Source organism: Anabrus simplex, chromosome 5 (assembly GCF_040414725.1).
Source record: "Anabrus simplex isolate iqAnaSimp1 chromosome 5, ASM4041472v1, whole genome shotgun sequence".
NCBI lineage: Eukaryota > Metazoa > Arthropoda > Insecta > Orthoptera > Tettigoniidae > Anabrus > Anabrus simplex.
Window position 1 is genome coordinate 394,482,503 of NC_090269.1, and position 144,179 is coordinate 394,626,681.

Sequence of the window (144,179 nt, forward strand, 5' to 3'; positions counted from 1 at the left end):
ATAATCTTAATCGCAGATCTTCTATGTATAAGGGTTGTCTTGTCAGCTCATAGGTTAACCTCGCAGGAGCGTTCTTTGCCAGACAGAGAGCTTTCTTGAAATACGTGGCCTTCACTCCTAGTACAGCTAGGTTGTCCTTTGTTAGGTACTCCCAGATAATCTCTAATGCATGTGTCATGACGGGGGAGATCTTGATGTGGAATAAGGCTATTGCTGTCTCTATAGATAACTGTCGAAGAACCTTGATGTCATTCATTGCTGCGACTGCTGAGTCTCCGATGTGTTTGGTAGATAATCACAAATAAAACTGTTGTGTAATACCATTACACGCAGGAACACATTTAAGGAAGTCTTACAATTGGTTTGCACTGAATTTAATGTTAAAAAACATTTCTTTATACAGCTCACATCACTTTACAAAAACATAGCGGCCATTACTCGCTTCCAACTGTGCTTTTTTCTTTTGTCCAGCATGTGACACTGCCGGCAAAATGGCTGACAGTATTGACAGCAAAGCCTGATGCAACATACTCCCACCTTGAGTAGCAGAAGGCTACTCAACAATACCAACAAATACAAACCTGCTGCTTATAAATCAAGTCTGTCAGGAACTCTCACCGCTCGACCACTTCGAGTAACAACTGGATCACCACTGTTGTCATCCTTTGGTACATCTGAAGAATCACAGTTTCTAGAGAGCACAATAGGGTCATCAGAAGACACTTCCAAGGGATAAATCCTTTGTATTGGACGTAATAACTCGCCCTGACCAGTTCTGAGTTTCACTGTTCGGATGACACCATCCCTACCTGGTATAACTTCAACTATGTATCCCAATGGCCAGTCTATACGCTTGAGATTGTCACACCCAATCAACACAACGTCCCCCACAGCTACAGTACGGGTGCCCTCTTTTTCACGATGTAACACTAACTGCCCCAAATATTCACTTCTGAATCTTTTCCTCAAATCCCTTTTCAAAGTTTGTCGGTACCTATACCTCCTTTTGAGGCTCTGAGTGTCTATCGTATCGAGATCAGGAACACCAATCTCCCTTATATCTTGCAGGAATAAAGAAGGGGAGAGAGGCACTAGCTCAGAACCTTCTTCCATGATATAAGTCAAAGGTCGAGAATTCATCAAACTCTCACAATCACATAATGTAGTCATCATCTCCTCGTAAGTAAGACATGACCTACCCAATATCCTCTTCAATAAATCTTTGAGGAGGCGTATCAAGCGCTCCCACCATCCACCCCACCAAGGTGCACTAGGGGGATTAAAACGCCATTCAATACACCTAGCAGTGCTGTACTTAGATATATCCTCCCAGTTCAGAGTTCAAAGTAAATTAGAAGCCCCAGTGAAGTTCGTCCCATTGTCACTGTAGATAACAGAACATCTTCCTCTGCGAGCCACAAATCGACGGAGTGCTTGCAAGAATGCTTCTGTCGAGACTGATGATACCAATTCCAGATGGACAGCTCTAAACACTGCGCAAGTAAAGAGGCACACCCACATTTTAATTCCACCTTGTAGATATAAGGGCCCAGTTAAATCCAGTCCAACAATCTCGAACACGGCAGCATCCCGTACTCGACTGGATGGAAGTGGAGGTGAAATAACTTCAAGATGTCTTTCACTGTGTCTCTTGCATATGACGCACTTGGACAAAACCGACCTGATAGCTTTCCGACCGTTTAAAATCCAATAGCGTTCCCTGAGGTTATTTAGCAGCATTTGCAATCCTACATGTCCTTGTATCTTGTGTTCCGTCATGATTAACCTCTTCACTACCTCGTGTTGTGATGGAAGTACTGCAGGCTGACGAAAGTCTTCATGGTCATCTCGGTAGGCGATCTTAGTTTTCAGCCTAATTATTCCTTTATGGTCTTGAAATACTCTGAGCGTTCGCAGTCTGTCGTCCCTTAACCCCGAAAAGGAGTCCTCTTGAATAAACCGAACAACTCTTCTTTCTGCAGTGGCATACTCTTCCACAGTTAATTCACTTCTCTGACGCAGATCTGTAGGTAAGCGGCTATTGCGTATAAACCTTAGCAACCACCCCAACATGCGGACAATTCTTGTAAAATTAGAGAAGTATTCGAAATACCAGTCCTTTTGGTCCTCTGAAACCAAACAGTTAACATTCACAACAGCTGGGGATCTAACCTTTTCCATGTTGATCTCATCTTCTTTAGGATCATCATTGCAAGCAAACCACTTTCCTGGTGATTCCTTCAACCATGCCGGTCCCTCCCACCATCTAGAAGCAACTAATTGTTTAGCTTTGCAGCCCCTGGAAGGTAAATCTGCAGGGTTAAGTTCCCCTGGGACATACTTCCAAGATTCAGAGCAAGTGATTTTCCTTATTTCATCAACTCGATTTCTGACAAAGACTGTCCATTTGTCTCCCCTGGTAATCCATGCAATTACTGTAGTAGAATCGCTCCAGAACAACGTCTTCACATTTTTCCATCCCAATCCGTCCAGAACTGACTTCGCAAGCCTTGCTCCTATAGTTGCAGCCATAAGCTCCAAACGAGGGATAGAAATCTTCTTTAACGGAGAGACTCGTGTCTTGGCCGCCAACAGATGAAGCTGAACGTTGTCGCTTGTCTCTACCCTGAGGAAAACTACTGCAGCATATGCCTTTTGACTGGCATCACAAAAGGTGTGTAAAGTGCATTCCTCTATATTCACAGGTTTCTGTACCCATCGGGGGATGCCAATTTCTTCTAATTGAGGGAGTTCTTCATACCATGACCGAAATTCTTTCTTGATAGCATCGTCAACTTCTGTATCCCAATCAAATTCCATCTTCCACATTTTCTGCAGGAGCAATTTAGGACACAACATAACAGGGCAACTAAAGCCTATAGGGTCAAACACTTTGTGAGAGATCGACAGGATTGTTCTCTTGGTAATGGTGTCGAAAAGAAAATCTCTAATCCAACTCATGTTAACTTTGAGTTCATCACTTTCTCGATTCCACAACAAACCCAGTACTGCAGAATAAGAGTTATCATGAGCACTCTGCCACTTGTCACTTGTCCATTCCCAACCCCTAAGCTCGAATTTGGCCTTTGCCATGACTTTGACCGATTCTGACATAAATGCATTGAGCTCAGCTTCAGTGTCCACACTAGAAACAACATTATCAACATAAAAGCTATGCAGTAACTTTTCTTTAAGAGAATGATTTGAATCCTCTTCTCTCAATAAGTGGTGTTCGATTACAGATCCTAAGAGGAAAGGACTACACTTTACACCAAAAACCACTCTTGCATGCCGGAATACCCTAACCTCCAGTTTTTCAAAACAGTTCCACCATAAGAAACAGAGGAAGTTCCTGTCTTCAGGATGAATACCAATCTGTAAAAATGCTCTTTTAATATCAGCAACCACTCCTATCTTCTTTTCTCTAAATCTTAACAGCACATTTGGGATGAGTTCAATCAGATTTGGACCAGTTTCAAGACATTGATTTAAAGATGGAGAACTGCCTAGTTTTGCCGAAGCATCAAAAACAGGTCTGATTCTGGTAGTTGCACTGTTTTCCTTTACAACTGGTCTATGCGGTAAGTAGTGACAACAATGAACACGTTCAGATTCAGGCACTTCTTCTATAATTCCCTCAGCCAACCAATCTTTGAACACTTCATTGTAATCTCGAAAAAGGTCTTCAGATAATTTCTTCCTCATCAAACCCAGTCTTCTTTCAGCAAGATTCAGGTTTGATGGCAAGGCGGGATGCCCCTCAGTCCAAGGTAGCCGAACTTGATATCGACCTTCTTCTGTGCGATGAACACTTTGGAGGAAATGATCTTTCACTGCAATTTCTCGTTCCTTCTTCGTAACTTTCTCGACAGGGTCCGAAATGCCTATTACATCCAACCTCCACAAATCAGTAATACTTGCCTCTTTAATAAACATGGAAGTTACAAGCAAGCCTTCATTTTCTTCACTTCTCTTGGTATTAGGAATCTTTCCCATCAAAGTCCAGCCTAACAATGTCTCTACTGCAACTAAACCACACGACAGCACTTCTCTTCTTCCTGTTAAAAGTTTGCCAGCCACGTCCGCTCCAATAAGTATTTCTATAGGCCCCAAACTTTCCTCATTATCGGTGATATCTATCTTCAATTTCTTTAGCTCGTTCATCCATTCCCCTTCCGTAACATGTGAAATGTCTCCACAGATCACTTCTTGGTCTAAAGCCTCAAAATTACACCGAAATTCATCGTTCAGGTCCCCTACACGCACCCTGTAAACTTCATGCTCATTCCGTTGCGTTGTTACACCACCAAAAAGAGAATGTGAGATGATCTCCTTTCGCAGTGAAGTGTAACCCATCTTTAAAGCCGTCTTTCGCAAAATGTATGACTTCTGGGAGCCTGTATCTATTAAAGCACGAACACATTCAGTCTTTTTATCAGATCTTACATTTACACGAAGAGTTTGTAACAACACCTTGGGCAAAGCGGAAACATTTGCCAATGTGATTTCCTGAGTTGCATTTTCTTCACTGTTGCTAACTGCTTTGGGGACATGTTTTTCTAACAACTGTCGGCACATTAAAACAACATGCTTCCCACCACAAATTATACATTTTATGTTTTTTGCCTTGCAATTCTTTACCATATGCCCTGACTTCAGACACATATAACAACATCCCTTTTCCCTTAACAGTTTCTGTTTACTTTCCATTGACATTTTTCTAGCGGAAAAGCAATCTGCACTGGTATGATGACCCTCACAAAACACACATTTGTCATCCTTACGTTGATTTGATGTTAATAACCCCATAGCTGTAGGAATGTTGTCGTCTGAATCCTTCCCCTTGTGCTTCAGTTTTTCTTTTGCCCCTTCACACTTTAAGTCAAACCCAGATGTAGCAAGGTTTATTCTCTGTTCACCCTCCACCTCCGACTTCAGGAATTTCATTAACCCCTCGAGACGGTCTTTCGCATTTGTAGCGGAGGTGAATGGAATACTGCGTTGCCAAATTCTTAATAAGTCTTCGGGGAGGCACGATTCAACAAGGGGAAATAACATAGAGGCACACTTGTCCGTTGTGACACCAAGCGATTCCAGTGACCTCAACTGTGTTTCCAACTGATCATAAAGTTGAGACAATGCAATTCTGGATTTGGATTGCGAGGCCTTGTGTAAAACTAACCTCAACAGTTCACGTACATAAACCTCCACAAGAAGATCTTCTTGGCCAAAACGGGATTTTAGGCTTTCAATTGCTTTGCTGTAATTTATTCGTGTTGGGGGGAAACTCTCAACCACCTGCCTAGCACGTGATCCTTTTACTGTTGCCTGTATTAAATATTGAAATTTATCCTCCACAGCTATTTCGGGATCTTCATTTATTTTTGAGAACTGACTCCAGAATGGTAGCCACTCCTTTAAATCCCCTCCAAAGGTGCGGAATTCTAACTTCGGCAACTTGAATTTCTTGGTTTGTTGGTTGCTAGACCTACTAGCAACACTACCTGCTTCATATTCAGTTTGTTGAACCTGTATTCCCGAAATACGTAATTTAAGGTCCAGATACTTTTTCTGATACTCATCAGCCCCTTCCATTTCCTTATCAATATCCGCCTCGTCATCGTCTAATAACAAATCGAGCACTTTCGAATCTAGTTCGTTCAAAATCGCTATCTTACTTTCTAACAAGGTGGATAATGATTGAAGTTCCGTAATATTAAGATTTTCCTCTTCAGTCAAATCACTAACCTGTTTAGCAATTTTCGTAAACGAAGTCCTTGTCGCTCTCCTATGCTTCAGTAATTTATCGAGGCTTCCGTGCTCCATGTTCCTCGTGGGTACGGTGATTCTTCCTTCTTCAAGACGTAAATATCCTGTCACGGTCGCCACTAAATGTTGTGTAATACCATTACACGCAGGAACACATTTAAGGAAGTCTTACAATTGGTTTGCACTGAATTTAATGTTAAAAAACATTTCTTTATACAGCTCACATCACTTTACAAAAACATAGCGGCCATTACTCGCTTCCAACTGTGCTTTTTTCTTTTGTCCAGCATGTGACACTGCCGGCAAAATGGCTGACAGTATTGACAGCAAAGCCTGATGCAACAAAAACCCTTGAAACATGGAAGAAAGAAACTACCCAACTTACCACAATGAAGAAATGAAAAAAATGACCTATGGTACAAAAGAAGCAGTGGTGATCTTCAGATTAGAAACAGGACATAATTGCTTAGCTGCACATCTAGCTACAATCAAAATATACCAGATAGAAAAGTGTACCATCTGCAAAATTACTTGGATGGACCCGAACCAACAAAAACAAGGCAATTTACCAGCCCTATACTGGACAGCCAGAAACAAGACGAAACAAGAATCTGTTCCCTAATAGATCTGTACATTATTACTTAAAGCCATAGGTTACAACACATCAATTGAAATCAGCACACTGTACAGAAAACCGTCAATGTATGCTATATGTACAGTAATTAACAACTATTTATATCATCACACAGTACAGAAAAATGTCAATGTAAGATATATGTACAGCACTTAATAATATTCATTCAAAGTTTTTTTTTCTTCTGCAATGCATATGATCTGAGTCATCATCAGTCCCACTAAGAAGATTTTAATGGCCTGCTTTACCACTAGACTGGGTTTACTTACAGCACTTTCATGGTTACATTTCAACCTCTTTTTAGTGCCTTCAAAGCGAATTTGCCTATTTACAGTTTTATTTGATGGTTCTCTGTTTGATACTGGTGTAGCAGACTGACACAAACCAATTGCTTCATCTAGAGCTCTTTCTAATTTCAGTGCATGTTCAGCATCAAGTTTGGTATTTGATACGTATGCTAGTAAAGGGTTCAACTTTGATTTAATCCTGTCATTGGAGTCATCCATTTGACTATTGTGTAGTGCAATTAGCTTGTGATCATGTTGCTCAGTTTCATTTCAGCTTATAATTGTAGTGTTCAAACCCTTAGATATATTTCTTACAGCACCCAACATGCTGCAAATGCTATATAACTTATATGTTTACACAAATTACATCTTATGTAATAATCACTGCACTCACATGTAAACATATGGACACATACTCTACAGTCTTTGCATACAAGTTCACAACCTTCACTACATATATTGTTCAAAAACTTTACAGTGTAATACTGGTTACTCCTCTCAGACTTCACTTCCCATACATTTTCATCCTTTGCCACAATGTTATCTTGTGTGTAATCAACGTACCCCTTCTATGCCTATCATTAATTTATTTTAATCTATAGGTCTGCTTACCTTTTATTTTCTTCCTCAAATGGCCAAATAACTTATCTCGCACTAATTTCATCAATGCACCAATACATTTGTCTACTTGCTTTGCTTTTTTCCTTCCAAATAAACATATTTCAATGTTTTATACATGGATTCAAGATACATGTTCGTATTAATCCCTAGTCCTCTACGATAACAGTATGCCCAACACTTTGGCCTTCCAGCATATTGGAAATATTTTCCAAACAATTTGGTGTTTTCTGTAGAAAGCAACTCATTTAACAAAAAATTCATCTTCATCAGTTGTCTCCATTACCATTCTTATACTTTTACATACAAGAACTTTCAGAGTTTGATCCCCCTGTACCTTTTCGAGCTGCTTACGCCAGTTCCTACCGACATGCCAAATACACAGCAGGCAGTGTTCGGCATTGTAAAACTCAGGAGCATCATCTGACATAAACACTTCACATGTTATCGACCCTACCTTACTTTTTAGCACATTAAAGAAATGTGTAAGAGTATTGGTATCAACACGATTTGAAGGCAAACATGCCACTGGTATTCCTTCACCATATTCATCAACAACCAAAAGTGATGTTAACGGGAAATCATACTGATTGATACCGTGAGTGGAATCAATACAAATCTTCTTGTTACCAAATTGCTTCAGTAGTGACTCTTGAGCAGATGTCATTATTATCAGAACAAAATCATCATCTTTGAACATTTCAGACTCACTCACCATACCTTGTGGTTTATAGAATAAAGCAGGAGAACAGTCAGTAAACTTGGACATCTGCTGAACCCACAGATCTACACTTACAGCATCATTTTTATGAAATTGAGATTCACTTTTTAACAAAAATTCTTTCTCAATATTCTGAAGATCTTGTCAACTAAGGAGATGGATTCTTTCCACGGACTGTTCCGTGTTTATGCTGCCTCTTATATCATCCAAGATTCTATTGAAAGATATGCCCTGTTGAATTTTACCTGAAATTGTAGAAATAATATTAATACTAATTTCACAATCATCAATAGTAAAATGCAGCATGCTTCCCCTATATAAAAAAAAACAACTTACCTGCTATTTCGGCTCTTTCTGCCTTGCAAAGATTTAAGTTTGTTAGTGAACATTCATGACCAACATGTGGTGTGAATAATGTGGCTTCAAATAATTCACTATCAGTATGTTCTCTCAGTTCAAGTGTTGAAGGACAGCATGAACCCATTTTCACCAGACCCTGGCTTCTCTGTACTTTTCTTGAATTAGGCATTTCTTTACTTGAACATGAACGGTGGCAAATGAAATATGAACTTTTATTTTCATTTGATTGTTTTTTACCCGTCACTTTCACATAAGAGCATTGCATTTCCTTCTCTTTTGCATTCTTCCATGAAAGGAAATCTGTAAGAAAAAAATATAGCCTACATTAATGCGCTTGTTTAAGAAAATATGGGAAAAACAGGCTTTCTAATTATTCCGTTATTGTACTGTGTACTTACTGCCTAAGGAACTGAATACTTTTGTTTCCTTCAAAATGTTTTTATTACGTGTCTCAACATAATGGTCTCGTAATCCTTCGTATGTTTTGTGATACGAATCACACATTCAACAACTCAATTTCTTTTCATCTGAAACATTAGGTTCTACTTTATGAATGTTTCGCAGATGAGCAAATAAATTCTTTCTTACTGTGAACTGTTTGTTGCAATATTCACATGTTCTTTCCATTATCACAATGAAAAACAGTTATCTAAAATTGTAAAGAATCAAATTGTAAAATAGCTTTCAAGACACACATCCCTTGACCGTGAACTACTTGTCGCACCCAATAATCATAACGAAAATCAGTTACGGTATCTAAAATCGTAATCGTAAAGAATCATAATGCAACAATGGCTTTCAAGAGACACATCGGGGCGGTTGGACAGGACGGAAAACATGAACCTTCGCCATATTGGAAACTTACTTGATCATGTGGTTCTAAGACACACCCGTCTACGCAGCTGCAGGCAAGAAAAGTTCACCGCAAGATGTCGCATGATCGCAGCCGTCCTGTCCACACCGCCTCGTTGCTTAGCTCGTCTCAATTGATCAGCTGATTGGTTTGGCGCGCTTTCTACAGTACGGCCTGCATATTGCGAAGGCAGTGGCAGCGCCCAATCACTCATGAGAAGAAGAAGAATCTTGAAGACGTTGGTACTGGTAGTATCACTTCGCACATGTAGGTAAGCTGAAAATAAATACACGAGTGGTAATAATAGTGCAATAAATGTTCGAACTTCATTAAAAATGCGACTGGTGGTTGTTCAATAATTTTCCAATGTCTTCGAAATCATTTAAGAAAAGGCTAGGAAAGAACAGGTAGGGAATCCGCCACCTGGGGCCTGTTCCACGAACGAACTTTGCAACTTTTCAACTTTGCACTTTTCACTTTTCAAATTTTGCAAAGTGCAAAGTCTTTCTGTTCCACCATGGTCTAGGTTGTACTTTTCAATTTTTTCGCAAAGTGAAAAGTCTTTGCGAATGAGTGATACGATCGAGTTTATTCCATGAGCAAACTGTATAGGCCTAATACTCTACGATTTTAATGCTTTACTTTTCGCGGCGAATTTGACGGTATAATTGTCGTGCAGTTTATGTTTTTATCATGGGAAAAAAAGGTTATTACAAGTAGCTGGCTGTGCTGGAAGTTGTCAAGGAGAAACGTGACATACTTTTTCGACAACTTTAAAGATAACCTCTCAAATTATGACACATCAATATTAACGAGAGTAGGCTGCCGTCAACACATTCACACACAGAAGGAAATTCACCCTTCATTAGAAATGCCGTCGCTATATTGAGTGGATTATCAGGCCAACGTACTGTTAGGAAATATTACATTTACTATAACATCTACGACTTTGGTAACAGTTCGCAAATAATTGTTTTGATGACCCATGCATTGGTGTTATACCGTGCAGCTGGGCACCATTTACTAATCAATGTAAGCATATAAGAATTTGTTCTTCTCCGGAAAGGGATTGACTTCTTTTTGTTACATGTTTCAATAAATGTCCGATCATTTCAAGAATATAGTGAGCCTGTGTTGGGGTAATACGAAATCACTCGCGAAAGTCCGTCGAAGTGAGGTTATGAAAATTAATCTCGTCTTTGTACGTTCTCTTATTGGATTCTTCATCACTGTCGTCACTTGATGCTAATAAAAGCTCACGTCGTAACGTGTTTATATCACTAAACCAAATTCTACGCCGAGAAACTAGTGTACATACTTGTTAATTAACATATGAAAAGGGAATCTTTGCAAGATTTATGAAAACTTTTCACTTCATTTCTTTGCACTTTGCATTTCTGTACCAATGGAGGAACATAACAGGCTTGAAAAGTGAAAAGATTCCTAACTTTTCACTTTTCACATTTTACTTTGCAAGTTAAATCTGAAAAGTGATGGTGGAACAAAATCTGAACTGAAAAGTGCAAAGTGAAAAGTGAAAATTTGCAAAGTTCGTTCGTGGAATAGGCCCCTGGGCGACTGCCATAAACGTAGATCAATATTGATTGATTGATTGAATGATTGAAGGTGATCAGATACGTCACCCTGTGTCGGTAGATTTACTGGCAAGTAAAATATTTTTGGGAGTAAATTCCAGCACCTCGGTGTCTCCGAAAACCGTAACAGTAGGCCTAGTTGGGGGTACGTAAAGCAAATAACATACCGGTAATTATTTATTACTATCAGAAAGTCAGTATTTTCCTGCCAGAGTAACTGTATAGTTCACAATTATTGCAATGAAATAACGTGTATGCGTAGCACAGTCTGCGTATCACCAAGCTTTGTTTGTTTGTTTATAAGAATATTTATTAGTAAAATTCGTCTCCATTTTTTTTACCTGGTCGTTATTCATTGTTCGTGCTTTGATTTACTCTTGAAGCTTTGCTTTTCGTACTTAAATATGCGGTACCTGTGTCGACTTTTTTTTAGCACAACCTAACTTCATATTATTATTATTATTATTATTATTATTATTATTATTATTATTATTATTATTATTATTATTATTATTATTATTATTATTATTATTAAATTAATTAACTAAGCTATTCGTAGCGAGGGCATATTCGCTTGCATGAAGAGTACTGTAATACTGTAGTTACAAATGTCCCACCTTTAAACGGTTCATTTTTGAAGTGGTCGGTTTGTTGTATATCATTGGTTGTGGACTAACAGCTAGGTCATCGGCCCTGTTTAATATTGAAATGGATTAGTTCTTAGGGACCTCTTACCATACTTCGTTCTTTTCTAATACGTTAAATATGTTATTTCTGTATGGTTTGCTTCACTAAGGGATTGTGGTGTCTTTAACTTTTCCCTCAGTTACCATGTACAGGAATTTTAAGTGAGCACAATTTAGGCTGCCTGAATGCTGACATCGTATGACATGAGGTGTATAGTACTGTACTATAATTTATATATACTGGATACACTAGATACAACCTAATAAGCAAGTCATCATGGCAAGGCGTAGTGCGTGATCTCTGCTTATCCTGCAGATCCAATCTTGTATTTAGCCCATGCATATGAGTAGTATATTGCCTAGATATAGTAAGTCTCTTAACTGATATATACATAATGAAGCCAAAAAAAAAAAAAAAAAAAAAAAAAAAAAAAAAAAAAAAAAAAAAAAAAAAAAAAAGCAGAATAGCTGCTTTCAAAGTTATCCTCACAACTTTCGTGGTGTGGCTGCAGCAGGCACCCAGTGTTACCAGCGCAGCTAACTAACCACTAAGGTATCATGTCTCACTCACCTGTGATTTCACTGAATTTAAGATTGTCGTCTCGTCTGATGAGGAAAAACTAAAAGAAGAACTGGAATTCCAGATTGATTATTAAGGTGATTTGCTGGATGAAGCCAAGTAAAACAGCCAGATAAATTGTCTTCTAATGCAGTGGCTGAGACACAGGATGGGTATTTCAAAGTGACAGTTGTATTTAATACCCTGAACTCTGGCATATTTTAGCCATATTTCGAGTCTTCACAACATCAACACTTACTGAAGTAAGTAAATAATTCTTTTTGAATCAGAAACTATAGTTCCTTACCTGAGCCCTGACTTCAGTTGGTTCTATTGTTCTTCTGACTGCCATATGAAAGGAGACCAATATATTTTTCTCATTACAGAATTATACATTTGTTTCAAATCATACATGTATTCTTTTCTGCATATTCTTATTTAACATTAGAGTTAATATGTTATCTAATAGAAAACAATTTGATTGGTAAAGATAAATCCATTTCTACAGTCCCAGTTAACCTTTTCACTCTGATGGACTGCTGTAACCGTTGTGCTGTATGGTAGACTGTTGGAGAAATTTGAACTTTGAGATCTAGCAGTTGTTCTGATAGTCTATAGCGACTAACAGAGGTACCTACTAGATGGCAGGGACAATCAGAAGGTAAGGGTTAAAATGACATTCATGCTTGTCATTTCCCATGTAATTCTTGTTCTGTAGGCAGCTTCAGTGCTTGGTAGTAAACTATTTCATAATGCCTGAGAAGCTATGTATTGCAGATGAAGCTTTATCCTCATGTCAGGTAGTGACTTACAAGAAAATCAAGACTCGGCCAAATTTATGTCCAAAGCTGTAGATGTGAAAGAACTATGGGAAGCTTTGCATGAATGAAAACAAGTAATCAATGCACAAATATATTTGACAGTAATATACATATTTTAAAAGAAATTAGTCAACCTGTCATGTCTCAGTAACGTAAACATGAGCTAGTAGAGAGTGGAAAGTATCCCATGCAGTGGGCATGACCAGCCATCGTAGGCAACCGTCCTCAAAGCATATGTTTTCACTTTGCTGGAGTGAAAAGGTCAAGATAATTTTGACTGCCTGCGGTAAAGTATAAATATTTAGGTAAACAGAGAGGGGTGATGCAGCTTTAGCAATAGCATTTCAGCTATTTCCTCTATAGTTTTCAGTCACTTTTAATTACGTTATTGAGTAAAGTTTTCCCACATTTGTAGGTATTGCCTTCTATTTATCAGGGTCTCTATCACACTTTTGCTCAGAGAATAAAAACAGTGTGGTGTCATTGTAGAAATGAGAGGTAAAACAAAGAGCATGGAACACATGCTCAAAACAAGCATTCTATCGTGCAAGGTTCTGTCGTCCCATCTAGCAGCAATATAATAGCTGTTACACTGTCCTTCATGTTTACCAAAAGGCCTGGATATATTTCCAGCTTGTGATGACTTATTAGTTAAGAAACCAAACCCAAGTTGTGCTTGAGTACTGTGTTCAGTGTGTTAAATCTCATTTCATTATTGATCTCACACTGAACAATATTGATCACTGCCGGAGATTTAGAATGCCTCATCAGTTAACATATGAATTGATAGCTAGCGGTAAACGGCTAGAGTGGTGAAGTTTGCTTGTTATGCAGTACGTGATCGGTATGGTGGGCAGAGAATTTACTCAAGGGTATCAAGTGGCTGATAACGGAATCACTAACAAAAACATATAAGGGAGTATTAAATGCAGTTAGGGATCATTAGGCATCACTGAGATTTGGATATGGTATGGTGACATGGTGGTTCTTCTTTAAAGTGAGACCAAAGGTCTGAATAAACTAATGGAACCTGCAGGATGATGAATTTCATGATTTATGTTTGCCATGTGTTTGATCATTGTTTTATACAGATTTATTTGTTTTTATATTTTCCTTATTTAATTGTTCTTATACTTTTCTTAAGTGTATGAGTGTTTTTGTGTGTGTTATGGTGCTAGTATCAGTCATAGTACTTTTTCTCCAGGAAGATGACGTGAGTATTCATTGTCGCTCTCAATTTATTTGTAAGAATGTTCTACCATACAGTTAGAACCATGTCCACTACCTGGTGCTGGCCGTGGTGAGGGACTCAACACTATTCCTTCCACCCTTCCCGTCCCATCACCACAGGTATTCTACTGAATCAGGCCCTTCCCTCAACATCACAATGCTTACGATGTTCTCATAAAAATGCCCTCTGTCTTCCTGCACACACTGTTGAATTATGGGCAGGTACATGTCCTATATATCAGTGAAAGCTGGCTCACATCTACCATCCCGTCGTCTGTGGTAGCATTTGATTGTTATGAACTTGTCCACTGGGACAGATCCAATGGTAGAAAAGGAGGTGGAGTAACACTTTATTATAGAAATGACTTGTAAGTCTTGCATGTTGCTCGGCTAAGATCTGAGTTCAGATTTGTTGAGATTACTGTTAGCACAGCAAAAGTTCCCAGTGCATTTGTCCATATAGCTTGTTGCAAAATGGACACGACTGAGTTTGAAGCTTGTTGATTAGACCTCGTGCCTATCTGTGAACATGTAATAATCATAGGTAGCTTGAATATCAACCTAAAGTAAGAATTAGCCCATATTGGGAAATTCGAAGACATGATGTTTTTCTGTAAACTGGCTATCCTTCCTTCAAATCCTGCTAATCACTTATATACAAATAATTGCACCTCATATATTAATCTATCCTACAGCTAACCATCTGCAGAAGGTTGTAAATCATGGCCAAATTCCTATTCCATCCATCTCAACTCATAACCTCATTTTCTTAGTTTACTCCCTTTGTGTACCCAAGTACAAGGTAAACTTCACCACCTGCATAAATATAAAAACATTGATTTGTGTCACCAGAGGTATGATGCCTATAACCTAACCTGGAATGATACTCTACTTGTAGACAATATTGACACAAAAGTTGACAGATTTAACGCTCTTGATATCAGACTGTAGGACAGGTATTCTCCCAAATGTCGTGTGAAAGTTAGTCGCCCTCCCTACCCATGGTTAAATAAGAAAATTGAAAATATGATGGCTCATTATGATGCATGTTTGTAGATTACAAGAAAACTCTCAGTGGATGTGATTTCCAAAGCTACCTTGTGGTTAGAAACTCAGTCAAGTGAGTCCTAAAAAATCAGGAATATAAATACTTGATTCTCATTCAAGTTAACTAAACACAAGTAACACGTACTCATTGGGTATTTGAAAGGTCAGCAGCAACAGAGGAACCGACAAGCTTAATACATACATTTTAGAATATAGAATACCTCCTTACCCAATTGCCTAAGCAGGCATGATTGTGTATCAATCATTCACCCCACAGCATAATCACCCACATTTTTTCTGGCAACTATGTATTGAAGGTAATTTATTAAAGTAAATCAGGAGCTGTAATATAGATAACATCTTTATACAATTTCATCTGTACTATTATGAGTGCCATTTTTCCTGTTGTGAGACATTTTCAACTACTGTCTAAAAACTGTTACCTTTTCATAATTATGGAAATGTACAAATGTTATTGCATTACTTAAGAAACTTGATCCCAAACTAACTTCTGATTATTGCCGAACTCTGTTCTCCTGGTTCTTCCTAAAGTTTGGGAACAACTTGTGTTCAAACTTGTATTGGAATATTTAAATTACCATTCTCACCTTGACCCCATAAAATGGAGTTCCAAGAAGGTGTACAGTACTGCACCTTCTCTCTATGATGTGACACAAGACATCAGAATCACAATGGAAACATGTCTGGTGGTGTTTATGACACAATTGACTTACGGCATTTAGTTAGGGAGATGGAATCTTTATGGTGTGACTCTTTAATACTGAAGTTTTAACATCTTACTTCAAGACCTTGGCAGCAGGTATCAACTCATGATGGTATTTTAGAACAGCAACTCACGAAAGTATTGACCCCACAGGAAATTGCTTTGGGACCACTACATTATTTTCTATACGTCAGTGAGATCTCCTTTACACTAAAGTCATGTTCATTCAACTTATATGTGGATGACCTTCAAAGATATACCCACTGCAAAAGAAATGAATTATCAGATGTTGTTCAAAAACTATTGCGGATGTGGATCACCAAAAAAAAATTTGCATGATCAAAGAGGCTTGTTACAATCCTGAGCAATCTTTATCGGTTCTCAGAAGCTTCTACAAGTGATCAGAAGTATACCTATTTCACTTCTGCTAATAAATGATAAAATCATTTCTTAGAATAAAGCCGTGAAAATCCTTGGTGAGACTATGACGTAAACTCTAAATTGGATGGAACATACCAAAAATTAATGTCAGATATTTTTTGCTTTGCTTCGTCCAATGAAAATAAACCTGGTGGTCTTACGAGTGGACATGAGACAAAGGGTCATCAAGTCTTTAATTCTTCCTCTCCTCTACTACTGTGATGTAATCCTTGATGATGCAACTAAGGAATGAATGATGAAATAGCAGTAAGCATTGAACTGTTGCCCTAATTCCTTTTTAACTTCAGCTGTGATGTGCATATGACTCCTTAGTATCAAGAACTTAACTTGCTAAAACCTGAAAAATATTGTTCGTATCACATGTATAAATACACAAACTCAGTAGCAACTCCTTTTATAATTTAATACTTGAGCTGCCCCTACCGTTGCTATTCCTCTTTATTCTGCATCTATTATTTATTTATTTATTTATTTATTTATTTTATGCCTTTGTATGTGGCGAAGTTAGGGCTCACGGCCCTCTCTTACACTTAACCACTACGTACAGTACATAATCACATACTTTGGTAAAATAACATTAGCAGACCCTAGGAGCTACCTAAATTTATGGAGTAATATTATAAGAGATTATAATTGTAATTTTTAATGATTAATATTATCTAGCCTATCTACATCTACACCACCTAACAATAGTTCTAAATCACTCTTGCAATCATGCACACTAAAATTCATACAAGCTGGTCACGTATTTAAGAGGAAATCTCGACAAGACCGTTTAAATGAGGCTGTTGAAGTGCTATTACGTATACTGACAGGGAGTGTGTTCCATAGCCTTGCCCCAGACACTTGGAAGGAGTGGCTGTATACAGATGAATGATTAACCAGTATCATAAGGGTAGAAGTCGATCTGATGTCCATGGAAAGATGAGAGGAAGTTAAAATGTGAGGATAGGTATTCAGGTGTAGATTCGTTCAGAAGTCAAAAAATTAGTCTCGCAGAATGTAAATTCCTTAGTTGATCAATTTTCAGCCAGGATAGCTTCTCATAATAAGGGAAAATATGTGTCTTAAAGTTCAAAGAAAATATAAATCGTATGCAAGAGTTCATTGCCCTTTGAAGTTTCATAGTTTGTTCTGCAGTTGCATCGGTTAATACGACATCACAGTAATAAATTATAGGAAAAATGAGGGTTTGAATAAGTTTTATTTTCATGCTGTGTGGAAGAATGGATTGCTTCATTTTTAGGGGGTGAAGAGATGCATATACTTTTCTGCAGACACTTGTTATATGGTCATTCCAGTTTAATGTGTCATTCATGACAACGCTAAGGTTTTTTACAGACTTCTGGAAAGGTATAGCTTCAACACAGAGCATGAGGTTAGGCTGTTGTATGATGTTTAGCATATTTAAAATTCTAGATTGTCCTATTATGATTGCTTGCATTTTCTTCGGGTTAATTAACAGGCAGTTCTCTTTAGCATACAAGCTAATTGGATTTAAAGTCGAGTTCATATGGTGGATTGCTTTGTCAATGTCAGGGACCTTAAAGTGTGAGTATATCTGAAGATTGTCGGCATAGAGATGATAGTTGCAGTTGTTGAGATGAGAAGAAATGTCATTAATATAGATTAAGAATAAAAGAGATCCAAGAATAGACCCTTGGGGAACGCCAGAGAGCTTAGTCCTCCATTCTGTAGTCTTCATGTTTGATACAACTCGCTGTCGTCTGTTTTTGAGGTATGAGCCCAAGAGCTGAATACACTATGTATAAGATTTATTTTAATGTGAACACTTGCAACTTCAAAATTCCCTACCAGTCAGTGATTCATGCTGAGACTACCTGTTGAAAGCTGTGTAATGAGCAGCTGAGTGTGTGAGTGTATCTCTTGTATGTGTAGACCTAGTTGATAGTTGTGAAATATGCATACCGAATTTATTTTGTGTATATATTTGAGGAGTATTAATTCATATTGGTTAATGTACAGTGTACTGTTTAATTTTATTATACATGTGAGAGGTTAGTACAATGAAACTCTGATACCAGTAGATTATTCATTCATGTATCTGTAGATAACTGTATTAGATGGGGTTAAGTGTAATAGAGGGCAAGGAGCCATAACTTTCCTACTTGAAAGATGCAAAATAAATAAAAAAAGAAAATAATAATAATAAAATGGATATATTATTATTATCTGAGGGGATGTAACACTAATTTTTGTGTTTGAAGCATTGTTTTCTTGAACAAATTAATTCATGTGTTTATACATATAATTAAAATCCACTGCCTCAACTGTTCATGTTTTATTCTTGTGTGATACACATGACAAAATTGTTTAATGTTTGCTCTTGCAATATGGAATCCTCTGTTTGTGGTATGTGATCTTCATATTATACTTGGTTTTGCTATATTAAGGAAGTCTTTTCCTCTCTTTGCTCAGCAGATGTACAATAGCCAAGCTGGAGTAACTCACCCTCACAGATTCAGTTACTGCTACTAGCAGTAAGTAAATATTGTAACTAGAAAATATAAGTCAAAACTGTTAGCTTTCTGATCTATAACATCATTGGCTGTATGTCCCACGTCACAGTTCTGTGTGATTTCCTGAACTTGTTGTGGCACAAAGGATAGAAATAGATCAGGATGAATGGCTATATTTTGTTTCAGTATTGTGCTACTTTTCAAATTATTCACAAAAGGTAACATTTATCATTACGTAAATATGTTTCTCCATTAGAAAAATGTGCCCTGCTTATATTGCCACTTACTAGAGCACTCATTAAACTATTTCAGACCGAGCTCGATAGCTGCAGTCGCTTAAGTGCGGCCAGTATCCAGTATTCGGGAGATAGAGGGTTCGAACCCCACTGTCGGCAGCCCTGAAAATGGTTTTCCGTGGTTTCCCATTTTCACACCAGGCAAATGCTGGGGCTGTACCTTAATTAAGGCCACGGCCGCTTCCTTCCCACTCCTAGCCCTTTCCTGTCCCATCGTCGCCGTAAGACCTATCTGTGTCGGTGCGACGTAAAACAGCTAGCAAAAAAAACTATTTCGGCACCAATGTCTGTTCCTGTGCCCTTTTCTAAGTGCATATACTCTCGATGCGCAACATCTTCACTATTCAATTCTTACAATCATTCTAACCTCTTGGAAATTCACTTCATTTCTGCACTTGGCAGGCAGACAAAGCTTTTTTCCATATAAGTATTGTATAGACCAAGTCCATGCATTTTCCTAGATAAGGTATCTCTATGCAGACCTCTTCGCACAACCACTTGTACAGTAACACTCATTCTCCAAACATTCTATAGTTTTGCTCCACCATATGGTACACTGATGGGATTACAAACTAGTGTGTATGTAAGTCTAGTGACTGTTCCTTTGTTTCTGTGGTATACATACCGGTACTCCATGCATTTCTTTGTTGTTTCCATTTCCCAAGTTGAGGGTAAGAGCACTAGGGTGTAAGATCAAGAGCCTCCTTCTGATCAGATAAATACACCAACTGTCTTAGCACACTGTTCATAAGGAAGAACTAGAGCTGATACCCACTGGCTAAAATTTGAAAGGAAATGTCCTTAATATCACATACTTGTGACTAATAATATAAGTAATAGTAGAAAACCATTGTTCACCTCAAATACAGATACTTGTAAAAAGTTTTGAACACATTACTGTGTGGCATTCACTGTATGGGAATAAACATTGATGACAGCTGATACGGAAAAACGATAAAAGAAACCTCCGAAATGTGCTGTTACCATAATGTGTCAGTCATCAGATTGAAAGTTCAGGTCGCAAATAAATAGATGGTAAATAAGGTTGGTAAGAGGAGAAAGATTAGCCAAAGACCTTAAGAAGAGTGCATGCAGTTAGGGGCATACAGCTCTTAGCTTCCATCTGGGAGGTAGTGAGTTTGAACTCCACTGTAGGCAGCCCTGAAGACATTTTACCATGGGTGGCTCCCATTTTTGCACCAGGCTGTGCCTTAATTAAGGCCACGGGAGCTTCCTCCACACTCCTAGCCCTTCCCTATCCCATCGTCTACATAAGACATATCTGTGTCGTGAAATAAATTAGCTTGTTAAAAGAAGAAATGATTGGTAGAATGCACACTGAGAAAACCAGGAGTCTTACAACTGACTTGAGAGAAGTATATGGGGTGGGGATTAAGTAGTAGATGTTGACTATAATGCTGATGAAGAAATTGAGAAGGTTAGCACAGGATATGGTGGCATGGGAACCTGTATCAAACGAGTCTTCAGACTTGGAGTGGCACTGGTAATATAGTAGCATTGTCAACGGTTTCTCACCAATGTGCGTATAGTTGAGTCCCAGCCAGTGCATGTATTTCTTGAAATAAAACCCATGTACCTGTGTGATTTGGACTCCATGCATGTCTAGACATTGCGTGGCTGTGATAAGGAAGTTGACAGTCATGCAAAATGACAGGCTTGCTTCCTTGATTGATTAGTCTATGAACTTATGGCCCTAACAATGATGATGATGATGATGATGATGATGATGTATTTTTCTGTTCCTAGTTTCAGTAGAAAGTCAGTGGAAGTGGTTTACTACTCCAGCTGATGGAAATACTTCAGTTACTGTCTGAAATGGACCAGAAAGTCAATATCAAGGAAGAACAAGTCTGGCTTGAAGAAATAGCAAGTACATCATTCGTAAGTATCCTTCTGGATTAGTTTATAATCACTGGAATTTATTTCATGTTCAACAATTCTGTGCTAACAATATTTATTGGAAGTGAAACCTTTCATTATCCTACTCTTTTAATTAGTGAAGATTCAGGGTTATTCTAGGTGATTCAAAACAAGAAAGAAATCTCTTTTACTAGGTATTTGTACAGGTGTTTCATTATTTCCTCCTTCCATTGCATGGCACATCTAGGTGGTGGTGTGACTGATTTCTGGCATGTTGTAACATGTCACTGTCAATGCCCATGATATTCTTGGTGATGGCATCCTTTGATGTCGTTCAGTGTTATTGGAAATTGAGGGCAGTTGTTGATATTGGAACATTTTATTCATGCCATTTTCACCTTCAGGGCCTGGTTTGATTCCCAGCAAGTTGATGTAATTTTTACTTGAAACTGAAGGCTGATTCAAGGACAATTCATTGACAAGGGCAGAAATGCTGGCGTCCTCTCAATCCCAAGCTCTCATTCATATTGATTTATATCACTAGAGCACAATGTTTAAATATATTCCCAATGCCTTCGATTACGTTCATCTTATGGTTCGGCTGAATGGTAAGTGTTGTTACATGTGGCTCAGTATAAGTTACACCATGGATTGAAAAGTCTGTGACATCAGAATGAAGTGCAAAATTTGTAGTGAGTATCTATTTGAAAGACAATTTTTTTTCATCTTGTCAGCAGATTTCGACACCATGGAAGAGTATTGTATGTTCCGTTATAGCTGAATATAATGTAATTTAAAGTGAAATTGTTCTACAAAATCCATGACAGATTCATTTACTCAGCCTCTACTGGTAATCTGTTTTCCCCTCTGTGTAGTTTTGTAGTGTTTCATTCATCACAACCAAATGTTGCCACAGAGAGCGAGACATTTATTGCAGCCAATGCCCATTTCACAAAATAGATCACTCATTATTGCAGAACTGAATGAGTACTTTCACTATTTGCACCACATTACATGGTATTTGTCACATTTCCAATTGCATAGCAGATGGTTGATGGTAATTCTTGTTCTGGCAAACTTCATGGTGAAATATCTTTTCACATTTGACTTAATTCATACAGTTGTTGAGTCCAACTCATGATATCATTGTGAAGATTGGAAAGTAGATTTCAGGATGCAGGTGTAGAGAGCAGAAGTAGCTTCAGCATCAATTCTAGCACAAAGTAGGGCTGCTAGCTGCTGGCTGAATAGCTCAGATGGGAGAGCAGTGGCCTTCTGAGCCCAACTTCGCAGGGTTGTACCCCGATCAATCCGTTGGTATTGGAAGGTGCTCACGTAAGTCAGATTAATGTTGGTAGATCTATTGGCACGTGTAAGAATTCCTGCAGGATAAAATTCCAAAACCTTGGCATCTCCAAAATCCAGTAAAACGTAATTAGAGGGATGTAAACCAATAACATTATTATTAAATTCCTCTCTGGTGAGATAAAGTTTGCATAATGCACTGTGTCTTTTAGTGTTGTCCTGTAAAGGTTTTTCCACTTACTTTGTGACTCAATCTCATCCATGATTTGGTCAGTATGAAACTGACTGAGGCATTCGCATTTCCAATACAGCCAGATCCTGTATGAATACAGTGCTGTTCCATGCCAGTCTGCCAGGCCCACTGAAATCTATACACGAACCTACCTGTGATCGTAATGTTTTTATGTAGGCCTACATTTTAAATACATTTATTATCAAAATGAATCAACTTCTATACAAATTCATGTAGCTAGCTTCCTTTGCCTCTCTTACTATCTTTCTGATCTTTTTATATATAAATCAGGAGAGTCACCAGCTTCAAGCATGGTGAAGTTATGCTCTTGATGGTAGTATAAATTTATTGTAGACTGTTATTTGAAGTTTTGCTGTTGTGTATTCTGAAAATGGTTTCTATTTGGACTGAAGTTCCCAACCCCAAAAGCAAACAAATGGACTGTGTAGATATAACCCCAAAAGCCTGCAGTTCATGAGATGATGTGTGTGTGTGTGTGTGTGCACCGGGCGAGTTGGCCGTGCGCGTAGAGGCGCGTGGCTGTGAACTTGCATCCGGGAGATAGTAGGTTCGAATCCCACTATCGGCAGCCCTGAAAATGGTTTTCCGTGGTTTCCCATTTTCACACCAGGCAAATGCTGGGGCTGTACCTTAATTAAGGCCACGGCTGCTTCCTTCCAACTCCTTGTCCTTTCCTATCCCATCGTCGCCATAAGACCTATCTGTGTCGGTGCGACGTAAAGCCCCTAGCAAAAAAAAAAAAAAAAAAAAAAAAAAAGTGATGATGTGTGGTCTGCGTGACAATTACTCTTGGCCTTTATTCTCAACTAGCGAATGTACCCGTGCTTCGCTACGGTATTCTACATTGTATTCGAATATCGAAGTAAATAGTGTACATGCAGTAAATAAGATAGTTTTAAAATTGCATGTCTCTTAGCGTTATCCGAGAAAGAGCATGGGGAGGTCCCCGTACGTTTCCAATGTAAAGTGTTTGTTACGGATTTGTGATATAACGCCAGGCTCACTTGCCTACTGGCATTCACAATCAGGTTGGGAAGTTTACATTATAATTGCAGGCCCCATTGCCTACTATGCGGACAGAATCGATTTGGGGAGTTTTCGTTAAAATGGCAGCCCCCCTTTCCTACCTCCAGACAGATTACAGTTTTTATTATAATGGCAGGCAATTACCCTACTATCACTCGAAATTGAGTTGTGCAGTTATCATTATAATGACAGGCCCCTTTTCCTACTGCCAGCCAGCGTACTGCCAGTCACACCAAGTTGGTGAGTTTCCATCAAAATAGCAGGCCACTATGCCTAATGCCAGTCACATTTTAGATGAGTACATTTCTTTATAATGGCGGGCACCCTTGCCTACTGCCAAACACAATCGGGTAGGGGAGTTTTAAACAAAACTGCATGCTCACTTACCTTCTGCAAGTCAAATCGAGAAGGGAACTATTCATTACAATTGTAGGCCTTCCTTACTAATGACAGTTACACAGGAGTTGGAGAAGGAACCCTTTCCTACTGCCAGTCGAAGTCGGTGTGGGGAGTACTGATTACAATAGCAGACCGACCCTTTCTCGATCGCTAAATCGACATCAGTGAATATATATAGATCGACATACGAAAGTATATGCGTGTTTACAATATTGAAGACCTTCATTTACAGATTAACTGCTACTAAACGTACGTCATATCGACAAAGGATTATACCATAAGACACGCCGGATTTAGTGGCCTAAATGGCTGGTCCAATGATATGTCATCTATTCTTGGGTCAGATTTAGAAACGTGGAACAGGGTAAAGGTTTTGTAAGACCATCTCACATTACATTACTTTTCGGATAATAATGTGACAGCTACATACGTAGCATTTGGCTCACATATGGCTACTGAGTGGGCCAATTTTCGTGAAGAGTTTGATGATTCTGTATTTCATATAAGTAATTGAAAGTATGAATAATGCATGTGAAAATTCCAAATTGACTTAACATCGATTAATAGAGAAAAATCAAACGTAAAAGGGATACAGATACGGCATAAAGTCATAAGACCAAGGTTGTAGATGATTCCAAATTGAACGGAGATTGTGCAATCCGTTACGTGATAGGAATTTCCGAAGGTCTGCACCATCATTAAAATTGCCTGCATATTTCGATATTCTTCGGGGATAAAAAATGAAAAATTTAATGATATAGGATTTTTCATTCGTTACAGGCTAAAACGTATAATTTTGTCAAATTTCAATTATCTTCTTATTCTTCTGGCAGATTATGCCACAATGTGGATTTTGGGCGAGGCGGGTAAAAATTAGGACTTTCAGGAAATCAAAAATTATGGAGATTGTTATTATTACCCCTTAAACGGAAAGCTGTAGGAAAATTTCGCCAAAATAGTCAGTGTAGAGGTACACAGTCGTTACGATTTGATTTATATAGATAAGGAATCTGCTCCATGTAAAACACCTTTTGGGCTATGTCCGCTGGACTTAACCTGCAAAAGTGACCATTCATGATATCTCCCTTATTAATCCTCCTGACGAAAAAATGCACATGAAAAAAAAGGTTTAGAGGTGGAATTCCATCAGGTTTGGTCGATTTCCAGTCAGGTTGGTCTTGTTCTGTATATATTGTGGAAGAGTAAAATCACCATTTCGGTTCCTTATAAACCGCCAGTCCATTCCGGAACATGAAATGTTATTTACGTTTAAAACCTACCTTTGGACAGGTGGATGCTAAATATAAATTTTGTTTCGAATGTCTTCAGTAGTTTTCAAGTTGTAAGGAATACGCTTTACACGCACCCGCTCGTGAGTTAAGTCCGATGGGACTTGTGCAGAAAAACGGTCCTTTAATGATATCTCCCTTATTGATCCTCGTATCGAAATGATGCACATGAGAAAAAAAGGTTTAGACATTAATTTCTACCAAGGTAGGTAGACTTCCATAAACTTTTGTTGTGTATATTTTTTGGAAGTGCAAAATCACTGTTTCGGTTTCGTATAAACCCCCAGTTAGTTCAGGGATTTAGAAACAATATTTGCCCTGAAACCTATCAAGGACAGGTGTATTCTAAATACGAATCTTGGTGGAAATGCATCCAGTAGTTTCTAGCATTCACGTACATACGGCGTAATTAAGGAAGAAAATAATACAGTTAAGAATGTTGAAACTAATAGAAAATGGATTATAACTGAGGACAGCCGGATAACGACAAATAAATAAATGCCGTGAGTTATGGATATAATAAAGCGCTAACAGAGGAGAAATTTAGGTTCAGTGATTCTTAGGTAAACAAATATGAAGATGACTAATGGTGTTATTACTTAATCTATTCGAGGGCGGTTATAACCTCCAACGATATTCCTCCAATATCCCGCAGATGAGCCGATTGATGCCTCTCTTGCCATTTACCCAAGGAACAACCACGAATTTAAAAGCATGATGAGGAAAATGGCAATACGTTACTTCCCTACTGGCATGCAGTCAGAGACGTTGCCATGGTAACCTGTAGGTTCGTTGTCGGTCTGTCGGTCACTAAATGCAGAGCATGATACCAGCAGAAAATTGTAAATTTCTCCGTCATGTGAAGAGTAAGGTAAATTATGAACATAACGAAAGTTGTTTATAATGAAGAGACGTTTCACGTACGGTAAACGAAGTTTACAGAAAATCAATAGTATAAGAGAAAATAGAGGAAAACCACTGTGGTTTTCCTATAAACACCCCGTCTATTCAAAGATTTAAAAATTATATGCATATCGGAACCTTTCCTGGGATGAGTATACTCTAAATATGAAGTTTGGCTGAGATCTATCCAGCCGTTTCGACGTGATGGTGGGAAAACCACTCTGGTTTTCCTATAAACCCCCCGTCTATTCAAGGATTTTAAAATGATATGCATATCTAAACCTTCCCCGGGATTAGTATACTCTAAATACAATGTTTGGTTGAGATCCATCCAGCCGTTTCGACGTGATGGTGGAAAAACCATTCTGATTTTCCTATAAACCCCCCATATATTCAAATATTTTAAAATGATATGCATATGGAAAACTTCCCCGCGATGAGTATCCTCTAAATATGAAGTTTGGTTGAGATCTATCCAGCCGTTTCGACGTGATAGTGGAAAAACCATTCTGGTTTTCCTATAAACCCCCTGTCTATTCAAGGATTTTAAAATGATATGCATATCAAAACCTTCTCCGGGATGAGTATACCCTAAATATGAAGTTTGGTTGAGATCTATCCAGCCGTTTCGACGTGATGGTGGAACAGACAAACAGACAGACAAACAGAAACAATTTTATTTATATAGATTTTTACACTCGTTCTTCACCCCCTTTCCATCCCCGCCCAAAGGAGTCCTATGAGTGCCTTACACAACAGTATATTTTTTTCCCAGATATTAAGTCTTATTTGTACCTATTTTGGTCCCTAACCGACGGAAAAATTCCAAGATGTTCAAATTTTTCACTTTTTACCCCCCAAAGATATCGAAATATGGAGGCAATTTTAATGACTGTGCAGACATTCCTTTTGAGCTATTTTTTGGCTAAACGGTAAGTCGTATCACAAAACGGATGGCACAATGTCCCTTCAATTCGGAGTCAAGACCTCAAGAATATACGAAGTTAGAAATTCCAGTCATAGTCGAATTGGGATGGATTTTTATAATAGCAAGCCCCTTACCTACTGCAATTCACAATCGAGTTGAGGAGTTTTAATTATAATAGCACTCCCCCTTGCCTACCACCAGTGTCAATCAAGCTCGAGAGTTTTCATTTTAAGGGCAGACCCCCTTACCTAGGGCCAATCGCAGTCAATTCGGAGAATTCCCATTTTAACGTAGGTCTTCTTCCCTATTCCCAGTCAGTGTCGATTTGGCCAGTTTTCATTATGTTGGCATGCCCCCATTTCTACTTCCAGATAATCAACAGTGTGCTTGGAAAAATTAAGTAACACTGATGATCTTCCCATAATTAGGAGTCTATTCGTTTATGGGATCAATTTCATTTAATTTGTCACCAGTACACGTACTGAAGCGAAGGAAGAACAGAGTCATTGAAGAACCTCTTGATAAACAATGTTTCGTGTTTTATTTTCTGGTGCACATATAAACAGGGACTTGCTGCTGCTGACTCGGGAACATGCGACGTACAGTTGCCCGTGGGAAAAGCAGGGTGATCTGAGGTCAAGTCCAGCAATACTCAACGTCTGGCCCTGGGATTTATTAATAGTCATCGCAAAGCAGAGGCTGACTGGAAACTGCAGACGCTTGAACTCAAACGGGTAGTTGGTTGGGATTAGTGGTATCCGCGGGATAAGAACTGACTCTCCTTCACCGCATCCAGTCATGATAGTTGCCTCTATCACATGTTTGTGGAGGGCGTTTACCTGAAGTCTTGTCCCATTGCACAAATTAGGTGGGCTGAGATTGCGCATGAGTATGATTGGTGCGCCGATCTTTAAGGTAATTTTGTGCGATGGAAGCCCCGGAGCCGTTATAGAATTCAGGAACTCAGGAGGATAGTGAACTGCGTCGTCAGAGTTGATTACTTCATTGACAGACGTATAAACTGTCTCCTCGCCGTGGAACATTGTGAGGATAGTCGAATTAATGTACGCCGCTTGTTCATTAGTTGGAGTTAAGATCGCTCTGCAGCAGAGCCATGAGATGGGTTTGCTCCTAATATTTTCTACGTCCGGGTACACCGATGAAATGAGAGCTTCAAGGTTAGAAAGCGACAAACAAAATTCATCAGAAAGAGTAATGATCCCGTTACTGTCTCCCAGTGACCGTTCCCAATCGACAACAATATTTCAGTGAATGTATGTATGTTTTCATCACCACCTAGATGTACCCTCATATTCTGTGTCAGAGACAGTTTTTTGATATTTGGCCAAAGTGATGATCTCCTTAATGAAGCGTTCACTTCATCTGCTCTGCTCCCTCTTGGAACAACCGGTAACGTTTGACGAAAATCACCAGAAAAGAGGATAGGGACACCTCCAAAGAAGTTATCACTGTTTCGGATGTCCCGCAGCGTTCGGTCAACTGCTTCAATCGCCTTTCTGTGAGCCATAGTGCATTCATCCCAAATTATAAGACTGCAGTCTTGCAGAACCTTGGATATGTTACTTTGTTTTGTGATGTTACATATTGGTGACTCTGTGCAGTCAAGATCTATAGGCACTTTAAACATCGAGTGAGCAGTTTTGCCACCGGGTAAAAGAGTGGCTGCGATCCCCGAAGAGGCTACTGCTACAGCAATCTTACTATCCTGTCTGATCTTAGACAACAGTAAGTTAATCAGGAATGTTTTTCCAGTTCCGCCCGGAGCGTCTAAGAAAAACATTCTACTTTCCTTATTTCTAACACAGTTTAATATTTCCCGATATACTACAGTCTGTTCATCTGTAAGTTTTGGTTCATTTAATAGAACAAAAGACCTTAACGCTTCTTTATTGTAATTTGTTTCCCTGAGATAGTCAGCATTTAACGTTTGTAAGATCTGAGGGGAAGGAAGGCCGTAAATGTTCAAAGGCTGACCGCCAATCGATAGAACGTATTCTTCGAGGTCTTGAAGACATCTGTCTTCCACATGGGCGATCATTTCATGAGCAGTACCGTCGTTACAGGGGGAAAGTTGTCGTAAGAAATCTTCTGCTAGGCTCTCCTTATATTTGTTCCACAGATCCAACGGATCAGAGAGACTGCAAAAGACTAACAATATGCCAAAAAGCCGGCGAAGTTTTGCTGGGCTTTGTGAAACTATCGCCTCCTTCAGTGTCTCTTCCCATTGAGAGTCATCCAGGAGTAATCCATGGGCTTTGCATGCACTCCGATATGTAGGGTGAAGTATGCCATTGACGGTGCGAAGGTCAGTGAAGGATGTTGGTCCCCTGACAGTGAACAGAAGCATGCGTAAATAGAAGCACTCGGAATTATTAGGATGGACTGCATACACTCGGCTAATTACGTGCTGCTTTCTAACGCCCGAAAATGCTACCACAGGTACTCCTTTCTTTCTTCTTACAAATGTACCTTGCTGTTTGTTATACGTATAGTAAGAGGGAACGTCTTCATACAACAGTGTCTTAGCAAAATCATCTGTCTGACATAAGTTAAAGAATGCCATTAAGGTGGTGTTACGTGGATTTTCTACTATGTCATGAGCCGTTTCTGCAGTAAAGACAATTCTTTGAAAATTTTGTAGATGAACATCTAAATGCATTACTGGAGGATACCTTTCATGGATAGGAAATGAAAGAATTCGCCAAACTGCTTCTGAGCTGGATATGTACCTTCCGCTCTGATACTGGCACACTTCATCATTTTTGTCTTGCAAACCTAAGACTGCCTGATCGCTTCCTTTGTTGATGTACTTACAGATGTATTTGATGGACTTAACACTGCTACAGTATTCAACATTGATGTGTGTTTTGAATACCCTAGACAAAACAGGACAGTATGGCACTATCCATCTATTATCCACTTCCATATCCTGTCCATTTATCATAAGGCGTGCAGTGAAGCCACCCATAGAAGGAATCCTGCGCTTGTAGGATGGGTACCCATCGTTCCCTGTGACAGTTTCATTGACGAATGCTCGTGGGTATCGTTTTGAGCATCGTCCACCTTTCATACATGGTGAGCCTACGTTGAAAGATCCGCATGGTCCATGGACCATGTGACATTTAACTATGTTAAAAAGCTGTGGATCTTTATCAGGATCTGGAAATTCAGCACTAATAACCTTATCAATATCGACGGGTCGTATCTTGTCCTCAAGCCATAATAATATGTGGGCGTGAGGCAAGCCACGCTTTTGCCATTCAACAGAGTACATAAAACAAAGAGTTGGCCCAAATATTTGTTCTCTGGTTAGTAAGTCCATGAGAGATTTTAATTTCATGTGAAATACACGTGTAATAATGTCGTGACGATCATTCGCTGACTGACCATTATATACGGCATTACCAATTTCTTCCCATTTTGGATTAGTTGTAGCTGTAATAAAAAGATCTGGACATGAGTATTTTCGCACATAACAGAGTGCATCTTGAGATCGCTCGTGCATATATCGGGGTCCTCCAGTGAAAGTGGACGGTAAAATGACTAACCGTCCCAAATCTGCCATGTTACCCTCGTCCTTCCTCAGGGCGTCTTTAAGGTGAATGTAGCTCTCAGCCCTTAATTCCCTTTGGTGTGTTCTGATATAGACTAACCTTTCAGTCTCTATTTTAGCATACATGTCTACCCAGAACTGATTGGACAGTTGACGGTAACAATGTAAGTAGTTTACCTCGCCTTGTCTTATCATTATACGATAAGAATAAAACTGAAGAGAAGATGTTTTCTTGAGAGGGGTCTTTAGTTCTCCGGTTCGTGGGTCTACGTGGTACAGTAGGAAGTGGTAGCCATCATCTCCACGAGGGAACATCAGGGGATATTGAAGAGCGTCGTATGATCGGTGGGTTTCAGATATTCGTCTCAGGCCCTGGTCTCTTGTCCGAAGCACGATGTCTCGCTTATCACATTCGTGTCCAACCAATATGACAGCTATCTCGTTTGTTGTCGGCTGATTATAACAGCCTCTGTGCTCACCAGCAGGAACTCGGTCGGCGTGGATCACAATCTTGTGGGTGTCACCGTCCGGCATTGTCTCTAGAGTTGTCTTCAGTTCCTTGACATATGGGTTCACATCATGTAACATGCCCTGCAAATCATTAACTAAATGGGTTTTTAAATTTGGTATTATTGCTGTTCTTTGATCTACCTGTGCTTTGTGGTCTGCAATGAAATATATTTGAAGATATTTAGAATTTTCATTGTTTGCAGGGAGAAGTGAACCTATTAAGTGGTATACTTGTCCTTGAATTTTGAATGTTGGCATAAAATTTCCTTCCACTACTTTAGTAGCTCCGAAGCTTGTCATTTGGAATGCGCTGTTGTAGGCTCGCACAAACTGAAGAAAATGGCGAGAGTCAGTATGCGTCCCATTTAACAGAGAAATAAGAAGTTCCGGTAGAGGAGTTAGATGATTTAATTTAATTTTTCCGGAAGAGCAGCACATTCCCTCTGGCTCTTGCTTCCATTTGAGAGCCCTACAGAAAGGGCACACTTTACTCAAAGACCCTATATGGGCTCTTGGATGGTAGTCGATAAGAGGGTTATAAGCAAATGCACTTCGCTGCTTTTCATGCCATGGAATCATATTAGGACACCTAGATTCAATTGACGTTGAATGTAATTCTCTAACATTGCCATGTCTCACTCTATCTTCATCTAACCGTCTGAGATATTCATCAGTGGTCTCTGATGAACGTCTTTCTGCTGCACGTTGTCTTTTCTCTTCCTGCTGGACATTTTGCATTTCGTTTAACGATGCGTAGGTACTTCGTCGTTGTGTTAACGCCTGAGAATATTCCTCCGCAGCTAGGTTTTCGCGTGTGAGGGAATGGTGCTCTCTGTCATGCTCCATTCGAGCCATCCGCTGATCCTCTGATTCTGTTTCTCTTAAACGCATCTGTCTAAATCTTTGCGATCTGAGTCTTGCCTCGCGGTCTGAAGCAGTCTCAGAAGCCCTAGATGTGGACTGGCGTGCTCTCTGTGAGCGAAGCCTGGCCTCGCGCTCAGAAGCAGTCTCCGAATCACGGTCAGTGCTCTTCCTCAGTCTGTCTGCATTGAGTCTGGCTTCGCGGTCTGAAGCAGTCTCAGACGCCCTAGATGTGGATTGGCGTGTTCTCTGTGAGCTAAGCCTGGCCTCGCGCTCAGAAGCACTCTCCGAATCACGGTGAGTGCTCTTCCTCAGTCTGTCTGCACTGAGTCTGGCCTCGCGGTCTGAAGCACTCTCAGACGCCCTAGGTGTGGACTGGCGTGTTCTCTGTGAGCTAAGCCTGGCCTCGCGCTCAGAAGCACTCTCCGAATCACGGTGAGTGCTCTTCCTCAGTCTGTCTGCACTGAGTCTGGCCTCGCGGTCTGAAGCACTCTCAGACGCCCTAGATGTGGACTGGCGTGTTCTCTGTGAGCTAAGCCTGGCCTCGCGCTCAGAAGCAGTCTCCGAATCACGGTGAGTGATCTTCCTCAGTCTGTCTGCATTGAGTCTGGCCTCGCGCTCAGAAGCACTCTCCGAATCACGGTGAGTGCTCTTCCTCAGTCTGTCTGCACTGAGTCTGGCCTCGCGGTCTGAAGCAGTCTCAGACGCCCTAGATGTGGACTGGCGTGCTCTCTGTGAGCTAAGCCTGGCCTCGCGCTCAGAAGCACTCTCCGAATCACGGTGAGTGCTCTTCCTCAGTCTGTCTGCATTGAGTCTGGCCTCGCGGTCTGAAGCAGTCTCGGAAGCCCTCAATATCTTAACTTTTTTAGCTTTTGATATGGACCGTCCAATGTTAATTCGCTTCCTAGCAGGCATGGTCAAAGGAACAGTCACAAAAGTGTCGAAACCCAATCAGTAACTCTGTAATGGGCAGCAAAGTGCATGCGGTGGTGATTATTTTCTGTTGGTGACGGTGGTGTTGGTGATTATTGTTTTAACAGGACGTACAACGGGGCAACTATCCTCTATTAACACTAATCAGAAGAAAACTGAAAGAGATCCGATACTTCGAAGAATGAAGTTATCGGCAAAATAAAGGGAAGGGCCGCAATGAGCTCGAAAATATCAAAAACAGAAACCCCTCCCAGAGCAGAAACTGGGAAGGCAGGAAGTACTAAGGGGTAATAGTCAACAAAATAGAGGTAGTTGTGATTATTGTTTCGAGAGGTAGTACAAATGCGCAACAATCTTCTGTTAACACTAATCAGAACGAAATATGAAGAGATGCGATACTTCGAAGAATGAAGATATCGGAAAAGGAAGATAAAGTCCACAAAGGGGTTAAAAATCGCAATCAGCAACAGAATTGAAATGGCCGTATTGGTGATTGTTTCAAAAGGAAGGACAACTCCTCAACAATCCTGCCTTATCACTAATCAGAACGAAATTGAAAGAGATCCGATACTTCGAAGAATGAAGATATCGGCAAAAGAAAGGGAAAGGCCGCAAAATGCTTCCAAATAACAACCACAAACCCCGCCCAGAAAAGAATTTCAGATGCAGTGGTTCCCAATGAAATTAGAGTATCCGAAAATTTCTAAAGTGGAAATAAATTAACGTACCGTCGCAACACTTCTGAAACAGGAAACAATATTTCAGATATTTTTAAACGCAATAACTGACATGAACACTCACATAGATATGTTAACAATCTCAGTTAGAAAGTAACAATGTAATACAGAGAAGAACTAAGCGCCACCAGTGTGAATACCATTAAGCAGTCAAGTTCCTTTTGCTCAGAGCAATATTGATTTCGGTTACGCTTATCGACATGGATGATATAGACTGCTGAAGCTGACCGAAGTAGCTGTTGCCTGTGACTCACGGGTGGCCCAGATTGGTTGCGCAGTAGTGTCGTAGGACAGGTATCCTAATTAGGATAAAACCTTCAATACTGGTATTTTGAAGGTTTATGATGAGCCGAAATTATTATGTTATTATATTTATGTTTCGTGTCCATGGACGTATAACGTGCGGACGTACGGCACACAGATTTCCAATATGGCGTCAAGGAACAGCACCATTAGATCTCTGATGTAAAACATGTATAAATTCTATGTAGATTGTTTTAGAGAGCGATTGTTTTCTTTTTTGTACTCCGAGACGTTGCCTACGTTATAATACAAGGCCTGGAAATAGAGCCCGTAAAACGCTATAGAAGTGGTCACACTGCAGTTCATTGGCGGGCCGCTAGGATCGCTACCTTGCCCCCTGTTTACCAGGTTCGCGCCTTTAAACGTGTGTATTGAGTTGGTTGTGAATGTGTGTAATCTTGTGATAATAAGCACTCGCAGGTTCAATCATGGTTTATTGCTGTGTTCCTTATTGTCATTCACGACAAATTAAAGGTAGTGGAATTTCATTTCACAAGTTTCCAGTGAATAGTGCTTTAAAAGAACGGTGGCTTGTTGCTGTATCTCGCAGAGGAGACAAGCCGGGATCTCTCTGGGTTCCTACAGAAAAATCGAGGGTGTGCAGTAAACACTTCAGAGAAGAAGACTTTAGTATAAGTACATCTAAAAAGACGCTCCTGCCTAATAAAGTCCCTTCAGTGTTTACAGAGTTCCCCAAACACAAACAAGTCACTTTAAAATGTAGGAAAGCTCCTAAGAAAAGACAGCTTGAAAAAACGGACAGTGAAAATGAGTATATAAGAAATAAGAGAAAATGTGTGGAACAATCGGATTCTCCTGTGCCTGATAATACTGGAGAATCTGACCTGATAAATGTAGGCACCACAACAGTAGGTACACAGTTTTCTCCCGTCCTAAAATCAACAGTACCAAAATACATTACCAGGAAATTAAGGAAGGAGATTAGAAGAAATAGAAAGCACGTGACAATTATTAAGAGGTTGCGCGTAAAAATTCGTGACTTGGAAGCAGAACTTAGTAAGGTAAAGAAGGATCCCGGAAATCTTGCAAGTCGAGTTTCTAAAATTCAGAAGGAAGCTGAGGGAGGTAATATGAAAGCAAACTTTTTGTTAGAACGACTTCAGAGCTTTGGAAAAAAGAAATGTAAATACCAGGAGACTACAGTTAAAATTTGTGTACTATTATCTTCAAGGTCGCCAACTGGTTATCGGCTTCTCAGAACACTCGATATTTTGCATCTTCCTCATCCAAGAACGTTGAAATCGTATGTTGGATACTCAAAAGGGGAGACCGGCATAACTTCGCTAACTAAAGCCCGATTACTGGTAGAAAAACTGTCGTTAGTGAACGATAACGAAAAGGTTGGTTCCCTTATAATAGATGAAATGTCCATAAAGCCGAAACTTATGTATGACAGGAAATTAGATATGTTTATTGGACTGAATGACATTGACATTGACGCTCTTGGAATCGAAGATAGGTTGGCCAATAAACTACTCTGCATTTTGTTCAAGGGACTCTCTACATATTACAGAATACCGGTGTCTTTCTATTTCACTTCATCCATTACGGGCTCACAACTTGCAAAATTAACCTTGGATGCGTTAAATGCTGTTGAAGAGTGTGGTTTCAGAGTGATCAGAATTGTGACCGACAATTCTCAGGTAAATGTTTCGATGTTCGAAACATTATGTGGAGGAAGCATTACGCATGAGATACAATATCCAGCTGATAAAACTAGGCCTCTGTTCCTAAGTTTCGATCCCAGTCACGTCATAAAAAAACGTGCGATCCCAACATTTGTCACGAGACTTTTTTGTAAACAATGCTATCGTGACCGGCGATCATTTGAGAGTTCTTTTCAAACTCCAGAAATCTTCAGTTATGAAGCCGGTGAGGAAACTAACCAGAAAAGTAGTTTACCCTACAAATTTGGAGAAAATGAATGTATCAAGAGCCAAAATTGTATTTTCCCCTGAAACAGTCGCTGGTTTGAAGGGTATGGAGGTGGTTTGTCCCGAGAGCATTAAAGACAAGAACAGTTTAAAAGGAACAATTTCTTTCATGGAGCATTTTATGAAGTGGTTCGATGCCCATGATGTCTGCAACACCTCGTATGGGACATATTCCAGGAATGAGAACAAACTGGCATTTTTCAGCATTGAAGATGAACGCCTCAGTTGGTTAATAAATGATTTCCTGTCATATATCAAGAACATTCAAATGCATCTAGAGAAAGAGAAAAGATTCACGAGGGAAACGTATCAGGCGTTGGTCTTGACTACCCAATCCACTGTGGCCTGCGTAAAATACCTCATAAGTATAAATTTTCATTATGTCTTGACGAGGAATCTAACAAGCGATGATATCGAGCTTTTCTTTAGCCACCTACCACGCAAAGCGGGATACAATGACACAATGGACGCAAGGTCATGCCTTAACGCAATCGAAACAACGCTCCATACAGGAATTATTGCGGCATCAAAACATGGCAATGTTGAGCTGAGGGATGAAAATAAGATCCGCAATGTACGAACCAGTTTACTACAACCAAGAATGTGCCAGATGGATGAAAGATATAAAAGGAATGAAAGTCGCGATGATGTGCAAATTCCGCAGCTTCCTGAACACGTAATGTCTATCATTACAAAACCCTTGCAAGGTAAATTACATCAGATCTGTGTGAATAATACTTTTTTATTTAAGTGTTCGATAGTACATAAATATGATTAATTTGTTTCAGATTCAACAGCTACAATACCTGGTATTTCTCTAGCTATGGTAGCAGGATACTTAGTGCGTGTGGCAGAAGAACAAACAGACTGTGAAGACTTCTCCAGCTAGTGAAAGTCCAACATTGTGTCTTATTCGCTTTCAAGATCGAGGAGCCCTCAGATACCCGAAATCATCGTTTGTGGCTCTTCTGCAGCGCATGACGGAATTTGTTACCTCTGCTGTGCAGTATTTACCTCGACGACAGTTACTAAAAATGTGTACGTTTTTTCTGAAAACCAGGTTCATCAGTGAAATTAAGTGTAGAGTGTGTAAAGACGACAAACTACCTCTTTTTCTACTCCAAAAATTTCTGAGACCTCTATTAGACAACATTGCTTCGAGCCACTCAAGTAGAAGTGAGAAAGTTTTGAAACTCGATAAAAAGCCCCTGAGTAGGAAAGTTTTAAAACTGTAGACACCTACAACATTCAGCTCTCTTTATTTAGGATATAATTTACTTATAGACATACACGGCCATGCGAACACAAGGGGGCAACAGCGCGATCCTAGTGGCTGAACGGTGAACTAAGGTGGCACCCGTTTTCATTAGTGCATTTCAAGGCCTTGTATTATAGCGTAGGCAACGTCCGAGAGAGGCACTGAATGTTTTCTTCTATCTGACAGGATAAGTTCGTAGCGATAATAAAGTTGCTTTTAGAATACGTAAAAGTGTTCTCGTGTGATATTTTTATTGCGTAAAATAGAAAATCGCATATAGAGAACGACAGTAGATGTTGGTTTTCCCCACAGGAGCACCGTGACTGTGTAGCACACAACCGCACGTGTATCTTATTTCTTTGTTTATAGCTGTCTCTCTTATAAAGGAAAGATTTCCATGTAACATCTGTACGTAATTTCTTTCCTTATATTGCTGTTGGTGTATATAGTGACCTACTGTATTTTGCGTAGCGTGTGCATCGTAGTTCGTTTCTGTGAACCGCCTGTTGCGTGGTGAAGGTGGGAGGGGGGGGGGAGGAATACATCCGGGTTATTCCCTGCCTGTCGTAACAGGTGACTGAAATCGCCCCAGGGGTCCTTAACTTGGCAGGGTGGGCTCGCGACCACGGACCCTTTTAGGTGCACTTACTTATGCCACGCTCCTCACTTTAGCTATATTATCCGAACTTCCGTGGTCTATTCTTGTTCTTTGCAGACTCCGACGGCATAAGAACATTCGAGGCCTCATTTCCACGCCCTTCGCGGATAACTTAATTTCGGAAGAGTCGGATTCCTCCATTTTTGTCACTGATTACTGTTAATATAGGATGGTTGCCCCGTTGTAGTTCCTCTTGAAACAAAAATCAGCACCATCACCACTCTCTTCTCTCATCCGACTTGTGTTCTTATGTTTGAGAGATCTCGGGAGTTGGCCCAATTTTAAGATCGTATGCCGTTCCTGAGGCCAACCGAATGTGGAGGATTGTATTGAACAATTACGCCTTTCTGCTGGGATTCAATCAATCAATCAATCAATCAATCGATCAATCAATCAATCAACATACATACGGAGTAATTAAGGAAGAAAATAATAGTTAAGAAATCTGACATTAATGGAAAATAGATTATAATAACTGAGGAGAGCCGGATGACGACAAATATGTAAATACCAAGTGAATGTATTGCTCTTACTTATGCCCCTCAATAAATTATGCTGGTGTGAGTTATGGATATAAGAAAGCCGTAACAGAGGAGCAAATTAGGCGCAGGGATTCTTAGGTAAACATATAAGATGACTAATGGTGTTATTACTGAAGCTGTTCGAGAACGGTTATAGGCCTAACCTCCAACGATATTCCGCCATTATCCCGCAGAATGGCCGATTGACACCTCTCTTGTTATTCTACCGCCCCCACCCACAGGGGGACGTTGTCGGTCTGTCGGTCACTCAATGCAGAGCATGGTACCAGCAGAAAATTGTAAATTTCTCCGTCATGTGAAGAGTAAGGTAAATTATGAACATAACGAAAGTTGTTTATAATGAAGAGACGTTTCACGTACGGTAAACGAAGTTTACAGAAAATCAATAGTATAAGAGAAAAAGGAGGAAAACCATTCTGGTTTTCCTATAAACCCCCATCTATTGTAATATTTTAAAATGATATGCACATAGAAACCTTCCCCGGGATGAGCATACTCTAAATATGAAGTTTGGTTGAGATCTATTTAGCCGTTTCGACGTGATGGCTTTCGTATAAACACCCCGTGTATTGAAAGATTTTAAAATGATATGCATATCGAAACCTTCCCCGGGATAAGTATACTGTAAATATGAAGTTTGGTTGAACAGACAAACAGACAAACAGACAAACAAACAAACAGACACGAAACGTAAAAACCACCGATTCGGTCTTGAGTTGACCTAAAACGGATAAATATCTGAAAAATTGGCAAAACAAAAGAAATTACAGACAGCGGACCCCCTACAATTTTATTTATATAGATAATTTCGCTGCTGTAGAATCCTGGAGCTGACGTTGCCATGGTACGGTATTCTACATTGTATTCGAATATCGAAGTAAATAGTGTACATGCAGTAAATAAGATAGTTTTAAAATTGCATGTCTCTTAGCGTTATCCGAGAAAGAGCATGGGGAGGTCCCCGTACGTTTCCAATGTAAAGTGTTTGTTACGGATTTGTGATATAACGGCAGGCTCACTTGCCTACTGGCATTCACAATCAGGTTGGGAAGTTTACATTATAATTGCAGGCCCCATTGCCTACTATGCGGACAGAATCGATTTGGGGAGTTTTCGTTAAAATGGCAGCCCCCCTTTCCTACCTCCAGACAGATTACAGTTTTTATTACAATGGCAGGCAATTACCCTACTATCACTCGAAATTGAGTTGTGCAGTTATCATTATAATGACAGGCCCCTTTTCCTACTGCCAGCCAGCGTACTGCCAGTCACACCAAGTTGGTGAGTTTCCATCAAAATAGCAGGCCACTATGCCTAATGCCAGTCACATTTTAGATGAGTACATTTCTTTATAATGGCGGGCACCCTTGCCTACTGCCAAACACAATCGGGTAGGGGAGTTTTAAACAAAACTGCATGCTCACTTACCTTCTGCAAGTCAAATCGAGAAGGGAACTATTCATTACAATTGTAGGCCTTCCTTACTAATGACAGTTACACAGGAGTTGGAGAAGGAACCCTTTCCTACTGCCAGTCGAAGTCGGTGTGGGGAGTACTGATTACAATAGCAGACCGACCCTTTCTCGATCGCTAAATCGACATCAGTGAATATATATAGATCGACATACGAAAGTATATGCGTGTTTACAATATTGAAGACCTTCATTTACAGATTAACTGCTACTAAACGTACGTCATATCGACAAAGGATTATACCATAAGACACGCCGGATTTAGTGGCCTAAATGGCTGGTCCAATGATATGTCATCTATTCTTGGGTCAGATTTAGAAACGTGGAACAGGGTAAAGGTTTTGTAAGACCATCTCACATTACATTACTTTTCGGATAATAATGTGACAGCTACATACGTAGCATTTGGCTCACATATGGCTACTGAGTGGGCCAATTTTCGTGAAGAGTTTGATGATTCTGTATTTCATATAAGTAATTGAAAGTATGAATAATGCATGTGAAAATTCCAAATTGACTTAACATCGATTAATAGAGAAAAATCAAACGTAAAAGGGATACAGATACGGCATAAAGTCATAAGACCAAGGTTGTAGATGATTCCAAATTGAACGGAGATTGTGCAATCCGTTACGTGATAGGAATTTCCGAAGGTCTGCACCATCATTAAAATTGCCTGCATATTTCGATATTCTTCGGGGATAAAAAATGAAAAATTTAATGATATAGGATTTTTCATTCGTTACAGGCTAAAACGTATAATTTTGTCAAATTTCAATTATCTTCTTATTCTTCTGGCAGATTATGCCACAATGTGGATTTTGGGCGAGGCGGGTAAAAATTAGGACTTTCAGGAAATCAAAAATTATGGAGATTGTTATTATTACCCCTTAAACAGAAAGCTGTAGGAAAATTTCGCCAAAATAGTCAGTGTAGAGGTACACAGTCGTTACGATTTGATTTATATAGATAAGGAATCTGCTCCATGTAAAACACCTTTTGGGCTATGTCCGCTGGACTTAACCTGCAAAAGTGACCATTCATGATATCTCCCTTATTAATCCTCCTGACGAAAAAATGCACATGAAAAAAAAGGTTTAGAGGTGGAATTCCATCAGGTTTGGTCGATTTCCAGTCAGGTTGGTCTTGTTCTGTATATATTGTGGAAGAGTAAAATCACCATTTCGGTTCCTTATAAACTGCCAGTCCATTCCGGAACATGAAATGTTATTTACGTTTAAAACCTACCTTTGGACAGGTGGATGCTAAATATAAATTTTGTTTCGAATGTCTTCAGTAGTTTTCAAGTTGTAAGGAATACGCTTTACACGCACCCGCTCGTGGGTTAAGTCCGATGGGACTTGTACAGAAAAACGGTCCTTTAATGATATCTCCCTTATTGATCCTCGTATCGAAATGATGCACATGAGAAAAAAAGGTTTAGACATTAATTTCTACCAAGGTAGGTAGACTTCCATAAACTTTTGTTGTGTATATTTTTTGGAAGTGCAAAATCACTGTTTCGGTTTCGTATAAACCCCCAGTTAGTTCAGGGATTTAGAAACAATATTTGCCCTGAAACCTATCAAGGACAGGTGTATTCTAAATACGAATCTTGGTGGAAATGCATCCAGTAGTTTCTAGCATTCACGTACATACGGCGTAATTAAGGAAGAAAATAATACAGTTAAGAATGTTGAAACTAATAGAAAATGGATTATAACTGAGGACAGCCGGATAACGACAAATAAATAAATGCCGTGAGTTATGGATATAATAAAGCGCTAACAGAGGAGAAATTTAGGTTCAGTGATTCTTAGGTAAACAAATATGAAGATGACTAATGGTGTTATTACTTAATCTATTCGAGGGCGGTTATAACCTCCAACGATATTCCGCCAATATCCCGCAGATGAGCCGATTGATGCCTCTCTTGCCATCTACCCAAGGAACAACCACGAATTTAAAAGCATGATGAGGAAAATGGCAATACGTTACTTCCCTACTGGCATGCAGTCAGAGACGTTGCCATGGTAACCTGTAGGTTCGTTGTCGGTCTGTCGGTCACTAAATGCAGAGCATGATACCAGCAGAAAATTGTAAATTTCTCCGTCATGTGAAGAGTAAGGTAAATTATGAACATAACGAAAGTTGTTTATAATGAAGAGACGTTTCACGTACGGTAAACGAAGTTTACAGAAAATCAATAGTATAAGAGAAAATAGAGGAAAACCACTGTGGTTTTCCTATAAACACCCCGTCTATTCAAAGATTTAAAAATTATATGCATATCGGAACCTTTCCTGGGATGAGTATACTCTAAATATGAAGTTTGGCTGAGATCTATCCAGCCGTTTCGACGTGATAGTGGGAAAACCACTCTGGTTTTCCTATAAACCGCCCGTCTATTCAAGGATTTTAAAATGATATGCATATCTAAACCTTCCCCGGGATTAGTATACTCTAAATACAATGTTTGGTTGAGATCCATCCAGCTGTTTCGACGTGATGGTGGAAAAACCATTCTGATTTTCCTATAAACCCCCCATATATTCAAATATTTTAAAATGATATGCATATGGAAAAGTTCCCCGCGATGAGTATCCTCTAAATATGAAGTTTGGTTGAGATCTATCCAGCCGTTTCGACGTGATGGTGGAAAAACCATTCTGGTTTTCCTATAAACCCCCTGTCTATTCAAGGATTTTAAAATGATATGCATATCAAAACCTTCTCCGGGATGAGTATACCCTAAATATGAAGTTTGGTTGAGATCTATCCAGCCGTTTCGACGTGATGGTGGAACAGACAAACAGACAGACAAACAGAAACAATTTTATTTATCCCCGCCCAAAGGAGTCCTATGAGTGCCTTACACAACAGTATATTTTTTCCCAGATATTAAGTCTTATTTGTACCTATTTTGGTTGACAGCTATGCCCAAACGTACATGCATAATCTCACTGCTCTAGAATCCTGGAGCTGACGTTGCCATGGTTACGGCAGTTCATTTCTTTATCCGATTCCTAGAGCAGGGGTAGTGTGGTGCCAATATCTCCGTAACGGTTGGTTTTAGGGCCTTAAAACATGGTTTTCGGGCCCGTAGGGCTTACCGAGTTTTGTTCTTTGCGTCAAGAGGATTAAATTGAGCTTTGTCTCGTCCTTATACGACAAATTCGATATTTTGCCTATAATAGTATAAGAGAAAATGGAGGAAAACCGTTTTTCCTATAAAACCCCCGTCTTTTCAAAGATTTTAAAATGATATGCATATCGAAACCTTCCCCGGGGTCAGTATACTCTAAATATGAAGTTTGGTTGAGATCTATCCAGCCGTTTCGACGTGATGGTGGAACAGACAAACAGACAGACAAACAGACAAACAGAAACAATTTTATTTATATAGATTTTCTAGACTGGAACCTCTATCTGACTGTAAGGTGGCTCATTGTTCTCTTGCAACCTGGTTAGACCTTGAACTGGACCTCAGTTCAGTGTAAAATTCCTTGATCATGCGGTGAATTAAACCCCAGTGCCTGTGGGTAGAATTTAGACTTGCTATCCCTAGACTGTGAGGTGAGCACATAGTCCTTTAGAATCTGAAAAAGAAATGTGGTAACTTTAGTAAATGTCGATAAAACCTTCTGTTGAGTGAAAGAAAATTCACAACTGATCATTTGTAGAAATGATATACTCGACCAACAGCCTGAGCACGAAGGAAAGCCAGGCTTACCATGGTATGTCCATAAATTTTTACAACAACATTTTAAATTTACATGTATTGATTTCATAATTTTACACTTGTTTTCTTTTTTCTCATTTTACAGTTGATGTCAACAGGGCTACAAATTTAAACTCATTTTTAACTCATTTTGACGACACACTTATGTGAAATTAAATTTAAATATTAACACTGATGATGGACCTTAGTGTCCGAAAACCGGTTATGTTTTAATAACGTGTGTGCTGATACGACTGTATACATCAATAATAATAATAAAAAAAACTACATCAGCACTGTCAAAAATGGCTTTGATATTTTATAATGATTATAATTCGTCATTTGTAGAATGAACTTGAACATCGTAGGCAAGTCTTCGGTATGGGATATGGGATCCAGTGTATGTTTGCTTGGCAATAAAATTCATCTATGGGAACACAAGTAATGGCAAGGAACAAACATATAACACACAATAGGATGAAGATGACATGATATTCTGGAATGAAATGACATTGTGTGAGGATATTGGAATTGTCCTTGTCTTTTTGCTGTTACTCTCTCTTTCTGTGCTGTCCTCTCATTATGTTTATCCTATTGTATTCTTTTTCATGTTCCTGTATTATAGGTAAACTCGTGTCCTCACCCCGAGGAGTTGCAGCTCTTTTCAGGCGCACCTCCAATGGAGGTGAGCTCCGTGTACCATTTTCACAACATACCAGCCCTCCTGCCATTCATAAATCTGTGGCAGTACCAGTAATTAGACCCATTCCTCTGAGGAGGGCAGGTAATAGCACTAACCATTATGCTACAATTATGACATAATACAATACTTGTTGGATCATTTCCATTTTGTAAATTTTATCGTTGATGGTAGAATACTGATTTTATTGTGGAGGAATGAAATTTATTTTGTCAGCTGTTGAAATACATGCCAATCTGTCATCTGTATTACGTAGATGTAGACACTAAGAAGGTGCTCCATGTGGATACCATGCATCCTTACACATGCTTCAGACCCTCTTGTTAGTGAATCATGAACTCTTGACGTCATCTTGGCGCTACCCAGATTTGCTCACATGAATTGTTTACGTATCTGAAACATGCATGTTGTGCATATGTTGGGCTTACACCGATGTATGTAGTGTTCCTATAGCCAGAAATCGAAAGGATTTAGGGCAAGTGAGTGGGGAGACTGTGGTACTGGTATCTCCTCAACTAATCATTCACCCATGAAATCCTTGAGTTAGATGCTGTTATACAAGGTATAGTAGTTGGAGTATTACCTTTTCTTTGCATGAAATACATCTGTTTTCTTTCTGCAAGGATAATGTCCCCCAATAGAGCTATTAATTCATTGTTGGTATGGAAAATGATGATACTCGGCACCGGTTAATATTTGTGGTATAATAATTTTGTGTGGCTATTTCTAGCCGAGTGCAGCCCTTGTAAGGCAGACCCTCCGATGAGGGTGGGCGGCATTTGCCATGTGTAGGTAACTGCGTGTTATTGTGGTGGAGGATAGTGTTATGTGTGGTGTGTGAGTTGCAGGGATGTTGGGGACAACACAAACACCCAGCCCCCGGGCCACTGGAATTAACCAATGGAGGTTAAAATCCCTGACCCGGCCGGGAATTGAACCCGAGACCCTCTAAACCGAAGGCCCGTAGGCTGACCATTACGCCAACGAGTCGGACAATATTTGTGGTAAAACATATGGTCTTACGAGTCTGTCACACATGATTCCTGCCGGCACATTGATACTGAAGCAGACCTAATGCCATATCTTGATGATTGCACGGATGTGTTGTGGTAAAGTAATATGCCATCTCTTGTAAATCCTGCAACTTCTGTAAATAAAATGCTGTCTGAACTGTGGATCTTCAGTGTCCTAGCTAGAAGCCAGTGGCTGAACTGTAATCTCAACGTAGTGGTCTGATGTCTGAAGAGCTTGCACATGTTGGCTAAGGAATGGATAAAGTAACTGATTGTGCAGAACTGACCATACAAGTGTGTGGTTATCTCCAGTAGCATCAGATCTTCACAAAACTTGTTGTTCAAGAATCATGTTTTTTAAGTCGTAACATATGCTTCTCCAGCATGTGGACTGTGTAACTCCTACTGGATCTGTTCTTCCTGCTGTGAACGATCCCATGTCTGCGAATCACCAGAACAGTCTGCTTAATATTACTGTAAAAGGGATGTGGAATTGTGGATGTTGTTCAGCGTATATGACACAGGCTTGTAGCTTACCCATAGTGGAATACCAAGTCCACCATTTCCTTCAAGAAATAGTAAGACTCACTTTCACTATTTAAATAATTCACTCTGTACAGAATCTCTAGTTTGGTCTGATACATTACTGCACTAGCAGCACAACCTCAACTGTACCAGTACAACAGTCAGTGCACTTCAAACACAACCATCAGAAATGAACAATGAACTTCAACAGGAAGACTGTCTGTATCACCGAATGCTACACATACTCAGCACAGATAAGATGGCCCACATCTCAACAGGTGTTGTTTTTGGATATTTAATTATAGGGTTATTCCAACATTGACCAATATTACCTCCTGTGGGATATTGGGACACCTTTTACATTTTATTCTTGTTATCTCTTTACTGTAGTTTTTTAAATTTACTTTTCGTATTTCTTATAGCCTTCAGCAGACGTGAAGGATGAACTAATAATAGAAGAACCTACACTTGATCAACTTCTACCATGTTTCAAAGAAGAGGAGAAGTAAGTACAGTTTATATTTTACACTCCTAACACTAGCTCCCTCTGTGTGCAAGTGACCTTTGGGATACAAAGGTCCCAGGTTGAAAGCTTTTCCAGGTAGATGTACTGTTGAAAGTTGGATACTTTTCGTTGTGCAATGTCAGCAAGTTTACACGACTAAGCTCATGACAACTCATCTCTTGATCCTCGAGAGATTAGGTGTACTTGGCTATCTAGTGGACCTTAGAGTGAGTTAGACAAGCAGCCAGCCAGACGTCCTCCATGCCTGCTTATGTCCCATAGGCTCAGGTTTCAATTTCTGGTCTGGTTGCGTATATTTATGTAGATCCAAGAACTGGTTCAAAGGTCACTCAGCTTACCTGATGACAGTTTGGGTGCAATCTGACAGTGAGATGGCTTTCCAGCTCAAAAAAACTAAGAGTAATGGCTGAGAAGATTGATTGCTCTGACCAGAAATCACCTCATAATGTGCAGGCCTGAAGGCTGAGTAGTGATTGCTTTGTAGGCCAAGGTAGGCTCATTGTGGCTGTAGCACTGTGGGATCATATTTTTTATGTTTGGAAATTCTGTCCAATTTTATCTACCCATGCGAATATTGGCTAGGCCTTCAACTCAAATGATGAGACATTAACGCGCCATGGCGTATATACTAGTTTATATTTTGATCACCCTTGCAAGGGTTTTCCTTTTCCGATTTTCTATAAATAGAACAGGAATATGGTTTATTTGCAATCTCCTTCTGAGAATGTGTACCATAATACATTGCCCATTTGTAGCCTCTGAAAATACAAACTTTTCATTAGGTGTCAGTCAGTCTCCGAGCCACAGTTCCAGGTGTGGTAGAGGCCAGTGACAGTAGTGGTATTGCTAAGTTATTGAAAATGATTTGGAGGAGAGTGATGGCAATTATCATGATAATGAACATGAGATTTTCAGTGAAAGTGACAGTTCATCTGGTAAAAGTTACTGTGAAATCATATTGAAAGTTCCATGTGCAGAAACTAAACATAGTGACTGGGTTGTGTGTTAGTAATAGTGATAAACAGACAATTATTCATCATTTTACGGGTTTTCTAGGGGTGTCAGGAGAAATGAGGGGCAAATATTTAGATAATTCTCTGTTGGAAATGCCTGTGCTTTTTGGAGTATATGGACCCGTTGTTTTCAAACATTGCATGGGAAAAGAATATTTACTCTTCAGAACAGTTATTGGACCCAAATAGGAAAAGAATACATGGCGTCAAGTCTTTTGACACTAATGAGGATGGTATTAAGGCCTGCTTTGCTGTCTGCATTCTGATATCCCAGGTTCATAAATTTTGAAACCTAACCCCATGGCACTACAGCTTTGAAAGTCTTTGGCAGAGTATTATTGTATTTTTGGTGGTAAAGATTGCAGTGCAATACTCCAAAAGTGCTATAATCATTTCAGATAACCCTTCTACTTGACAAACTATTCGTAAGTGAAAAATGTACTCTTAACTGTTTGTCATGGTGCATTGCTGAAATCCTGGAGCTAACAGACATAGTTGGCCACAGCGAAGGGATGTGTGCGGTGTTGTCAGATTGCCCATAGCTGATCAACCATTATTGTGGTTGGTTCTTGACCTAGGTGAGGTCATCAAACTGATCCTGGGTCATCAATAGTGCACAATTTGCAGAAATAGCAGTGTGAGAAACAGTTTTTTGTTAACTGTATTAGCTGCTCGCTAAATGGCCAAAGAACCTGCCAAAAACTTTCAGTGTCTCGTGTCAAAAGAATAAAGAATGCTTCCTGGACATGGTTATGCTGACAGTGTGAAATACCACCATTATCAGGCTCATTCTTTACAGTTAACAGTGATATGCCTAGTGATTTAGTGAATAATTCTATATGTAAATAACCATCTATCACTTTTCACCTTCAATGTGCACAATATTATGTGACCTGGATGGTTACAAAATATCCACGCATCGCTTGAAAGCTTGGACCTATCCATCATATGTGTCAGTGAGACGTGGTTGTCCAACAAAATTTATGACTCAAAATATTTCCTGACATGCTGATATTGATCCATAAGGCACATTCCCATGGCTGTGTAGGGAGCGTTCTAATTGCAGCCAGGCTGGAATATCACCCAACTTGAGTTCATTACATGAGGACCACAGCCGAATTTCTGGGTAGAAATGACATGCAACAAATGTAAATTCCTTATTGGGTCAATTTATCATGCCCCTAAGTCATCTCCAGAGATAAACAATGAACTAACCTTCTCATCTCTCGAGGGTGTGTGAGATGTCCAACAAAATTACGATGCCATTTCTATTATCGCTGATATCAACCTAGAAATTATGTTGTATAAAAATTCTGCCCCTGTTCCTAATAACATCCTTGGCAAAAGATTCCTTTCCACTTTCTATGATTTATTCCTGCCTCAGTTAATATTTGAAGGCATGCGTATTACGCAAGCAACACACTTAACACTTGATCTTTTCCTAAGTAACATACTACAATGTGTCCAATCCCTTAATATTATTCCTGGCCTCTCTGACATTCAGGGACTGTCCCATGTGACACCATCTCCCAAACTCCGTACTTGGACAGTTTTTAATTTTTTCTGAAGTACCTGGAAGAATCTATGCACTTTACTATTAAACTGCCTCCCTGTTCTCACCTCAAAAATCACCAGTAGTGTAGACATAAAGAATATATGGCAAGACCATGGGAAAATTTTCTTCTAATGCATAGAAGAAACCACACCAATAGTAAATATAACCACAAAAGTAAATCCTCACGGATCACCAAGCAGACAGTACAAGGGTTTCGAATGAGGAACCGCCTGTATTAAAAATGGAAAAGAAACCCGATCAACTGTCAGTGGGAGAAGTACAGACTGGATAAAAGCAAGGCTAAACAATCTATTGGAATTTCCTGTGATTCTTACATTCATGGTCTCAACACCAACTCCATGGAACGGTGGGCATTTCTCAGAAGTAAAGGTTGCAACAGAGCTTCATCAGTATTTAAACAAGAGTATGGAGTCTCTACACCACAAGAAATTGCAGGCACCTTCAACAGGAAATTTAATAACTTCTCAGCCCCTACTGAGGAAGAGAACACGCCGTACTAAAGGACAACTACTTCTCTCTTCCCTCTAACCAATCTGTATTTCTCAAAAAGTGAAGTCAAGGATAGCCTTCTGTAAACAAGACCACGTGCAGCGACTGGGCCAGACTGAGTGCCAGCAAGAATTCTCAAGAGCTATGCAACCACCTTGGCGCCCTCTCTGTGCACTCTCTTCATTCGTTCCATGAATACCAGGACTGCCTGTGGAATAGAAAGAAGCCAATGTGGACCCAGTTTTCAAAGATGGAGACAAGGAACATGTAGATGATTACTGATCAGTTTCGATAACATCAGGGGTCTATAAATGTATGGGATGTCTAGTTGTTTTATATATGTTAGATTTTCTCAAGGAGAGAAACCTATTGATCTCAAACCCATATGGCATCATTCCTGGAAAATTCCGCATAGCCTTTTTTCACAAAAGTCATTGATGACTGGCGTTTCTCTTTGGAGTAGACGGGTGTCTCACATATAGACTGTGTGGCTCTGGACTGGAGCAAGGCTGTTGACCAGGTGCCACATCAAAGACTTCTGTTAAATCTTGACAACTACAACATTAAGGGTAAACTGCTGGCATGGCTGAGGTCATTCTTGGTGGGTTGAACGAAGTGTGTTGTGCACAGAGGAGCCAAATCAAACCAAAACACAATTACTTCTGGAGTAATTCAGGGTAGTGTGATTGGGCCCCTCTTGTACCTGATTTATGCTCTTGACTTACTGGATTGTGTAAATTTGACTATGGCATACTATGCTGATGACACAGTCATTTACAGAGACATGAAAATAATGATGATCTGGTACAGTTCCAATCGAATCTGGATAGTATAGCTCTATGGTGTGATATAAATGAAATGTGTATGAATGTTAAGAAATATAAATATGTAAGATTATGCAGAGCTAGACAAACACACTAGAACCAGCCTGCTCTACATCGAATCCAACTACCAATTTCTAACTCCAAACTGCTCGGTATTCATGTTACGGATAATATACACTGGAATAAGCCTGTAGAGGAATTGAAGTGCAAAGGATATTGAGCACTACTGTAGGTTTTGTCTGTACCTGTCACTCTGGAGGAAAAAGTAAAGCCCTACGAATGGCTTATTTAGGTACGGCACATGCTACCATATGGTCTTCCTTCTTGGCACCCAACGACAACAGAAAATATGAGCAGATTAGAAGGTGTTCATCAACAAGCAATAAAGGCAATGTTTATTGTAATTGTTGCTATTGACTTCTTAAGAATATGTGAATGTGTGTGCAAGTGCCAGCAAGTGGTAGTCAACTGTCTCATTGTCAAGGAAGTTTAGATGTGTAGCTTTCTTTAAACATCATGCATTCTCTAATGACCTACCTGTTGGAATTCTCATTATTGAGCTAGACAGGTATTGTGCTCCTGGATATGACTTTAGCATTGGCAGTATCAGTAATCTCTCCTGTCCGGGCTCTCCCTTCTCTGGAGGTACTCCCTTGAAACAAGCATTCTCATCACCTTCATACAGCCTGAAGTGTGGCCATGCATCATTTTGAAATTCTAGCACTACACAGAAAAACTCTGCATTTTTGAAAGCTTGCTGACCTTTAAAGGTAGTGGTGGTGGAGATTATTGTTTTCAGAGGAAGTACAACTACAATCCTCCATGTTTGAAATTGATCGATATGATCTAAAACATTATGATTTTTGTGATGGAATGCATGGAGGCCGGGCAGCAGTTTGTTGTAGACATGACCTAAGGAGCCAAATTTCATGTAGGTCATCCCATGGTGTTCGAACTTATCTGGAATTTACATTTGTAGAAGTAAATATTAATAGGCAAAAAGTGGTAATTTCTCTAATGAATAAACTGCCTGGTGTGAGAATTCTGAACACATTTACTATCTTTCCAGGCAAATAATTAGTGTGAAGGACTTTAACCTGCTTAATATGACCCATGGCAGTAATCAATTTGTAGCTTTTTTAATACCCGTAACATAACTATTCTCATGGTTCAACCTACCAATTACATGAATCCAACTAACCTAGTCCTAGTTCGTGAACCATGGGCAAGGGCTGAGTGGCCTAGTAAGTGGTCCTGAGAGTCAGGATACCAGTTGCTATGGAATGGGAGTGGTCATCTCGGACATATTCTGAGTCATGGCTCTCCTTGTGCTCAGGCGGCTAGGACTATACAATCGACCAGTGGTCGATAATCCGTTTGAGGAGATCCTCACTTGGACTATGTGCAAGTAGGGTAGCATCCTGCTTCATGAAGTTAGCAATCTCGGAACATTTTGAGCAAGCCTCGGACCTACAGGAGTATCGGAGTCCCATTCCCATTTGACAGGCAAGGGACTCCTTGGAAACAACTTGGCAAACAAAATGGAATTCGATAGGGAGCTATCAATATTAATGGGGCTTATAGCAGAAAGAAAGTAGAACTGGCTGAGTCAGCAAAGTGGATGCATCTGGATGTGCTAGGAGTAAGTGATATATGGGCAAGGGGAGGTAACGAGGAAGAGATAGGAGATTATAAAATGTACTTGATGTGTGTTAAAAAGGGAAGGGCAGAGTATGGGGTAGGGCTGTTTATTAGGAATACCATTGCACGCAGCATAGTTTCTGTTAGGCACATAAATAAGCGAATGATGTGGATAGATTTGGCAGTTGGAGGAATTAGGACGAGAATTGTCTCAGTGTATTCACCTTGTGAGGGTCAAGACGAGGATGAAGTTGACAAGTTATATGAATAATCGAGTGACATTGTGGTCAGGGTCAGCAGCAAGGATAGAATAGTGCTAATGGGCTATTTCAATCTGAGAGTTGGAAATCAAACTGAAGGATACAAAAGGGTGATTGGTAAATGTGGGGAAAATATGGAAGCTAATGGGAATGGGAAGCGTTTTGCTGGATTTCTATGCTAGTATGGGTTTAGCTGTTACGAATACATTCTTCTAGCACAAGGCAATTCGCTGCTACACATGGGAGGCTTGGGGTAGGAGATCCATAATAGACTATATCTTAACTGACTTTGAATTCAGGAAATCTGTTAAGAATGTACGAGTTTTCCGGGGTTTTTTCGATGATACAGACCGCTATCTGATCTGTAGTGAACTAAGTATCTCTAGGTCTAGGGTAGAGAAAGTGAAATCTGTCTGCAAATGAATAAGGGTAGAAAATCTCCATGGCAAGGGAAATTAGGTAGAAGTACATGGATATGATTAGTGAGAAGTTTTGAACAGTAGACAGTAAGCAGGTTCAGGATACAGAAAGAGAATGGGTGGCATACAGGGATGCTGTAGTAGAAACGGCAAGGGAATTCCTAGGAACAACTGTGTGTGAAGATGGGAAAAGGCGAACATCTTGGTGCAGTAATGAAGTGAGAGCAGCTTGTAAACGTAAAAAGAAGGCCTATCTGAAATGGCATCAAACAAGGGCTGAGGCAGATAGGGATTTGTACGTAGATGAAAGAAACAGAGCGAAACAAATAGTTGTTGAATCAAAAAAGAAGTCGTGGGAGGATTTTGGTAATAACCTGGAAAGGCTAGGTCAAGCAGCAGGGAAACCTTTCTGGGCAGTAATAAAGAATCTTAGGAAGGGAGGGAAAAACGAAATGAACAGTGTTTTGAGTAATTCAGGTGAACTGATAATAGATCGCAGGGAATCACTGGAGAGGTGGAGGGAGTAATTTGAACATCTTCTCAATGTAAAAGGATATCTTCCTGGTGGTGTTGCGAACAGCCAAGCTCATGGGGAGGAGATGAATGTTGGTGAAATTATGCTTGTGGAAGTGGAAATGATGGTAAATAAACTCCATTGTCATAAAGCAGCAGGAATAGATGAAATTAGGCCTTAGATGGTGAATATAGTGGGAAGGCAAGGATGAAATGGCTGCATAGAGTAGTAAGATTAAGGTACCTTCACATTGGACAGAAGCAGTAATTGCACCTAGCTATAAGCAAGGGAACAGGAAGGATTGCAACAACTATCAAGGTATCTCATTGATTAGTATACCAGGCAAAGTATTCACTGGCGTCTTGGAAGGGAGGGTGCGAGCAGTAGTTGAGAGGAAGTTGGATGAAAACCAGTATGGTTTCAGACCACAGAGGGGCTGTCAGAATCAGATTTTCAGTATGCGCCAGATAATTGAAAAATGCTACGAGTGGAACAGGCAGTTGTGTTTATGTTTCATAGATCTAGAAAAAGCATATGACAGGGTACCGGGGGAAAAGATTTTCGCCATACTAGGGGACTATGGATATAAAGGTAGATTGTTAAAGTCAATCAAAGGCATTTATGTGACAATTGGGCTTCAGTGAGAATTCATGGTAGAATGAGATCTTCGTTCAGGGTACTTACATGGGTTAGACAAGGCTGTAATCTTTCACCTTTGCTGTTCATAGTTTACATGGATCATCTGCTGAAAGGTATAAAATGGCAGGGAGGGATTCATTTAGGTGGAAATGTAGTAAACAGTCTGGCCTATGCTGATGACTTGGTCAATGTTGTTAAGAAGAAGAGGTGTAGAGGCTGCATTGGTTGATTCTTCATTTAAGATTTTTAATATGTCATCAATATATCTGGTCCAAAAGAGGATATTAGAGAAATTATTATTGTTATTAATTTTTGTGTTTTCTAAGGAATCGAGATATATTTCAGCTAGAATGCCTGAAGCTGGTGAGGGCATAGCTAAACCATCTCGTTGGTAAATGATGTTATCAAAGGTGAAATAATTATTGTTGAGAACCAATTTTATGATGGACATGAAGTCTTGAATTTCTAGTTTACTCAGATTACTGAATTTGTTTAAATTGTTGTTTACTATGGGGAGTAATTTGGAAACTGAAATACTAGGATAAATGTTCACGATGTCAAAAGAATGGAGAGAAAAATTTGGTTGGATGTCAAAGTTCTTTAATTTGTCGATTAATTCAGAAGTGTTTTTGATAGATTTGTTGGATGAAAATCGATAATTTTTTAGTAAAAACGTTTGGATGAATTTAGAAGTTTTATATGAGGGACTGGGTTTGTAATTGATTATTGGGCGGATGGGAATGTTAGTTTTATGAATTTTTGGAAGGGCTTTGTCAGTGGATAGGCCTCGGTTCATGTTTATTAATTTAGGTTTTTCTTGATCTGTCAGAAGAAACGAAGTGTTTTCAAAGGTTTGTTTTAGCAGGCGTTGGATTTTAGTGGTTGGGTCCTTTTTTACTATAGAAAAAGAAGAGTTGTTGCAAAATCTTTAGTTTAGATAAGAAATGTGTTTTTCCAACAATCAATACACAATTTATTTTAATAGATTAAACTAGTACCGGTTTCGGCTCTTTAACGGCCATCATCAGCTAGTACATGATTTGTTTCAGCCATTAGACAATTCACAAGTTGTTATTGTATTAGGCATCCGGATGTCTAATGGGGGATGGAAATGTATACAATAGCATATAATTAAAATATCAGTAGTCAGGGTAAAAAGTTACAAAATAGAACATGTGTATGTAAAACATATTAAAACACACAGGCCACAATATATAACACTTAAAAAGTTTCAACACATTAAAATGGTACGTATAGGTAGACACTTGTTAAAATTTTTAATTCATGCTACGATAGTCTCCCTCGTTCAAAGACGTTTGACTTTTCGGAAGAGGTACCACAATAGCCTTCTTCCAGAGAGTTGGATATGTGGAGTATAGAAGAGAGAAATTGATTATATGAGTTAAGGTTGGTAATATACAATAAGGAATTAGTTTGACCATGTCAGTTCTAATGTCATCAATTCCTTTTGCTTTCGTGCTTATTCTTAGGACTGCTTTTATGACTTGGAGGGGCGTCACGTGACTGAAATAGAATTTCTCTCTGTCAGGGGTAGGGTGTGTACCGTAATAATTCATAAGTCTCTGTTTGTTGTCAGGTCGTACTGCAGAGCAGTTAGCAGTAAAGTACTCATTAAGAGTCTTGAGAGGTACTGTAATTTCTTCTCTGTTCTTGTTCTTCGTAAGTCCAAGCTTATTAATAGATTTCCAAAATGTCGCTGTTCTACCGTCAGGTGTAATTAAACTGTAAGCGTGTCACAGTTTAGCATTTCGTATTTGTTGTGTTGTCTTATTTCATAACTTCGTATATTCGTCAAAGTTTCGTACGGTAGGGTCATTTTTTTTCTGTCTGTGAGTGCAGTCTCTTTGTTTCATTAGTTGTCTAACTTCGTCATTTAACCCTGGAGAGGGTCCTTTCGATATTCTCGCTCGCCGCTTTGGGGTATGCTCGTCAAACAGTTCCGTTACTTTGCTATTAAAGAAGTCAACTTTGTCGTCTAGATTGTTATAGTTCGTTATGTCATGCCAGGGTATTTTGGCTGCGTCCTCTAAGAGTCTATCTTTATTTATATTTTTCAATGGTCGATAGGTGATAAATTTTTGGGAGGGTTTCGGTGGCCGGAGGTTATACGAGATGTATATTGCGTCATGTGCAGATATACCAGGTACATAGGTTTGACCAACATTGAGAACTCTGTCTGAGTTGCTGGTAACTATAAGATCTAATAGTGTGTGCGAATGAGATGTATGGTGAGTCGGAGGGAGAGGTAAGATTTCTATTTTATAGGCTTGAAACAATGTTTTTAGTCGTGTGGATTCGGAAGAAGTTGCGTCAGTTAAGTCCGTATTGAATTCTCCCATAATTATTGTGTGGGGGTAGTCTGGCAGTAAATTAGTAAAGTCAGCTTCAAAATCCTCTAAGTGACCTGTATTCGGAGGTTTGTAAACTACTCCTACAAGGGCTTTAATCCCGTTCGTTGTTATTTCTACGAACATGTATTCTGGTTTTCTCTCATACCTGCCTGGTGAATGACCTAACAACTTAGGTTTGAGGCTAGTTAGGAAATTGCCACATACCCCTCCACCCCGTTTGTGAGTGCGGTCATTTCTCAGAAGCGAATAGCCTTCAAGATGACACAAAGAAGACTGGCTATTATCTGTTAACCATGACTCAGACACCAGCAGGACATGAAAAACAGGTGGAGTGAATATTTCTACAATCTCGTCCATTCGGTTGGCTGCTTATATGCTTTGCGCGATTATATGACAGACGAGTAGGGCTCTGGGGTGTTGCGAGACGAAATTCTTGAGGATACTAGCGGTACTTTGGTCAAGGTTTGCGCTAGAGGGTGAGGAGAGTGGGGACAGCGGAAGGACGGGAGAGGGTAGCTGGTCTGAGGCGACATAGGGTAGCTGTTGAAATCGACTAGTAACATCGGAGGAATTTGTTTTGTCACTTGTAACTCTTGCCAACTTGGAACAATGAGAGTTAACAAAATGTACAGATAAACATAAAGAGCTAGGAGGAATTTTACGTTAACTGAAGTAGTGGGGTGCAGGAATATAATCAACTGTGCCTAGAATTACCTATTATTTTAAAGTGCGACTAAATTAAGGTTGTTGTGTCTAAATTAATAAAATAAAAATTAAAAGTATTTAAATTGAAAGTTGTTAAATCAATAATTAATCATAAAGAAATAAGAAAGTAAATGCAATTATTTAGTAAAATATATAGATAAATAGTTGCAAAAAGAAATTTCAACGAAACTAAACGAAAATAAATGATAATTCACTAAACTATTCTAAGATAAAATTTAGCGATCTTGAGAGAAATAAATATGGACTAATCTAGGAATAAAACATTCAGTTCGGTACACTCAGTTCAGTGAAATGTTACATTTAACTGCTGTCACTGTCCTTAGGAATGTCACTCAGCCGGTTAATTCGAATTTTACTGCCATCTGATTTCTTAATAATGATGTCTCCACTCGAGGTCCAACAATTGCCCTGATTAAAGCGTAGTATAGCAGCCTTAGGAATTGACAATCTGGTGGAGGTTAGATCCTTGTGAATAGTTACTGGGGTACCTTTCAATTTTCGCTTATTGCGAAACACTTCCTGCCTTGATCGATGTGATGTGAATTTGACAATGATTGGAAGAGGTTTCCCTGAAGATTTAGGTCCAACTCAGTGACTCCTATCAATGTCTTGCAAATTCACATTCACGCCTATCTCCCTAAAAGCATTTACCGCAAGTTCGTCCGTATTTTCACTTACACTTTCCTGTACCCCTAAAATTCTAACGTTAACTTTTCTACTGTATTGTTCCAGTGAGTCACATCTTGCAGCAAAGTCTTCCCTCATCTCACAGATTTCTTTATCCCTGCTCTCGAGTTTTGCGTTCAATTCTGCCACAATCTCAAAATTGAACGGGAGAGATTTTTCTAATTCCTTTATGACGAGTTCAGTCGCGCTCCGATATGGCGGCTACTATCTTTTCAAGGAACTTACCAAAGCTGATGGTTTCGTTTAGTATCCTGGTGACTGCCTCTTCAACAGGTTTGGTACTGCTGCGGTTGGCACTACTGGTCGGGTCACTGGTGTTGCCTGAGAAATCACTACTTAATATTGATGAACTGATTATTACAATGACTGATACTCACTGGTTTGATTCAACACTGTATCTCACACTCGTTTACCACTTATTATATAGCTCCCTGTAGAATAACACCTTCTAATTCACTGAAACTGAGAAGCCTGTCTTACGCACGTCCGTCACCCATGAGGCATAGACTTTTGTTGGTTGAAAATCGATAATTTTTTAGTAAAAATGTTTGGATGAATTTAGAAGTGTTATATAAGGGACTGGGTTTGTAATTGATTATTGGGCAGATCGGAATGATAGTTTTATGAATTTTTGGAAGGGCTTTGGCAGTGGGTAGGCCTCGGTTCATGTTTATTAATGTAGTTTTTTCTTGGTCTGTCAGAAGAAAGGGAGTGTTTTCAAAGGTTTGTTTGAGCAGGCGTTGGATTTTAGTGGTTGGGTCCTTTTTTTACTATAAAAAAGAAGAGTTGTTGAAGATTTCCACTATGACAGTGATGTTGCCTTTATCAGATTTGGTAATGATGATTAATGTCATTGATTTCCTTTTTGAGATCTAAAATGTGTTTATTGTCATTAATTAAATTATTAATATTATTATTATTATGATTATGATTTAGGGAAGTGTTTTTGTTATTATTAATGAAGATTTTTTAAAGTTTTCTTTTTACTTCATATCTGATTTCATCTTGTTCTTCCGTTGGCATTTTATTAATGGCTATTTCAGATTCAATTATGAAATTGATGGCTATATTGAGAGTATTGAGGTTGGGCCAATTGTGTTTGAGGCGCTTAGTAAGAATGAAGTTTTCATCATCACTCAGATTTGTCTTAAATAAATTGACAATGGGAGGATGGAAATGTTCAGTGGTTTTGGAAGGTGTGTTAATGTTCTTTATATGATATTTATGTGAAGAAGAATTGTTCTTTAGAATGTTAAGTTTTTTCTCAAGAGTTTGTTGCGTAATTGACAATACATGAAATAATTTATTATCAACTTGAGTTAGGAAGAAGTTCCATTGTGCACTTGGGAGATGATTAGCAATTTCTAGGTGTGTTTTATATAATCTGTTATTTAAAAAATGATTTTTTTCTTGCATAAGAAACGGATTTTGTTTTTCATCCAAATTTTGTTGGTTATTCTTCGAGTTTTTAACGTCGAGGAGAAGAATGGGTTTTTCTGACATATCCTTGAAGAAATTTAGGCGTAAGGTTATAGGAGATGCATTGTTGTAGGAAGTCGATATCTTTTCCCAATTTAGCACTCTTGATCTTTAGGCTATGTAAGAGAAGGCTTTATGTTTAGCTTGGTTAGCTCGTGCATTTAAAGTTAAAAAAGTCATGATGTTCTGTGTTGATCACAGTTAAATTGAAACAACAAATAATGTAGTTCAGCCTATTCAATAAAATAAATAAGAAATATGGTATTACATTTCTATTTAATTACAAGCAGAAGTGGTACCGGTTTCAACCCCAATCTGGATCATCAGCCGAATAAAATTCAAAAACAATACATAGTTAAATAAAAAATTAAAGAGTGAGTCTTTCACAAAAACAGTTGAAGAGGCGAAATATGTTATTGGGGATTGGACTGTGCAATTTTAAATCATAAAATCTAGAAGTAGAAAGTCAGTCACTTATAAGAAGTAAGGCGGATCTTCTGAATAGTAGCACAACACACGCAAAGTTCGGCACTGTCTCATAATGTTTACAAGAAGAGGTGAAAAGTTAAGTGAGCCAGCTTGCATATATTATCAGGTGCGATGTCACAACGTAATTTATTGAATATGAAGTCCAAAAATTTTTGAAGAAGTCGAAGACGAGCCGCTTGATTGAAGCGGAATTGCTAGCTCCTGAAGATCAGCGCAGCACACTCAATGTCCGGCACTGTGCTTTCAAATGCCGATGGATCTCGGTGAATAGCTTGATGAACCAGTCTGTAATTGTTTCGGTTGTGAAAATGTGTGTGTGTATATATATAAATAATACAGTTTAATATAATTGAAGTGTGTAACTGGGATCTTGTAAATTCTTTAGATCAGTTGACGTAAAAAACAATTGTGAAGAAAAAAATGGTAAAAAGCGCAATTCCGGAAACATGAAAAGCGTATATGCACAGTGCGCTACTTCTTGAAGATAAGAATTTAGGTCGTAATTGAGGTAGTCCAAGGCAGCGCAAGGCGTGAGTTTAAATTTGAAAGTAAAGACCCAAAATGCAGGTGGCACTATAATATATGCAGTTTAATTCGGAAAGTAGGTTTTCTTCGAGAAAAGAGGTGAAAAGAAAAGATAGAATAAGTTAATAAAGGAAGAGGATTAGTAGATAAGGGAAGATGAAAGGGCTGGAAGTTAAAAGAGGATGGGAAAGGATAAGATAGGGAAGTAAAGGAGTGGTAGTTTAGGGTGGGTTATTGGCGGTAGAAAACATGGGTAGGAACTTTGTATGGCATGGAAAATTGAATTTGTGTTTCGAAATTTAGAATATTTGAGAAGAATAATTAGGAAGTCAAATAGGATATTGTTTTTTTTTCAGAAATGTCATTTAAATTGAAATTAGGGTTGAAGTATTGGTCAGGGTGAATAAAACAATTTTCAGTAGTGTTTAGGAGGGGGCCTTTGTTAATGATTTTAAGTATATTTGTCTTTTTTTAATATTGGTGAATTTATGCTGGAGTCTTGTATGTGTTGCCCTATAGCAGAGAATCTGTTGTATTTAATGGTGTTGATATGTTTGGAGTATCTGATGTTAAAGTTGCGGCCAGTTTGTCTTATGTATGAGGAGCTGCAGTTGTTACATTTGAATCGGTATACTCCGGAATTAGAAAAAGCATTAGATTTGTTTACTGATTTAGAGTTGTGTAATTTATCAAGATTTCTGTTATTGGTTCTAAAAGAAATTTTCATGTTGTGTTTTTTAAGAACATGAGTTATTTTATAAGCATCTTGAGTGAATGTAAAAGTGAAAAATGCAGTGGGCTTGGCTTTGTCCTTTGATATCATAGTTTTAGAACGGTGTTTGAATTTGTTGATGATATGGTTTATGAAAGAGATGTTAAAGCTATTAAATTTAGCGATAGTACGGATGGTGTTCAATTCGTTATTTAAATCTTTTTTAGACACAATGGTGTTGAAGGCACAAATAATTAGGCTGTTATAAGTAGCACGTTTGTGTGCTTGAGGGTGTGAAGAATCTTGACGTATTGTGGTTGCCGTTTGGGTTGTTTTTCTGAAAATGTGGTACTACATTTCTTATTTATTTTTATTGAATAGGTTGAACTACATTATTTCTTATTTCAATTTAATTCGAAGTATGGAGTGTCGTTGATAAATATAATTTTACACCAGAACAGATAATTATTGCAGATGAGTAAAGATTTCGTGAAGATTTACATCTAGGACAACTCTCACCATTAAGTGAGCAAAGACGATTTTTTTCGCAGGGTTCAGTTGCAGCTACGACCTGTTCATACATGATAATGCATGTAATTTTAATGGACTAAGATTCCACACATGTATGTTATTGTCTCGGAACGCAGTGGGGAAATTTCCAGCAAGCATGACACATGAAATTCCCAGTGTGGAAGCATATGCTATCAATCACCAATCATGAGAAAAGGGGTTTTGAAAGTGTTCCTGGAACATGTGTTATGGCCTGATTTGTACAACAAAAATAGACTTCTTATTTTGGTTGATTCTACGACAGGAAATAAAGATGGTGTTGAATTTCACAAGAAACTGATCCCTGCAAATTGTGCTGGATGGGTGTAACCAGCGGATACATTATTTTTGGTCCACTTAAAATTATGGTACGATTCATCACAAATAAAATAGCGTTATCGTCTGCACTGACTTTCATGGCAGCCTTCATTCAATGTGCTCACTGTGAAAGATGTTTATGTCTAGAACACGAATTACTTATCGACCTTGATTTTTACTGAACTTGAACTGCCAGAGCTGGGTAGAGTGCTCTATTTCCAGTATGTAAATGTTACTGAATGCACTTGTTAGTTAGCCAATGTACAGCTTTCACCCACGTTTGGACTTATCTGCATGGGGATTCGTGTCCTTATGTGCACTCATATTCTATATTTGTCAGCTTGTAGTTCCTATGTTTCTTGTCCATAGGAGCAGTAATTTGCTTTGTGTGCATATTTTGATATTTTCTATGAGACACTGTGGTGCATTTCAATGTGCTGTTGTATCAAATTGTGGTTCATGCTTTGATTTTCATGCTCCTTTTAGCTGTAGTTTCAAATGAACACTTGTAAGAATATTAATGGACATGATAGCTTGCATTTGGATTCAAATATTTCAGGATATCAGAACGTTTTATTATAACACTACAACCTAAGGCCTTGAGCCCTAACTTTGCCACCAATGAAGGCATTATCTATTTATCTTTGTCGCCATCATTACGTCTACTACAGTATTACTTGAATATGATGTGTAAGCGTCAAAAATTAGGGAAATAGCCGTCATCTGTTTGTTATCTTTAAGATTCTCCAAGATTTCATCAGGATTAGTGGTTTCCAAGTTGTATATGGCCACTGTTAACGAAAGGATTTAAGACATAGACTGATGTAATACATGGTAGTGACTATGAACTTCTTTGCATAATCCTGCTGTACTTTATTTAAGGCGGCTCTCTTTGATTGCACAATAAAGCTGTGTAATTAGGTGTGACCAAATTGTTACATAATAGAATGCTACACTGGTATGGTAACAGTGTACAAGTATAATACGTATTGTTACATCCATGAGTACCGGAAACATACATCACTTTATTTTCCGTAAGAATCTCTATGACACCGTAACTTGTAAAAATCATTACCAACTTTCGAAGTGAACTGTACACACACATTCATGCTATTCCTAATAATTTTAATCAAAGTAACATAGAACAATTTCCAAGTCATTTTTCCTTCACGAATACATACATTTCATTGCCCTGGCATACAACAGCAACAGACCAAAGATTATTCTCACTTCTGCAGCACATTTTGTCTCTGCTTGCTTCTTCGCTTCCACGTACCTGCTACGCTGGCGTAGCAGGGAGAGAGGTGATACTTCCACTTGGCGCATCCCAGGTGGCGGATAGGGAGGTCCTAACCAACTTGTCGGCGGACTTGATGGAAATAAAATACCTCTCGCGGACCAAACACACTAACCCCTGTGGGTGGGGGACGCTGACAAAAATACACCCACGGTATCCCCTGCCTGTCGTAAGAGCGACTAAAAGGGGCGACCAAGATATGATTGTATGAGAACCATGAAACTAATTTTGATTCGTACTATCACTCGGGGAACACCACGGGTCGCCTTTTCTTGCGAGTATTGCCACTATATTAGGTACACAATAGGTTTGTGCTTAGCAGCAGAGATAGTGTCACTGTGGGTTTCCAGTACCCGTAAATCGTACCCACGTGAACAACACCACGGGTCTGGGCGTTGCCTGTGATTAGTACCACTGTATGAGTGATACCGTGGGTCTGCGTTGCCTGTGTTTAGTACCCACTATGTGAGGAACATCACGGGAATACCGGCGCCCGTGATTAGTATACCTAGGTGAGTAACCCCATCGGTTTGCGTTTTCTATGAGTGGCGCTATTGTGTGAGAACACCATGGGTCTGCGTTACCTGTGCGACCGACAATTCTTGTGAGTAGTACCATCAGGTGTGGAACACCGTGAGTCTTCGCTACTTTTGATTAGTACCGTACATGACACACACCATGGTTCTACTTTACTAGTGACAAGTACCATACTGAGGGCCCTTTGACCTGGATTTTGGACCCCTTTATACATCAAGCATCCTCGATTCAAGATTGTGCTTTATAAGTGGTCCCTTGGTCAGTAATACTATTATTTATGATCTTTTTTGATTCGTCCAGTGTTGTTGTTTTTTTTGTGGGGGTTCATGTCCATCCATTCACTCTTCATGACATTTTTTAGTTTGGTCAGTATATCATTTTGAACTTTTTGTTTGTCACTTCATTTCGTACCATTAGGGGCCGATGACCTCGATGTTAGGCCCCCTTTAAACAACAAGCGTCATCATCAGCAGCGCTTCTTCCCTTAGCGATCGTTGCTTGTTTCCTGGTCAAGCTGAGGGAGTTATTACTACTCCTGGACTCGTAATACTGCCCCCTTCTTAAAACTGTTCCGTCCTGGATCAGTTCGCAACCAGTCTTTGATTACCTGTTAGTCAAGGTATTTGTTTCTTCGTATTGTGCTAGCCGATTCAAATGCTCCACGTTTTGCGTTCCCCTGGAAAGTCTAAGAATGCGACATATAAAGTCTCGTACGATCCATCCCATGAAGGTCGGAATTTAGGTGGCAGACCTCGCCGCTTACGGGGATTAAAGAAATGCACCAAATCCTTGGCTTCGAATCCATCTTCATCAGCCCGCGCATCGTAGGCATGTTTTATTCGGCCACTAGCAGATTCTGTGTTTCTTCGATCGAGGCCGTGAATGTGACGCATTCTCTCTCTCCAACACCTCACGTAATCATCCCCTGCCATCTGGTGCTCGCCGGGTTTATTGCCGAACTTCAGATCGCAGGGAAAACGCAGCTCCCTCCTGAAGAGAACACAGTCCGGAGTCTGTCCTGTCGTTTCATGGACCAAAGACCGATATGCCATTACAAATAATGGCAAGTGTTCATCCCAGTCAAGTTGGTTTTAAGCTACAACTTTAGAAAGTTGTTTTCCAGTCGTCCTGTTTATCCGTTTAGCTTTGTTGGCAAGTCAGGGCACGAAACGTCGGTAGTGGGAGCATAGTCCTAAAAAACTCTGGAGTTCATGTACGTCTCTGGGGACAGGCCATTCTTTTACTGCAGGTATCGTCTCTGGATCTACGACTACACCGTCTTTGGAAACGACATATCCCAAGTAATTGACCTTTTCTCCGGAAGAGGTGACATTTCTTTGGATTAAGCTTCAGGTTGGCTCCCTGCAGTCGCTTAAAAATTTCCTCCTGGTTCGATAGGTGTTCATCAAAGTCTTATCTATTTCAATGACGTAATCAAAGTAAACAAGTCATGTTTCTTCGACAGACCTCGGAGTACTGTTTCCATCGGTCTTCGAATGTAGCTGGTGCATTGCACAGTCCAAAAGTCGTAACTGTGCAGTGCCAAAGTCCCGTACCAATTGAGAACGCTGTCCTTTTTCTTCACTGAAACCACTGGCGACGTCCAGGGATTACTACTGTAGATGGTTCAGTAACACCATGTTTGTACATGTCACAAACAATTCTGTCAGCCTCCTCGATAGTAGGGACCGTCGTGAATGCTGTCCGATCGGTTGTATATTTCCGTTGTTTATTTAATATTTCACGACACTTGCCCTGCCGTGCGGGCAGTTCTCGATTGCGAAGGCATCTTGATATTTGAAGAACATTTCTTCGACTTTGGCCTTTTGATCCTGCGTCAGCTTAGTATGTCTGATGTCTCGGTTAATTTTGGAAGGTGATGGACATCCTGGGTGTCCTTCGTGATCTCCCCACGAACAATGGATCATACCGGATTACAACAGGCCACCTGAGTGCTTCTCTTCAATGATACTGGGAAATCATTTAGTTTCATCATTCTGATAGGAGTAGGTCCCTTAGAATTTACACCTCTTCCCTCTAATACTGCTGGGCAGACTTCCTGTTCGGTAAAGGGCTCGTCAATTCCCGTCACTTCTCATTGTAGGTTATGCATTTGACCCACATCACATCGGTTCTGGGATGAAGTACCTCGTCTGTAGTTTACGCAGTTTGAAAGTTTGGACTGCCTCATGCGCGATGAATGTCTTTTTCGTTTGCGAATTTCAAGCATCCCCGTTTCAGAACCAAAGTGAGCTCAAATTCAGTCATGACATCTTGCCGATGTAGAATTAATTCCGGTCGTTCGTGTTCACTGGGTCTTCGGTTGCCGTTTTCAATAAAACTTTCGTAGGTTTCAGGTCTCCTTTACGGTGTCCTTGACAACGTTGGTTTGGCCAGGATGTCCAAAAGCGAAGTACGAGCAAAACCACTTATTTGTCGACGAAAATACTGTCTAAGCAACGCACGAGTGAAATGATATCTACCACCTTTCTCGGGGCAGGAGGGATGACACGCGGTGCTCGCACCTTAGCAATGGCCCTTTTTAGTTTTTCTGAAACTTTGAGTCTTTATGGCAGCGGCATATCGAAGGCCACCTCAAGTCCAGCAGTGAATCTCCCGCCTTGGAAGTTGTCAAACAATCCCATCTACTTTTCCGTCTAGAGGCTCCTCTTTATTAGCCGTCGAAGCTGCTGTAGATTTGAGGTCTGTGTAGCAGCTTTGAATTAAAATGCACGAGCCAACGCATTATCTATCCTATTTCGGTGCGCCAGACGAAGAGCTCGTTGCAATTCTCTCGCGGATATATCCATCAAAAGGGACTCGACATAATTTTAGCTGTTCTATGAAATCATTTGTAGGTGAATGATAAGCCATAGGAGCAAGACGCGCGATGTCTGTATCAAATACTTGTTGTGTCTCGGCACGTTTCTGGCGTCTCCTAAGAATTTGACTATATTAAATTTGTTGAAGGTCTTTATCCCATCTCTAATCGGGCCACCAGAGAATTGAAATTAGTTTGTTCGCTGTCTGGAATTGCTCGGAGTATATCCAACGCAACACCTCGTTGCTCAATATCCGAGGCAATGCCTTTTTCTTCTCTAGCCAACCCGTTGTTTGCGGCTGCGTCTTAAAATTCCCTTCGATACGTAGACCATGGAGTTTTACTAACATAAGGTGGTGGCTTCACACATTCTCTGCTTTTGTTCTGTATTCAGCGGTATGCCTGTTCTTTCGTATAGACTTATTTTCTGGTGATGAAAATCGGCCTCTGTAGTTGTTTTACGCTCTACATCAGTTTCTATTTGTTTTAGTCCTTGATCAATTTCACTTATCTTAGATTCTACCAATCTATAATTTTCAGCTTGTTTCTGAGAACATTTCGCTAGCTTTTTTCAAATAAGCTAAAATTTTCTGATTGTCTTTTTGAACTATTTACGAACTTCCAAATTTTGCACAAATATGTAAACATCACCCGCTATTTCGAAAATATCTTTACCTGTATCCGTACGTTCTGCTTTTATTACTGCTCGAAGTCGTTACCGTAATACGGCCTTCGTACCGGAAATATCCTCATCACGTTCTTCCAGCTCGCACTTCAGTTCCGCAACTTTTAAATCGTTCAAAAACAAAGCCATCACTCCCTACACGATCTTCCTTATATCATACTATCTTTAACGGTCACTAATTTCCAAGGACTATCGCACTTCTGACACCAGTTGTTACATTCGTGGGTTCCGGTAACTTACGTCAATTTCCTTTCCGTAAGTGTCTCATTGAACTCCACCAAGAAAACTGAACACCGGGCGAGTTGGCCTTGCGGTCAGGGGCGCCCAGCTATGAGCTATGAGTTTGCATTTCAGACTTATTGGGTTCGAGCCCTACTATCAGCAGCCTCGAAGATAGTTTTCCGTCTTTTCCCATTTTCATGCAGGCTAATGCTTGGCCTCTGCTTAATTTAAGGCCAGGCCGATTCATTGTCACTCTTAGGCCTTTCGTATTGCATCGTTGCCGTAAGACCTGTCTGTGTGGGTGCGACATGAAAAACTCACTCACGCTAATACTAATAACTTTAATCAAAATGTCGTACATGAATTCCTAAATCTTCGTTCATTCACAAGTACATAAATTTCCTTGCCCTGGCGTACAGCATAAAAATCAAACCAAGCGAGAAATTATTCCCATCTCCGCTGCACATTGTCTCTTCGTACTTTATGCTTAGTGATCATCAGTTGTCTCCCAGACCAGCTGAAAGTAGTAAAAGTATGTTTGTGTCACAGTACATAATATTTATAAACTGTTTGCCATCATTGAACAGATCTTGCTGACTGTCGGCAAAGAATGTTCTCAACGTTATTAGAACCTACAATAATGGGATCCTCTCAAACGAAAACCGGGGCTATAAAAATTAATAACACATTGCCACAAACCACAGTGTGGTTGAACAAGATCAAAAACACCAAAGCATATGCCGTCTCTTATGTAACAGTGTAGTCTTTTACGGATTTCAATACATAAATGTTTGCCGGATATAAGAGCATCTTTCTGGTAGACCACTCCTCCTCGTTCATTTTTTATATGAGGTAGTCCATGAGCTCGTACATTACTAAATTGTCAGGAGATTATCGCGCTTTATATTGTGACGTTTGGCATTCGTGAGAAAAGACGCAACACCTCCTCATAACAAGCAAGTGCTTTTGAACTTGACGACTACACTGTGAATTTGAATGAAGATGATGTTCACCTTCAGAAATGTCATGGTCATTTGCATGGAAAATCAGTGAGTGAAATTTTTGGTATCTTTCCTCTGTGTGAGATTTGTTTTGGGGTTGACTCTTGAACTATTGGTCACGTGGTTTCAATTGGTCTCTGTAGATCGAGCCCAAAGGTGATTTACGCAGATCATCCACCTCCGCATGGCGGACGACATCTCCAGAGACAAACAGCGGTTCGTCCATTAATTTGCGATCACTGCGAAAAGCCGTTCAGTAGCGAAAGCAGCCTGTCTGAGCACGTCATAATCCACATGGAACCTTTCGGCCACAAGTGCGAAATTTGCCAGAAATGCTTCACAAGTAGGAGCAACCTGACGGTGCATATGAGGCTGCACAGAGATAACAAGAAATTTATCTGCTCGATATGTCTGAAAACGTTCAGAAGATCGTCGCATTTGACAAGGCATCAGCGAACGCATACTGGCGAGAAACCATATTCATGTAATATTTGTGGGAAGGCGTTCAGCCAGGACGCCCATGTGACCATGCACCTGCAGACTCATAAAGGTGTGAAGCCATATTCCTGCAATATTTGTGAGAAGGTCTTCAGGTTGAAAATACACTTAACCAATCATCTGAACACGCATACAGCATGCAAGCCATACAAATGCAGTATGTGTGGCAAAGGATTTGGCATTAAGCACGATCTAACGAAACACATGCGGACCCATACTGGCGAGAAGCCGTTTTCATGCAGTACGTGTGCGAAGGCCTTTAGTCAGAGAGAAACTATAACCAAACACCTGCGAAAGCATACAGGAGAGAAACCTTACTCATGCAATATATGTGGCATGAGCTTTAGCCAGAAGCACAACTTAACCAAACATTCTCGGTTACATACAGTTTAGGCGCTATGCTGCTTTCACCCAGAAACTTACGCTGTGGAAACTTATTCGGAAGCATAAGTTTTGGAAGGCCAAAAAAGTGCTGAATAATGCTATAAAATATCCAGTTATGGACCTTAAAACTGTCCATGAAGACTCACACTGGCAGAAGCTTCACAGCTGTACTTGCCTTGGCAAGCAGTTCCATCGCAACACAATTCTGTCCATAACAGCGATAAAAAATAATAATCTAACCAAACATCTCGCTGTGGAATTGATCAAACAAAAACCGTGCTAGTTTGTAAGATACAACATTTGAAATATTCCCAAATAATAATAACTTTAAATACACCCTCATGATGAATACTCATATGCTCAGTAAGATACAAAATAAGATACATAAAAATAGTCATAATTTCAGTGAGGAATCAAGAACTTAGCCTCATATTCCACTCAGAGAATGTTGCATGTACACGAGCTGATCACGTATTTTAGGAGCTTTAAGTTGCATGTATCAAAATCGGACCTAAATATAAATATATTGTATTTTACAATGCATTTGTTTTTACCATTTGAAGTTGTTTGTGGTGAATATAATTAACATTCCATTTCGTTTCACCTAATAACAATAACATTTAAGAAGTATCGGGTATAATTTTTTGCTTGAGACATTTATTATGTCAGTATTGACATCAGGGAGTCAACTTGCTAAGAGGAAGAAAATTTATCTACGGCGCCAATTTAACCCTGCAGAATTCGTTCTCACTTTTATCTCAAAAATGTTCACATTTATATCATCGTTGCATTTATTAGGAATAAGGACGATTTAACGATGTTGTACGCCCCTTATTTTGTGTTACGACAATTATTAACATAACATGCATGATTTGATCCATGTCCTTATTGTCTGCTTTGCCTCTGCAGTGCCCTACAACAGTCTTTTCCATGTTTTCTGTTTTAATTCTGTGGTGTTATTCTGTTAAAACTAGCATCGGTGCAGAGAAAGATTTCTCTACATCTACGGATATGACAGGAGAGTACTATATTTAGGGAGCGAATGTAGGTGTTAAATATTCTGGTAGAGCCTCCTTATCCGAGGTTTTATGGAATAACTTTCAGCCCAATTTTCACGTCCCCCTAGAAGCAATCCATTTGTTTCTAGCTTCTTGACTTAACAGGTATGATTTCGAAGTGTATCTTGATAGATGCATGTGCCCTTTCAACTGTTTCCTTGCCGAAAGGGTTCACGTATTAATTACTTAATCTTTTTTTAATATTGCTTGTAGAACAGGTTAGAATATGTATAATAAGTCGAAAACGTGCACAAGTACGAAATTTGAAATGTATGCACTAATCTGATGTAAATATTGAACCCAATTGGTTCATGTCATTGGCATATAATTGTTAAAATTTTGTGGGAGTAATATTATATGTGAGGAAAAGTCTATATGGGAAGTCGGATGCATCTTGTAATCCAGCCTGCTAAATTTATAAGTCCAATAATGCACGTGTCAAGATGGGCGGATATTACACAAGAATGGAGGCAATGGAATCTTCTACTCTAGCGAGAGAAGTGTAAAAATTAGGTGACAGAGCTATCCAAAATTAAGTTGGCAGGACTTTTGAACCAGCGAATCACAGGGGAGCGCGCGAGGTGTGAAAGGATGCAGTAGCAGGGACACCAATGCAAATGTGCTGTTATATTCCCTGAAATCCACAAGAAGATATACAAGATGAAAGAGACCTCTACATTGTTAGAAAAAATAAACTGAAATTTCCTGGTTAACTCTTTAATTTGATTTATGTGGCTACGGGAAGAAGGATGTAGAGAAACTGGTCAGGGATTCCCCGGAAGCTGCGCAAATGTGGAGCGCGGATGGAAGAGCGCCAACCGGGCAACAAGACACTCACTTTCAACTCTGGAATGGTTGGGACGTGTATGTGTGATCGCCATCGGAGGAACGCGGACCTCAGTCATTTCTCGACTGAATGAATAATAAATTGCTAAAGTAGAACTTAATCTGCCGGGATAATTCCTATAAGGGAATTAGATACTCAAATTGTCATAAATTTGAAGTATTAAGTATCGAGCGCCGATAACCTGTTCGGCGTCCAGCTGTAAACGTGATTAGGCCTGTACGTGAAACTTCGGGGCGTGTTTAGAGTGCAGTTTATCAGGGAATCGTGGACTCTTGCCGAGATACATTTCTGACTAAATTATTATGGAAATTGTACACGTGTGAGAAGATTGTACTTTTGGTGTTTAATTTGTAATATAATTAAATTGTAATTTTTCTTTTGTGTCAAACGAGCATGGAAACGTGTATTATGCCATACGTGAACTGTGTTATGAACATGGATTTCAAGGGAAGAATTTTCACAGAAGGTAACATCACCGTCATGATGGAGTGAATACGAGGTCAGTGGGCCAATCTGATGGCCATGATGGTCTGTGGTAGAACGTGGAGCAAGGCCGGACTAAGATGAGTGCATTCTGATTTTATATACTTTGCATATGCATAACCATCCTGTCACTTACATTCGTCAATATATTCTTCTTGCATGTGATGGTTAAATTTCATTTTTATTTTAAACATAGCATGGGTCAGCTAGGATTAGACAGTTCATTTATAGTACTAAAGCCTTGGGGGGAGTGAGTATTTTGTACATATAATTTGCGTGTGTTAATGTTATGTGATCTTTAAAATATTTTTCATAACCGTGTGGTTGTAATATAGTCTTCTGGAATGATATAAGCATGTGATCTTATGAAATAATACTCATGCGTATGAATATTATGATAAGGATAGAAGCCATTTAGTACAAGTTTTTTTTATTAATTCTTGGGCATGTTACTTATAGTAAGTGGCATGTTGCATGTATATTCATAATCTTCTAGAAAGTTCATTAATATTGAGTTGCGGATATGAACCAGTGACTATCTACAGACATTACAGTGAATATTTAGATTTTGTTCATCAATAGATTTATTTGTCAGGCTAATTATATGAGCTGTGAGTTACTTTATATATTCTTATATACTTCATCTTGTAATTTGTTTTGTGCTTATTTTGGGATTAGGTACTTTAACAACTAAAACGCTAGTAGTAGGCAGTGAACCAAGGATAATTTGGAATGAGATACCGTTACGAATATTGAAGTACGATAATGGAAATCCTGGTGAGATTTGAACCAGTGGATATATGGATCATATGCTAGATATTGTGTATTTTGAAATGCGAATATGAAGGAATGATTGAGATTATAAGCCAGTGGAGGCTAAGTTATGTGGAGTACGATTTGAGAGGCATCATATGAATTGCCAAGGATACGGAGGTATTGGTTGAGTTGACAGATATACCGCTGAAGGCTTGAATTAAATAAATGTGCTTGATTTTCAAGATAAGATGTTTCCACTTTTCTGCGTTTCATGTTAAAGAATGAACCCCATTGAAATAGGGTGATGAAAGGATAGTTACGATGCCATTTATTATTTAATTCAGATTGAATACTTAGGTAACAGCACATAGAGATTTAAAGATTTAATATTATTTGCAATACTTCAATTAAAGGTATGGATTTTTATTTCACTGTAATGTCACAGTCCTGATGGTCATCACTTAGACTCTTGACCAGGTCAATGGACTTGGTATTTCCTTATGGTTATTATTGATGGATGAATTTATTTTGTTGGCATATGTGAATTGTTTTACATTTTTTCAACACAAATTCTAATGTATTTGATGATGGATTTAATTTCAGGTGGTTGTCTTGTTTTGAGGCAGAGGTCCTGTCCAACTGCAGTAGACTCAGTGTAGATATATGCTTTTGGGGACTTTCTGTTAGTTGTAGGGCTCTTCGCTATGAGTTTGGTTTGATTTAGTGAAATATAACCAGTTGATTGTCTGTGTGGTGTTAATGGTTTGAACCCAAAAATCAGAAATATTCTATAGTAGTCATGTCCAAATGTACTCAGCAGTCCGGATTTGTTTTTCACATTAGCTGTTTGTAGATGCTTGATATAAAGCCACGAGGAAAGATAATGATGCAATATCAATTAAACAATTCATGTATAGAAGAACTGTAGTTATAATTGTTTGGATTGCAATGTCACTCAAAATTAAGTTGAGGTAAATAACCTAGGTCGATTATATTCTTGGAAAAAGTTAAAGAATAAATAATCATGAAACCCGATAGGTGGTGAATAAATAGATGAATTTATTAAATTGATATCTGCGGTATTTGTTATAATGAAGTCAGAATGAATTTAAGTGATAATATATTTCAACCATTTACATTTATTTGGATTTGGAGTTTATGAAAGAAGATTGTTGTTTTGTGTTGATAAATTTATGAGTGAAATTGAATTAATTTGAAATTAAGCCGACTTTTGAACTTGAATAAATGAAAGCATTGGTGCTTACTTGGAATAAATACTAAGCGAATCTGATCAGTTTTATAATATAATATGAAATAATTAGTAGTGTTTCAGTTGACCTACTGCAAGAGTGAAGAAAACTTGTATAGCGAGGTGTTGTTTATTTGAAATTTTGTTTTCGTATTTTGCTCTACCAAAATTTCTTTCATTTTATTTAATAAATTTGTTTGCAACAAAGATTCTCATTCATATCTTTTTGTTCTTTCTTCTCTCATATCCTTCCTGCTTACTAATCTAAGATTAGTTATTTTTACTCGAAGACATTTCTGGTATCACCCGGTACAACAGTGGGATTTTGCCGGGGCCATATTTCTAAGGCTGGAAGGGTGGAGGGTTGAATACATGCATTATTAAACTCAATCATTGGTCAAATATTGCCTTCAAGTGCACTTCCTTGTCGGGTTTGGAGCTCTGCATATCGGTATTTGCATAGAAATCCGATGTCTGCTCATCGTTAAGTAAGGCGCATGGAGAAGATGATGAGGAACGGTAAAGACCCACTATATTATAACACAGGAGTAAGGAGACTAAGAAGGAGGTGAAGTACTGTATCAGTGTAGCCTGTAAAACATGAGAAATGTGTGTAAATCCCTGATGTGTCATATGATGTGCAGTCAGCAATATTAAGCAGATTAGGAAGAAATTTATTTAGGAATGGCTGCGGGGCTAAGGAGTGATGGAGATGATTACTAGGGAATTGAATTTAGGAGAAAAATCAACAAAAGATGACATGATGGCAAATAAAATTTGCTGCTATATGAATTTTAGATAGCAATGGACGAATATATATTGACACGATAAGATAGTAACTTATTCCAGGAAGGATATTTCAGGTATAATTAATGAATAAGGGGAGTGTATATGTAAGGACTTGCAGAAGATATATATATATAATTATATGTACCATTACGGTACAGATATTCATTTATATGACGATCAGTAAAGGACTTGGATAAATTTGTAAAAGGAAGTTTCGATAAATTTCCCATTTCTTTAAAACATGTACGACATGCCTAGGTAAACAGTTCGGCGACAACTCTAAGTAAAGTTCATTGATGATTGATCGATTTATTGACATTTTTTGCAAATTGGAAGTGTATATAAGGCAGAAACAGCTTCCCGGAGGGACACCCCAGGAATCATTAATGAACAAAGTGTTGTGTATATGGGGATTTACATAAGTTCGAATTATTTAGTGTGGAGTATGTAAAGAAGGTTAGGTATAGAAACGATGTGCATGTAGAGGAGGTGAATATTATTGACTTAGTTATGAAATGTACCTATGGTAACAAAATAATTTTATAAAAGTACAAAATTCGAAAAATAGAAGGGATGTCTGTGGAGAGCGGAATTCCGTCTAATATGGACCTGCACGTAATTTGGACCAAAAATATTTGTTCAAGTTTTGTCACCTGCTGTCTGAGGCAAGGTCGGCAAGACAGCCGAGGTTAGCTTTTTTCCTGGTAGTTGTTTTGCTAATGGACTTTAGTTTGAAAGGAGAAAAGAAAAACTGCCTTAATACTCAGATTCTTTTTGTAAGCTTGTACTGTGACAGGTAAGTGTACTGAGAAGTAGACATTTCAGCCAAGAGTTCCAGCGTTCAATTTTCGGCCAGGTTAGTGATTTTACCTGAATCTAAGGACTGGTTCGAGGTACACTCAGCATACGTGATTACAGCTGGGGCGCTATCTCGCGGTGAAATGGCGGCTCCATTCTAGAACGCCAAGAATAATGGCTGAGAGTACTCTTCGTGCTAACCACTCGACACCTCTTATTCTGCAGGCTTTCTGGAGGAGCAGTGATCGTTACACTGTTCACTACGGATGCAGAAAAACATAAAACATTTTTATTGTATGTGACAAGTATTATGGTGACGATTGAGTTCAGTGCAATAGTTTCAAAAATGTGGTTCATGAAAACTGTACCAAATTTCAGGATGAATTGATTTATCATTGTCCTACATGCCAAAAGTGAAGCCCAAAATTCATAGTGATGTGTTTTATTGCTTACGATTTCAGGAAGAATACATTAAATAACGTGCAAATGTTTATATTGAACAGTCTAAATTACACGATACAAATTTTAGAACAAATATTACTTTTATACAAATCCGAATATAATATTAACATTTATTTTTACCGAATCATTTAATACATTGTGCAAACTTTTTGTGTTTAAAATTTTAGAGATTTTCATTACGGTTGATACAGTTATAGACGTTCAAAATTAAATGTTCCAAATTACACGGATGTCCTTTATCCTATATGGAATGGGTTGGGATATAGTATCATGTTATGTGATTACTTTTTACATATGTATATGATGATGCTAGATTTAGAATGTTAAGCTAGTAGTAATTCTTGTAATATTTTCTCTCCATATATTTGCTTGTTTGTTTGTTGTTGTTGGGTAATTATGTTAACTTTACTTCATTATTATATTTCTGTAAGTGACCATTGCCACCGGGATATTTCCCATTTACGATGTATTTTTTTAATGAAAATAATAAATCAAGGAGCCATACTTGATGATAGAAGAGTTGCTTAAGTACCCCTATGTACAATGGAGATGGTTACAAACATAAAGCAGATATCTGCAGGCCAGTCAGCTGGACGAGTTTTGACTGTGAGCTCCAATTAGCATTGTTGCTTATTATATTAGACACATTTTTGAAATTAGTAGCTGGTTTGTTGGGAGGAGTTTAGGATTTATGAATTATTTTTCCTTTGAGACTACAAGTGGAATTCTAGCAGTATAGAACTAATATTTTAGATTGAGGAGGTCAAATGGGCTGTTTCTGGATTGAGGTATTCAAGGCATTTCATAGGTTAGATCAAGGGGAAATATTGAAGAAATGAGGGCTTATGAACTAGGAAAAACTGACTGAATAGGTGGGCATGTTTCCAGAAAATGAATATCAGAGAAAGTGGAAGATTGTCTGATCCTGTAGTGATTAAGTGGATTGCTCAGCAAGACAGTATTACTGGCTCTTCATGTGTCTCGTATAAATGATATGAGTAAAGAACTGTAGACAGAGAGAAGCCTTTTCAAGGTGATGTTATACTATGTAGAGTAGTAAATGAATTACATCTTTGTAAGCGACTGTGAAAAGACCTCAACAATGTAGCGAGATCGACTGCAGGCGTCAAGTGGGTATTAAATGTCAGGGCCAACCGGAAAAGTCTTCTCCGTTCTAACTACATTGTTGATGGAGTGCAAGCTGGTCATTACAAGTTGCTAGTTGTTTGTATAAGAAAAGATCTTCATAGGGTGAATACATAAACGGGGTTGTAGTGACTGGGAGAAAAGATTTGGAACCCAGAATATTCATTCATTTAGGCAGTCTCTCATTCATTCAAAATGGAATGTTCATCTCAATCCACCAATTCATTCACTCAGTCGCTCATCAATCAATGCTCTCTCCCCAGTTAGTGGCTCTCCGCGACCGGGTGAGAAGAGTAGTATTCACTTATGTACGACCAGAATTCAAACATAAATTTATCCATTCACTAATTCATGCAGTAATTCACTCATTCATTACAGTCATATTGTAATTGTAGAATCACATTATGAGACTAGTTACACAAAAGTAAGCACTAAATAAGCTTAGGAAGGGGGAGGTACATGTTGGCCGTGCGGTTAGGGGCACGTGGCTGTGAGCTTGCATCAGGGAGATAGTGGATTAGAATCCCACTGTCGGCAGCCCTGAAGATGGTTTTCCGTGGTTTCCCATTTTCACACCAGGCAAATGCTTGGACTGTACATTAGTTACGGTCATGGCCGCTTTCTAGGCCTTTCCTCTCCCATCGTTGCCATAAGACCTATCTGTGTCGGTGCGACATAAAACAACTAGCAAAAAAGGCTATATAACATTGTTAACGTCTAGCACAAAATAAGTAATATTTAGTAAAGTCAAATAATACTGTTTTGAACAAAGTCGTATTTCTGGAACAATGTACATGACTCCAATAGACACCTTAACGCTGAATTCCAATCTGCTTATACTTTTCATACGTCAGTGTAGTTTGAGAGTAATCCGATATTTAATTTATTTTAATATTTTCATATAATTGGATATATAACCTTAATTTAGCCACAGATATACTGACAGACATTAGATTGAGGGGGCCTAGAAATATTATGATAGTAAGAGAAGTTCATAGTTGAAGTGTTCACAAATTATTCTCACTTTTTAACAGTCATTCACGGGAATGCTTAAAAATGTTTACAAAAAAATGGAAAATGTGGACAGAAATTTGTCACTACAAAGTTTATGTCATATTTCTTCAGTTTGTATTCAGCATTCTTCTTGTCCTGAATTATACTCCAGCCATGATCGGCCAACATTTTGGGCATTCATTTCCCTTCATACTATTTCTTCACGGTAGCTCTGTCTTTAAAAAATCTTTCTCCATGCTCATCTAACATATCACTACAACTCTGGAAAGAAGTCCAGATGCAAGTACATGAAACGTACTTTCGAGGACATATTATTTAGTGTGAAATATAAAAACAGCCGATTATGTATATGTCGACTTCATATTTCTCACATAATATCAGTTGACATTCCGTATTATTCGTATCTCATATACTCGTGGGTCCGGATTTGTTTCATGTTTGTTTGTAGATGGGAGGTATAAAGTCACGAGAGAAAGTGAAGATTTAATATCGATTAAACAATTTATGTAAAGAAGAAATGTAATTATATTTTGGATTGAAATGTTACTCAAATGGAGTTGATGTAGATAACACAGGTCAACCATATTTGGAAATTTAAAAAAAGAATAATAACGAAACCCGATAAGTGGTAATTAAATGAATGAACTAATTAAGTTGACGTCGGCAGTATCTTGTTGTAACGAAGTTGGCAATATGAATTTATTAAGTGATGTAAAATATTTCAATCACTCAATATGTATTTATCTGGATGTGGAATTTACGAAAGAAGATTGTTTTTTTAATGTTAATAATTTTATGAATGGAATTGGATTTGCTTGACATTAGGCCGACTTGTTTAATTCAACATATAAGGCATTGGTGCTTAGTTGAAACAAGGATTAAGTGGATCAGAGCGATTTTGTAATATTAATTAATTAATTAATTGTTTCATTTCACCTACTTCATGAGTAAAACATGTTTATAGTGAAGTGTTATTCATTTTAAATTTATTTTCGGTACATCCTTATTTACTTTGCCAAAGTTCATTTTTCAAAAAGTTTTTTTTTTTTTTTTGCAACAAAGGTTCTCATTCATATATTTTTTCTTCTCTCTTATCCTTCCTGCTTAGCAATTTAAGTTTAGTTATATTTTTTACACTAATATATCTCTGGGATCACCCGTATAGCGACCCTGAGATTATTGCCGGCGCCCAATTTTGAAGGCTGGAAGGGTAGAGGGTTGAATATAGAACTTTCTGACAATGTCAGTACTAATGTAAGAATAAAGCACAATAGGTCTTCTCTCTAATATTTGAGTTACCTAGAGTTTGTAACAGGGTTTATTACCCAGCATTCTTCCTTGACTCGTAATTTTTGAAGACTAACTTATCAGCAACTTTGTTCCGACTAGAGGAAGGGATGCTTACCCTTCAAACGTGAATCGCGCTACTCACGACAGTTATCAACTTAGCTAAATGAGGGAACAGTCACCTCCCTTGCATCACTGAGAAGTGAACTCACAATACAAAACGCTTTTGTCAAGACTAACCTAACGGTATCCGTATTGCCGTTGAGATCAATGTACCAGCAAACAACTAGCAAATAGCTAACCGTTATAGTTAATCTGGGGTTATTGTAGGTTTATTTTCAACCGCTCTCGTTTTTAAATAATTTGAATCTATCTATATATATGCCATTGTATGTATGCATGTATGTACATATGTATGTATGTATGTATGTATGGGGTACGTACTACTGTACATATCCTTCTAAATCACTGGAACGATTTACACCAAGCTTCGTACACTTACGACTTAGTATCAGCAGACAAACCGCGTGGGGTACGACACTCCAAGTACATTTATGGGCGGGGGAGAGAGGGGTGACATAAAAATATTAGGAAATAATGTCAAATCCATACTTTTCGGGGTCTCTGGGATGAACAGTGACACTCCGGAAATTTTTGAAGTACAAGCTCAGCCCCCTTTTGGGTGCGTGGCAAGGGGGGAGTGATATATCAAATTAATCAAAAATAGTGTCGAATCCATACTTTTCGGTGTCGCTGAGATGAATAGTGACACTCCGGAAATTTTTGATGTCCACGTTCAGCCGCATTGGGGGGGGGGACGAGGGGGAGTGATATATAAAAAGTAGTCCAAAATAGTGTCGAATCCATATACTTCGGAGTCACTGAGAACGTCCTCGTTTAGCCCCTTTGGGGTGGGGTGAGGGGAAGAGATATATCAAAATAATCCAAAATAGTTTCGAATCCATATATTTCGGGGTCGCTGAGATAAATAGTTGCACTCCGGAATTTCTTAAAGTCCAACTTCAGCCTCCTTTGGGATGGGGAGCGAGGGGTATGTGATTTATAAAAGTAATCGACAATAGTGTCGAATCTATACCTTTGAGGGTTCCTGAGGCGAATAATGAAAATCCTGATATTTTTAAAGTCCCCCCTTTGGGATGGGGAGGTAGAAATATTACCTACCTTCTGTAACAAATACTTTGGGGGCAAGGCTCCCCCAGAACCCATCTGGAAGTGGGTGAAATACAACCTATATTACCTACCATCTGTAACAAATGCTTTTGGGGGCAAGGCGCCCCTAGCACCACTCGGGAAGGGGGTGAAATATAATCTATATTAAATAGAAGTCGGTTTGGAACGGTCGATATATACTGTACTGTATATATTGTATATGTAAATTAAGGTATAAAAATGAAAATAGACGTGAATTAATGAGGCACTTCCAGGCATCTAAGAAACTTAAAACTTGGTACCAGAGAAGCTGCTGACTTTAATATCGCTAGAAAAATAGAAAATTCTCAAAATACCCAGTTGGGCCACGCAGGGATTCTCAAATTTGGGGCTCAGCGTAAGAACGCCGTGGGATATATTTTTCTAAACGATGTTATAGGTTTAATGGGCTTAAAAGTTTCCTGGAAGTCCTAATTTTAACCCCTCCCCCAATCAAGATAGTGCCACAATCTGCCAGACTAGCTAGAAAATTGAAGTTTGGCAAAATTATAGCTTTTAGCCTGTTACCGATGAAAAAATTACGCGATGTTTAAATTTTTCATTTTTAAACTTGAAAAATATCGAAATATGGAGGCAATTTTAATGACTGTTCTGACCTTCTTTTCGAGGTATTTGGTGGCTAAACGGTAAGTCATATCACAAAAAGGATGGCACAATCTCGGTTCAATTTGCAGTGAACTACAACTTTGGTCCTATGATTTTTTGTCGTATCTCTCTCTTATACGTCAGATTTGATATACTTCTCGATTGTACGTAAGTTTTTTTTCTTTTCACACGCATTTTGATAGTTTGAAACACTTATAGGAAAGACAGAATATTGATATGTGGCACACATATTGACACGACCGATGGCCATATGCAAGCCAAATTTCATTATTTTAGCTTCAACATAAGTATGCGGAAAATAATGCAATATGTTATAAATGTACCCAAATTTCACCTTATTCGAAGTTTCTAACTCAATCTAACCCATGAAGATATGGGATTAATCTATCTTAATGTCATTGTATATATATATATATATATATATATATATATATATATATATATATATATATATATATATATAGTGGGTATGTATTACATCTCCTCCTAAACCACTGGAGAGATTTACACCAACCGTCATACACTTAGTATTAGGAGACAAACCGTGTGAGGGTAAGACACTCCAAGTACACTTACGGGTGGGTGAGAGGGGGGCGAGGGGAGATGACATATACAAATATTAGGAACTAGTGTCGAATCCATACTTCTCGGTGTCACTGAGACGGAATTTGTGGTAGAAATCTCGCGTGGTATTTAGGATCAGCGAAGGAGGACACGATGGCAGAATGGTAGACTACAGTGGCGGAGTCGAGGGTTGCTGAGCAATAGAAGTCGTCGATGTAGAGGTGGTACAGATGCCGCTGGTGATGTTGACGGCGTAATGATACATGACGATCCAGGTCGCTGCTCTGTAATATTCTGTGGGGAAGACAGGAACGTCGACTGTCCTCGCGGCGAGCTCGGAGCAGGAAATAGTGATCGCTGAAGTAATACTACCAGTCCTGAGGTGAAACCTAAATTGGAGCACCATACAGTCCACCTCCCTATGCAATTCTCAAGCGACTGTAAATCGCCGTGTTAGAGTGTGATGTGTGGATGTCGATGGATGTAAAGGCTAATGCAGTGACATAAACTCTCGCTAGAGTCGCTGAAGTCGACGAAGGATCTTCCCGACTCTGCCCTATGGATATTATATTACCATTTCACCTGGAAGCGGTATCAGGATCGGGAAAGAATGTCCGTGAGATGTTTCCATCATTACTGTTGCCAAATGCTACTTTAGGAACATCAGCCGAGAGGCCATTTCTTCTTTCAAACCTGCTTCAATACGTTTCTCTGTGTCTGTTATAACTGCTTTGTCTGCATTCGTTCTTGCTTGCCACTTCTGAATAGGGGTTTTGTAAGACAAATGCAGGAGTGTCTCAAAACATCGTATCCTTGCGTGAAGAATTGATAGTCCAAATTTGAAAGTTTCGGGGTTTTCAGTGCGTTGTTCCTTCGTTAAATGATTAAAATCCTTGGAGGTGTCTCCTCATATAAAGCACCTCATAATGGGAGATATAGTTGTCACAGCATTGCATACCTTTGCGTCTAGTATGGTGGGCAGTAGTGTATGTTTTATGTGAAGTAAAACACCACCTGCTAAATGTATTTTGGTCTTCCTCAGATTTCATACTTGGTTTTCTGTATAATTTATTTCATTTGTAATATCACTTGTTTCGTGAACAAAACGAATACGTATTGGTCTGCAATATCTCGTTGATGACGCACTGGGTTTTGCCACATAGTCTTTCTGTGCTGTCCTGTGTTGCATACCAGTCGCAAGGGCACAAATGAACCTTGAAAGATATTTGCATCACTATCCGCACAATTCTGGAACACTTGTTTGAATTGTTGCTCTTGTGATCCATCGCAAGCTTATTTGGGCAAGAGTTCAAGATTATGTTTTCCTTCCTCATTTAAATTTATACTTTCTATATCATCCTTCAGATATTCGCATACATGTAATGACGTGTGATCCAGGAGCTCCTATAGATTGATTTCGGCACAGGTTTCGGTCACTGCCATGGACTCTTTTAGCGGATAACAAGTTTTCCTTGATTCTTTCACAAGTGAATAACATGGAAACATCTTTTTACTAGAAGCTTGAATAGTCTCATATTGTATTTTAGTCATGTCAGCTTCCACAAAAATTGCTAATGCTATTGCTGGAGTGTGTTTTGATGGCATTTCTGAAAGCAGACGTAAGTATTTTTCTGTACCTTGTAGCTCTTGTTAGTGATGAGATCATGTCTTTCATAATTTTGGAAGCATCAATATTTCCTACAGCAACACTGATCATCTGTGCTGTATATGTCAACTGATCATGAGCTATCTGCTCCCTTAAGTCCTTTGTTTCTTGTCATATGCTGCGCTCACTGTACATTTCAAATTCCTTCTATGTTCGACCTGGTTTTGCCGGGCTGAGTGGCTCAGACGGTTAAGGCGCTGGCCTTCTAACCCCAACTTGGCAGGTTCGATCCTGGCTCAGTCCGGTGGTATTTGAAGGTGCTCAAATACGACAGCCTCGTGTCGGTAGATTTACTGGCACGTAAAAGAACTCCTGCGGGACTAAATTCCGGCACCTCGGCGTCTCCGAAGACCGTAAAAGTAGTTAGTGGAACGTAAAGCAAATAACATTATTATTCGACCTGGTTTTTGTGACTTCCATGTAGGTAGTTTAAGACTCGATTTGAGCCTTTGTTCATTTTTCTTCAAAAACCGTGCTTCCTTATTATTAGCCGCTGTCCACTTTTGCTTAAATTGAAACTAAAATAATGTTAAAGCCTGTCTAAGGGAACCCTTCGCACTTTCTGGAGAGTTAGTCATTTCTATAAGCGTACATTCCAAAAATGAAAACTTTTCGTCTGTTTTCCGATTTGGACACTGCTTAAAATGTCGTAATTTGATTTTCGGGACATCTCCAGAGCTGACCCTGGAAATGATAAAACGGAATATGTATGATTATATATATGTTGGATAAATTAAACCTGTACGTTTTTTACTGGCCTATGTACCTCGGCTTTCTTCACCCCATTTTACTTCGAAATCACATTAATAGAAAAGGCGTGCATATGCGGGACATTTTTCTCCTTGAATGTTTCCAGCAATCACTAAAGTTTATAATACCACATGAATTATAAATGAACTAGGCTGAACCCACACTCAAAAGTACTGCAATAGTTCAAATTTATCAAACTTTAAGTCGGTTTGTACACCTTGTTTCCTTATGTGCCCGTAATCGATGGGAGTCATTAAAATACATATTATTTACATGTTAAAATGAAGCACATACCTATATCCTCATCCATAGCCCTCGTTATAAAACACTTCTAATCACAATCTCAGAAGAAGAAAGTAGTTTATACCGTTCGTCACATTAGCAAGAGCGGGCACGAGCATATCAGACGATGACACACTTTCGACTGCTTGTGTGACAAGATCTTAGGTGTGGGGTTACTACGACTGATATGTGACGTAATATTTATTGATCTTCAAGGGGATATAATTTGTTACGGTATCTGACCAAGTTCATGGTTTCGACTTTTGGTCAGGTTTTTGCGTGATATACTTCTCTGTGAGCGTCGAACAAATGCAAGAAAGATGTATGAGGGATATCTGGCAGGGGAAAGATGGAAAAATGGGTTTATATTACACGGATCATATGTGTACCTTAGTGACAGTAACAAACCACTCTCCATTTACAACCACCATGTGGAAAAAGAAATTATCAAACATTGTATAAAGAATTCCAGGGAAGTTGTCCATGTGGTTTCATAATCATCGCCGGATACTATTACAATGGCAAGTTAACCATTTGCTGTGTCGCTAATAATGTTAAGGTGAACTCTACATACTATCAGGAGGAGGCTCTAACAACCATCAAAACACAGATATCTCAGCACTGTATGGGAAGGCGAAAGATCAGGTACAGGTACATGATGATGAAGCATTCAGTCACACCTCTCGTTCGACTCTTCTCTTCTTAGAGAAAATGGAGATGGAAACTGGAATACCTGCAATTATATTACTGACATTAAAGTGAAGGCACCGAATGGGTCACCCATGGACTTCGGTGCATTTCGACTCCTAGAAAGGGTGTTAGGAAATAATCGTCCATGTTCTTATCAACGAGCTCTGGAAAGCCTGTGAATTGGAGACATGCTATCTCCGTGAAAATATCTGCTGCAATGGAAATTTCGTTGTAGGGCTATAGCTAGAAATCCTGGCTTTCCAATTGGGCATGGTCGTTGGTGGATACATTGGTTTTGATAAGCTAATTACCCGTCCAACATCGTCCCCAGAGATCCTGAACGACTTTCTTCAGAGGATGGTTGCATAGTTGTACTTTATCTTAAAACTGAAACTGCCACAAGTGATGGACGTCTATTAGAAAAACATGCAACAGGCGTACGTAATATGTCCTCAGGCAGACCCGGCAGTAATATTCAACGTTTCTAAAACAATCTTACCTTTAAATAGATGAGATACTTGAACATATCATAGGACGAGCCATTTAGACTGCTAAGTGAGGCCAGAGGCGTCTTATCGTACAATCCGTTTTTCGATATGAAATACCGTTTAGCAGTAGTTATTATGTAAATGAAGGTGAACATCCATATACTTTCGTATGTCGATCTATATTTATTCATTGAAGTCGATTTGTAGCGATCTAGAAATGTCGTGTCTGCCATTGTAATTAATACTTTACAAATCCGTATACAATGTAGAGTACCGTAGCGAAGCACGGGTACATTTGCTAGTAACTATTATTTTCTTCCTTTCTTAGAATTTGGCCTACTTTAGACCACGGTAAACAGTTGGCTTGCTGGTTATTTTTTTCTTCTTCCAGAACTTCTTCACCGTTTCGCTGTAGTTCCTGTTCCTTTCCTCCGACCACATGTTCTTGGAATTTTCTCCTGGAAACCCTTGAATATATCTATTTTCGCTCCTAGCTTATCTTTATTAAAGAATGCTTTTGGATTGATGCCAACTTCCTCCATGTCTTTTCTGGTTTCTTCTACCCATTTAGTATTTACTTTTAATTTGATGACATAGTTGAATATTTTCTTTGTTAGTCTATTCTCGTTCATTCTTGTGAGGTACCCGTAAAACTTCAGTCTCCTCTTACGTATGGTGTCTCTGATATTCTCTGCCTGTCTGTATTGTACCGTACCCAGGGGTAATAACCCTCTAGGACGATGCCTCCATTCCTGATTAAACATCCGACTAACTCAGGTTTGGGCAGAGAAGTTGGTTGATTGTCGAGAGTAAGTCTAAATGTCGAAGTTTATTACTTAACTATAAGTATATGACAGGAATAATAGAGGTTTATCTCGAATGTAAAACAATAATATGGGGTAAGATGAATTTATCCCAAAAAATAACCCCGAATCATATAATAACAAGTAAAATTCAAATAATAAAACGATGAATGAAAATTATGAAAGAAATAAGATTGAAATAAATATGGACAACAACAATCGGTAATTACGCAAATAAACTATATGAAAGTTCAAAATCATAACATTAACTATATTTGTGAGCTTCAAAATATCTTCACATTATTGTCCAATGTTCATGTTCTTATTCGTATTCGTATGGAGTAGCACGATTTTGAGTATCACCATAATACGGATTGAAATTCAGGGAAGTTGCCGCAAAAGTTACCATTAAACAAAAATTAAGACGCAATGGGACATGATATGAACTACGAAAAATACTAGTGGAATTTCCCTACGCTATATTTACAATAATCACAACATAATTAAAATATCTCAAATATTTACATTGGATTAGGTAGGGGAAAACTTATATATATGGGTCAGATGTTTCAAGACCTAAAAATAGCCCAAATAAGCAAGCAAATATGACCTCAAAAATGACGAAATATGAACTCAAATGTGACGAAATATGACGTAAAAATTACAAAATATGACCCGAAATGATTAATCAAAATAGGGCCATTTAAAATAAATTATAAATCGAAATGGCAATTCCTATGTTTTTTATTCTTACTTTATTATTAGTTTTCTAAATATACATGTGCAGCAATTATTAATAGCCTATTATCCTTGATTCACTTATCAAACTTTTGTGAATACATACCTGTAGAGTGCTAAGTTCGCTAAGATTATCACATCACACAACATTTTAAAAGTCAAAACATGTTTGCTCCCTGCATTGGTGGTTTGAAATACGAGAAAAATAGAAATCAATCTATTTAAAAATATATATTTAGGAACGTTTAAGCCCAGATTTCATTAACATTATTCAAATGCGTTAAAGTTTAAATTGAGCACCAAGAAACGAATTAAGTAGATGGCTTTCAAAACATTATGGTAGGGCGTCAGAGCCCATAGTGCAAACTCACATACCTTTTTCATTCTTCTCCGTGGATGGAATTGCAGTGTATGACAAGATTCACCTTCAAAGCATCAGGCGCGAAAGACCTCCGATTATCATTTAACACATTCTTGTAAGAAGAGAAGATCCTTTCTACGTCACAAGACGTTATTGGTGCATGTTTAAATAATGTTAAATCACTGCTGTCGAGTATGCAGACATCTTCAAGTGTACTGGTGCCTTCTCCTCTAAGAACATCACTTATCTTGCACACGCGGTGAAAACCATCATTTCGGTTAAACGCATTTTGAAGTTAACGTTTTACCCTGTCACCAACTATTCCATGTGATTGTTGTACTGAAAGTTCAACACTTCTCGCAGTTTCAATACTTGCATGAATTTCTAAGCCAGCAGATCCTAAATGAGTAATTGCACTCGATATAATTCCAAAGTTCAACTTAGTATATGCCAGAATTTCTGACAAACTGTTGGAAAAAACCTGCGCAATCTTGATAGAAGAGGCATCATCTTTGTTGAAGCCGTTATTAATGTTTTTGATAGGGGAGTAGTTTTTGCAATAATACGCAGCAGCATCGAGCCACGTCCCCCACCTAGTAAGAACTGGCGGTGGAGGGAGTTGTGTCGAAGGAGCTAACTCCTTGAAAGTTGTATCCCGCAGTGGTGCTTTCAAAAATTGACGTTAGATATTCATTTGTCGACTTCAGGAAAATGTCCACGAATTTCTTCTGCCACCCTATGCAGAGCATGCGCAAGGCAAGTGACTTGAATCATTCTTGGATAAAACAGCTTAAGGCTTCAGCAGCTTTCACCATGTACGGAGCAGCATCAGTAACAAAGAGAACAACGTTTTCCCGTTTAATTTCATCCTCCCACAAAAATGTTAGTGCATTATCAAAAAGAATTGCAATCGTTGAATGATTTGCTCTCTCTGAAACTTCTGAGGTCAATAGAAAAATATCCCCAAGGCGATCAGCACGGTGTGTTCCAATAATTAATTTCCCCTACCTACAGTGTCCGTCGTCTCATCAACAGACATCCAAATCTTATTGTCTGCTAGAGTGTGTCGTATTCGATTTAAAGTATCTTCATAGCAACGCGTTAAATAGATTTTTCCCAGTGTTGACTCTGTAGGAACAGATTTTTTAGTGTATTTCTCCAGGAAATTCTTGAAATGTGGATTGTTCACCTAGTTTAGAGGAATGTTTGCAGACACCATCATATTACATACTTCCTTTGAAATATCTGAACATCTCTCTATCGCTGAGGATGCAACAGCCTTATCGAATATCAATTGCTGCCTCTTCTTATCGACATGTTGTCGTTTGACATTGCTGCTGTCTTTCGCCATGTTAAAATGCTGTTGCACATTGAAACGTTTTTCAGCCACGACTTTCACTTCACACAACTTGCAAAATAGAACTAAATCGTCTGTACAGAAATATTCTTCTCCAAATTCCTAAACAAAACTTCGTAACTTAACGCTAGTAGAAGACGTTTCGTTAGACATGCTGTAATGTGTGCCGGGTTACGATTTACTGTAAACTGATGCTTGTGTAAATGAAAGGAGGTTGAGGTTCTATTCTATGAACAAAGAAAAGTGAGCGATTACCAGAAGTAATTAGCTCGGTGTTGGGACGGGTTTTCCGGATTATTTCTGTCTCTGTCTAGAAGACCAGGTTGCCGAGTACAGCGGGTTGGTTTGGGTGAGGTCTATGTCCTTCATTTTATACAGAGTGTATCCCACTTGTATCTACAGCGTGATAGCGAGAAGCAGTTTTGTGAGCACTACTTCGCATTCGGTAAGTTGAAGATGATTTTGCACACCTACAGCTGTCGTCAAACCGCCGAAATATGACCGAAATATGACGTTTCTACTAAAATAGCTCAACATATGACCTTATGCCGAAAAATACCAAAATATGCATTATTTATATGACAAATGAAAATCACTTAATTTTGGCGATAATCATCTGATTTGCACCGAAATCCAATCAAAACAAGAAAATAGAGACAAAGAAAAAATATGACTTTTCCTAAACATGAGAGCCCTACTTATATACTACACTGACTCGACGTGAAATGCGGTTCACCAAAGGATCTAGTAAGAACTAGATTGACCACAAACATTCAATCAGCCCTCGGGCTGTTCCCCATTAAACAACAAGACAACATATCAGAACAACTTGAAATTATACAAAACACCATACTGTAAGAGAAAACAAATGATATTCTTTAACAAACACGTGGAAAGCAATGGGCAACATTGCGTTCCTCTGCTGTATTTGCGCACCGGAAAGTGCCTTCCATCTGTCACATATTTCCTGCTTTGCAGTGGACTGAAAAAAAATGTTAAAACTCAATACTGCTCTGAGGACTTGGTCACTGTTCCGACCAGATTGTATTACGGAAACAACATCTCATTCCGCACTGTCTATATAAACACGGCTGATAAGCAAACTTGTAAGGCGAGCTCATATTTCCACAACTGCTCGTAAATTCACGTACACAATCGTACTTTTTGCCAGCATGCTACTGAATTCAACGCACATATCACATTCACTGGCCTGACATTAATTTCCCGTCATTTCTGATTCTCAGTAACATCTCAGAAAACAATCACATCCTATTTTCGCTGCACACAATTCTTATAATACCATCAGGCATGCAATCGGCCCGCATAATCAACTTCATACTTCAGCATGCATTATATTCTCGTGTATATCTCACAATCTCATCAGCCTTTCTCATTATAAAATCAGGGTTCGATTCCCTCTCAAATCGTTGTACGAAACAGTTTCCAACCCACGTTAGAAGAATCATTTCTAATCAACGTTGCATATACAGCTCTACACACGTCACAGCTCCTGAAATACCATGCGTCATGCATCCTATCTGTTACTAATCTTTCTAAGTGGAAAAATAGAAGTAACTCTCAACGCTGCAAGTGTCTAACTCGGAAAGTGGATGATCTTGGCAATCTAATCCTTCTGTCTCTAACATATAAAAATATAGGAATAACCATAAGCTAAGTAACATGCATAAATCATCAATGAAAGCAAATAAATCCTAACTTCTCCCTCAATATCCCATCTAACTAATCGTAAAGTAAAAGAAAGAGAAATCATGCGCTCCCCTCATATCCATATTGACAGCATCACAAATGTAAAATTAACACATGCCGTCAGGCTAAAATTACTTTAAAGAAAATCCGTATACTAAGCCTCACTAGTATTAACCATAATTCATATAACATGCCATTTAATTTAAAAACAAGCGTCTTATCTTTGGCGATTCCCTGGGCATCGGCAGCGGTTCACATACCCGCCCCGGTAATGCTCTACTCCATCTTCAACACGTATTCAACACATGGAAACAATCTTCTTTCTTCTAAGGCGGTGCCATCTTCTTGATGAAAGTTCAGTACACTGCAACACACAAGACTTCTAGTGAATACCTCTTCACCGCTCTACGTGCACGAGCCGAATAAACTCTTGTCAGCTGTGTATTAAGCCAATATTAATATAACTGAACAACACACGTAAGATTCACTATGCAAATGTTAGGGTTTAGATGCAGTCATTTAGAGCGGCTCGCGGTTCGATACGAAAGTCCTTCGCGATACACGACAGACCCGCAATTACGAGTTCAGTGCGGGTGACCGTCTCTCTTTCAATCACCAATCTGAGGCTGACATTACCATCTATTACTTCAGAATAAGAATTTGTGACATAGCGCAATTGGCAATTTATCACTGCTCCAGTTTACTTAGCACTCTTCACAAATAAATGCACTGTTTTTGGTCGAAAAGACCTTACACTGTTAGATGTCTACCCACGTGGCAACATTCGCGCACAGATAAAAGAGCAGTATGGAACGATGTTAACTTCACGGCGACTCACACAATAAGAAGGACGCTCCCGATGATTGGGATGCTTAAGTAATCTAGCCAACGCCGTTGTAGCTAGGGGATTCCCATATGTTCAGATAATCAACCAATCAGCGTGTTTGTTACCCACAATGACTTTTATATTAATTGAAATTTACATCAAACACACTCCTAATGACTTAATAATGACTCAGGTAATTACTATCACGTATTCCCTTATTATTTCTCACTTTCAGACCTGTGGAAACCCATCAATTAACAGAACTGACTCCTCTAGGTCGATGTATTCTTCACACATATATCTATGTTGGTCAACCTGGGATTTTAATTCTGCGCGGTCCAGAAACCTGGAAGGGAATCCCGTTTTTCATCATACCATTGCGTACTGTTCTTCTGACAACATTGTCGAGGTCATTTTGCAGTTGTTCACAATCTTGTAACTTATTTATTACTCTGTACAGAATATCATCATCTTCAGAAAGCCTTATCTCTGATTCCACTTCTTTACTCATATCATGAATATATATAAGAAAACATAAAGGTCCAAAAATACTGCCTTGAGGAATTCCCCACTCAATTATGACAGGGTCAGATAAAGATTCGCCTACTCCATTTCTAATGCACACTTTATGTTTAGTAAAATTATTATTATTAACGTTTTCTTATATTTATCGTCAGAAAACGACATCCAGAATCAGTATAGTGTAGTTTATTTATTTAATTTTATTGTGTAGTTCTTTGTATTGCGCATTTTATGCAGCCACTGGTTGTAAGCCACTTGTAGCAGAAATAAATACTTACTTACTAATGTTTGATTGTTCAGTTCTGGAAGTGAGAGGTATACTATCGTAAATTCAAAAACGACCATTTGGAGGTTATTATCGTATGTCGTGCTTTCTTATGCGTACAGTGTTGTATGTTTCTCAGGAATTAAGATAAGTTATGTAATACTATTGTATGCACAAGGAGAACCCAGCGATAAGCAATGGTAAGTAATCATAAAACAGTTCAACCTTATGCCGTCTGCAGCAATCCTTTTCGTATTTGTTCTATCTATTCCTGCTGTCTTCTACCCCTAGCGTGTGCGGCGCAACGGTGCGCGCACTGGTGTGCTACGGTCACAGCGTGTACGGCCCAATGGTGCGCCGTGACCTTTCAAACGCCCGCTGTGTGGATTGCGTACTTAGTTATTTGCTTTATCTTAAGGTGGCAGGAAGAGGCTACTTTCGGCTAAACTTCGAGCTATCTATTATTGCCAAGAGATCTCGTATATATTCGCAGCCATTTATTTGTTTAAACTCTGCTCACATGTTTCAAGTTGGTGTGAAAACAAGGCAGGTCCTGGCGGACTTGTTGGTGACGCAGAAATAGCTAATTTACTCGTTATTAATGGCGGAGAAAGTAATTCAGAGTGTGAGAGTAATGCAGAGGACGAGTACGCTATAACTCCAGTGAAGATAGTGACGCTCTAAGGAATTCATGATAATATGCCAAGAAATGCGAACGAATCGGCTGACTACAACACAGAGTCACAATACTGTTGTGCAGCTGTCCAGTGATGCTGTGGTTAGTATTAGTTTATAATTTATGCAATATTTTATTCTGCGGTTTCTGATCCTTTTTGCGTGACCGTTGGGGAATTATAGCAAAATGCATACGATACTGCACTCAGCATTGGGAGTAGACCAGAAATAAAGCACACTGTGGGTGCAGCTTGGAGTTAAGCAATGTCACGCTTCAGGGGTTTTAAAGGTAGCACAATATGCAGCTCAGCATCTTATTTCTTTCTGTTCTCCTGTAAAGATAATGAAATGTCTTGATACTTTACCTCTGACGTCAAGAATCGTACTTCACCGAACTGCACAGCTGCAGTCGCTTAAGTGCGGCCAGTATCCAGTATTCGGGAAATAATGGGTTCGAACCCCACTATCGGCAGCCCTGAATATGGTTTTCCGTGGTTTCCCATTTATACACCAGGCAAATGCTGGGGCTGTACCTTAATTAAGGCCATGGCAGCTTCCTTCCCATTCCTAGCCCTCTCCTCTCCCATCGTCGCCATAGGACCTATCTGTGTCGGTGCGACGTAAAGCAACTTGCAAAAAAAAGAAGAATCGTACTTCAAAACTTGAAAATATAAGAACCAGTTACTCGTGTTGCATAATAAATAATTAATGGATATTATTATCTCTCATTCAGTGTCCGCCTCCATGGTGTAGTGGTTAGTGTGATTATCTGCCCACCCTGGTGGCCCGGGTTCGATTCCTGGCTCTGCCACGAAATTTGGAAAGTTGTACGAGGATTGGAACGGGGTCCGCTCAGCTTCGTGAGGTAAAGTGAGAAGAGAGAGGAGGGGGTGTTCAATTCCGACCCCAGCCGTCTTCAAAGATTTTTACCGTGGTTTCCCATTTCTCCTCCAGGAAAATGCCGGGTGGTACCTAACTTAAGGCCATGACCGCTTGCATCCCTCTTCCTTGTCTATCCGTCCCAATCATCCCATTCCCACAAGTCCCCTGTTCAGCATAGAAGGTGAGGCTGCTTGGGCGAGGTGCTGGTCGTCCTACCCAGTTGTATCCCCCAATCCTAAGTCTCACCCTCCTGGACATTGCCCTTGAGGCGGGAGAGGTGGGATCCCTCGCTACATCCGAGGGAAAACCAACCCTGGAGCATAAATCTATATATATATATATACATACATACATACACTGACTGACAGAGCAAATGCAACACCAAGAAGGAGTGGTTCGAAAGGGATGAAAGTTGGGGAGAAAACAGAGACGGCACGGACGAATAATTGATGTTTATTTCAAACCGATATGCAGGTTACACAATGCGCACGGCATCGACTCAGTAGGATGTAGGACCACCGCGAGCGGCGATGCACGCAGAAACACGTCGAGGTACAGAGTCAATAAGAGTGCGGATGGTATCCTGAGGGATGGTTCTCCATTCTCTGTCAACCATTTGCCACAGTTGGTCGTCCATACGAGGCTGGGGCAGAGTTTGCAAACGGCGTCCAATGAGATCCCACACGTGTTCGATTGGTGAGAGATCCGGAGAGTACGCTGGCCACGGAAGCATCTGTACACCTCGTAGAGCCTGTTGGGAGATGCGAGCAGTGTGTCGGCGGGCATTATCCTGCTGAAACAGAGCATTGGGCAGCCCCTGAAGGTACGGGAGTGCCACCGGCCGCAGCACATGCTGCACGTAGCGGTGGGCATTTAACGTGCCTTGAATACGCACTAGAGGTGACGTGGAATCATACGCAATAGCGCCCCAAACCATGATGCCGCGTTGTCTAGCGGTAGGGCGCTCCACAGTTACTGCAGGATTTGACCTTTCTCCACGCCGACGCCACACTCGTCTGCGGTGACTATCACTGACAGAACAGAAGCGTGACTCATCGGAGAACACGACGTTCCGCCATTCCCTCATCCAAGTCGCTCTAGCCCGGCACCATGCCAGGCGTGCACGTCTATGCTGTGGAGTCAATGGTAGTCTTCTGAGCGGACGCCGGGAGTGCAGGCCTCCTTCAACCAATCGACGGGAAATTGTTCTGGTCGATATTGGAACAGCCAGGGTGTCTTGCACATGCTGAAGAATGGCGGTTGACGTGGCGTGCGGGGCTGCCACCGCTTGGCGGCGGATGCGCCGATCCTCGCGTCCTGACGTCACTCGGGCTGCGCCTGGACCCCTCGCACGTGCCACATGTCCCTGCGCCAACCATCTTCGCCACAGGCGCTGCACCGTGGACACATCCCTATGGGTATCGGCTGCGATTTGACGAAGCGACCAACCTGCCCTTCTCAGCCCGATCACCATACCCCTCGTAAAGTCGTCTGTCTGCTGGAAATGCCTCCGTTGACGGCGGCCTGGCATTCTTAGCTATACGCGTGTCCTGTGGCACACGACAACACGTTCTACAATGACTGTCGGCTGAGAAATCACGGTACGAAGTGGGCCATTCGCCAACGCCGTGTCCCATTTATCGTTCGCTACGTGTGCAGCACAGCGGCGCATTTCACATCATGAGCATACGTCAGTGACGTCAGTCTACCCTGCAATTGGCATAAAGTTCTGACCACTCCTTCTTGGTGTTGCATTTGCTCTGTCAGTCAGTGTATATATATATATATATATATATATATATAATAAAAGAGTTTTGTCTGTACATTGCTAAGAATTTGAAAAGAACGGTATTTCTGTATCAGTCATGTCCATAGTAACAAGGAAATGCACTTTTTACTTTTCCGTAATGTCTGTCTGTCTGTCTGTCTGTCTGTCTGTCTGTCTGTCTGTCTGTCTGTCTGATGGTATTTCTGTATCGGTAATGTCCATAGTAACAAGGAAATGCACTTTTTACTTTTCCGTAATGTCTGTCTGTCTGTCTGTCTGTCTGTCTGTCTGTCTGTCTGTCTGTCTGTCTGTCTGTCTGTCTGTCTGATGGTATTTCTGTATCGGTAATGTCCATAGTAACAAGGAAATGCACTTTTTACTTTTCCGTAATGTCTGTCTGTCTGTCTGTCTGTCTGTCTGTCTGTCTGTCTGTCTGTCTGTCTGTCTGTCTGTCTGTCTGTCTGTCTGTCTGTCTGTCTGTCTGTCTGTCTGTCTGTCTGTCTGTACACGCATCATGAGAAAACGGCTGAAGAGAATTTAATGAAAATCGGTATATGAGAAGTAGGGAGATGAGCCACTACAATCTAGGCTATGAATCATTTTACTCACACTGATTGAAATGGTAGTTCAGGGGAAGGCCTAAAATTGAATTCTCAATTATTTATCTTATTAGTGGTCCTATCGATAAATACTACATAACTAAAGCTATACAGAATTAAATTTCCCATCATTTATGCCATACATTGTTATCGTCCCGGCGTTGATAATGCAGATATTCATGAATTTTTATTTTTGTTGCCAAGGAAACAGATTAGTAAAAGAGCATAGTTATTGTTCTGGGACTCTGCCCCCCCCCCTCCGAAAAGAGACTAAGAGTGTTCACGGATCACGGCTGTCTGCGGCCTGGTCATTCCAGCTCTGGAACATTGGACTGTTAGATCGGCAGCGTACCATAGTACTTTTCGTTAAAAGTGAGGAAATGTGTGGTTTTTTATTTGATCGAGTATTTCATGTGAAATCATTGCTTTTACTCGCACCATTCCTACTGACGTCATTGTAATGACCTTTGTTTATTTCAGTTGGGAAAACCACTAAGACAGTCTTTCTGAGGACTTAAAAAGGCAGGTGGAGAGTGAGTGTCTGCCATTATAATGCAATTCCCCAACCTGATTGAGACTGATGGTAGGCAAGCTGGCCTACCGTTACAATGAAAATTCCCTAACGCAGTCTTCATATGAGAAAAGACGTTTGGTGATTTCTCCGTCGCGTTTCCGGGGTAACGTTAACAGCTATGCAATTTAATACAGTCTTGCTCACAACGTGTACTCTACCTAACCTACAATTCTGTGTACAGTGTAGAATCGCGTAGCGAAGCACGGGTACATCAGCTAGTGGATAAATAAAGATAGTAGATGACTCCAACTTATCCTATACAAGTTTATCAACTTTGACACAAATCTGTTCTTCATTATAATCTCCTCAAAGTACACAGCAGTACAGTCTGTCCGTTAGGTCGTCAGCCAAGAGGCTAGTTGGATCCTCAAATAGCACCACCAAAGTTTATGCGGTGATAAAGGAACCGCAAAAACCAATGGCAGCATCAGGCGTACTAGACAAGACGAGGAGTGAGGTAGATTGACATTGCTTTCCTCACTGGGGCAGTCAGTGCTATTGTAGCACGACTGACGCTATGAGCATCAACTTTCATAACACTCAGACGCACTAGCCGTGGTCTGAATGTCACTACTCAGCACCACGCATACCCCAGCAGCTTCCATACTGTCACAGCCATGCTCGAGAATGAGACTTCGGTGGAAGCTACACTTTACTCTGGCCTGTGCCAAGAGATGGAAGTAGTACAGTACATAAACCTATTTAATACGCATTGCATGAATGAAAATCCACATCCTGTTTCCAGTCATTAGACCGGGTCAGGAATGGAATGAATGAATGAATGAATGAACCCTCCATCTAGAGGCGAGGATAGGAATTGTGCCGAATCCTGTCGCACTGCTCTGGGGCAATGATTAATGAATTGCAGATGAAATGAAATGATATTGGAGAGTGTTGCTGGAATGGAATATGATAGGGAAACCCGGAGTACCCTGAGAAAAACCTGTCCTGCCTCCGCTTTGTCCAGTACAAATCTCACATGGATTGACCGGGATTTGAACCACGGAACCCAGCGGTGAGAGGCCGGCGCGCTGCCGCCTGAGCCACGGAGGCTCTACGCACTGCATGTTTTATAGAAATAATACCTATAGTAATACTGTACGGTACAGTCATTTACTTCTTTCAGTAATCCAGAATGGTACACTGGACACAACTCTCCCTGGTAGCACGGTTCTCAATTAAAATACGGTCACGGCAAATAATGTCGAACAATTTGAAGTCATTGACGTTACTGAAATTGAATGAATGTTCCTTACGGCTGATAGGGCATTTCGGTAAGACTTCATGTTACATAAACCGTCTTCTTCACTGTCTTCGTTCTCGTGTTCGTTGCCATCAATTTCTGTTCCTTTTCTCGGACGTGATGGCTGTCGAACTCTTCTATGTTTTCTAACGCCGCCCCTCTCTCAACTAGATAATTAATAATGTTATACGCTTTACATCCCACTAGCTATTTTTTCGGTTTTTGGAGAGGCCGAGCTGCCAGAATTTAGTCCCACAGGAATTCTTTCACGAGCCAGTAAATCTACCGACACAAGGCTGACAAGCACCTTCAAATACCTCCGGACTGAGCCAGGATCGAACCTGCCAAGTTGGAGTCAGAAGGCCAGCGCCTCAAACGTCTTAGCCACTCAGTCCGGCAACTTCTAGATCAATGGCCATGCAATTTTCTGCACTGGTATTACCGTAATTACACTGTTTGAGAGTTTGCTGTAGCAATCGATATCTCTGCTATCTTACACCCATTTCCAATACACATGTACTGAAAAGGGTTAGGAAGGATATTTACATATGTTTCCTTTATAGTAGTAAAATTTCCTTCCGTTCCTACGTCAGACAGGTTACGCTAAATACAGATACATTTACATGAATACTGAACCATAATTCACGGGACCGGAAAAAATTTCCCATTTGGACATAAATGTTCCGCTGAAGGCACGTTTTACTGTACATGCAGTTAGTTTTTAGTAAAAAATAATAAAGGCATTTCAACTAACAAAATGTGAAAAATATAATTAAATTATAATTCAGCATTATAGAGTATATCCCCTAAATACTCCTTGGGTATATCGTTAATACATAAACAAACATTTCGTAGAATTTAACTAAGTTTGAATCTAGTATACCTCGCCATGCATCTCTTTACAACCAGCAACATGCATCTTCTCCGTGTTCTCCTTCTTTAGTTGGTTTTCCCACGTTCCTGTTATCATACTACACGGTTTTGCTCTTCTTCCTGGTTTCCTTCATTGTTTAATAGCTCGAAATGTGTGCGGTCAGGTGTATCTACATTTTACCTACCTCCTTCCAATCTACATATTCTTATCATATATTCTTGTGCCTTTACAGTGGTTTAGAAAATGGGACACCTCCATACCTTTATTGTTTGCAACTAAATAATATTCCCTATTTCTCTTATCGATGTTTTCTTACATACTCCCATAAATCAACAAATTATCCCTCTCATTACCTTTTATGACATAAATATGTATTATCGCTGAAGGGGTCATCCAAATATTTGTGTGCATGACGCGGCAGAATGTGTGACGAAAGTGTAACCATAGCAACCGTGCAGGCTATGTCCTATGGATGGTTGCCATCTGAAATTAGTAGCCGTGACCGAGAGACACATTTATGGTCACTTTATTTTCGCAATAGGAAACGTGGTTACACTTTCAACATTTCTGTCCTACTTAATTAAAAAGTGCCACTGCTATTCTCTTGCCATTACATTCTATTTTTCCCGTTTATATTTCACTCTTTAGACCACCTGCATAAATATCCCTTTCAAGTTTCTGTTTTCACAACAATTTCCTCGAAAAAGTAAAAGATCTGCGGTTTGACCGGTGTACCCAATAATTACTGAGTATGTGATTAAGCCAACTAGAGCTTTAAAGTTTGGAACAAGGCTCCAATTACTGCGCGCGGTGAACCACCAATATGCGACTCATGAGACAGCCATGAGGCACAGGTTGGTCAGACCTGAATAGAATACTAATTAGCGTTTCCTTAATGAACAACCAACGAATCTGCTGACGTAGAGTACGTGGGTCGTAACGTTTCGGGTCTGGGGTCTTTGGTAAACATCTGCAAGTCCAAACAATTGAACATCAGAATTCCTTCAATAATTTCAAAACTATGAATGCTTGAAAAATTATAATAAATGATTAAAAAAGGAGACCAATTTTTTAATTAATGAGTTTACAGTCCAGGTTTGGTTTGACCCCCGACTCAGCGAGGGATTAAACCTCTACTGTAGTGTCCTTTAACGTGAGGAATTTGTTCGGGGATACAACTGGGAAGCAGAACCAGTACCTCACCAAGGTGGCCACACCTGCTATGCTGAACACAGGATTCGTGGGTGATCGCAGCATTGGAAGGGATGGGAAAAAAGAGGGAAGGAAGAGGCCGTGGCCTTAAGTTGTGTACCATCTCGCCATGTGCCTGAAGAAGTGGGAAAACACGGAAGACACCTTCGAGGATAGCTGAGTTGGGAATCGAACCTCATTTACTCAGTTGACCGCCTGAGGTTGAGTGGACCCCACTCCAATTCTGGCATCACTTTCCGAAATTTGTGGCAGACCCGTGAATAGAACTCGGCCCTCTGAGGATGGCAGTTAATCTCCTCCCAACTCAGTTTCAGCTTGTCTTTGCATTGTTCTCTACATAATACATCTTTCACACTAAACGAAATAACCTCGTCATGCGGGTCTCTCATAAAGCAGTCAGTAATTCTGAGAGTATGTCATCAATTCCCATGCCTTGTTTCTAATTAAAAACAAAAAAACAAACCCAATGCACTACAGCCCTTGAAGGACCTTGGCCTACCAAGCGACCGCTGCTCATCCCGAAGGCCTGCAGATTACGAGGTATCGTGTGGTCAGCACGACGAATCCTCTCGGCCGTCATTCTTGGTTTTCTAGACCGGGCTTGTTTCTACTTAGCTCTCTCAAAGATCTGTCGAATTCTGACCTGTAAATTGGATCTCCCATGTCATCAGCATCAACAGCCTCTTCCTCTTCCAGAGGCCTGTTATCTATTTCTTTACCTTGACATAAATGTTGGATATGTTCCTGCAATCTTTCTGCCTTTTCTTGTTACCCTAAAAGTGGTTTTCCATCTGAGCTCTAAATATTCATACACCTAGTTTTCCTTTCTCCAAAAGTTTCCTTGATTTTCCTGCATGCAGCATCTACCTTTCCTAGGAAAATACAACCTTCAACATCCTTCAACAGCTCTTTCAGATACTCTTCCTTAGCTGTCCTGCACTTTCTCTCTACCTCATTCTTTATTAGCCTGTATTTCCCCTGCCCTCCTCATTTCTTGCATTCTTGTACTTTCGTCGTTTTTCAATCAGGCCTCGTATCTCCTGAGTTATCCATTGATTTTTAGTTGATTGTTCCTTTCTTCCTAACCTTTCTTCAGCAGCGTTACTGATCTCGTTCTTCACGACTGTCTGTTCTCCTTCTACTGTGTTTCCTTCAGCCTTTTGATTTTGCCTTGTGTTACATGTTCCTTGAAAAAATCTTTCAACTTGTCTAGATCCCATCCCCTTGCATTCTTTCCTTTCTTCAATATCTTCAATCTCCAATTAACTCGGGAACGTGACAAAAGATATATACACTTGTTAATTGTTTAACCTCGTAGTAACACATCAAAGGTTTCCGGCGACGGAGGGATGGGAAAAGGCTAGGATTGGGAAGGAAGCGGCCATCACCTTAGATCACCCAGCATCTGCCTGGTATGAAAACGAGAAATCAAGGAAAACCGTTTTCATGTTGCCGACGATGGGACTCGAACCCACTATCCCCAGGTTGCATGTTCACAGCTGGGCGACTCTAACCGCACGGTCTATTAACTCGATGACGAAAAATACCATGTACAGTGAAATGTTGTTAGTTTCGTCTACGTGAGATCTATCGACATTTGTAATAGTACAGGGTGTCTAAAATGCAATTATGTAGTTCAGTATGGGGAAAACGTATGGATGACATCATGGTTTCATCGCCGGTCCAACGGTGCAGAAGTAGAGTGCCTGCCCCTTACCCGGAAGCCTCGGCTTCGATTCGGGGATAGGTCAGGAATATTTACTTGTGTCTGAGGTCTGGTTCGATGCCCACTTAGCCTACGTAATTACAATTGAGGAGCTATCTGACAGTGAGATGGCGGCCCCGGTCTAGAAAACCAAGAAATATCCACAGTTCTAGACCTTCAGACAGGCAACTCAATGTCGAAAACATCCTAGAAATACGAGCTACGAATTTTATAGGGAAATAAAGTATAATGAAGTATGAGAATATAATTCCTTATTTATTACTAAAATTTATAACCGTTTTCTTAGTCAACTTTATCCAGTCCATTAAATTATTAGTTTGCCTTTTCGAACCTCTACGAGTGCATTGTTTCACTCAAGCACTTACAACTACATTTCGTGTGGATATTTTTCAAGAAATCAAAGACGGCTGAGGGTATTGAACCAAGGAACACATTACAGAACGAATTATGTAAATAAGTTAATTCGGCTAGGGTTTGAATAAAAAAGAAAACGATTGAAGAAGCAAGCGATTTTAGGCTTTTTCCGGAACTGCATTTAGGCTGGTCGTGATTTTCGAAATTTTAGTTTAATAGAGCTATCCAAGACTCACAATTTGAAACCTTTCCAGGCCCTTTAGCCCTTCAGCGTTCGGCACAATTGAGGAAATTGCTTTTAATTTGACGTTTTTCGTTGTGTAGGGACCTCTACTTTATCTGCTAAGGAATGTTTTCAACATTGAAAAGGCCGAGAAAAACGTGCTGGGAGAAAAGTAAGGAAGCTGGGCATGGGCTCATCAATAAGGTGATTGATCTTTTTCTTTTTGAGCTTCATCTTCCTAGTTACTAGTAACCGAGCTCGATAGCTGCACTCGCTTAAGTGCGGCCAGTATCCAGTATTCGGGAGATAGTAGGTTCGAACCCCACTCTCGGTAGCCCTGAAGATGGTTTTCCATGGTTTCCCATTTTCACACCAGGCAAATGCTGGGGCTGTACCTTAATTAAGGCCACGGCCGCTTCCTTCCTACTCCTAGGCCTTTCCTATCCCATCGTCGCCATAAGACCTATCTGTGTCGGTGCGACGTAAATCAACTTGCAAAAAAAAAAATTGCTTGGTACGCCAAGGCCGTTCAGGGCTGTTGCGCGCTTCCTCAAATAGAGTGCTGGTGGCGAGGAGGTGAACTCATGTGCCACGTCACCCATTTGTTTACATTGAGGAGGTATGGAAACGTTGCCTTTCCTGCCTCGTCTGCGCTATGCCCACTTCTGTGTGCAGTGGGCTTATAAGCCAGCAGGCAACGGTATTTTTCGTGTGACTATTTCTAGTGGGGTACAGCCCTTGTAAGGCTGACCCTCCGATGAGGTTGCGCGGCATCTGCCTTGTGTAGGTAACTGCGTGTTATTGTGGTGGAGGAGAGTGTTATGTGTGGTGTGTGAGTTGCAGAGATGTTAGGGGCAGCACATACACCCAGCCTCCGAGCCGTTGGAATTAACCAATGAAGGTTAAAATTCCCGACCCGGCCGGGAATCGAACCCGGGACCCTATGAAGTTAAGGCCAGTACGCTGGTCCTTCAGCCAACGAGTGGGACAGCAAACAACGTAAGAAACACAGGGGCGTAACGAATTTGATACGGGCCCGCCTGCGAAAATAAAAATTCGGCCCCCTCAGATAAAACGTAAAACCTGTGAAAAACTTAATATAAATTTACTTCCATAAGGTGGAAGTACGGGTAAGGCAAAATATTGTCCAGTTATATGATCGTACCATTAGTGTAAGATTATTAAAAAATTCCGGCTCCATTGCTACATGGTTAGCGCGCTGGTCTTTGGTCAGAGGGGTCCCGGGTTCGATTCCCGGCAGGCTCGGGAATTTTAACCACCATTGGTTAATTTCTCTGGCAGGGGACTGGGTGTATGTGTCGTCTTCATCATCATGACGCGCAGGTCGCCTACGGGAGTCAAATCAAAAGACCTGCACTTGGCGAGCCGAACTTGTCCTCGGACACTCCCGGAACTGAAAGCCATACGCCATTTCATTTCATTAAATAATAATTTAAATTGGTTTTATTTGACCGTTTCTGTGATTTAACTTCTGAACTGCCAATCATTCACCCCTTTACAGATATTTGTGTTTAACTTTAAAAGGTTTCGTTTTTCAATAAATACACAGCTACACTCTGTAACCAATGCCGAAGTCTCGGTTACAATTTATTCGATTGCAACACAAAAAAAAGTATAGGAATACAATTACAGCCAAACCTGTTCAAATGAAGTTTGAAAAATATTAAACCACACCACCGATAAGCCTATTATTAACTTCGCGCAAAGACTGGACATCAATAACGGTCTAAGTGCCAAACTAATTAAAAAATCGAAACAGACTTTCAACGTATTAGGTCGTGTTACGTACATGTGGGTTCGGATCCCACTGGTGTCCGGCTGGCCATTTTTGTTCTGTACTTAACATCTCTTCAACACGTACTACATGTACGTAACACGACCTAATACGTTGAAAGTCTGTTTCGATTACAATGCGGTCGTGAAAATTCAATATTCAATTAAAAAATGTTTAGACCCGAAAAAGCGAGCTCTGTGCCATTGCCAACAACCTATAAAGCGGGCTAACTGCCATGACCCTGATTGTAGTGCATACAGGGCCCGAGAAATGACATGAGAGGTATGTGCCAGGCCGCTGGTGAAGCTATTACGGGCTATGTGCCTCCGAGCGTTTACTGTTGATTCTGAGCGTCATGACAACAACATCGCTGTGAATTTTAACCTAATTCTTTTGAGTAAAGCCTGTTGTGACTGTGGCTTACGTTTGTTGAGAGTTTTAATTTGTGATAGAACATTTTAAGAACGATTGAATTAAACAGTGACACAAGCAGAAAAGGAAAGAAAGGGGAAATCAATGTTTTATTTCCGTCAGCTTTCATGCTACAGTCTGTGTGTCCATGTTCGTGACAACAACAATGGGATTATGTATTTGTGGCACGAGGGTATTAGTGGCCGAGGCAGTAACGAAATTGCTTCATGTCTGTTTAAAGCACTCGGTAGTCCTGAATTTATGCCGAAACGAAAACTTAATATCTGGTCTGATAACTGCATTGGCCAGAACGAGAACAAAATAATGATGTTTCTTTGCATATACTTGCCGATTACCGGCAAGTATGATGAGATAAACCATAAATTTCTGATCTCTGGGCATTCATTTTTATCTTGTGACAGAGATTTTGCAGTACTATGCTTCAACCTGATGACTTCTTTGATTTTAAAAAAAGCAGGTGATTCATACATCAATACGACAAAGCTAAATATTTCCAAATGCAGTTGGATTAGAGTTCAAAAAGCCGCACTCGGAGTCGTCAAGATGAGAGAAATGTTTAATGAATATGAAGCATGGAGCACTTGCAAGGTTCTCAAGAAAGGGATTACCACTAATACAATCAAGAACTTGGTTTTACCATCACAACCATCTCAACACAACTTGTCAGCTGAGAAGAAGAGAGATCTGCAACAGATGCTGCCGTATTTGAAAGAAGAGAATCGAGCGTTCTTCGAAGAATTAATCAGTTAAAATTGTTTTGTATTTTTAGAAAGTCCTAGTATGGCTTTTCTAACTAGAAGTAAAGTAAAAAAAAAAAAAAAGAAGGTAAACTGAAATTAAATGCATGGCAACGTACTAGGACACTTTTTAATATTGTAGAATTACTGAAAGAAACTGTTAAAATAAATAAAAGCTTGAGATTTTTCATTGGCACTTACCTCGTTTTTTGCTGATAAAGATGTGGCGCTTAACACTTTCTACATTTTGCTGAATAAAATTTAATTTTTCATTCATAAGAGAAAGGAAATTAAGAAAAAATGCAATAGGAATAAGAATCTTACCCTGGATAATAAATAAAGAATATGGTTAAGGTTTCTTATCAAAATATTTTTGACAAAAACTAAAAAATTGAATAACTCAAAATCAACTTTTTGGCACAGCCCATTATTGATGTCCAGTCTTCGATTGTTCATCTTTCTTTCTTTCTTTCTTCTTTCTTTCTTAATCTGTTTGCTCTCCAGGGTTGGTTTTTCTCCCGGACTCAGCGAGGGATCCCATCTCTACGGCATCAATGACAGTGTCCCGGAATGTGAGACGTTTGGTCTGGGTATACAACTGGGGAGGAGGGCCAGTAACTCGCCCAGACGGCCTTACCTGCTGTGCTGAACAGGGGCTTTGTGGGGGATGGGAAGATTGGAGGGGTTGGCCAACGAACGGGGAAGGAGGCGTCCGTGGCTTTATGGTAGGTACCATCCCGGCATTTGCCTGGAGGAGAAGTGGGGTTACCACGGATAACCACTTCGAGGATGGCTGAGGTGGAAATCGAACCCTCCTCTACTCAGTTGACCGAGGCTGAGTCGAACCCGTTCGAGCCCTCGTACCACTTTTCAAATTTCGTGGCAGAGCTGGGAATCGAACCCGTGCCTTCTCTGGAGGTGGCAGCTAATCACACTAACCACTACACCACAGAGGCGGACTAATTGATTGTTATTGCACCAATATCTTTTTGGCATTATACGCTGTTTCGGTAAATAAAAATTCTTTCAAGGTCCACCTATTCAATACAATGAGGGTTTATTTGTGATTCAATGACATGTCAAATGGTCAAATGGTACTAGTTTCGGGATCTATGTGCCATCATCAGCCTTAAGTACAAATTAAACAATTATACATATATATTCCTAAAACATCTAAAACACGCATTATAAAATACATTACTGTAATGATATATGAGATAAGTTAAAATTATGTTACAGTTGATTGCTGTGATATACAATTCTTAAAATTCCGGCAATTAGTTACATAGTCCAGTCTGTGTACATCCGAGATAAGTGAATTTGTGCTGTTTTATGTTGTTTATGTGGGTGACACATATTTACTTGATGTTAGGTGGTTCCGGGGAAATTTACTTTGATCATGTGAGATCGTGATATAAATAGAGATGAATTCCCTCTTCAATTTAACCCTTTCAGACCTGAAAGAAAACTGGAGGTGTGAATTTTTGTTTGTACGTCAAGAACTGACTAAAATGCTCCTCAATACACATATTAATAGTTTATTTTACAAAATAAAAACTAACATCCGAAAACCAGGACCCACACAATTGTGCGTATCAAAATTCAAAACCTCGTTGTATCACGTACGATGGTGTAGCTTCAAAATTTACGTTCACTAACCAATGTACACACTTCATTGAATATATTCCGGTATTCAGTAAAGCTTCTAGATTAATATAAACGCAGTAAATAAATACTTACTTTCGGCACTACTGCTTCCTGCCATCTCGCCGATCAACTGTGCTTTTTAAACTCTTCTTCCTTCGCCCTGGCGGTCAAGCGCATACTAAAATCAATTGAAATATACGCCACGTGTCCTGCACAATCACTGCAGTCCGGTGTAGCGCCGAAAAAACATCAAATACGGTCAGGGATAACTAAAATACGAACCCGCACAATTGTGCGTACTCGGTCTGAAAGGGTTAAACCTTGAGCAGCATGCTGAACGTGTTTGTTACACAGACTGGACTATATAACGAATTGCCGGAATTTTAAGAATTTCATATCACAGCAATCAATTGTAACATAATTTTAACTTATCCCATGTATCATTACAGTAATATATTTTATAATGTGTGTTTTAGGTGTTTTAGGAATATATATATAATCTGCCCGATGCCATTTCTTGATGGATGCAGTACTTTTGCATCCATCTCTTGGCACAGGCCAGAGTAAAGTGCAGCTTCCACCGAAGTCCCAGTCAACATTCATGGCTGTGACAATATGGAAGTTGCTGGGGTATGGGTAGTGCTGAGTAATGGCATTCAGAGCACGACTAGTGCATCTAAGTGTTATGAAAAGTACTGCTCATAAGGTCAGTCGTGCTGCAATAGTACTTTCTGACCCAGTGAGGAAAGCAATGGCAAACTACCTCGCTCCTCATCTTACCTAGTACGCCTCATTTTGGTGCTGCCATTGGTTTTGGGGGTTTCCTTATAACCGCATAACCTTTGGTGGTGTTATTTGAGGATCCAACCAGCCTTTGGGCTGATGACCTAACAGACAGACATATATAATTGTTTAATTTGTACTTAAGGCTGATGATGACACATAGATGCCGAAACTAGTACCATTTGACCATTTCACATGTGACTGTATCACAAATACACCCTCATTGTATTGAATAAGTGGACCTTGAAAGAATTTTAATTTATTGTAATCCCACTGTCCGCCTCTGTGGTGTAGTGGTTAGCGTGATTAGCTGCCACCCCCGGAGGTCCGGGTTCGATTCCCGGCTCTGCCACGAAATTTGAAAAGTGTTACGAGGGCTGGAACGGGGTCCACTCAGCCTCGGGAGGTCAACTGAGTAGAGGTGGGTTCGATTCCCACCTCAGCCATCCTGGAAGTGGTTTTCCGTGGTTTCCCACTTCTCCTCCAGGCGAATGCCGGGATGGTACCTAACATAAGGCCACGGCCGCTTCCTTCCCTCTTCCTTGCCTGTCCCTTCCAATCTTCCCATCCCTCCACAAGGCCCCTGTTCAGCATAGCAGGTGAGGCCGCCTGGGCGAGGTACTGGTCATACTCCCCAGTTGTATCCCCCGACCAAGAGTCTGAAGCTCCAGGACACTGCCCTTGAGGCGGTAGAGGTGGGATCCCTCGCTAAGTCCGAGGGAAAAACCGAACCTGGAGGGTAAACAGATGATGATGATGATGATGTAATCCCACTTCAATACGGAATCCAATGAAATTCATAACTATTATTTATACGCTGTTGTCAAATAAGCTGTAATTATTTTTAACTGGTTTGTCGCGGTGTGTGAGAGACGCACCAGTAGTGCTGTGTTATCCGCAACAAAATAAACTGCTGCTAGATGCAACCAAGTGACAATTCGTCTACGTACAAACTGTAAAAGAACAATTTCGAATGATTCTACAAAACCGCCCTGGTCATTTCCGCGCATAGTGACGTTAGGCCAGATATATTTACCAAGCAAGTGGCTGTGATTTTTGGTCACACAGCTATCAGCTTGCATTTGGAAGATTAGTGGGTTTGAGCCCCACTGTCAGCAACCTTGGAGATAGTTTTCCGTAGTTTCCATTTTCCCACCAGGCAAATGCTGGGGCTGTATTTTAATTAAGACCACGCTCACTTCCTTCTCACTCCTAGCCCTCACCTATCTCATCGTCGCCATAAGACCTAGTGTCGGTGCTGCGCAAAGCAGATTGTAAAAAAAAAAGAAGTAAAAATTGCGAAGAGTCTGCCGGGTCCCTTACAGGCTCGGGTCCGACTGTATCACAAACCCTGCAGGCTCTAACATTACGCTCTTGACTAGGGCCACGCAATGAGCGAGTCTGAGCTCATTCCTTCCCCACTTCGACTACGCAGCTCATTCGTTCAGAGAACGGACAGAAGCAGACTCATAAATGAATGAGTCTGGACAGGCTCCAACCAGACTCATTGCTGCTCAGTAGAAATGGGCGATATTTGAACAGCGAGCACTCTGAGTCAGCCCAAACACGAAACTCGATAACAGGATCGATACATCAGACCACTTAGTTGTTCAGTCACTGGGTGGGTGATCTAACTGCGAGCTTTAATATTGAAAACATTTCTTAGCAGTCAAAGTAGGGGGCCCTGTACAACGAAAAACGTAAAATTAAGCAATTTTCTGAATTTTGCCGAAATTTGAAGGACTAAATGGCCTAGCAAGGTTTCAAATTGTGAGTCTTACGTAGCTGTATCAAACTCCAAATACAAATTTCGAAAATCACTTGCGGCCTAAATGCATTTCCGGAAAAACTGGTTAAAATCGCTTGTTTCTTTACTCATATTGTTTTTTATTCAAATCCTCCCCAAATTAACATAATTCTTTCCGTAATGTGTTCCTTTGTTCAATACCCTCAACCATTTTTTAATTTCTTGAAAAACGTATACTTGGAATGTAATTTATAAAGGCTCGTAGTGGTTCTTAAGTGAAACAATGCACTGAGTCACGTTAGCGCTCGTGGTGGTAGAAAAAGGCAAACTGCTAATCTAATCATCCGGAAAACGATGATTAAGAAAAAGATTGTGATTTTTAGAAATAAATAAAACATATGAGGCGTCTAGTATCAAAACCGGCCAAGTCACAAAATTTACGAATATGAGTTATGATTATCAATTTGAAGTAGAAGTATAACACTATCAGGTGAAACAAGAATGTGCTTTAAAATCGTCCATGTTTTCATGTTATAGAGCACTGAATTCTTGGTCGTGCAACAGAATCGGCCAAGTCATGCAGCCAGTGAATTCAAAACCGGCCAAGTCAAGGAACAAGCGACAATCTTTATGATGCAGCATTATTGTCTGGAAGCTTGTGTTGTTACATTAAGCAACAATGTGATAATATCAGTAGGCAAAATCGTTCCTTGTAATGTACATTCTTCGAAGTCATAATATTTTGTCTTTTGTTCGTTTGCAACACTGATTTACGTATTCGCGGGCTTCTTACCGTCATTGGCGCCAAAGCAATCCTATTTCCGGTGTGCTCGTATTTTGTCATTATTGTGTGCTGTAACGTGGATATTGTTCCGAGTGGTGAACTGAAAAATTTACTTTCATACCTTGTGCCACATAATGGAAACATCAATAAATGAAACCCCCCAGAAAGAGAACAAGAGATACGTCACAGTCGAAATCACAACAACGAAAACGAGAGCGGTAAGAATAATATTTCATTTTATTTTACTACAGATTATCTAAGTTTCTCGTTCGATTCTTGAAGCAGTTAGGTTAATTTTACGTTGATGTCTTTTCAGAAATTAGCCTCGCAGAACTGTCAAACCTAAAATATGGGTTTCTATGTTTCATTTTTCGAGATTAAAAAAGAATTCAAATGAGCACATTTGAGAAAAAAATAAGATGATCTAACTATGCATGTTTGTGTGAGTGTGTGTTCTAACACACATTAAAAACCATAATAATAATAATAATAATAATAATAATATAGCGTCAAAAATCTTCCAGCACTGCAGTTTTATAAAACTGTAATATTAGCAATTGAAACAGCTTTCGTTGGTCATGAGAGTTACAACACCGTCTCTGAAGTCTGCATCAATAGTCCACGAGAAATGCCTGATATTGTATTATAAATGAGAACAAATTGAAGACTTTGAACAACAATATTACTTAGTATGTTTGAACAGTACCTATCTTAAAAATGATTCTATTAACATAAGTGACTATTATTGACGATCATTTTATTTTACTGTGTTCAAAATCTAAGTAAACTATAAACTTTTAGTGAGAGAAATCCTATTTTGTATTCTCCTTAGCTTTATGATGCTATTCTTCGTTTATTATTATCTCATTTATGCTGAAATGCTTTTTTTTAAATTGCAATAAAGAAAGGTAATTAAAATGTCAATTTAATTTCATTTAATTGTTTTTTTCACAAGCGTTTGGAATTTTAAAAGAATACAGTTTTACAAAAACAGACTGAAATTGTACAAAATTGCAACAAAAGCGGCCAAGTCAAAATTTAAATTAACAAAAAAGATGGGTTAATTATGAGTTAGATTTCTCAAAACAGCGGAACTTAAATATTAAACCATTAAGGATATAACTGTGAGAAAAAATATTTTCTGACCATCATTGCTTTGTCTCTACAGGTTTTTCATCCATATTGAAAAATATGCCTTGAGTGACTTGGCCGGTTTTGATACTAGACGCCTCATATATTGTCGTAATTTATTATATTTTATTTACCTACAATTCGTAGCTCATGTCCCTACGATGATTTCAACATTGAGTTGCTTGCCTGAAGGGCGGGAACTGTGGATTGTATACCTTAACTAAGGCTACGGCTGCTTCCTTCCCACTCCTTGTCCTTTCCTATCCCATCGTCGCCATAAGACGTATCTGTGTCGGTGCGACGTAAAGCAGATCTTTAAAAATGTGTACTCTCGGTCCTGTGTATCGTAAAGGCACGAGTACTTTTGTACTCCAAAATTATTATATGACTGTCTAATTCAATTTTGTAAAACGAAAGTACAAAACGAGCGCAGAAGGACCGCGCGCATTATTCAAACAAGAGCAGAATATCGCAGCGTCTTCCTTCCGCAAGTGTGGCTCTAGCCTAAATCCCAATAAGGAAACGAACAGCTTTTACATCTGAGGATATCTCGGAACACGCGAAACAGTACTGACTCTTTACGTCTGATCTTACAGGATGGAATTAAGAAGAGCAAGTCAATATATATGCCAGTTAAAGATCCGCGAAAGGCTTTGATAGCGTTATATGGGCCGAGTTCTTTGAAGTTCTGAAGTGATCGGTATGAAATGTCGAAGGAAGCGATATGAAATACCTGAAAAGAAATCAATTTATCATGATGAGAATCGATGGATATAAAAGAAAGAAGCAAGGAGCCAGAAAGGAATGAGGCAAGGTTGTATATTATACCTCGCTGTTTCTTTCGTTATATAGAAAAAGAGACAAATGCAATCGAATAGGTACTTGAAAAACATCACAGTTTAAGCCGACGATATCAAAACTCTTTGATGTGCCGTTGGTATCGTTATTTCTTACATTTTAGAATAAATCACAAGATAACTGGATGCAACCATATATATTCAGGTGATAAAAGAAATGTTATGTTATAAAAAACAGTCGTGAACTATAAAAGGTGTACATCACTAGTTCGCAGTATAACCTTATTGAAGGCACCAATAAGACTTGCCTATCGGGGAAGATATTTATCAGGAATGTAAATGTGTAGTCTTGAAACGTAGAACTGAATATCAGATTTCTTTAAACATTGTTTTCGCCACGTGACACGGTTGGATAAAACATTACAATAATTGCCACAGGAAATGAATTGAAGTCCTTGAGTCCAGTGTTACAGAAGATTAGTAAACTTTAGTTGGGTGGACTGGAATTAGTGGAGCTGACCTCTGGTTTGATGGAAACAGTATCTAATAGGCAGAGTACTTCAGGAACACGCATGCACGGAAATAGTGTCGCGATATACAGTAAACAAAGCTCCTCCTCCTCCTCGCTTAACTCGGCACAGGGCGCAAGGTTACTAGGGACGTAAGCAGGCCGGTGGTGAGATAAATAAATGAGATAAATGAAATAAATGAAGAAAATCTTCCTTACAATACTGTTTTAGATTTAATCGGTTAAGTAAAGCTTTCTGTATTTCTTTTCGTAAGAATTATTGTAGCTTTACAATATTTTAGTTACAAATGTAGGACATTGTTTAATCAGTATCACGAACATTTCTTTCACTTGTGATTCATTTACGCGTTTTCGCCAATTTGAAATTGGTATAATGCACAGTTTGTTTTAGAGTGCCTTCAGGGATAAATAAATGACATGCTTCCATTGCTGAATTTATATTTCGTTTTTGTCGTCTCGCACCTTGTACCTATATGACTCACGAGATCTCTATGTCTAGTTTCATGTGTCATGTTTCTGCAGTGTACATCACACGTGGTAACCCCATATTTCCGTTGAATAGGCTCCGTGCGTATAGCAATGTGCTGTTGGGGGTGGAAATTACGAGAACTACTTAGAGATACCCTCATCAACAGCTGACTATAAGAGTTGGAATATTGTGCTGTTTACATGAATATATTCAATCATTTTATAGTGGTCCTTTATATTTTTATCTGAAGCCATTATTAGAATCTAAGACCGCATTCCCAATGTGTTGATCCGGTCATGTTTGTGGTGTAGATAGCCTCCGTGATGCATCACAATGGCGTAAAGCTAGTTGCTTTACGTCGCACCGACACAGATAGGTCATATGGCGACGATGGGACAGGGAAGGGCTAGGAGTGGGAAGGAAGCGGCCGTGGTCTTAATTAAGGTACAGCCCCAGCATTTGCCTGGTGTGAAAATGGAAAACCACAGAAAACCATTTTCGGGGCTGCCGACAGTGGGGTTCGAACCTACTATCTCCCGAATACTGGATACTGGCCGCACTTAAGCGACTGCAGCTATCGAGTTTGGTCTCTGGCGTAAAGAGTAGAACCTTGTTTACCTGTACATTCCCCATCCCTAGTTCTCCTTTCTGTTTTTTGACGCAGTATGTGATACCAACGTATTTTCATTCACCTAATTTCTTATATTCCCCTCCCTTTGCAATTAATGCATCATCCTTTATAGTTTTCGCTTTGGTCGATAAAACCCCTAATGACTGGTAAAAACGCGAAAACGGAACCCAATAAATAAATTAAGCAGAAGAAGAATCATTTTAAAATGCTGTCTTCAGATTATTATTTTTAATGACACAACGTTCGGGTAGAACTATATTCTTGTTGTTCGCTGCGTTAATAGATACTGTGAAACAGAAGTTTCATTCAGGACCTCATTAAATTAATTTGAAATGACGGTGGCTGTTAGCGATGAATCGCAAGAAGTAACTCGGAATTTATACATTTTAATTAATTCAAAATAACACTTTACGAAATGTATTTTAACCATTTTACAAATAGGTTAACAATTACAAACAAATTATTGTAGCAATGTTATATTTGCAAAAATAAGCTGCCGTAGGCCGTCTTTTTAAAAGTACACACATCATAATAGATTCACATTGTATTCTATCGCTATAGTCTTAATTGTAGCCAGTATAATAATAATATACCGTACTGTACTACAGACCAAACTGGGAAATTTTATAGTATTTCGTCACAACCTAACGAAATGGATTTGGAAAGGCAGTAGACAAACATAATTACAGAAATAGGCCTCCATTGCGCAATATCAATAGCTCGCAGATATATAGTATTGTATATCCATAAATTCATGTCCTCGTCCCGATGTGGTACATTTATTTTCGAGCACACCAGTAATGGATGAGCTGCATGCGTCATTTTAACCAAATACCAAACCATATGCCAATCCTAAGTTTCTGGCAGTGTCAGGATTCAGGCCCCGGCCCTCGAGGAAGGATACTAATATTACTAACCCTTATATTACAGAGATGAACTTGATCATATTATGAATACAGACACATAATATGAATAAATAATTATTGGCAACTTTAAGTGATTCTGAATTTCTCTTCTCACGCAGAATTTTTTATAGTGTACATGTGGTTTCAAAATCAGGAGTTTCAATTGGTCCAACATCAAGCCTGAGCCTTTTTTTATCACAAAAATCCTCTACTCACTTTCCTCTGTATTTCTCTTTCCCTGCGTTTGAGATGCGAGGTTGAGACCTTTCACAGGGTTGATCAGGACGCGTGGTGACATGTTCTGAACAAACTGCATAAATAACAGCAGAAATAAGCTTACATTAAACAATTATTCATTTGTATGAAATAATAAAAATTGTTATCAAGGCATTCCTTAGAAAACATGGTTATGTTTAAAATTAATTGAAATTAGAATTTAAAATGAATCGCCTCCCTGGCAGCATGAACCTACGCTAACATGGTATCGTATTAGAAATAGACCAAGGATATTTTTATGAAGACAGTATTGTCAAATGTGTACATGAACAATAATCTCGTTATCACCACTACTAATACATATTGCCATCTCCCATATCCTGCTGGCCTATATTATGACGGTGACAACTTTTTCAAACGACGGCGTTGGAATGAGCTAAGTACGTTGCCAAACCACAAAGACTTGACGTCTTAATGATCATATCCCAATTTGTCCTCTTCATTTCAAATTTAGTCTTCATACAATGATTTTTTCGAATTTTTTCAAATCTCTGCTCAAACGTGTTCACTGCTAATGTCATTTAACACCATTTCTCCACTAACAGCTCGGAATATAGCACTTAGTCCAGCATCTCGTCTCTTCACTACCAAGTTTTCCCAGCCCAAAATTTGCAACATTTGCGTAATATTACCCATTCGTCTTAAATCACTAAGAACAAATCGTGCCCCTTTTCTTTGGATCTCCTCTAGTTCTCGTTTCAATTAGTCCTACTTTGGGTCGTACATACTTGAACCACACTCTCTAATTGGGGTCATACCAGATATCTAACTATATGCCGTCTCCTTTACATCCTTAAATTTTTCTTAATCCGTTTACCGTCCAGGATTGGTTTTTCCCCCGGGATCACCGAGGGATCCCACCTCTACCGCCTCAAGGGCAGTATTCTTTGGATAGGGGAATACAACTTGGGAGAAGGAGAAGTACCTCGCTCAGGCTACTCCACCTGCTATGCTGAACAGGGGCTTGTGGGGGGATGGAAAGATTGGAAGGGAGAGACAAGGAAGAGGGAAGGAAGTGGCCGTGGCATTAAATTTAGGTACCATTCCGGCATTTGCCTGGAGGAGAAGTGGGAAACCACGGAAAACCACTTCCAGGATGCCTGAAGTGGGAATGGGATCCCCCCTATACTAGTTGGCCTCCCGAGGCTGAGTAGAGCCCGTTCCAGCCTTCTTACCACCTTTCCAATTTTGTGACAGAGCCGGCAATCGAATCCGGTTGGCAGCTAATCATACTAACCACTATACCACAGAGGTGGACTGCATCCTTACTACAACCCCTGAATACTCTCATAGCCTTGTGAAGAGATCCGTAGTCTTTCTTTACATTCTCATTCCTTATATTAACACCCAGTTACTTACAGTGATCCCCTCAACACAGTAACTGAAACTGAGAGGGCTGGACTGAGTGGCTCAGACGGTTGAGGCGCTGACCTTCTGAACCTAACTTGGCAGATTCGAATCTGGCTCAGTCCAGTCTTATTTGCAGGTGGTCAAATATGTCAGACTCGTGTCGGTAGATTTATAGGTATGTAAAAGGACTCCTGCGGAACTAAATTCCGTTACCTCGGCGTCTCCGAAAACCGTAAAATTAGTTAGTTAGCTATAGTTCAGTACCGGTAATTCAATATAATTTAAGTTTATAATAGGTTACTTTTAATGCAGTGGCGCATGCTGGGATCAAGACGTGGGCTATAACTAGAGTTACGTTACCTATTTTCGTCAGTTGATTTTAGTGAACGTTAAACCTTAAGCGTTTTGAGTCACCGGAGTAACCTGCTGTGTTGTCAAGGCTGTTAAGATACTGCCCTGGCCTCTGCCACTGCCAATACTCAGCATCTTTTCAGTGGAAATGGTAGCATAGGGATTAGCAAATTAATGCCCGGCCTTGTGGGAAAATGGATAGAATGCTTTCGTTGTAATTAATCGCCTTGTACTCTTAATTCCCCTGGCTTTGGGATTGGGTATTTATGACGTCTTCATTAGGTCACCAACAAACCATTCCAGAGCCTATGCATTATTATTATTATTATTATTATTATTATTATTATTATTATTATTATTATTATTATTATTATTATTATTATTATTATTATTATTATTTTAGAGCATTGCCGGAGGTCGTACCCACCGCTCACAGGTTTATCACTTTATCAGTTATTAGGGGTTCGATTCGAAACAACAACCTGAAAGTTTGCATTTCATTTTAGTATATCTTCGTTCGTTCGTAATCTGTTTACCCTTCAGGGTCGGTTTTTCCCTCGGACTCAGCGAGGGATCCCACCTCTACCGCCTCAAGGGCAGTGTCCTGGAGCTTTAGTATATCTACCTATGAAAAACATTATCTTATTCTTTTAATACCAGCCCTGCAGTGCCTTCCAACAAGATTGCAGAAGTAGACGGGAGTGAAATACCAGCAATCTGTTATCTATATAAATATGTCAGATATATGAGGTTAGGAAATCTATACGATCAGGAACGTATGCTTGTCAATCGTGCCCGTTCGGATGCTTACGGAGAACTTCTGTTCCTTGAGCTATCTCTCTCATGGCGAACTGACGGAGAGAAGCCTTGCAAACTTATCTCCTCGGTTCCAGCACCATGCGGACATTCAGCAGCACGCCGCGTGGGTCGAGTTCGAGGGGAGACGGACGCATTGCTTGGGCTGCAACGTCGGCTCCGATATCTTGAACTCAGAAATGCGAGTGACGTCTTTTCCCATTGCTTTTAAGTTTTGTTCCAGTTCTTGAATAAGGTAATACAGGTGAGGGTATCATACACTGGAACCATACTCTTGTTGGGTTCTTACCAAAGACTTATATGCCCTCTCCTTTACAAGCATATTATAACCATTCAACACCCTCATAACCATGTACAGAGATCTGTGCCCTTATTTCGAATCCCACTTATGTGATTACCGCCATGAAGATCTTTTCATATATTAACACCAGGTACTTACAATGATTTCCGTAAGGAACTTTTACCCCATCAATGCAGTAATCAGATCTGAGAGGACTTTTCCTATTTGTGTAACTCAAAACCTGACTTCTAACGCCGCTTATCATCATACCATTGCCTACTGACCACCTCACAACATTATCGAAGCCATTTTGCAGTTGTTCACAATCTTGTAACGTATTTATTACTCTGTACCGAAAAACATCATCCGCAAACAGCCTTATCTCTGATTCCAATTCTTTACTAATACCAGAGGCCCTTGCTGGCAAGATGTAGTGTTTACAGTGCACTCTGTCTTCTGGTATGGGCTAGAATAAAATTGTTACTTTCATTGACCTGTCTCAGTCTTATACTTGGCTTTGACAATATGAAAATGGTTGAGGTACGAGTGATTTTAGTAATGCCATTCCTTATGCAGCCAGTCCCTGCTATGAATGGTGTGAAAATGTCGCTCATAGGGTCGGTTGCTGCACGCATTTCAGTGGGCTTGGCAGACTGATGTGCAATAGCAACATCTGGCTCAGTGAGGAAAGCAACGGGAAACTACCTCACTCTTCATTTCTCTAGTATGCCTCTTCAGTGACACCTAGGCCAGGAAGAGTGGTGCTACATTGCTGCAATTGAACATGCAGGACGAGTGTTCGGTTATGCTTCGATGATTATACTTTCAGGTCCCTCTGACCGCAAGTTTGGACAACAATCAATACAGGATGTGTCCACCACGAGCTGCAATACATTGATGAATTTGTCGAAGCATGGAGTCAATAAGTCCCTGGATCGCTTCCTGAGGAATTGTGGCCCATGCTTGTTGCACTGCACGGGTCAGTTGTTCCAAAGTTGTGGGTGGCTGAGGACGGTTGGCCAGTTGTCGATCCATCATGTCCCACACATGCTCAATAGGACTGAGGTCCGGGGATCTGGTGAGCCATTCTAAGGTTGTGATGTCGTGGAGAGCTTCTCTGGAGATGCGTGCAGTGTGAACCCGGGCATTTTCCTGCTGAAACATCCCATTAGCAATGCTCGCCATCATAGGGACAACCACTGGATTGAGTACCCTATCAACCTACTGTCTAGCAGTCATAGTGCCCTCAACAAGCACTAATTGTGATTTCACATTCAAGCCAATAGTTCCCCAGACCATATTGCTTGGTGTCGGCCCTGTGTGCCTCTCGACAATTAAGATCTGGGCGGCCCTTGTCCGCGGTACGTCGGCGCACACGATTTCGGCGATCACTGTGGGTAAGACAGAAGCGCGATTCATCACTAAAGACGACCTAATGCCATTCGTCGACCCACGTCGATCTTTCTCGACATCAGGCCAGCCTTACACGTCGCTGTTGTGGGGTCAATGGAACACCTTCTGCAGGGACACGGGCTCGTAAGCCAGCTGCACGCAGGCGATTACCAACTGTTCGTTGTGTAACTTGGGGGCCACAGCTGCTCGAATTTGCGCTGCTGTTGCATGGTGTTCCATCCGGGCCATCCGAATGATGCGGCGATCCTCTCTCACAGTTGTCTGTAGCGCTGGGCCTGTGCCAGGTCTACGAGTGTGGGTACCTTCATTTGACCACTGCTGCCATACACGTTGTACCGTAGATGCCTGTCGGCCAACACGTACAGCGACAGTCCTTACCGATAATCCAGCCTCACACAGCCCAATTATCCGAGCCCTCTCAAACGGCGACAGTTGTTGATAGCGTGCTCTTCTTTGTCGTCGAGGCATGTTTGACGGGGAACACTTCACTGCACAGGCTGCAAGGCAACTACGCTACACCAGAGTCCGTATACTGGAGTTGATTCCTCCACGACCAATCACGTGGGGAGACCTGTAGCAACAACCCAATGGGTCTGAAACTTTGATCGTTTACATACCTACATGGCATCGTTCCATATCTTGAAAATCAACACAAACGACCAATGCCTTCATGGTGTTGCAATTTCCATTTTCTTAATTGTATTTTTACGGCATCATTCTCGCTTCTTTTATGTTCGTTACTTCTACATTATTAATATATCCTGAGTCCACCCAGCTTTCGCTCCAGTAAAGCAAAGTTGGTCTGAAAACAGACCGATGTAAATTTAGTTTCATTTGAGTGCTGACTTCCTTCTTACAGAACACTGTTGATCGCAACCGCGAGCTCACTGCATTAGCTTTACTACACGTTGATTCAATCTCACTTACAATACTACCATCCTGGGAGAACACACACCTTAAAAACCTGAAATGATCTACCTAGTCCAACATTTTATCCCCAATATGACTCGATTTTCTTGGATTTCGTACCTAATGACATTAATTTAGTCTTGGAAAGGCTAATTTTCGTATCTTACTCATTGCACCTATTTTCAAGTTCCAAGATATTAGACTGGATGCTCTCTGGTCAATCTGCCATTAAGACCAAGTCGTCAGCATAGATCAGACTGCTTACTACGTTTTCATCTAACAGAATACAAAATATTTCATATTTATTGAATCTAATGGTTCATATCAAAGCAAATATTCGTGTAATCCATTTCAATATTGATTAAAATGAGAATGGTTACCACACGAAATGACAATTAATTTTCCATTAAATCTGTCATTACAGAATCGTAACTGTTGTGGTACACGCGAGTCCGCATTATTATAATAACAAATATCAGCAATAATGCTGGGCTGTTGTGGTTCAGGAGATCCGAACATTGAGCATTCTCATAAGGATGGGTGTATCAAGGCTACACACTCCTGGTTTGGAAAGTATACCTACAATGATGACAAGTGTCATCGTAGTTAAACGTATTTCGAAACCTAAATAGATGAAAAGCAGCACACTGCAGTGTTATCAGCAGCCGTATAACGCAGACGTCTACACTGTCGTGGACATCAGAATGTGAATAATAAGCCTATTTGGAGGGAGGGAGGGAGGGAGGGAGAAATAAACACCAAAGATGAAGTTGTTTTTGTTAGGGGTCATTAGTCGATAAAAACTGGTTTGATGCAACTTCCATGCCACGATATCCCCTACTAAATTTTCATTTCTATAAAAATATTACGCCTGCCCCGTGGTGTAGGGGTAGCGTGCCTGCCTCTTACCCGGAGGCCCCGGGTTCGATTCCCGGCCAGGTTAGGGATTTTTACCTGGACCTGAGGGCTGGTTCGAGGTCCACTCAGCCTACGTGATTAGAATTGAGGAGCTATCTGGCGGTGAGATAGCGGCCCCGGTCTCGAAAGCCAAGAATAACGGCCGAGAGGATTCGTCGTGCTGACCACGCGACACCTCGTAATCTGCAGGCCTACGGGCTGAGCAGCGGTCGCTTGGTAGGCCAAGGCCCTTCAAGGGCTGTAGTACCATGGGAGTTGGTTTTTCTTTATAAAATATTACATCGTATTTCCATTCTAATCTGTTTGCCATGTTCACATTTTTGTTACCTCTGCCACTCTTACCGCCTACACACCCCCAAAATCCAACTCAACAACTCCTGTGTGTCGTAAAATATATCCTATCATTCTATACCTTCTTCTGGTGAAATTTTGCAAAATCATTCTCTTCTCGCCAATTTCATTCCTAATCACTTCATTCGTGATTCGATTAAGCCATATTTCCTTCAGCATTCTCCTGTATCACCACATTTCAAATCATTATTTTCTCCCTCTTTATTAGCTAGTGGTCGTCCATATTTCATATCCATACAATGCCACGATGCAAACGAGAAAGTCATCAAGAACATTTCTCTCATTCTTATATCAGTGTTCGAAATGAGTAAATTTATTTTCTTTGAAAGGGACCTCCTTTCTTGTACCACTCTGCATTTCAAGCCCTTCTTACTTCAACCATCATTAGTTATTATACTACCCAAATAACAATATTCATCCTCTTCATTTAAGACTTCATTTCCTAATCTAATATTTCGTGCATCACCTGACTTCGCTTGACAGCACTCCATTACTTTTGTTTTGGATTTATTTACTGTCATCGTATATTCCCTCTCAAAGACTATACCCAAACCATTCAACGTTTCTTCCAGATCCTTCACAGAATCACATAAAAAGCAATACCATCGGCAAATTTCAGAGTTTTGATTTTCTCTCCTGGAATTGTGATTTCCTCCTTTCCAAATCCCTCTTTGATTTCCCATTCTATATATAGAAACTGAAATGGAGAGGGATAAATAGTAACATTACCTCATTCCTTTCTGGATTGCTGTTTATTTGTCATAGCCCTCGATTCTTATCACAGCAGTTTGTTTTTTGTACAGATTATAGATAATTCTCCTTTTCGGTATCTGAACCCGATGACCTCAGGATCTCAAATAGCTTGGCCCAATCAACATTAACAAATGCTTTTTCTAGATCAACAAATGCCATGTAGGGGATTTGTCCTCCTTAATTCGATCCCCTACTATCAGAAATCAAGTCAGGATTGCTTCAAGTGTTCCAATGTTTCTTCTGAAGTCAAACCGACCTTTTCCCAGGACAGTTTTAATATCTTTCCATTCTTCTGTAAATTTATGTGTGTTAACATTTTACAATCGGGAGATACTAAACTTACAGTGTGGTAGTACCATCTACTTCTTTCCCTTAATACATTTTTTTTTTTTTAATATGTTACTGCAATTTTTCTGCCATGCCTCTATTACCTAGAAGTGGTCTTCCATCTGAGCTCTTACATGCATCTAGTTCCCTTTCTCCTAAGCTTGCCTTGATTTTCCTGTTCGCAGCATCTACCTTTCCTTCTATATGAAGGTATACAGCATAGCAATTAGTATTTTCAGACATTAATTGAATAATAATTATAATTTAAATTTTACGTTAGTTACTGGTTCAATTTTCTCATGACTTACTTGAACAAGCAGCTATCTCTGAATGGAGATATTTCTTTCTTTCGTAATGAATCCTAATAATGTACAAAGTAACGGCTGGGAATTAGAAGAGAGTCTCTAATGGCATATGCGTCAATTGCATCTAGTTTCAGAACAAGAAAACAAACAATCCGGAAGACGTTCACACGGAACACTGCCGAACAGGAGTTTTACAATATCCCACTAGTGGATAATCAAAGTGCAGTTCGTAGCGCTTCTCTTTTAAGCGTCAACCTTCCCTGTATGCGTATTTCCTCCTCCAAAGTTGGTCGGTAACGAAGCAGACGTTCTTCCTTCTATCGAGTGCCATGATGTCAGCACGCTTAGGAGAGCTTTCGCATGAAATAATTGGCACTTCAAATGCTTCAAAACTATTCGTCGTTTTTGAAATAATTTTTAACATAATTCTTGACCCCGTGATTTCTAGTTTTTATATTTATGCATTTTAATCACTATTAGGGAAAAATAATTTTCCTTTAAAATAAAGTAGTAATAGTGGTAATTTATTTATTTACTTACTGTATTTAATCCATTTACCCTCCAGGGTTGGTTTTCCTGCAGGCTTAGCCAGTGCCCCGGCTCCACCGCATTAGGGGCAGGGTCCTGGAGCACGGGACTCTGGTTTAGTGGATACAAACGGGAAGGAGGTCCAGTAAATTTCCCAGGCGCCTTTGGGGGATGGGAAGATTAAAGAGGTAGGCAAGAAGAGGGAAGGAAGTGGTACCATCCCGTCAATTTCCTGAACAGGAAGTGGGAAACCACGGAAAACCGCTTCGAGGATGGCTGAGTTGTGAATCGAAACACCCCTCTACTCAGTTGACCTCCCGAGTCTGAGTGGACCCCGTCGTAGTCCTCGTAACACTGTCCGAATTTCGTAGCAGAGCCGGGAATCGAGTTCTGGCCTCCGGGGGTGGCAGCTAATCACACTGAACACTACACTACAGACGCGGTCAGTAATAGTAATAAATTATAACATGTTTTAAATAGTTGTTACGTAATGGGGGCGAAATTAGCTCAGTGATTTTGCTCATGTCTTCCCAACCCAAAAGGCTGAGGTTTGAATCCAGGTCGATTCTGGGTTAAGATTTTCGACTCAAAAATCACGTGGTGTCCGAAAGATCAACCGGCTTTAAACTGCGGGGGAAAACGAAAATGACCGGGCGAGTTGGCCGTGCGGTTACGGGCGGGCAGCTGTGAGCTTGGATCCGGGAGATAGTGGGTTCTAATCCCACTGTCGGCAGCCCTGACGATTGTTTTCCGTGATTTCCAATTTTCACAACAGGCAAATGCAGGTGCTGTACCTTTATTAAGGTTAAGACCACTTCCTTACCACTCCCGTTCCTTTCCCATCCCGTCGTCGCCATAAGACCTATCTGTGTCAGTGCGACGTAAAACAAATATCAATAATAGCAAAACCAAAATCAGCCTTGGTGGATCCAGTTACCCCTGAAATAACTGGGGTAAGTTGAAGAAGAAGAAGAAGAAAATGCAACATTAATATAACTAAAGCGTCCGCTCTGTAGATCATACATGGAATAAGTGAAACATCTTCTAAAAAGAAATAAAATCAACAATAAAATACACTGCTCAAACAATGACATCTTGTCATGAATATAGTTATTTTTAACTTAAATTTAAGCCGAAAACTTATTCAACATTATGAGGGCCCTCGTCACAATTGAGATTTAACAGTCTGCCTTTCTGTATGGTTATGATGACTGGACGTTCAGCCCTTTGCTGAAGAGGAGGATTGGTACTTTCGAAATGTACTTGTATGGGAGAATTCTTTGAATATTCTGGGTGGAAGGTAGAAGGAAAGACCAAAAGAGAAAGTCCTCAACTTGTTGAATAAGAAAAGAAACAGCTTCTAACAACCTTTAAGGAACGAAAGCTCAGGTACATCGGGCATATTATGAGAGGTGAACGATAGGAACTTCTCCAACTCATCATCTAGCGGAAAAGTGAAGGAAAATCATGCGTGGGGAGACGGAGGAATTTCTGACTTAAATACTTGCTCCACTGTTCCACTAGTTATCATAATCAATCGGATCGCCAAACTTCGTAGGTAGACGATGTCCTAGGAATAAAAACTTGAACTACATTGTATAAAATTGATTGGAGATTCGACTGTTACGGCAGTAACATCTGATGTACTGTTTACATATCAGAGGTCTCCACTGTCATCCGGATGTTCTGGTGGTGCCAGAGTCAGTTGAAAGGCACGATTACCCCAAATCAATGTGAGTTCGAAAGTTAGTTTGTGTGTGGAGAGTAGTGAATAAAGGGATGGATGATCGTGTGAATAGAACTAAGCAACGTGCAAAGTGGTTGTCGTCAAAAGATGCCACACGCACACTTATAACGTTTCGCGAAGGGTACTCGCGGCTGCACGTTGCCAGAATGCTATGGGTTGCTTAGAATACAATATGATATATGAGGCGCTCGGGGCTAGATAATGGTAAGCCACACATTGAGCAATATTGAGATTTGTACGCATTTCGTATCTGCTAGAGAATGGCAAGCCACTGGAGGAGTAGTATTTGAAGAAACCAAGAGATGGCAGCACACACTCTGTTGTTATGTATTGCACCAACACACAGCACGTCATTTTTTTGTGCTTTAGTATGGTAAGCCACAGCAAGATGGCGTCTTGCAGAGGAAACAGTGTGAGCTGTTGTTCGGATGAAAAAAATGCAATTAGGAACTGAAACGGAAGCCGATTGTCTTGAGAGTGAATCCTCGTGCGATGACAGTGTTGTAGATGTGGATTATCAGCCAAATCCATGTGATATCTCATCGTCATCAGAGATAAGCATCAACAAAAGGTTATTATGTGGCATGCCATATTATAGCATGTGACAATGTGGCTTATCATGACAATGCAGTACATGTAGTACTGTTAGATAACACTAATATTTAATGGAACTATGAACTATGGGACTATAAGATATTTATATGGAGCCAAGTAACCATAAACGACTGTTAAACTAAGATGGGCATCACTATGTGACTGCTGTAGGGATTGTGGCTTGCCATTATATAGCTGTTAAATTGCTGTATTTTTCATTGTAGTTTCATATGTTCATGCTATTAGTTTTTTATTCTTCTTTCTTCCGGAAGGATGAAGACTTAGCTCCCCTTGTTAGAGAGGTGCCCATCTCACCTGGTAAGAATGGAAGGCATCGATGGCGGCAGCAAACACCGGAGTTGAGTAAAAGGGCTAAACGCAAACGCCGGCGTAATCGGGCATGTACTTAAACATAGCTATTAAACATAATTTAGAAAATATTAGAAAAATAATTACTTGAATTAAATAATAATTAATATTATTATTTAGGAGAGCCGGCACAGTATATCGAATTTATATTAAATTAGCAATACGATATGTTTCATAAACATGTTGTAACATGGACATTATTTTTTATTTTTTATTGTGAAGAGTACACGAGTGATGCAACCAAAAACAAAGTAGGTGCCAGAGAAATGGGACCTCCATGTGCTTGTCGTCGGAAGTGTATGACGAAGATAGGAGAAGCAGCTTCCAAAATATTTCATGGCTTCTGGGTTATTGGGAATTTTGATGCGCAAAACAACTACATCTTTTCGTGTATCTCAACGGCACCTCCAAAACGCTCCTACCCGAAGAAAAGGAAAAAGGAGCAGTCTTCTCGAAAAATCACTGCTACGTACTCTGTTAAGGTGCAAGGTGAAGTAATCCAAGTCTGTAAAGCGGCATTTCTCTCCGTATATGGGCTACAAGGATCAAGAGGAAGAGTGGAAAACATCGCACAGTAAGTTGATAGTGGTCAAGAGTTTGTTAAGAAAGACCAAAGGGGGCGCCATAAAAATCATCGGAAATATCCACCCGAAGTTATAGCAGGTGTTCACGACCATATACGAAGCATTCCACTTACCAGAGTCACTACAGCAGGCACAAGAATCCCCAAAAGGCTTATTTTGACTGCGAGATGACAATCAGTTCGTTATACCGGGATCATTATCTACCCTACTGTGAGGAACAGAAAATTGCCAGTGTTAATGAGAATAAGTACAGACGGATTTTCTGCACAGAATACAACATAGGCTTCAAGATGCCCCTTTCTGACACCTGTAAAGTATGTGACGAACTTGCTACTCAGAATAACTCCTGCCACCTACCCAATGATCAACAAACATTCGACGACCTGAGGAAGAAAAGAGAATTACATCACCGAAAATCGGAAGCAATGCAAGCTACCATGACAGCAGATATCGCCAGAGCCAAGACTGATTCCAGTATCGTGGTCATCTCAGTTGACTTGCAGCAGGCCCCTCCCTGTTCCAAAACTTACTGTTGGTCCAGCTTTTTACAAGAGAAAAATATGGATGTACAACGTGGGTATACATGACTGCGGAACAGGTATCGGACACATGTACATGTGGACTGAGGATGTTTCAAAACGCGGCAGTGATGAGATATGCAGCTGTATATTAAAGTTTCTCCATACAAAAAGCGTTGCTTCCAAAATAATGGGCTATTTAGATAACTGCGCCGGACAAAATAAGAATTGGACGGTTATGTGCATGTGGTTGTCACTGGTACGGGGTGGCAAATTCAAAGAAATTGAACACAGATTTTTGATTAGTGGTCACACGCGACTGCCATCTGATAGAGATTTTGCATCCACTGAGAAAAACCAAAGGCGCCATGCGAGCCAAGTTTTCTCGCCCACTGACTGGGTTGATATTGTCAAGAAAAGCAGAGTAGAAAAGAAATTTGCCGTGACAGTTATGAAACAAGACGATGCCCTAGAGTTCAGCAAACTGCCAGCACAGTACATAACAAAAAGAAATACAGCAACAGATGGACATCCTATTAACTTTTCAGAAGCTACAGTGTTCAAAGTTTTGGCCTCAAATCCTGATTCAATTTTCCTGAAGCACACTGTTCACGGACACTTCCGTGAAATTAATGCCAAGAAGCGTGGCCGTCCTACACAGACATCGTAGATAGCGACCTTAACACCAAAATATCGTAGGCCATTCCTATACAGCATAAGAAACTGTCTGACGTCATGGACCTGCTTCCCCACATACCTGCGGTGCATCATGGATATTATCTATCTCTGACTCAGTACGAAACCACAGAGCAGGTTGATGAACCTGAATTAATTGATGGCAGTTTCTTATATGACGGTGAGAGGGACGTGATTGGTGATCGGTAAAGCCAAATGTTGGCACTGAAACTTTGGTGATAGACAATGACAAGCCACAAAATTATATGTATTCCTTGTACTTAATGTTCTGTTTTACTATGTGCATTAAGTAAAAAGGTTCTATTTCATGTTACAAGAATACATAAATGTATGTAGTACCTGATTTACGGAAATTTTTGAAACTTCATATGTCTCTCCTGTAAAATTTCCTCAATGTGGCTTACCATTATCTAGCCCCGAGCGCCTCATATATGAAAACGTTACTAAGAAACCGGAAGTGTTGCCATGCCCACTGTCACGTGCCGCCAAAGGAAATCAAGCCCAGGATAGGATTATTTTGTGCACCTACAACAGGGCATCTCAGGATACATGCACCAGTGCATAGCGCGTCGCAGTGTGCAAAAGACGACTTCGCTATGTTGATCAGAGTGAAGACCGCCATTCCTCGATTTTGACCCATAGCGCTGCCTCTCTCTTTTCCTACGCCTGTCTCGATCTCTTCGCCTGTCTCCTCCTTCCTCACTTGCCTGCAGAGCCCATTTGGAATTTAAGCCCTCTCCCCCCGCCAGGAGGAGGAGTTTGGATAGATTTGCTGGTACCAGTCACCGAGCACAGAGTAACATAGAGTTGGCAATGTACCGTCTGAGTTGAAGTCAGTGGACACAAGCGGCCGCCATGTTGCTTGTACCATAACATTGGAGACCACTTAGTGTAAGTAAGTGAACAGTGCACCACGTGTGAAGTAAATAAATTAAGTTTGTGTTATGATTTTAAAATTCCGACTTGTGTAGCGTATGGATGTGCAAACAGAGCTTCAAAGAAAATACCAGGGATAACTTTTCACAGGTAAGCAATATGTTTTTGCGAATATTCAGTGCCGAATTGTCTTCCCCTTGCACATGCAGTATAGGTTAAGAAGCCTCTTTATCATTTACAGTTTTCCTAATGATAATGAACGACGGAAGAAATGTATAAGAGCTAGGCCTATACGAAGGGAAAATTGGTCCCCCACACCTTTCAGCACCATATGTTCAGCTCATTTTACTGAACGTGATTTTGAACGTACTTCATTGTGTGTGGTAAGGCTGAGGGAATGGGCTGTGCCATCTGTGTTTGCTGCTTTCCCAAAGTACCTACAAATAAATTCAAAGGTTAGCTTCTCTTCATTTTAGCATTTGATGTGAGAAATGTGTCGAAATACATATTTATAGAGTAAGCCTACTATTTTTAAAAATTTATTTTACAGGAGAGGAGGGTCCTTAAAATCACAAAGACGGTGGAAATGCCTTCATTAGACTCCTCTACAGCAGTCCAGGAAGTACCTGTTGTGGAAAAGGCTATCTGTAATAAAAGTGCAGAAACGTGTTTTAGTGCTCAAATAGATCATATGAAAACCAAAGAAATTGCGTACAGAAATAAAATAAAATTATTGCACCAGAAAAAGAGGCGAATGAAGGAAAAGGTGGCTGAACTAAGTACTCTTGTAGATAGTCTTAAAAAGAAGGCTCTGATAGATAATGAGTACTGTAAAATGTTAAGTAGTTTGTCAGATACCTCATTGTGTCTGTATAAACGGCAATAAGATAAGGCTTCATGTAACAAAGTGCAAAGGTTATATGTTGAGAAGTTAAAAGCATTTACCATTACTCTTCATTTTCTTTCTCCAAAGGCATGTTCATTTGTGGAAACCCTTTTGACACTTGTCTTTCACACCCTAGAACATTATCTCGATGGTTATCAAAGTGTAGATGCTAATCCTGGGTTCTGTGCTGAAGCTTTTCAAGTACTTCAATCATACACAGGCACTAAGGTTTGTGCATTTTTATTTGATTCAGTGGCTATAAGGAAACATTTGGAATGGGATGGCAATAATTTTCATGGGTCTGTAAATGTTGGGATTAATAATGCAGATAACTCAGCACCATTATCTTTAGAAGCCTTAGTTTTTCTCTTAGTATTTGTGAATAATTCCTGGAGGATTCCTTTAGGATACTTTCTTGTGCATGGCATAAAAGCTGCACAAATAAGTGCTCTTACAGAACAGTGTTTGACATTGCTGCATGATTCTGGTGTGACAGTGACTTGTGATGGTGCTACAACAAATATTGCTTGTGTTGAAATCCTGGGTTGTAACTTACATGCAAATAAGATGGTTACTCATTTCCCCCACCCAGTTACCAAACAGCCAGTTTATTTCTTTTTCTGGATGCTTGTCACATGTTGAAATTGGTCAGGAATACTTTAGGTGACAAGAAATACTTACGTAATGGCTCAGGTGAGGTAATAGAGTGGAATTTTATTGAAATGTTGAACGAGTTGCAACAAAAGGAGGTATGCATGTAGGGAACAAAGTCAGGAATTCACACATATATTATAGGAAAATGAAGGTCAAATTAGCTGCACAAGTTTTAGGTCAGTCTGTTATGATGCTCTACTGTATTGTTCAAGTAAACACACTGAAGGTTTCCAGGACTGTGAGGCTAGAGCAGAATTTATACAGATATTTAACATCCTCTTCGATGAAATTCAAGGAGTATAAGGGGTAAATATTTTAAGATAGCTCTGAATTTTAAAAATATATCTGAAATCAAAGATTTCCTTTTGAGGGCCAAACAGTACATTATACAGCTACAGAAGGGATTCAGTGACAAGCCTATGAACTTATCCACCAGAAGTATTATTGGGGTTTCTAATTGATATTGAGAGCACCATTTCAATGTATGATTTCTTTGTTGGGGACTCATCAGAAAACTTTCCATTGAAGTATTTTCCTCTGTATAAAGTGAGTCAAGACCATCTTGAGAGACTGTTTAGTTATATTAGATCTCAGGGTGGACATAATAATAACAACCCCACTGTTAGGTAATTCACTGCTGCAATGAAGAAAATATTAATTAGTTCTGAGTTACATTAATCCAAAAATGGCAACGCTCTCCCACTGGACAAAATCAGTATTTCGACCGCTCAGAACAAGTTTCCTGAGGATGTGATAAATGCATCATTCCCTAAAGCAAGAATGCTAGAGTATTCATCTGAGGTATTGTCCCAAACATCTCTTCAACATTGCCTTTTGGATCACGACTGTATTATATTACCTGGAAAGACAAACTACAATGACATGACATGGGACATCTCTGAGTACATTGCAGGGTTTGTAGTCGGGAGTTTAGAAATTAAGATTCTATGTCCAGAATGTCTCAGCATCCGTATAGACACTAGTTATAAGTTAAATGGCCTTATTTCAGTGAAAGATAGGGGTGGTTTAGTGAAACCATCAAGAGATGTTTGCAAAATTTGTAATTTTTGTGAAATTGCATTAAGGCAAAGTAAGAGTATTAGGGATGTTAAAGTTCCTTGTGCTCAGAGTTCATTTTAGGTCAAGCGTCTGGTTTGTAAAGTGTTACAAGAGTGCATAGAAACTGACCTTTTTGAGGATATTAAAAGCCATTTCTTGACAAGGAACTTGAAACTAATCATTTCCCATTGTTAATTGAAGCAATTGCCAACAGATATTTGACCATAAGGTTTCACCACTTTTGTAGAAGCTGCAAGCATCAAATGCATCCCTCTCAAATTCGCCATCATTTTATCAAACTGGTATTATTTTCTGGACAATAGGGAAAAAACGAATTCTTTGTCTACTGGTATGTGACACGCATACTGAAATATATTTAATTAGAATGTATTTTGTGTGTTCTGGCTAGTAAAATATTAGGCCTAGTCATGTGTACAATATTTTATATGGTGTGAATATCATTGAAAGTGTAATATTTGTGGGTGTTGTATGTATCTTACTTTATCTCACTTGAAGTCTATATACCTATAGTTATTTAAGGTACCGGTATGGTTGTTTCATTACATTACAAAATAATCCTTGAGTTGAATTAATTTCATCAAGTGTACTAATGTAAACATATTTCTTTATTTTTTGTTATGATTTACTTGGCTCAAAAATCTATAATAATTAGGCCCATTTACCTCATACCTCATGCTCTTCCAGGATATCTTTATTATTGACCGTGTATTATTTTATTTATAGGCCTACAGACTGTATGTAATTTTATTGTGTATGATATTGTGTGTGGATGTGTACTGTGTATCTATATAAATATTCATGGTCCATAACCTGTCTTATTCTTTCTCTAAAATAGGCCTTTATGAAAATGTTCCATTATTTTTAGCTGCACCTTGCAAATCGGCAATTCGATTGAGTTAAATACAATTTGATATAATAACAGGCTATTTGAGCTCATATTTCCGAATTTTAAACTACCGGTACTGCGATTAAAACAGTGTTCTGGACTGTCCCGTGTTTATCATCGTGACTAAGGCTCTTTTCTACTGCGTTAGACACATTAACCAATGAAATAATGTTACAGATGTTTTTTTTTTAAATGACAGACTCTGTTAGGAATTAACGTGACCCAGATAGGAATTAATTAGCACTGCTGGCAATGCCAACATGGCGATGCGCGCAAAACTCGGCTTCAGCGAGCCAATGCATTGAAGTAGGCATTGCCATCTCTATGTTATTCTGTGCTCGGTACTACCGGTGCCATTTAATGCTCCTCACCCAGCCGCTTTGTCGAAATATAGTATTTCGTAGAGAATGCATAATTGAATAATTGTTTTTGTGGTTGTTGTAGTAGCTATTAGTGAAAGTTAATAATTGGTGGATAATGAAACTGCGGACTTTGGTCACCCATCCAGTGGGTGACCACGCCCAATGTTCCTTAACTGTGGTTTAGTGAATTTTAGTTACTAATTGAAGAGTTTTATTAAATGCGGTTAAATGGGACAAGTCTGATTATTCACTAAGTGTATGGTTAACGCAGTTATTAATGTTTCAGATACGCGGCCGCGTTGGAATGGTCACCCATCCAAACACTAACCACGCCCGGAGATTACGTTTGATGGGGTAACGGGCATTTATCTGGTAATTGCGCAGTGACTACACATTCAGTGGGTAGGTGGGTGACCACGCCCGTTGCCTGCAGCGCTCCACCATCCGAGTATAGTTGAGCCGAGTCGGACCTATGCACGGAGCTCAGAAACTTTGCACCTCCGTTTGCACCCGTGAGATTTTGGGCGTTTCAAACGTAATGATCTACAAGCTCTCCGAAGCCGTCAAGTTACAGCTCGAGCACTACAGGTTGGCTTTAGCAGGCCTTTGGAGTTCGAGCTGGTGATCAAACAGTAAGATACAACCTTCGAGCGGCCAATTTAAGAACCAGATAATCCACTCATTTACTTGCAATTAACAGACAACATCCCGGCAGGTGACTGCAGTTTGCTAAAGATCATTTGCACTGACAGTTTAGACACTGGCGTCCTTCGCTGTTCTCGGATTAATTCCACTCGCGCTACATTTTTAAAATGGTCATAGGCGAGTCTGAAGAAGATGTGTGGAGCGATTTCATCCAACAGTTGTACAATGTACCGTTGAATATGGAGTTGGCTCTGTTATTTTGTGGTTAATGCAAAAATCGATCTCCCGATCATTCGCAATTGATCCTTTACTATTCAACGATACATTGGCAAGGTATTAGTGACACATGTCATTCCGCACGGGAGTCAACTTGAAAACACGGTAGAGTGTATGATGAAAACATAGTTCTGTGATTCTTACAAATAAAAACCACGTGCAACAAATGAAGTTGCTTTCCAGAAGTCCCAACTTGAATGCGATCAAACAAGTCTGTGATCAACTGGAGAGACGCACCCAAGCACGGAATACACCATCGCAAACACTAAATGTCCTTGAAGACGTCCTTTTTATGAGTGGAGGCCGAATGCCGGCCTTAATTCGGTTTTGTAGAGCGCGAGTGCAATGTGGTGTGGCGCGGAAAGAATTGGAGTTCAACGGAAAATTAAAAGAAATTGTGCCCTGCCAAAAATCTTTACCCGCAATGGAACTTCACCGAATGTGACTCTCTGAAGAATGATTGCCTTTTGAGCATTATCCTATTTTTATTACATTTTTTATTTATGTAGTCAGTTTACAGTTCAATTTTCTTCCACGGACTCAGGGAGGTTTCCCACCTCTAGGTTTTTAAGGGCAGTGTCTTGGAGCGTGATATATTTCGTCGGAGGTGTACGTGGGGTGAAGGACCATTACCTCTTTCAGGCGCCCTCACCTGCTATCTGCACGGGGTCCTTGTGGGTGAGGGGAATATCGCAAAGGATATGCGAGCAAGGGTGAAGGAAGTGGCCGTGGCTTTAAGATAGATACTCACGACATATAATGCACCTGGAGAAGAAGTTGGAAATCACGGAAAAAACTTCGGGGTTCGCTGAGACGATTATCGAAACCCTCTAGTCAGTTGACTTACCAAGCAGTAGCTGCAATTAGGTGGGGAGACAGGAGGTAGCCGCCACTCAACCCCCCCCCCCCTACCCAACTTTGTGGGAAAATCGTAACATTTTGATTATATTCTAGCTGGCTGAATCTAGGAATTATAAAAGAAGCTCTTTGTATAAGCCCTGTTGTCTTGTAAGCTAATAATTGTCTTTATTTTCTTTAATTATTAACAAAATAATGAGCAGGAATACGCACAAAGTGTTGTCGTAACGGGTAACCGTTGTGCAGCGCAACACAAAGTATTGGAGACTTTGTATGTGCTGTGTGGAAGATTCAACAGGGGTACATTTTTGCCCAAGTCACAGACATTGTGGTATGATTCACTCGGTTGCAGCGTGCATTCGTCAGTCTGGCATGTCCTTTTAGTGTCTGTCAAATTCGAAATACTGTTTCATTCTATAATCACGCCGTATTTCTATTTAATTGTAATACGTGTGCAATATTGTTCCTTTGGTGAAAACTTTATTGAATAGGACTGAATCAAAATCTTAAGAACTTTCATATACTTGTCCTAATACACAAATTCCTGCATAGTAACTCCCCCAGTATATTTCATCCAAACTTCACTTCCTCTCTTCCTTCCATAACCGTAACACTCGCTCGGGCTCCACATTAGCTATTCCTCTTCACCACTCTTCTGTGTATAATAAATCTTTTATTGTAACCGGTTCCAGGCTTTGGAATTCCCTGCTAATAATTGTCAGGGGCATTGACTCTTTCCTCAAATTTAAAATATCTTGCCGAGACTTCCTGTTGAGATTTACCGATTGAAGTGTGTATTGGTGTGTATTGTGTGCGTGTGATTGGTAATTGTCAAATTAAAAATTGTTTCTGTTAGTCTTATATAATGTAAACGTAAGGGTAGTTGATAAGTGTGTACATTGTAAGTGTGTGTGCAAGTGTCTGTGTGAGATAGAAAAGAGGACTGAAGTAACGAGCTAATAAGCTAATAAGCTGCATATTGTGTGGGTGTGTAACTTAAGCTTAATTTAGGAAATAGTATAAGTAGTATAATTAGTAGTAGGTAACCTTAATATTATTTGTTGTATTGTGGTTAAGTGTAAGAGAGGGCCGTGTGCCCTAACTTTGCCACATGAAAGAAGCCATAATAAATAAATAAATAAATAAATAAATAAATAAATAAATAAATAAATAAATAAATAAATAAATAAATAAATAAATAAATAAATAAATAAATAAATAAATTACTGTCAACCTTTACCTCTCTGTCAACATTCGCTCAGAGAGCACTAAAAATGTACCATTATGTAGCTTTTTCCAGTTTTGACGTATATACACCCTCCCCCACTCCACCGGGCACTATATCCCTCAAACCCGAATACTTTTTACTGTCTGTACATCCCCCCCCAACTACTAATTCTCATTCGCCACTACTGAGGCTGAGTGGTTTCCGTTCCAGTTGTCCTCGTACCACTTTCAAATGATTCGTGGCAAAACCGGTAATCTCACTCGAGTCTTCGGGGCTGGCAGGGAATCACACGAAGCGACACACCAGAAAGGTGATCTGCATTTTCTGTGTTTCAATCCTTTTCTTAATCATCGTTATCTGGTCGATTAGATTAGCAGTTTGCCTTTTTCTACCGCTGCGATTGCTAATGTGAATCAATGCATTGTTTCACTTAAGCCCATATAACTACGTTCGGTGTAGATATATTTCCAAAGTCAAATATTTCTGAGGGTATTGAACCAAGGAACACATTACAGAAAGAATTATGTAAATAGAGCTAATCAGTACATCCATTAGCTGCTGCAGGCGGAGTTTTATGCATCTGAAACTATTATATTTGGTTGCAAATCTCGAATAAAGATGATCGAAAAACAAGAAAGGAAAATTCTCAGAAAAATCTTATCACCAAAATTGGGAAATAGAATTTGGATGGAAAAGAAATCACATGAAATCTATCAAGTTACAGAAGAAAACACAGATACCATCAGGAAACGTCGATTACAATTTTAAACTTAGCCTTATCTATGAAAATTAATACTTTGCTAAAATAAATCAGTGAAGACCTAAATGAAACTATTCAAGATAGAATAAAATTCAGAACCTAAATTCACAAACACAATGTTTCTGTAAAGCCCACCCGAATATTTAGAGGATGGAACTGAACAACGTAAAAAGGAAGGCAGCGAGAGGATGAAGAGATATTGGGATGAGGAGAAGAGAACAACAAATTAGGGCTAATATGTTTAAACACTCTCCTAATTGGGCATAACGAATGGAAACGATAACGACCGTAATATTAAAAATAACAATAATACTATTGAGAGTCGCCGCGCGTCATGTTTGTATGAAGTTGCAGAGACACTTCAGAGACTTTTCTGTGTGGAATTGACTGTGTAAATAATAATACAAGATTCATTCAGGTGAGCTGATACTGGCATGCTCGTACATCTGGATGGTTAGGCTAGGGTCCCTCCATCGAATCCACCTATGGTTAACGATAGCATTTCTTGGGTAGGATTCCAGGCTAATTTATGTGTGAATAGCTCTTCGGATAGCTCATCTCAGGAAACGTGGAGGCGACCTCAGGTCATAATAGCGTCTGCACCCACGGTTTCCAAATGGTCAGACGCTCGAGCCATACGGGTCAATGTCTCGAGCGACACAGATCTACTTGTCGCAGTACACGGGTCGCTGTTCGACCTCGTTTGTTTACTATTCCAGCCATCAGAATGGTATGATGAAGACTGTAAAATTGGCATGTTTATTTTCAGTTCTTTTTGGTGTTGATATTTGTCAAATCATCGTACCTTACTCTAAGTCAGATTAAAACATTACTTCTTTCCTCATTTCAGAAGGAAACAATTCCTTTATATTTTCTTCTAGATAGTTAGTCCTGCCCATGGCGAGTCATCATGTCATCTTCCTAGATCCGTTCACCCCTGTAGTATAACTTGATCATCTTATTAGAATGTTTGTTTCATTTTAGAATTTTTAAGATGAACCGATCACTCCTGAGATAAATGCTAGACTGTGAGTCAAGTGTGAGTAGGTGCAACATGTTTAGTAATATATCGAGAAGTCGAGATATCAACAGGTTTAAACCTCAGAATTTGTGGCTTCGTTATAACGTCCGAAGAGGAAAGAGGAAACCAGTATACAGTACGATAATTTTGAAAACATCGATAACGAGGCTCGTGATAACATGTCTGACATAATTAGTTTTGTACTGATAATAATGTTTTTATAATATCATTCTGAATCAGGGAATGAAAGAGCTCATTCACGGAAGTACGCAATAACCGATATTGGATTGATAGCGTTCTAATTTTAGAATTCCTGTAACCAAATTATTATGGATGCCATAAATCAGTTCATTGATTTACATGCTAATCTGTGAAATATCAGCATTGGCATGTCATTTGGCATGTCATTTGGCATGTCGGTGATAATTTTGTGTATATTCTGTGTCAATTCTCGCTTCACGACGATAAGGGGATGTATCATGTGGAAGAGAGTGCAGACGTTTACAATGTCTATAAAGAGTGACCAACCTAAGTTTTTCACCTCGAATATATTCGCATTAGCTGAAGAATGTGATAGATCAGGGGTCCTCATACCTTATTAGGCATGCAGCCTTCGTTAGTGGTATAAATTCCCACTGAGCCTAGTCGTATTTCTTCCTCAAAAGTTCATTTATTTATCATGAATTGTAAGAAAAAGTGCCATGAACAAAACCAGTTCTGGAGTCACAAACTTGGAACACTGTATAATAATAATAATAATAATAATAATAATAATAATAATAATAATAATAATAATAATAATAATAATAATAATAATAATAATAATAATAATAATAATAATAATCATAATAATAATAATAATAATAATAAACAAATTATTCCCTTTCAATTGTTTACCTGTCGAACTGAGTGGCTAAGACGATTGAGGCGCTGACCTTCTGACCCCAACTTGGCAGTTCGATCCTGGCTCAATCCGCTGGTGTTTGAAAGTGCTCAAATACGTCAGCGTTGTAAATTAAATTATTTATTTATTTATTTATTTATTTATTTATTTATTTATTTATTTATTTATTTAATGTGCCATCAACAGAGACACACTCCAATTGTAGGTGGCTTTTACAAATTATTTGACACAAATGACACAGAAATACCAAAAAGAAGAAAATATGAAAATGCTATGTAAAAGAGGTGAAACGGTATCTAATATACAAAAGTTTCTTACTACATTTAAAAATAATTGTAACCAAATCATGAAAATATTATACATATTAACAAATCACTCCGACAAGCACAATTCTTTTAATGCTTATGAATAATTGTAACCAAATCATGAAAATGTTATACATATTAACAAATCACTCCGACAAGCACAATTCTTTTAATACATATAAATATGTGTCATATTCATAAGCAGTGTCAAGATCTACATGATATTAATGAAGTTATTGTATGGTTCACACATATTGAAAAACGGAGAGTTCTTACAAAATACAGTTTTGGAGACTGGAGTTATAAACAATTGCTGAAATCTTAAGTTTCCTTTTCTAACATCAAAGCATAACTCATGAAGCAAACTATTATCGTCAATTAATGCATTAATTATCTTATAGAGATAAATTTTTTGTGCTATTACAGGCATACTGGCTAGCGATACGTATCCAAATTAATTCATCAAGAATTCATATGAAACATCATTTCTAAAGGGGAATATATTATATTTTTCATAATAAATATATCTTAAAAATCGTTTCTGCACTCTTTCAATTTGATTTTGATATGATTTAGAACATGAGGCCCAAATTATACATGAATACTCAAGTTTTGATCGGACGATACTATTGAACAATAAGGTGAGCGCATACATGTTACTGAAATCTCTTGAATCTCTAATTAAAAAACCCAATTTCGTATAAGAATCATTAAACACTGTATTAATATGTTACTTGAAAGATAAATTTATTCTAGAAATTACCCCTAAGTCATTAACAGAGTGAACAATTTTAAGTTCTTCATTATTCTTCATCAGAGTTAATGGTGTGGTGGTAGGTAGTTGTGTGGCGGTGAAGCTCCCTCAAACTGTGTAATTTCAGTGTGTTATACCTTGTGTATGCAGCTAGAAAGGTATGTACTTTTAACAATTAGCATTTTACTATCAGACTGATAAATACGTGTGCATCGAAATTCTGAAAGAACAGTAAAATTCCAAATAAAGTGAGTACGGATTGTGTAGGTTAGATGTAAACAAAGAGTAGTGAATGCACTGTTACCAACAGACAATATCAAACTAAGGGAGTACTATCGCCGTTGAACTATCGATTCACCGTTTCGCAAGTTCTCCCCTATGAATTCATGTGTAAAATGTGGTAAAACTATTGGCAAACGGAATAGTTCACAGAAAATTAAGTGCATAGCATGTCAGGGTTGGTACCACAGCAAATGTGTTGATTTAACAGAACAGGATGTGGACATTATAGAATCGGAGGGACGGTTATGGAAGTGTAAGACATGTCAGGCTGTAGCCAGTGGTGATAAAGCCCAGGCACCATCTGTTAGTGATATCTACCAACTACTAGCTGAGTTGAAGAACGAAGTAGCGAAAGTAAAAACAGAGATGAAAAGTGTAAAGACGGAACTAGAGAACGTGAAAATAAAGAACATGGAAACAGAACGGGAACTGGGCAAGAGTTTAGAATTAACTCATGAGAAACTTGACACCGCCGCGGAGCTAATTAAGCAACAATCAAAAGAAATAGCGCTGTGCTTAGAAAACGTTGACAAACTGAAAGAGGAGAACCTTCAACTTAAAACGCAGCTTAATAACGTAACATTGCAGCTTGACGATTTAGACCAGTATGGTAGGAGGAATTCCATCGAAATTCATGGAATTCCTGAAACGAAAACAGAAGACACGCTGGAATTAGTGAAGGTGTTAGGTCGAGCATTGGACATTGAAGTGAATAACGAAATGATCGACACCTGCCACAGATTAAAGAAACAACCCCATCAGTCTTCAGCGGGAATCATTGTGAAGTTTGTGCGGAGAACAGATAAAGAAAACTTTATTCGGAGACGTAAAGTGAAGAGGAATCTGAACGCATCCCAGCTTGGCTTTCCAAGTAATGGAATAATCTACATAAACCAGAACTTAACTCCTTATCGTAAGAAGATTCTTGGACATGCGCGCAGATTGAAGAATGAGAAGAACTACGCGTATTTGTGGGTTGATCCTTCAGGCAACATGAAGCTTCGCAAGCGGGAAGAGGACCAGTACGTGTATAATCTGAAAGCACTTGAAGACGTCAGCAGGTTAAACTAAAATGACTTATCTCTCAAACTCACAATGGGCTCTAATATAATTTCTATTTATTATCAGAATGTGAGAGGACTCAACACCAAACTAAATGAATTTTGCGTAAATAGTACCGATTCAGAACATGATATATTGTTAATTTCCGAGACATGGTTGAGTAGTGACGTCAGCAATAGTGAACTCTTGGATAATAGGTATAATGTTTATCGTAGAGATAGAATGGGTACCAAGAGGGGAGGAGGGGTACTTATTGCTGTCAATCAGGAGATCATGTCACAGCAACTAGATGTAAAATTTAAGGATATTGAGGCAGTATGTGTTAAAATAGTGTTGCACCATCATACATACTACATTGTATCTGTATACTGTCCACCTGCCAGTGATCTAGAAACATACTTAACATTTTATAATTTATTTCAATCTAATGAAAAACTTCAAAGCCAGGATATCATACTTGTAGGCGATTTCAACCTTCCATTAATAGTTAGTTCAGATTATAATATGTTAAATGGTGGAATCGCATACAAGTCCCTAGCTAATTTTATGTCTCTGTATCAATTGAAATCTCTCAATAATGTTTTGAATGTTAATGATAGAACTCTTGATCTCTTTTTAACTAATGTAAGTGGTGTTACTGTGAGTAGAGAGCAATATCCGTTAGTCCCAGAAGATCCACACCACCCTGCACTAACAATTCTTCTAGAACCAAGAGGTGAACGTGATCGAATAAAGCAAACTCGTACTATAGCGTATGATTTTCAGAAAGCAAATTTTCTTGGTATATATAACATGTTTCGAGAAACGGACTGGTCTGAGTTGGAAAAAATCGAAGATGTAGATGAAGCAGTAGAGCATTTTTACGTGAAAGTAAATTCTGTATTTGAAGCCACGGTCCCCAAAAGAGCATTTTTTTGTAGAACTAAATACCCGGTTTGGTTTACTTCGGAAATAATCCATAATATTAAGTTGAAAGAATTGCATAGAAGACGACAAAAAAATTCTGATCATAGTAAACAAATATATAAACAACTCAGGAAATATGTTAAAACCTTAATCAACAAAGCGTACAATCGTTATATCTCTGAAATTCAAAACAACATCACGAAAGATACTAAATCATTCTGGAATTTTATTAAAAATAAGCGAACTCAAAAAGATCCACCCTTACAGAGTATGAAACTTAATAATATAACGCTAGATAATAGTCAATGTATCTCCAATGGTTTTGCAACGTTCTTTAAATCTGTTTACTCTTCTTCTCCACCTTCTTACGCTATTCCTGATACACCGCGATTACTGGTAAACGATTCCCTAGGAGTAGAATTTATAACCACAAGTGAATATAAAGCAGCTATTATGAAATTAAAGTCCAAAAAATCATGTGGCCGTGATGGGATACCTCCCTACATCCTAAAAGCATGTTCTGAAGTGTTACTCATTCCTCTTCTGAGACTGTATAATTTGATACTTAAGAAGCAGACATATCCCAAAGCCTGGAAAATATCGAGAGTTTGTCCAATCTTTAAATCTGGGGACAATAAGATGATTGAGAATTATCGACCTGTCTGTATTTTATGCGCTCCGTGCAAAATCCTAGAACAAATTTTATATTGTCGTATTTTCGCTCATGTAAAGAGGGCTATAAGTGAATATCAGCATGGCTTTATGCCTGGTAGATCAACAATAAGCAATCTTGTTAATTTTGCGCAGTATTCTTTTAATGTTCTACATAGGCAGGGAAATGTTGATGTAATTTACTTGGATTTTTCGAAAGCCTTTGACAAAATTGATCACGATATTTTATTGAAAAAGCTCTCTGAATTTGGAATGACTTCGCCAATGCTATCACTGATTTCATCTTACCTTAGAGACAGGCAACAGTATGTAGCATATCGCAATTGTAATTCAGACATTTTTTCTGTCTATTCTGGTGTTCCACAGGGTTCAAACCTGGGTCCGTTGCTGTTTAACGTTTATGTCAACGATCTCCCATCTAAGGTTAAGTTTTCAAACTGCCTTTTATATGCGGATGATGTAAAACTTTACAAAGAAATAAAATGTGATGGAGACATCGACAAACTTCAAAGCGATTTAAATCAATTATGCGAATGGAGTATAGAAAATAATTTACATTTCAATATAAAGAAATGTTGCTTATGAAAATTACACACGGAAAATTCCCTAAAACACGTGTACTCTATCAACAACGAATTACTGACGCAGGTTAATTCAATTAATGATCTAGGAGTACACATCACAAACAATTTGTCGTTTAACTCACACATTTATGACACAATTAATGATGCCTACAAAAAACTGGGCTTCTTAATCCGACACACCAGAGAGCTGAATAATATCCAAGCCCTCACACTTTTGTTCAACACACTTGTGAGGTCCAAACTTGAGTACGCGTCGGTAATTTGGTCTCCCATTTACAAATCTTATCAAAACCATGTGGAGAAAGTTCAAAAACGTTTCTTACGTTATCTTTACTTTAAAAAATATAACAGGTTTGTTCCTAGCGGCATAATTCACTATAAAGATCTCCTGAAAGAATTTAACATCACTTCATTATTAAACAGACGTATAATAAATGATCAAAAATACCTCCATAGAGTTATCAATAATGTGGTAGATAACAGTTACTTTCTACAACAATTCTCGTTCAATACCCGGAAAGGAAGTTTAAGACACAGACATCTCTTGTTTCTTCCGATTTCTAAAACAGTATTTTATAGAAGCTCACCACTGTTCAGAATGTGCACTACTTATAACGTCACAGTTCAAAAATTTCCTGATCTTGATCTAGACTTTGCTGTTAGATACAATTATTATGTAAAATTATTGAAGAAGGCACACAGTTGAAGTAATGGTCACACTATGCTGGGCACTTTGAGTTCAGTTCACTATTTCTGAAGGTTTACCCTATAGGTGTATATATGTACTATATTTATACTTATTTCTTGGTTAATTTGTGTTTCATTTTTGTGTTTTATTTTATTTAAATTCATATAATTTAATATAGATGAAGAAAATGTAAGGAAAACTGCAAACAAATTATCATTACTAATGTCTATTTGCACTTAAGATTTAATGTGCTGTTCATACCTATTGCTACAACTCATCTCTCACCAAACACATATATTTCATGCGTTACTTTCTATGATTTTCTTTTTGTATGTCAGTTTCTTTAACTGGTGTCAGTCTAAGATTGGAGTTATTTCTTTTGTAGATCCTAATTCCTAATTTATTTTATGTTTTTGTTTTTCTAATTTTTAATTCATTTTTAGATATTAAGTATTTTAGGTCATAAGTCCACTTCGAACCTGAAAAAGTCTACTTTTAAAATTAATTTTTAGATATTACAGTAAGTATATTTAAACTTGAAAAAGTATTAATGTGCTGTAAATTCTGTTTGCTACTCTACTTGTTAATAATGTTGTATATTTTTATTTTTAGATATTAAGTTCTTTCTAACAATTGTTATTTTTAATAATTAATGCATAATGACTAAGCCACCTGTAACTGGAGAAACATCTCTGTTGGTGGTATGAAATAAATAAATAAATAAATAAATAAATAAATAAATAAATAAATAAATAAATAAATAAATAAATAAAATTAATTTTATACTTAAAATTCAATGTATTTTTCTTATTAGAAATCTGAAGGAAACAGCATTTATTTATACTAAGTTACAAACATTTATCAATATTCCATGTGTATAAGTATTTCAGATCATATTGTAATTTCAACATATCATCAACTTTTAAAATCTCTTTATAAAGTTTGACATCATCAGCATATAATAAATATTGAGAAAACCTAATTCTAGTGGGCAATTATATAAAACAAATAATAAAATTCCAAGGATAGGCCCTTGTGGTACACCAGAAGTAATACTGTATGCGTAAAACTCAT

The 144,179-nt window shown here is 39.3% G+C and overlaps 1 protein-coding gene across 5 annotated transcripts; it reads left to right on the plus strand.

The window, feature by feature from the left end:
- The first annotated feature begins 9,417 nt into the window (after positions 1 to 9,417).
- LOC136874995 (zinc finger protein ZFP2) lies at positions 9,418 to 73,671 on the plus strand. 5 transcript variants are annotated; one of them, XM_067148712.2, is made up of 5 exons: positions 9,443 to 9,513; positions 18,788 to 18,846; positions 20,889 to 21,023; positions 46,290 to 46,372; positions 72,818 to 73,671. In XM_067148712.2, the coding sequence occupies exons 3-5, from the start codon at positions 20,931 to 20,933 to the stop codon at positions 72,936 to 72,938; spliced, it is 297 nt and encodes a 98-aa protein (XP_067004813.1). In that variant the 5' UTR covers positions 9,443 to 9,513; positions 18,788 to 18,846; positions 20,889 to 20,930; the 3' UTR covers positions 72,939 to 73,671. The 5 variants fall into 5 exon arrangements, with proteins under 5 accessions (XP_067004810.2, XP_067004813.1, XP_067004809.2 ...); XM_067148708.2 differs by lacking the exon at positions 72,818 to 73,671 and adding an exon at positions 68,332 to 69,161; XM_067148709.2 differs by lacking the exons at positions 18,788 to 18,846; positions 72,818 to 73,671 and adding an exon at positions 68,332 to 69,161 and having other exon boundaries at positions 9,418 to 9,513.
- The last annotated feature ends 70,508 nt before the right edge of the window (positions 73,672 to 144,179 follow it).

Coding starts and splice junctions, on each gene's coding strand:
- LOC136874995 (XM_067148709.2), top strand. CDS start 20,931: ATGGAAATACTTCAGTTACTGTCTGAAATGGACCAGAAAGTCAATATC. Junction 21,024..46,289: donor AAATAGCAAGTACATCATTC/GTAAGTATCCTT, acceptor TATTTCTTATAG/CCTTCAGCAGACGTGAAGGA. Junction 46,373..68,331: donor TGTTTCAAAGAAGAGGAGAA/GTAAGTACAGTT, acceptor TGGTCTCTGTAG/ATCGAGCCCAAAGGTGATTT.